General features: G+C 37.8%; 26 protein-coding genes, 1 long non-coding RNA gene and 2 pseudogenes across 32 annotated transcripts; 8 read left to right on the forward strand and 21 right to left on the reverse strand.

Moving 5' to 3' along the window:
* The first annotated feature begins 1,049 nt into the window (after positions 1-1,049).
* LOC119997636 (probable alpha-mannosidase At5g13980) lies at positions 1,050-11,034 on the forward strand. The gene is made up of 29 exons (XM_038844778.1): positions 1,050-1,873; positions 1,977-2,060; positions 2,173-2,261; positions 2,395-2,569; positions 2,684-2,803; positions 2,988-3,074; positions 3,156-3,227; positions 3,431-3,544; positions 4,154-4,254; positions 4,344-4,437; positions 4,537-4,704; positions 4,794-4,883; positions 6,069-6,134; positions 6,207-6,263; positions 6,461-6,680; positions 6,769-6,905; positions 7,166-7,240; positions 7,375-7,434; positions 7,524-7,595; positions 7,995-8,042; positions 8,220-8,339; positions 8,507-8,572; positions 8,871-8,983; positions 9,175-9,259; positions 9,669-9,779; positions 9,885-9,980; positions 10,188-10,238; positions 10,467-10,535; positions 10,631-11,034. Exons 1-29 carry the CDS (start codon positions 1,445-1,447, stop codon positions 10,850-10,852), a joined length of 3,291 nt encoding a protein of 1,096 aa, XP_038700706.1. The 5' UTR covers positions 1,050-1,444; the 3' UTR covers positions 10,853-11,034.
* Positions 11,035-11,201: 167 nt separating this feature from the next.
* On the forward strand, positions 11,202-13,781 carry LOC119997637 (putative pentatricopeptide repeat-containing protein At2g01510). The gene has a single exon (XM_038844779.1). The coding sequence runs from the start codon at positions 11,278-11,280 to the stop codon at positions 13,747-13,749; it is 2,472 nt and encodes an 823-aa protein (XP_038700707.1). The 5' UTR covers positions 11,202-11,277; the 3' UTR covers positions 13,750-13,781.
* Positions 13,782-13,858: 77 nt separating this feature from the next.
* LOC119997639 (protein PXR1) lies at positions 13,859-14,660 on the reverse strand. The gene has a single exon (XM_038844782.1). It carries the CDS (start codon positions 14,592-14,594, stop codon positions 13,995-13,997), a length of 600 nt encoding a protein of 199 aa, XP_038700710.1. The 5' UTR covers positions 14,595-14,660; the 3' UTR covers positions 13,859-13,994.
* A 497-nt stretch (positions 14,661-15,157) lies between these two features.
* LOC119997638 (aspartokinase 2, chloroplastic-like) lies at positions 15,158-20,729 on the reverse strand. Of its 2 annotated transcripts, none has more exons than XM_038844781.1 (14): positions 20,531-20,729; positions 19,928-20,437; positions 19,754-19,836; positions 19,553-19,593; positions 18,963-19,117; positions 18,609-18,758; positions 18,385-18,480; positions 17,869-17,985; positions 16,998-17,117; positions 16,830-16,922; positions 16,638-16,754; positions 16,373-16,489; positions 15,959-16,021; positions 15,158-15,552 (listed from the first exon to the last, which is right to left on the reverse strand). In XM_038844781.1, exons 2-14 carry the CDS (start codon positions 20,333-20,335, stop codon positions 15,403-15,405), a joined length of 1,710 nt encoding a protein of 569 aa, XP_038700709.1. In that variant the 5' UTR covers positions 20,336-20,437; positions 20,531-20,729; the 3' UTR covers positions 15,158-15,402. The 2 variants fall into 2 exon arrangements, with proteins under 2 accessions (XP_038700709.1, XP_038700708.1); XM_038844780.1 differs by having other exon boundaries at positions 16,632-16,754.
* A 598-nt stretch (positions 20,730-21,327) lies between these two features.
* On the reverse strand, positions 21,328-25,065 carry LOC119997582 (transcription factor ICE1-like). Its single transcript, XM_038844705.1, has 4 exons — positions 23,888-25,065; positions 23,257-23,481; positions 22,074-22,244; positions 21,328-21,632 (listed from the first exon to the last, which is right to left on the reverse strand). Exons 1-4 carry the CDS (start codon positions 24,947-24,949, stop codon positions 21,549-21,551), a joined length of 1,542 nt encoding a protein of 513 aa, XP_038700633.1. The 5' UTR covers positions 24,950-25,065; the 3' UTR covers positions 21,328-21,548.
* A 1,984-nt stretch (positions 25,066-27,049) lies between these two features.
* LOC119997567 (short-chain dehydrogenase reductase 2a-like) lies at positions 27,050-28,639 on the reverse strand. Its single transcript, XM_038844682.1, has 3 exons — positions 28,508-28,639; positions 28,273-28,347; positions 27,050-27,971 (listed from the first exon to the last, which is right to left on the reverse strand). The coding sequence occupies exons 1-3, from the start codon at positions 28,525-28,527 to the stop codon at positions 27,167-27,169; spliced, it is 900 nt and encodes a 299-aa protein (XP_038700610.1). The 5' UTR covers positions 28,528-28,639; the 3' UTR covers positions 27,050-27,166.
* A 792-nt stretch (positions 28,640-29,431) lies between these two features.
* On the forward strand, positions 29,432-30,313 carry LOC119997702 (pentatricopeptide repeat-containing protein At3g26782, mitochondrial-like). The gene is made up of 2 exons (XM_038844874.1): positions 29,432-29,808; positions 30,020-30,313. Exons 1-2 carry the CDS (start codon positions 29,734-29,736, stop codon positions 30,167-30,169), a joined length of 225 nt encoding a protein of 74 aa, XP_038700802.1. The 5' UTR covers positions 29,432-29,733; the 3' UTR covers positions 30,170-30,313.
* Positions 30,251-32,106, reverse strand: LOC119996811 (annotated as a pseudogene).
* A 1,861-nt stretch (positions 32,107-33,967) lies between these two features.
* On the reverse strand, positions 33,968-35,463 carry LOC119997569 (protein NETWORKED 4B-like). Its single transcript, XM_038844687.1, has 2 exons — positions 35,225-35,463; positions 33,968-34,937 (listed from the first exon to the last, which is right to left on the reverse strand). Exons 1-2 carry the CDS (start codon positions 35,310-35,312, stop codon positions 34,114-34,116), a joined length of 912 nt encoding a protein of 303 aa, XP_038700615.1. The 5' UTR covers positions 35,313-35,463; the 3' UTR covers positions 33,968-34,113.
* Positions 35,464-35,865: 402 nt separating this feature from the next.
* Positions 35,866-39,051, forward strand: LOC119996812 (annotated as a pseudogene).
* Positions 39,052-40,714: 1,663 nt separating this feature from the next.
* Positions 40,715-45,243, reverse strand: LOC119997774 (V-type proton ATPase subunit C-like). Its single transcript, XM_038844962.1, has 11 exons — positions 45,050-45,243; positions 44,877-44,945; positions 44,471-44,598; positions 44,216-44,315; positions 43,552-43,619; positions 43,321-43,462; positions 42,985-43,101; positions 42,611-42,736; positions 41,870-41,953; positions 41,707-41,786; positions 40,715-41,135 (listed from the first exon to the last, which is right to left on the reverse strand). Exons 1-11 carry the CDS (start codon positions 45,161-45,163, stop codon positions 41,036-41,038), a joined length of 1,128 nt encoding a protein of 375 aa, XP_038700890.1. The 5' UTR covers positions 45,164-45,243; the 3' UTR covers positions 40,715-41,035.
* Positions 45,244-45,989: 746 nt separating this feature from the next.
* LOC119996813 (B3 domain-containing transcription factor FUS3-like) lies at positions 45,990-47,893 on the reverse strand. The gene is made up of 6 exons (XM_038843606.1): positions 47,630-47,893; positions 47,270-47,359; positions 47,031-47,131; positions 46,569-46,615; positions 46,385-46,461; positions 45,990-46,292 (listed from the first exon to the last, which is right to left on the reverse strand). Exons 1-6 carry the CDS (start codon positions 47,891-47,893, stop codon positions 45,990-45,992), a joined length of 882 nt encoding a protein of 293 aa, XP_038699534.1.
* Positions 47,894-49,095: 1,202 nt separating this feature from the next.
* LOC119997772 (long chain base biosynthesis protein 2d) lies at positions 49,096-54,186 on the reverse strand. 2 transcript variants are annotated; one of them, XR_005468071.1, is made up of 13 exons: positions 53,722-54,186; positions 53,548-53,613; positions 52,543-52,631; positions 52,257-52,402; positions 52,025-52,149; positions 51,849-51,942; positions 51,295-51,458; positions 50,696-50,857; positions 50,206-50,332; positions 49,924-50,090; positions 49,728-49,835; positions 49,350-49,513; positions 49,096-49,297 (listed from the first exon to the last, which is right to left on the reverse strand). XR_005468071.1 is itself a non-coding variant. In XM_038844961.1 (12 exons), exons 1-12 carry the CDS (start codon positions 53,845-53,847, stop codon positions 49,418-49,420), a joined length of 1,470 nt encoding a protein of 489 aa, XP_038700889.1. In that variant the 5' UTR covers positions 53,848-54,186; the 3' UTR covers positions 49,096-49,417. The 2 variants fall into 2 exon arrangements, 1 of the variants encoding a protein (XP_038700889.1); XM_038844961.1 differs by having other exon boundaries at positions 49,096-49,513.
* A 357-nt stretch (positions 54,187-54,543) lies between these two features.
* LOC119997776 (cysteine-rich and transmembrane domain-containing protein WIH1-like) lies at positions 54,544-56,641 on the reverse strand. Its single transcript, XM_038844964.1, has 3 exons — positions 56,489-56,641; positions 56,106-56,364; positions 54,544-54,838 (listed from the first exon to the last, which is right to left on the reverse strand). The coding sequence occupies exons 1-3, from the start codon at positions 56,529-56,531 to the stop codon at positions 54,793-54,795; spliced, it is 348 nt and encodes a 115-aa protein (XP_038700892.1). The 5' UTR covers positions 56,532-56,641; the 3' UTR covers positions 54,544-54,792.
* A 562-nt stretch (positions 56,642-57,203) lies between these two features.
* LOC119997775 (translocon-associated protein subunit beta-like) lies at positions 57,204-59,911 on the reverse strand. Its single transcript, XM_038844963.1, has 6 exons — positions 59,592-59,911; positions 58,504-58,602; positions 58,302-58,410; positions 58,136-58,207; positions 57,983-57,988; positions 57,204-57,559 (listed from the first exon to the last, which is right to left on the reverse strand). The coding sequence occupies exons 1-6, from the start codon at positions 59,786-59,788 to the stop codon at positions 57,440-57,442; spliced, it is 603 nt and encodes a 200-aa protein (XP_038700891.1). The 5' UTR covers positions 59,789-59,911; the 3' UTR covers positions 57,204-57,439.
* Positions 59,912-62,743: 2,832 nt separating this feature from the next.
* LOC119996133 (BRO1 domain-containing protein BROX homolog) lies at positions 62,744-65,223 on the forward strand. Its single transcript, XM_038842665.1, has 11 exons — positions 62,744-62,945; positions 63,041-63,115; positions 63,205-63,263; positions 63,335-63,470; positions 63,584-63,680; positions 63,771-63,837; positions 63,987-64,085; positions 64,209-64,298; positions 64,395-64,549; positions 64,649-64,750; positions 64,850-65,223. The coding sequence occupies exons 1-11, from the start codon at positions 62,744-62,746 to the stop codon at positions 65,016-65,018; spliced, it is 1,251 nt and encodes a 416-aa protein (XP_038698593.1). The 3' UTR covers positions 65,019-65,223.
* Positions 65,224-65,765: 542 nt separating this feature from the next.
* Positions 65,766-66,740, reverse strand: LOC119996814 (CASP-like protein 1F2). The gene is made up of 3 exons (XM_038843607.1): positions 66,389-66,740; positions 66,136-66,346; positions 65,766-65,984 (listed from the first exon to the last, which is right to left on the reverse strand). The coding sequence occupies exons 1-3, from the start codon at positions 66,595-66,597 to the stop codon at positions 65,766-65,768; spliced, it is 639 nt and encodes a 212-aa protein (XP_038699535.1). The 5' UTR covers positions 66,598-66,740.
* A 1,536-nt stretch (positions 66,741-68,276) lies between these two features.
* Positions 68,277-68,765, reverse strand: LOC119996815 (zinc finger protein 7-like). The gene has a single exon (XM_038843608.1). It carries the CDS (start codon positions 68,763-68,765, stop codon positions 68,277-68,279), a length of 489 nt encoding a protein of 162 aa, XP_038699536.1.
* A 1,533-nt stretch (positions 68,766-70,298) lies between these two features.
* Positions 70,299-75,806, reverse strand: LOC119997088. Of its 2 annotated transcripts, XM_038843884.1 has the most exons (6): positions 75,479-75,804; positions 72,930-74,689; positions 72,563-72,814; positions 71,996-72,076; positions 71,134-71,697; positions 70,299-70,618 (listed from the first exon to the last, which is right to left on the reverse strand). In XM_038843884.1, the coding sequence occupies exons 2-6, from the start codon at positions 74,214-74,216 to the stop codon at positions 70,562-70,564; spliced, it is 2,241 nt and encodes a 746-aa protein (XP_038699812.1). In that variant the 5' UTR covers positions 74,217-74,689; positions 75,479-75,804; the 3' UTR covers positions 70,299-70,561. The 2 variants fall into 2 exon arrangements, with proteins under 2 accessions (XP_038699812.1, XP_038699813.1); XM_038843885.1 differs by lacking the exon at positions 71,996-72,076 and having other exon boundaries at positions 75,479-75,806.
* A 1,555-nt stretch (positions 75,807-77,361) lies between these two features.
* LOC119997555 (uncharacterized protein At2g33490-like) lies at positions 77,362-84,236 on the reverse strand. 2 transcript variants are annotated; one of them, XR_005468034.1, is made up of 12 exons: positions 83,861-84,236; positions 83,319-83,391; positions 82,299-82,373; positions 81,267-81,328; positions 81,098-81,166; positions 80,954-80,982; positions 80,667-80,874; positions 80,345-80,584; positions 79,891-79,944; positions 78,586-79,597; positions 78,043-78,134; positions 77,362-77,619 (listed from the first exon to the last, which is right to left on the reverse strand). XR_005468034.1 is itself a non-coding variant. In XM_038844664.1 (11 exons), the coding sequence occupies exons 1-11, from the start codon at positions 83,975-83,977 to the stop codon at positions 78,118-78,120; spliced, it is 1,956 nt and encodes a 651-aa protein (XP_038700592.1). In that variant the 5' UTR covers positions 83,978-84,236; the 3' UTR covers positions 77,734-78,117. The 2 variants fall into 2 exon arrangements, 1 of the variants encoding a protein (XP_038700592.1); XM_038844664.1 differs by lacking the exon at positions 77,362-77,619 and having other exon boundaries at positions 77,734-78,134.
* A 6,992-nt stretch (positions 84,237-91,228) lies between these two features.
* Positions 91,229-93,453, reverse strand: LOC119996152 (glycerophosphodiester phosphodiesterase GDPD1, chloroplastic-like). Its single transcript, XM_038842686.1, has 6 exons — positions 93,291-93,453; positions 92,999-93,180; positions 92,485-92,544; positions 92,108-92,389; positions 91,712-92,004; positions 91,229-91,625 (listed from the first exon to the last, which is right to left on the reverse strand). Exons 1-6 carry the CDS (start codon positions 93,388-93,390, stop codon positions 91,400-91,402), a joined length of 1,143 nt encoding a protein of 380 aa, XP_038698614.1. The 5' UTR covers positions 93,391-93,453; the 3' UTR covers positions 91,229-91,399.
* A 1,597-nt stretch (positions 93,454-95,050) lies between these two features.
* On the reverse strand, positions 95,051-99,328 carry LOC119997695 (probable protein S-acyltransferase 7). Its single transcript, XM_038844866.1, has 5 exons — positions 98,862-99,328; positions 97,690-97,872; positions 96,721-97,017; positions 96,101-96,334; positions 95,051-95,987 (listed from the first exon to the last, which is right to left on the reverse strand). The coding sequence occupies exons 1-5, from the start codon at positions 98,952-98,954 to the stop codon at positions 95,466-95,468; spliced, it is 1,329 nt and encodes a 442-aa protein (XP_038700794.1). The 5' UTR covers positions 98,955-99,328; the 3' UTR covers positions 95,051-95,465.
* A 2,367-nt stretch (positions 99,329-101,695) lies between these two features.
* LOC119997764 (glutaredoxin-C1-like) lies at positions 101,696-102,469 on the reverse strand. The gene has a single exon (XM_038844951.1). The coding sequence runs from the start codon at positions 102,389-102,391 to the stop codon at positions 102,008-102,010; it is 384 nt and encodes a 127-aa protein (XP_038700879.1). The 5' UTR covers positions 102,392-102,469; the 3' UTR covers positions 101,696-102,007.
* Positions 102,470-106,076: 3,607 nt separating this feature from the next.
* On the reverse strand, positions 106,077-108,790 carry LOC119996460 (exocyst complex component EXO70B1-like). The gene has a single exon (XM_038843104.1). The coding sequence runs from the start codon at positions 108,463-108,465 to the stop codon at positions 106,411-106,413; it is 2,055 nt and encodes a 684-aa protein (XP_038699032.1). The 5' UTR covers positions 108,466-108,790; the 3' UTR covers positions 106,077-106,410.
* A 1,189-nt stretch (positions 108,791-109,979) lies between these two features.
* Positions 109,980-113,970, forward strand: LOC119996028. Of its 2 annotated transcripts, none has more exons than XM_038842526.1 (7): positions 109,980-110,509; positions 111,159-111,375; positions 111,688-111,888; positions 111,967-112,212; positions 112,572-112,719; positions 112,961-113,189; positions 113,333-113,970. In XM_038842526.1, exons 1-7 carry the CDS (start codon positions 110,170-110,172, stop codon positions 113,665-113,667), a joined length of 1,716 nt encoding a protein of 571 aa, XP_038698454.1. In that variant the 5' UTR covers positions 109,980-110,169; the 3' UTR covers positions 113,668-113,970. The 2 variants fall into 2 exon arrangements, with proteins under 2 accessions (XP_038698454.1, XP_038698455.1); XM_038842527.1 differs by having other exon boundaries at positions 109,981-110,509; positions 111,159-111,321.
* Positions 113,971-118,357: 4,387 nt separating this feature from the next.
* On the reverse strand, positions 118,358-119,197 carry LOC119996057. Its single transcript, XR_005467784.1, has 3 exons — positions 119,123-119,197; positions 118,919-119,026; positions 118,358-118,827 (listed from the first exon to the last, which is right to left on the reverse strand). It is a non-coding gene; the product is annotated as an uncharacterized LOC119996057 (long non-coding RNA).
* Positions 119,198-122,865: 3,668 nt separating this feature from the next.
* On the forward strand, positions 122,866-126,565 carry LOC119995974 (membrane-anchored ubiquitin-fold protein 4-like). The gene is made up of 4 exons (XM_038842458.1): positions 122,866-123,021; positions 123,173-123,449; positions 125,901-126,071; positions 126,270-126,565. The coding sequence occupies exons 2-4, from the start codon at positions 123,320-123,322 to the stop codon at positions 126,323-126,325; spliced, it is 357 nt and encodes a 118-aa protein (XP_038698386.1). The 5' UTR covers positions 122,866-123,021; positions 123,173-123,319; the 3' UTR covers positions 126,326-126,565.
* Positions 126,566-126,688: 123 nt separating this feature from the next.
* On the reverse strand, positions 126,689-129,320 carry LOC119996816 (GRAS family protein RAM1-like). The gene is made up of 2 exons (XM_038843609.1): positions 128,411-129,320; positions 126,689-128,251 (listed from the first exon to the last, which is right to left on the reverse strand). The coding sequence occupies exons 1-2, from the start codon at positions 129,254-129,256 to the stop codon at positions 127,121-127,123; spliced, it is 1,977 nt and encodes a 658-aa protein (XP_038699537.1). The 5' UTR covers positions 129,257-129,320; the 3' UTR covers positions 126,689-127,120.
* A 2,272-nt stretch (positions 129,321-131,592) lies between these two features.
* On the forward strand, positions 131,593-132,511 carry LOC119996487 (pollen-specific protein-like At4g18596). The gene is made up of 2 exons (XM_038843144.1): positions 131,593-132,000; positions 132,128-132,511. Exons 1-2 carry the CDS (start codon positions 131,838-131,840, stop codon positions 132,460-132,462), a joined length of 498 nt encoding a protein of 165 aa, XP_038699072.1. The 5' UTR covers positions 131,593-131,837; the 3' UTR covers positions 132,463-132,511.
* Positions 132,512-132,598: the final 87 nt, after the last annotated feature.

The raw sequence follows: 132,598 nt of genomic DNA on the forward strand, positions 1-132,598 counted from the left end.
GAGGAGCTTTTGTACGCGACTACGCGTACGTAACAAATTTAAGCCCCCGTTTCGTCGTAGAAAAATTTTATCTACACACTACTAATCTATTATCTTTACACAATTTTTAAAACATGATAAATTTACATCAAAAATTTCTAAGTTTATGCACAAAATTTTGATGAATATATCAAAATACCTTTGTTTTGTACAATTTTAGAAATGATTTTGTTAAGTTTACACACAAATTAACCACAACTCAATATTCTATTCTTTCACTGATTTCATCATACAATATTACGTTAATTACAAAAATCGTTAGAGTCATCTGGTTGTCTCACGTCTGTTTATATGACCCACGAAAAAAGGAAAATTCGTACAAGCAGTCAAGCACGATTGTTTCAATTTTCAAAACGCATCTGCCAATATTTTTTTTATTATATTTGGTAAATTATGGACACTGTTGCTCCCGCTTCTTTTCTACTCACTCCGAGTCTCAAAGTGCTTTTCCTTCTCCTTCAGTCCCTTCTATACGGTGCCGTTCAAAGAGCTTCTAGGGATTAGGTTAGGGCTTGTAATTCCATGATTGTCGATTGCCGATTCAAGTGAGATAGAGAATATTGCCGATTCAGCTGTGTACAAATGGGGAGAGCAGTCGTTTGGATATGATGAAATCGGTGAGAGAGGAGAATATTGAGTTGTGGTTAATTTGTGTGTAAATTTAACAAAACTCATTCCTAAAATTGTACAAAACAAGGGTATTTTGGTATATTCATTACAATTTTGTGTGTAAATTTTTCATTTTTAAAAAGTGGTGTAAAGATAATAGATTAATCGTTTGGCGGGTGAATTCAGACTTCCGTTTTGTTTGTTTTGAAGGGAAAGAGTGGGCCTGATGAGGATAAGAACTTCCATAGAAAACTCAAACTTAAGAAAGGAGAAGCCCATTGGGCCGCATCTCATCTCTGCGACACAATCAAAAATCAAAAAGTCGATCCATTACCAACAGAGTTGTTGTTTTAGCAGCTCAGCCGGTAGAGCGCATTGTCCAAGGTTTTTGATTCTCAATATCTTTTTTTTCTTAGATATCAACATCGATCGCAGATTCGCAGGCATATATGGTTGTTGTACGTTTTGATAATTCAAGAGTAGAAATTATTTGATACTTCACGTCTAACAAGAAAATGTCCATACCCACCAGATCAGATCATCCCCTCCGACATTGTACTTAAATTATTTATAATTATTTTGAAATAGTCGTTGTTAATAGAGATGCTGAGTAAAATAGGAAATATGTTAAGAGAGGAGGAGTCTTGTCGTTCTACTTGTCGTCCCTTCTACTTATCACCATAACAAAGGTGGTGAGGAGAAGAGCGTGAAACCAGATGCGAATCTTTTTAGCAAAGCAAAAGCGTATTACGGATTTGCTAAATCGGATTTATCCGAAGAAAAAACAAATGCTACGATGAATAAAGGGAAAGAAGTGGGTCAGTCTGAGTCATCTTTCAATCTTCGAGGTCTTGATGTGAGTGGGAGAGGTGTACCCCTGTCGAGCCTTGGCAAAATACAAAGCTCACTTTGCTTACTGTTGAATCTTCACTTCTCAACTCCTTTGAAATCTAGAACCACTGAAATAACATTGCGAGAAGTGGTTGGGTGGGTGGAGGAGCCTTCTTTAATTGGGTTTCCATTAATGGAGGTCAAAGTTTGCTTCTTTTTGGCTATTCTATTATGGTTAGTTTCATACGGGGAGTCCAAGTACATGGTCTATAATACTTCACACTCCATAGTTCCTGGGAAGCTCAATGTCCACTTGGTCGCTCACACCCACGACGATGTTGGTTGGCTCAAGACCGTGGACCAGTATTATGTTGGTTCCAACAATTCTATCCAGGTCTTCCTCTTCCTCTCCAATTCTACATTACTTATACATACATGTATATCTAGGTTAATTTGATGGGGCCAATCTTCTGATTGTTGCTTGTATTCAACTGTAGGGGGCTTGTGTGCAAAACGTATTGGATTCTGTCATACCTGCGTTGTTGGCAGACCAGAATCGGAAGTTCATTTATGTTGAACAGGTTTCATTTCGCTCTTTCTTTTTGTGCATTTTTTCTTTAAATGGTTTTTTTAGTCAGTTATGCTGTGTTTGATTGCCGAGATTTTGAATATTGTGATCACTTGATTACGCAGGCATTTTTCCAGAGATGGTGGAGAGATCAGAGCGAGGCTATGCAGAACAAAGTCAAGCAGCTTGTCACATCAGGTCAACTAGAGTTAATGTAAAGTACAATGTGACCATCATTGATTTTTTTCACTAATATTTGTGTTTTCCTTCCTTGAGAATTGTTAGGATTAATAATACATTGCTAATTCTTTTTCTTGATGTTGGATCACTATATGTGGGGGTTGCAGCAATGGGGGTATGTGCATGCATGATGAGGCAGTGACACATTACATTGACATGATAGATCAGACAACCCTTGGGCATCGGTTTATCAAGGAAGAGTTTGGCGTGACTCCAAGAATTGGTTGGCAAATTGATCCTTTTGGACATTCTGCTGTGCAGGCTTACTTGTTGGGTGCTGAAGTAATTGTTCACTTTCAAGACATTTTTCAACCTAAATATTAATTTCATTAATTGTTAACCGGTTAGATTAGTTTAATTGTTAACCGGTTGGAAGCATAACTAATCTTTTTGTAGGTTGGATTTGACTCCCTTTTCTTTGGCCGGATAGACTACCAAGATAGAACTAAGCGTAAAAATGAGAAAAGCCTTGAAGTTGTGTGGCGCGGTTCAAAGAGTCTTGGTTCATCTTCACAGGTGAAGGGCATCGGATGATGTATCTTCATTTTTTCTGTTGCTGCTGCTGAACACATATTTACAGTTTCACGCATGTGTGCATTGCGATGATTAGCATTTTTATTTCTTCGTGCACTTTTCATTGATTGCCTAGGGGAAAATATTTTCGCAGAGTAAGCATTATCTTTGTTTGTCACGGTTGCAGATTTTTGCCGGTGCATTTCCTGAAAACTACGAGCCTCCTACTGGTGACTTCTATTTCGAAGTCAGTGATCCCTCCCCTGTGATTCAAGTAAGACATATGAACAAATTGATTAATTGCTGCACATACACTCGTTTGTGGAGCTAATTTTTTCCTCTCATTGCATTGAAGGATGACATTGATTTGTTCGATTATAATGTTGCTGAACGAGTCAATGATTTTGTTGCCGCTGCTCTAGCTCAGGTAAATCACAATGAATCTCCTTTTGCCAGGATAATAAGCCTTTTCTTTTTTGGATCTATGAAGCCCTTCGCCCTGACACTTTTTGGTTCTGTGAAGGCCTATGTATAATTGAATAATAAAATTAGCACTCAAAAGAAGTTCTACTTTCTTCCACAACGGTCCCCCTTTGTAAGTTGTGGCTAACATTGATTATTCATTCTCAGGCTAACATAACTCGAACAAATCATGTAATGTGGACCATGGGTACAGATTTTAAGTATCAGTATGCAAACTCGTGGTTCCGACAGATGGACAAGTTCATTCATTATGTAAACATGGTAAGCGCTATGAAAAATATCTGTCTATTGGGTTTTATTTGCTGATTTTGGTTATGATTGTCATCCTATGGTTTCCTCAAAAACGTGGTTAAATGAGCATTGGTTTTATCAATATCTTGATCAATGCTTCCAGGACAAAGTTATCTTTTTCTTTTTTTCTTTTTTTCTTCTTTTGGTCTCTCAAGGTATCACTTTAGCTTATGAGCATTTAACTGCTGATAATGCCTGCCAATAACTGCTTGCAACAATAGTGTAAGAATATGCTAAAAAGTGCAAGCTGCTTCATAGAAATATTAGTCTTCTCATTGCACTCATAACTTCCATTCCAGTTCAACATGGGATTCACTGTTTAGATGTCAGAAGTGTTTGTGTCGAGGAGTTCGCTTAAGTCAGTGAAGTGCATTTGGTGGTAGATATATGAATTTTCGGGGCAGTTCCAGTTGCCTCATTGCTACATTGCTTTGATTGCTATTTTTTGTATTCCAGCACTATGTTTTGTGCAAATGCAATTGTTATGCCTCGTGATTTTGCATCTCATATTTTCTCTTAGCAATTTGTGTATTCTATGGCTCTAACTACTTCTAAGTTGTCTGGTCTTGATACTTTCAGGATGGGCGTGTTAATGCTCTGTACTCCACACCATCCATATACACCGATGCAAAATATGCTACAAGTGAATCATGGCCTGTAAAGACTGAAGACTTTTTTCCGTGGGTTCAATATTGAATATTATTGTAAGCTTTGTAGTTATTTTCTTGAATTGAACCACTCTAATTAGACAAATCATGCGTGAGACCAGTTATGCAGACCGTGTAAATGCATACTGGACTGGATACTTTACAAGCAGATCTGCGCTGAAACGATATGTTAGGATGATGAGTGGCTACTATTTGGTATATTTCGTCCCATTCTATTAAACTCATTTACAAGTTATATTGCAGTTGAAAATAGTTTTCAAACTACGATATTGACATGCTTCCAATTGTAATTAGGCAGCAAGACAGCTGGAGTTTTTTGGAGGAAGAAGCAGAAAAGGGATTAGCACAGACTCATTAGCAGATGCTTTAGCAATTGCTCAACATCATGATGCAGTTACTGGGACGGAAAAGCAGCACGTGGCAAATGATTATGCAAAACGACTGTCCATAGGCTACAGTGTGGTGCGAATTGGTTGACCGTCAAAATTTTCTGGGAATATTTTCCCTTTCCACTATGGATGAAATGTTATCCATTTCTTGTCTTTTTGCAGGCTGAACAGTTAGTTGCATATTCACTTGCTTGCTTGGCAGAGTCAACACCGTACATCGGATGTCAGAAACCTTCTGTGAAATTCCAACAGGCAAAATATCGTGGAACCTTTGTGCCCCTCTGCCATTTATGCTTCATTTTTGTTTTTGGTCCTTTTTTCAGATTAATGGTCAGGTCCTTGTTTGTTGATACTGATTAGAAGACTTCATTTCTTCTTTCAGCATTTTCCCCTTCTACCATTATTTCTGGTTCTTGTTGTCTGTGTACACCAGTTTTGAATGTATTTATTTTCCATTTGGGGAACTTTAATTTCTATAGTGCACCAAGCTTTATTATGTGTGTTTCTGTAAGAGCTTTAGAGGAACCTTCACAGTTTTGTAAAATTAGTATTTGAAGAATTTTTTATAATCAGAAGACAAATCTATCTTAATATCTTTTCATAATAAATCCTTGATATAATTTTTATAACTAAGGTAGGTCATCGATTTGACAGTTTCAGTCAAAGTGTCACTTCTTTTATTTTCTTAAACTTTGCTTGGTGCTTCATTCGCTTTGAGTAGTTTAGTATAGGGCTGCATACAAACCGTATCCTTAGCAAACAGTTTGGGCTCGAGTTAGAGTTTAACTGAGCTCGTGGGTTCAAATTTTTGGTTGAGTTAGATTAACATTCGAGCTTGAATTCGAATTCGAATTCATCAATATTCGGATCAAGAAATTGTGAGCTGAGCTTGATTATATTTGCATTCATTTATGTATTGATACATTTTGTTAATGTAATTCCTATTATAAGTAGTTAAGTACATATTTTTTTTAAAAATATACATATTAGTTTTTAAGGCTGATTTCAAGATTGAGTTTGAACTCGCAAGGATGTTTTTATAGGCGAACTTAATCAAGGTAAAATCGAGCTTGATTATATCGATCCGAGCTCGAGCCTTGTACATTTATCAGCCGAACCGAGCCTGAAATGCCAAAGCTCGGCTTGGCTCTGCTCTAGTACAGCTCTCGTGTTGCACATGCATTCTAAATAAAGTCTGGATAAGGCTTTTCTGTCATCTACTTCACTGACTTCTTCAACACATATATGCTTACAATATATACATGCTTTTATGACTTAGAAGTTAAATGAACTCTGGTATTATTTTTAGTTTCTTTGTTTTCCTTTCCCATTTCTTTTTTTTCCCTTGGGGGGGGGGGGGGGGGGGGGGGGGGTGGACCGGGGAGGGGCGGGGGGATTCCAGCTAATGTCTGAACTGTACACTTCGATTTTTCTCAGTGCCCGCTTCTGAATATAAGCTATTGTCCTCCATCAGAAATCAATCTGTCTCCTCAGAAAAACTTGGTAGGTGCGAGTAAACCAAGACTCCTTATTCCCCTATGAGATATATAATTTATGGTGTCTTTCCATTTGTAGATTATTGTGGTCTACAATGCTCTTGGATGGAAGAGAGAAGATGTGGTTCAAATTCCTGTGAGTACTACCATGTGGTCTTTGTGATAGTGCTGTAATGTATATTGTCTGTACTGAACTGCGCATGGTTATGTCGATGGAGATGGCGTACTCTTGAGAATGGCTATTTGAGGAACAGCCCAACGAATAGCTAGAATAAAGCTATTGGCTTTGTTATTTGATTTCTCTGCTAATGAGGACTAACGTACCGACTGTAGGTTATCAACGAAGATTTTACCGTGCGTGATTCTGAGGGAAGAGAAATTGAATCACAAGTTATTCCTCTGACCAATGTCCATGCGAGCCTAAGGAATTACCACGTCCAAGCATACTTGGGTCGGATCCCTGATGAGACACCCAAGTACTGGCTTGCATTTCCAGTCTCAGTTCCTCCTCTTGGTTTTAGCACTTATACTATCTCAAGTGCCAAAGGAGCAGGTTAACTAATCCTACCAAGCTGAACAAACTTTCACTCCAGCTTTTCGAGTCATCTAGTTGTTTCAATTATTACTTCTCCCAATTGCAGGTGTTCTTTCAACCAAATCATCTGTGCACAATTTCCACAGAGGTGAAAAATCTAATATTGAAATTGGTCAAGGAAAGTTGAAGCTCAACTTTTCTGTGGATCAAGGCCGAATGATTTATAATAATAGCAAAATCTTGGTACAATCATCAATTCTGTACTTAATAGTTGCACTTTATTGATGGTTACATGCTTAATTTTCTGCTGGTGATTTGATTCTTATTTTCCCTGCAAACATAGCCTCGTAGTTTTATTTTGTTAAATGTTAAGTTTAAGTGTTTATGATCATTTAATAGCTTTCCTTTGATCTATTTTTTTACATGTGCAAATAGTAGAATGGACGAGTGTAAAACACAGAAAATGTGTAATGTGTAGCTAATGCTTATTCATAACTTTGAAGGTTGACGAATCTGTTGAACAGTCCTTCAGTTTCTACTGTGGATATAATGGAACTTTAGATGAGAAATCTCCTCAGGTACATGCGTTCAAAATTCCTCTTGGAATTTAATCATTTCTACTCTTGACTCTCACCTAACCTGATCTCATAATAATTATTAAATAATTGCTTTCCAAGTTGTTCTTTGTATAACTTGTGGTTATATTATCAAGAGTGCTGGAGCATATATCTTCCGTCCGAATGGCACATTTTCCATAAAGCCTGAAGGAGAGGTGAGCTGTTGCTTATTTAATCCGGTCTGATGCCAAAAGGGAAAAAGAAATCATGATAGCTCTAATTATACATTATTCCTTAATTTCAGGTGCCTTTGACTGTTATGCGTGGAACAGTAGTAGATGAAGTCCATCAACAAGTCAATAGATGGATATACCAGGTACCTTGCTCGTCGCATGTTTGCTATCCCTGTTTAATGTTTTCCATTACAAACTTTCACGATCGGTTTCATTGGAGATTATCTTCATGGCATTGTACAAAAATTCTAAAGAAAGTGACAATTACACTGGATGGTTAAATCTAAATTTGAGAAGTTAGATGCGAGATCTTGTTTACTAAATTAAAAATTGTTTTTGCTATGTATTTTCAATCTTTATCACATTTTGTGTGATTGAAAAAACAACTCATTATCCTGCTCTAGCTAGCAGCCTTAGAGAACTCTGCAAGACTTTTAGTTATTTGTTTCAAAAGTATAATGAAGTTAAAATTGTTTCACAAAGCAATTATTAGATATTCCAGGTCTCTAACTGTCCTTTTGTTACATTTAACATATTGGCAGATCACCAGACTATACAAGGGAAAAGAGCATGTTGAAGTTGAGTTTATTGTAAGCTTACTAGCTCAATCCTATTTTTGGAGTTGGTATCTGAGTGATGAAAGATTAGCATATCTTTTTCATTCCAATTTTGACAATTTAGAAGTTGCTTAAATTTTTGGATCTTTTGTGTTGAACATCACAATGTTATATATTCTGCCTTATGCATTGTCTTATCTGGAATATCAGGTTGGGCCTATTCCCCTTGACGATGGAATTGGCAAAGAAGTTGCAACCCAAATTACAACTAACATGGAAAGCAACAAAACATTCTACACGGATTCTAATGGACGCGATTTTATCAGAAGGGCAAGTAGCCATGTAGCATATGCTGCATTTTGTTCTTGATCTTTATTTTATGGTTGGGTTGATTGTTTGCCTGAATTTGTTTAAGTGAAAGATGGAATATCTGATCTTTGCAAATTTTCAGTTTCTAAGTCAGCAATTAATATTCTAAGGATTCATATCTTTTGCAGATTCGTGATTTTAGAACAGACTGGGAACTTGAAGTGAACCAACCTGTTGCTGGAAACTATTACCCAGTATGTTTCTTTTAATTTATTATCAATACTTAAAATGATATCTAATGTGCATAATGCAAAGCAAAATATATGTTCTTTTAACTATAGTTTATAGGAGGTTAAATTTCTTTTTCCCCCGTTCATAGAAAGGCAATTTGGTTTATGAGAGAAATTTGGTTGTTCTGGATGTAATCTTCCTGTGGTTGGCTGTAACGTATTCATATGTTTCTTTATTAATCTTGGCTATTTGAAAACAATTTTAAGTTCAATTTCTAAACTTCTCCCGCTCTAAACATATGGTTTCATTTTGGCTATTCAGATTAATCTTGGGATTTACATTCAAGATAGTAAAAAAGAATTTTCGGTTCTGGTTGATCGTGCTCTTGGAGGATCTAGCATAGTGGATGGACAAATAGAGCTGATGCTCCACAGGTAACATGTCACCTCACACAGATAAAAATGGCCGATTATAGATTTGCTATTACAGCAACGATGTGGGTTGGGACCGCCTTACAAGCATCCTTGTTTTGTTTCTTGTATTTTTATTGAAAGCTTGTAGCTTTTTATTACAGCATCATAGATTGTGAGCTTGATCTGTAATTCGGATTCACTGTGTCATGCAGGAGACTGGTACTTGATGATTCCAGGGGCGTTGATGAGGCTCTAAATGAAACAGTCTGTGTTCGTGATGAATGCACAGGGTTGACAGTGAGCACATGTCACCTTATCTGGAACTCTTTTCAGAAATTACTGATTCTCTAGCTATCTTTACTTCTCCCTGAACAAATTGCATTTCTACTATTTTATCCTCACACCATCAATCTTATTGAAAGCACAAGTAAAGCTTTGTTATCATGAATTTTAAAAAAGGAAGTTCATGACATTATGGTCGTTTTCCTCAAATTTGCTATTCCATGCTTCAATCCAAGGGTTGCTAGCTCTATGACAATATCCATGGGCCTTTCCTGATTTATTTTACTGAAGTGAAGAGCTATTTTACAATTCGTAATTGACTTCAATGGCTCGTAAAGGCATCTTTAATTCCTCAAGTATGGTATATGATTTATTATCACTAGCAATTGTAGCAACTATTTATAACTTATCATGGCTTCTGCAGGTTCAAGGAAAATATTACTACAGAATCGATCCCCTAGGAAAAGGTGCAAAGTGGCGCCGCTCCTTTGGACAGGAGATTTATTCCCCACTCCTGCTAGCATTTGCCGAAGAGGTGAAATTAGCAGAGGAGATTTTTTAGAAATAATTAGAAGCGGGAAAACGCTCTTTTTTCATTACTCTGATTTGTTTACGTAAAAGGTGAATTCTACTTGTTCAGGATGGAGATAACTGGACAAGCTCACACGTCTCCATGTTCTCAGGGATTGATTCCTCATATAGCTTACCTGAAAATGTCGCAATTATAACTCTCCAGGTACCTGAGTTTCCATAGCTGATAAAGGAATTTTTATCCATCTTTCACTGTGATATTTGTTTCCATAAGTTTATCCTGAAAATTTTCGAACATGTTAAAGGTATCTTAATGTCCACTCCTCTATTTTGATATCAAACGATGACTTACAAGCTCGCTGGAGTTCTCTTTCCCTTTCTAACTGAATTTCTCTTCCTCTGCATCAAATAGGTGCTCAATGAGGACGGAAGCTTTCTCCTCCGTTTAGCGCATTTATATGAGGTTCTTAACTTTTTAATTTCTTCCATTCAGCATTCTCATATAATATTCCACAGAATTTTTGGCATGTTTTTACACGTCATGTAGACATATATCAATACGTTCCCCGTTCGTCTAAGATAAAATTATATTTGGACCACAGATTGACAGAATTGTCTTTTTACCATCCAATATGATTTTTTCACCATCTAAAATTGTGAGTATATATATCTTTTTGGTTTCCTGCAATAGATTGGAGAGGACAGTGACCTTTCAGGAATGGCAAATGTGGAACTGAAGAAGTTGTTCCCCGGCAAGAAGGTTTGAATTATCTACTCTATTTACCAACACATCTTCTCCCTTGGCTCTTATTTTCTTCCCAACGATAATTTTTTCTGCTTTCCTTTGTTATTTAGATTTCCAAAGCCACGGAGATGAGCTTATCAGCGAATCAAGAAAGACTGGACATGGAGAAGAAGAGGCTTGTCTGGAAAGTAGAAGGTTCTCCGGGCGAGGAGGCCAAGGCGATAAGGGGTGGACCAGTTGATCCTACAAAACTGGTTGTAGAACTAGCTCCGATGGAAATCCGTACCTTTGTTATTGGCATCGATCACACGTCCATACACCACAATGGTTAGCCATCATGATCTGCTCCCACAACTATGCCTGAAAGCTTCTCCTACCTTGCTTCATCTATGTGACCATTGCTTGCTTACATTGAGGTTTAATGAGGGGAAACCTTAAATGTTGTGGGGTTATGTATGGGATACTCTGGTTAAACATAAAATCTGAAAAATAAAACGTGAGATTTGCATTCCAGTGAACCAGTGCAACATATTCCAGAATGCAAGCAAACGAGATGAATGCTGTGGGCTATTTCTTTCCTTATTGGGCCTTCATGGGGCAGTTGCACAGCTTCACCGAAAAGCCCATATTTAAGCCCATTAAACGACAAAAATTAAAAAACCAAAACCTATAATTAACTTGCGAACGTGCGTTATTGGCGCCTAGACCGACGAGCGCCACTTTTAAGAAGTAGGCACCAGCACCATCTCGATCTCCTATGAAACCAGCCTTCAAAACGACCAATCCACTAAAGGATTTTCATTCTCTAAGAGTTTCTCAACCTCCAAGAACAGCATCTCCTCGTCTCCAAAATGTTCAAAGTTTCGTTGATGCCCAGATCGTCAAAACGGGTTTTGATCCCATCACATGCCGCTTCAATTTCCTGCTCAAGAATTTACTTCGAAGGGGTGAAGTATATAAAGCCCGTAAACTGTTCGATCAAACGCCTCACAAGAACACAGTCTCTACGAATATGATGATAGCTGGCTACGTGAAGTCGGGCAACCTTGGATATGCTAAGCAGTTGTTTGATGGCATGCTTGAACGAAATCCGGTGACATGGACGATCATGATTGGAGGATTTTCACAGAGTGGTCAGTTTCGAGAAGCGTTTAAGCTTTTTCGAGATTCTTGGAGGTGCGACAGGGAGCTGGATTCTGTGACATTTACTACTCTTTTGTCAGGATGCAATGAGCCTGAGTTGGCCAAGGAGTTACTTCAAGTTCATGCTTGTGTCGTTAAACTGGGATTTGACTCAAACCTTATCGTTTGCAATGGTTTGGTTAATTCTTATTGCAAAATTCAGCTACTTGATTTAGCTAGCCGGGTCTTTGCGGAAATGGATGAAAGGGATACTGTAACTTTTAATACCTTGATGACAGGGCTTGCCAATGATGGATTATATGAAGATACAATAAGATTTCTCCTAGAAATGCGACATTTGGATCTCAAGCCTTCAGATTTCACTTTTTCAGCGGCTTTAAGTGCTGCCATTGGATTAGGTAACTTGGCTCTGGGGCAGCAAATTCATGTTTTAGCCATGAAGACTAGTTTTGTCCTTAATGTGTTCGTGGGAAATGCATTGCTGGATTTTTATTCAAAGAATAATTGCACGATTGAAGCTAGAAAACTATTTGATGAGATGCCAGAGGTGGATGGTGTTTCTTACAATGTAATGATCACGACCTATCATTGGGAGGGGCAGCTTCTAGAGGCACTTAAGCTTTTCCGCGAATTAGTGTTAACAAATTTTGATCGGAGGCAATTCCCTTTTCCAACTATGTTGAGCATGGCAGCAAATACAATAAACCTGCAAATTGGTCAACAAATCCATGCACAGGTCATTCTTACGACAGCCATTTTGGATATTCATGTTGAGAATTCATTGGTTGATATGTATGCCAAGTGTGGTAGATTTAAGGAAGCCAAAATGATATTCACTGATTTGGCCTGCAGAAGCACAGTTCCGTGGACAGCAATGATTTCAGGTTACGTTCAGAACGGATTTTATGAGGAAGGTGTGAAAATGTATGTCGATATGCGTATAACCGATGTGGCTGCAGACCCGGCTACTTATGCAACAATCCTGAAAGCTTCTGCAAATTTGGCTTCACTCTCATTGGGGAGACAGTTACATTCTTCTGTAGTCAGATCAGGATTCATGTCATATGTACACTCTGGAAGTGCACTTCTGGATGTGTATGCCAAATGTGGTTCCATGAAAGATGCAATTCAGACTTTTGAAGAGATGCCAGTGAGGAATATAGTCTCATGGAATGCCCTCATCTCAGCCTATGCTCAAAACGGAGATGGCAAAGCTACCATTAAAACCTTTGAAGAAATGATCCAGTCAGGTTTTCACCCTAATTCAGCTAGCTTTGTTAGTATATTTGTTGCTTGCAGCCATTGTGGGCTGGTTCAAGAAGGACTGGAATATTTCAAGTCCATGACCCGAATCTATGGTCTTGTTCCTAAGAGGGAACACTATGCTTCTATGGTTGATGCTTTAGGACGGAGTGGTCGATTTGATGAAGCAGAACAGTTGATGGCTGAAATGCCATTTGATCCAGACGAGATTATGTGGCAGTCAGTTTTGAGCTCATGTAGAATTCACAAGAATCATGAATTGGCCAAGAAAGCAGCGGACCAACTGTTCAACATGAAAGAGCTTGGAGATGCTGCCCCTTATCTTACCATGTCTAATATGTATGCCTCAGTAGGTGAGTGGGAGAATGTTTCCAAGGTGAAGAAGGCAATGAGGGAACGTAGAGTGAAGAAGATTTCAGCTTATAGCTGGGTTGAAATTAAACACAAAATCCATGTATTTGCAGCAAATGATAAGGACCATACTCAGATGGATAAGATCCTTCAAAAGATCGATTCTTTGACTGAGCTGATGGAGAAGGAAGGCTACAAGCCTGATAGCAACTGTTCCCTTCACAATGTAGCAGAGGAAATTAAAATTGAGTCTCTCAAGTATCACAGCGAACGCTTAGCAATTGCGTTCGCTCTGATCAGCACGCCGGAAGGGTCGCCAATACTGGTAATGAAAAACTTGCGAGCTTGTACCGACTGCCATGCTGCAATCAAGGTGATATCGAAAATCGTCCAAAGGGAAATCACAGTCAGGGATTCCAACAGGTTCCATCATTTCAAAGATGGTTTCTGCTCGTGTAAGGATTACTGGTGAGTTCAAAGTTCAAACTCAACAAGATCAGAATTTTTGCGTTGATAACCTGTTACTTTCATCATTCAATGGAGAAGTAATTTAAAGAGCAACTTAGCATAACAGATAAAAATATGCAATTGACAGCAAAATTGAATTTCGAAATTTGTTAAAGATGAAGTTTTCAAATGTATGAAACTTCTACATTGCATAATCAAAGTTCAAAACACCAAACAAAATTTCCCAGGAGAAACCAAAGAGTCTTCATCCTACTTTTTCTTCTTATTCTTGTTGAGAAGCTCATTGGGGACAACCTTGAGCAACTTCTTCTGCTTCGATTTGGAGATCTTCTGCAAAGTCTTGGGGTTAGAGATGATCTGCAACTTAGTCCCTGACCTCAATATATTCTCCTTCTTCTTCTTCTCCCTCTCCTCCCTCTTCTTCCTCTTCTCGATCTTGTTCTGCCGGATCTCCTCCTTCAGCTCGTTAATCCTCTCTTTGTAAGCTTTCTTTATCTCCTTCTCCCTCTCTCTCTCCTCCAAGCTCTTCCCCTTCACGCTCACGTGCTTCGCAGATGCCCGATGCGTACGCGGCTGCTTCCACTTCCGCCCCGACACCTTTCCAGCAATCACGCCGTCGTAGCTCGGATTTCCCAAGGAGGCGGCGGGCTTGTCCGGGTTGTCTGCAGAAGGAAGAGCTGAACGCTTGGCCAGCGGCGGAATCGTATCAACGTCAATTTCCATGTCGGCAGCAGAGGCGCCATCGTTTCTGGTTATGGTGATTGAGGCTTCGGATTCCTGACGCTTTCGCTTGTAGGTCTTGCCGCCGAATCCTTCGTCAAGTTTGCGGAAGTCTATCGTGGAGGCCATGTCTGTGTAAAAAACCCTAGAAAACTGAAGCCTTTTTGCTGTTAGCGGGTTCCGGGTTTCGGTCGTTTATTTATGATTTTATTCCAGTGTGTAATACATTCTTCAAGTCATTTTTTTTGTTATTTAATAAATAAAAAAAAATGATTTTTCTCTGATCATACTTATATAAACTAAAAAAACATTAAGCTGTGAAGTGTGAAATGATTGTTTTTTATGAATTTATTCAATTTTTACAATAATGAAAAATATATAATTAATCTTATTATGGACGTGATGGAGAGTTTTATACTTTCCAATTGATAGATTCCATGTAAACCACAAGAGGAACAACACGGATTTGCTCTTCAAGACCTATCATCCTCGCTCCTCGCTTTTAGACCCAAAAAACTAATCATATTATGTTATCTTGTTAAAACTCCTTATCTACTAAGCTGTTCCTTCATTTCTTTACTAGCTGCTCCTTCCTTTCTTTACTGATATGAGCAATAACACCAATTCCAAGCTATATTTTCATTACAAGGATTATCAAGAGAAAATTTGAGCTACTTCGAAGAAGCTAGGAGAGAGAAGAAGAGCATATTAAGTTTATATTATTAAATTAGATTGTTGGCAATTAATTAAAAATTCAAGAAAGAATTAACCCAAGTCAAAACTAAGCCATCGAGATACATGGTTTCATATCTGATGCCCGATTCAGATAGCAAGCTTCATTTGCTGCTATCACAAAGACGGGAACCAAAGTTTCCCTTAATCATAAATTAACTAAGCAAAACGTATATATTCACTGGAGAAGCCCAGTGGATGCTCATCAATGACCATTTGATGATGCTGACACAGAACCATTCTCGGATCCGAGTTCCTGATCTAATTCAGTAACATCACTCTCAAAGAAGGCATTATGAAGTGCCTTCACACACTGCTCTGCTTCGTCGTCATTTACGATCATTGAGATGTTAACCTAACAAGCAAAGGTAAAACCAAAATGTGACTAGCTCAAGTACAGTAAAGCCAATTTTTACAACCAAATCTCAGTCTGAAAGCTGTATCAACATCTATTAGACAGGTTACATGGTACAAAACAGTCATCTGGAACACACAAGAAACTGTTTTAATATTTCAGTTGGAAATTTTTTGGGTATATGATCACAAATTCTAGATGTGGTGGATTCCAAAATATCATATGCTTTAAGGTTTCAAGAGAACATCTGAAATTTCAGGGCTGTTTTTTTTTTTTTCCATATTGGGGCTGATTGACAAGCACCTATCAGTGCTCGGCATCTGTTAGGTTCAAAAGTTGAATTACCCTACCAAGCTTAAAGTAACATGAACGAAAAGAAGAGATGATAGAATTAAGTAAGAGAAACCTTTGACGCGCCTTGAGAGATCATCTGAACATTGACTCCATTGGTTCGAAGTACACGAAATACCTGCCATCAAATTCATTGGAATAATAATATGAAACCGATTACAAAAAATTAAGCATAACGAAATAAGATGGAGGCTTCAGCAAAACAATCCCTGAAATAGCCACCCATTGGTATGTATCAAGGTTCCGTCAATTTTAAGAAAAAAAAATACAATCCACGTGCTTTTAAATCTGTGAAAGTCAGTAGGGACATATATCCAGAACAGCAACTCAAGGATATTGATGTTCATCGGTATGACTTTGGGCAACCATAAGAAGTTGCCATAAAGACATTCACACAGAGCCCGATCAGTATTGCTAAAATAAGTTAAAGCACTGTATCAAAGAAATGAGAAATGTGTCAAGACTACACCTTCTCTAAAATCAGCGAAGACCTCTGAACATTTCCAATAAGAGAAATAATTGATCTTCGTTGAAGAAGATTGACGATGGCAATCTTCTCTAGTTCTTCTACAACATGGTCAAGTTCCTGTATAAAGAGGATGGTTAACCAAATAAGAATGGGGGGACAAGGATAATGAAAGGTCCCGCTACAATAAAAAAAGGTAATGCTAAAAGAGGAATGGTATAGAAGTATGCTCAGTCAAAGCACAAAAAGTATGGTATCATACGCTTGCCTGCTGTATTAGCTCTCTGCTCCAAAGTTTTGAAGGATCCAGAGTCAAGGAAATACTGACTTCACTAGTAGCCACGACATCTACTGATATGCCCAAGTCTTCAAATATTGCAAAAACCTGCATTGGGTTATGTGTCTAAGAACAATCCAGACACCAAGAGGACAGAGGGCATTTATAAACTAGGTTTCTTACCTTTGCAAGGAAGCCATATTGACCAAGCATACGAGTGCTCACAATATCCAACATAGTAACATTCCGTTTCAAAACAATGCTGGTTAGTACTGCCTGCAAATAATAAAGTAATGATCAAATCTGTTTAGAGTACATGACAATTCTTTGGTAAATAAAACTGCTACAAACCTTACTCATGTCTCTTGACCTGGTGATGACAGTTCCTGGTGCATTAGGGTTATAAGAATTTTTTACCCTCACAGGAATGTCACACTCTCTAGCAGGCCTCATTGATTGAGGATGCAGGACCTGCGAAAAGGAAAAAGAATTAGTTGCAGGACTTGACCTTGTTTTTCTCGTGCATGTTCAGCTTTCATCAACATTTCCCATACCCCTTTATTCAGGGGATCCATAAACAATCAGGTTATTACATATTTCTACCAGTTTGAAAACCAAATTTCATCTATTTTGCAGGTCTGATAAAAGGAGGCACAATAGACAAGGTTATTGCTACAGGTCAAGCAAACATAGTACTAGACAGAAAATGCAAGACTAGTAGCCATATTCCACCTCAATAATCCAGTTAAATGCTTCTCAAGCCTCGTATTTTAGTCTTATCTGCATTTTAGGATATGGGTACATCTAATTTTACAAATTATGCCAGACCAATATAGTTTGTCAGGTACCAAAAGCAGTAAGAAATCGTGAATCCTCATCAACATTAAATGGAACTATAGGATTCAGATAACCTTTATGGGTTTTCTACTTTATCCTTTCCTTATCCTTTCTCTTTCTTTTCTTTTTTCTAAAAAAAGAGTTTATCGACAGGAAATGTATTTATTAATATCAAATTCGAGAAAACACAATCCCTTGAAGAATTTAAAGTTCTTTCAAGCCCTAATCATCCAACCCCTTGAATTAACCTTAATTGCTTAAAATCCCTCGCAAGAACTTTAATACATCAAGTAACAAATATAAATTAGGCCAAGTAGTAACTATAAAAATAGCAAACAAATAGCGCATGGTCTGTAAAACCAATCAAATGAGAAGTCAATTATACCTGAGCACCAAAATAAGCAAGCTCGGAAGCCTCTTCAAATGTCAAATAAGGGACAGGTTCTGCACTTGGATATATGTTTGGATCACATGTTAAAACGCCATCGACATCCTTCCATACCTGTAACACAACGATTAATTTCTATTTTGTTTAGTCCCAACCACTGGCAAACATGTGACCCAATGGTAGAGTTGCAGTGCAACCTAGAGGTCATAGGTTAAATTCCTAGAAACATTCTCTCCACATATTATGTGAGGGAAAGATCCGCGTACATCCTGCATATCCCCTACCCCAGTACCCCACCCACTGCGGGAGCCTTGTGCACAGGAGTTGTTAACCCCTTTTTTACCGTAGTCCCAACCATCAATTCTACAAAATGCGAGAAAAAGAAATGGCTTCATGCATTTGTTATTAGCTTATCAGCACATTCAAGGATTACAAAAGATCTACATCTAAAAGATGCTAAAGAGCTTGTTAATTGATTAACAACAGAGTCAAAACTTTAGTTTCTGCACCAACCTGAATCTCTCGCAACCCCAATGCTTTTCCAATTGTCGTGGCAGTCAAATCACTACCACCTCTACCCAATGTAGTAATGGCACAAGATTTCTGGCCCTAAAGTCAAATGATCACCAAGAAAGAAAACAATGAGAAAGAGTTTATGCAACAGCTACAGGAGAATCTTAATTTTGATATTTTAAAATTTCAAGGGGAATAAAAAAAAACTTGCTAGTAGTAAAGACCTTGCCAAGGAAACCAGTGACAACTGGAATCGCGGGATCAGTAATCCAATCACCATGTAACATCTTTGCAACAGTTGGATAAGTAGCTTCCAAAATGTCTGCATTTGTGAAGTCATCCGTGGTTATGAAACCAATTTCGAAGGCATCATACTGCAAAATAGAGTTCACATCTTTAATTATCTATAAATTTCCATTGGATTTTACCATAAATGAAAGAATAGAATAACATATAATACAGAGATTACAATATATTTGCATTCCAACAACTTTCTTCAAAGTATAGGTGTGTCTATATCAGTAACGATGGCCTCTAACTCATAAATGCGATTAAAGAATGGTAGATAAGGAACATACTTGGCGAGCTTTAACACCAATTTTGTTCAAGTATGCTGCAAATAGCCTTGTAGACATGCATTCTCCAAATGAAACTAAGTAGTCCTTCGTACGTAAAGTCAACTCTTTCATCATAGCAATTCCCTTTAGAAGTTGCCCAAGTTCTTCCAGGTGCGCTGCAAAATTAATCCACTTCATTACACAGCCCCAAGCACCAATAACAGCACATGTAAATCAACTAATAAGATGAGCAAACAAAGACCAGAGAAATAAGAGATGCCACTAGTTCTTGCAACATTGCTTGGCAATAAGATAATGAACTAACTTCATACAATTGCAACGTGAGCACAATGAATTCATTTTAGTGAATAAAGTTCCAGAAATATCAAGTTGGCTTATGTCTAAATTCCAGCGACTAAAATGCCATATACAACAGTAAAGGGATGTAACAGAGAAACAGAGTTTTGGGATGTTGGATGTGAATTGAGCAGGTGCTTCTTGAACCATGGCATTATATGCTTAAGCAACCTAAGTCCTTGTTCGCAAACAAAATTATTCTCTTGCCCAACACATACAATATTTTGTCCGCTGAGCACATAATTAATACTTACTAGTAATGATAGACCTGTCTACCCCAAGCTCATCAGCTGCCCTGTATAAAATAAATAAACAATTAAACAAAATAAATGATGCCCACCACGGTAATTACAAAATTCATTTGCCAATGGCTAACCAAGAAGAATTCATTGTACCTTTTTCCTTCATTAATGAACACCTTACCAAATAAAAACAAAGAAATTATTGTTTCTTACCTGAGATGCAGCTCTTCTATAAAACTCAACTCGTCAATACTGTCTACCTTAGTAACACCACAACTAACAGCCTTCTCTCCTGCCTAGTAATTAAGCAGCCAACGTCACAAAAGATTCCCATGGTATTCGAAAACTAAATAAAAAAACACAAAAACATTAAATATGGATTTATACCAACAAGAGCTTGTTGGTTGTCTTTCCCATGGCAGAGAGAACAATCACAGGCCTCTCATTCGGGAAGCTACATATAAGATCAGCAACCTCCCTCATCCTTTCTGCAGATGCCAATGACGAGCCACCAAACTTCATTACGCAAGTCAGTTGATTCTCGGCCTCAATCTCCCCAAAACTTGGGTTCTCCTCAGTCTTGTTCCTTACAAGCATGTCTACACTTCCTCCCTCGCACCTAACTCGCAAAGCACTACCTCCACAAACATCTCTCGTTCTTCTACACAACTCAAAACTCGCCACCTTCGAAGAAACCGCAAGATCATTATCTCGCCGTGAAAATAATGGCTGGCGAGTCTTCTGAAGAAGACAGCCGCCGGCTTTAACAGCACAAAACTGCATTGATGCCGTCATTTTCTGAATCACCTCAACCTATCGGATCTAAATTTCGACAAATTAAGCAAAGCCAAAAATCTTCCAACTCAACAAGAATGCTTCAATCTTGGGTAGCTCGATCTGCATCCCCATTTCCAATTCATCAATAAAATAAGAAATCACACACTCAACATAATTGATTTGCGAGAAACAAATATAGGAGAAATATGTTACCTTGAGACCGAGCTCCCAGAGAGATAAACTAGAGAACAAATTATTTGATTTGGACACTAATGATTGAAAGAAAAATGAGAAAGAAAAAAATGTCAGCAATTCAAGGCGTTCCGAGTTGCGCGAGTTGCTTCGGGGCTCTGAAAGTGCGAACGACTTAAAGAATGCGGCGGCGGACTATCGACCAACCTAAAAAAACGTGTTTCGAATTAGGGCATGTTTGCTTTTCGCCCAAATTCTCTCTATATTTGGTATTTACATGGCAAATTCGCGTAAGAATTCAGTCAAACCAAACGCGGCCTTGAAAAGTCATTTATGTTATTAAAGCAAACGCAGCCCTGATATTGGGTCAAGATTCTGTCTCGTTATTTTGATCTCATGTCGGTTAAGTGACAGCCATAGCCTATTGCTTGTTGACTATTTCAAAACCCTAATTTACCGTTCTTAATTGAATTTGATCAATTGTTAATTGTCCTTAATGGACCAACAAGGATATCAATTGACCATCCATGCATAAGAAATGCCAGCTTTCCAATTTATTTATTTTCACGACTCCTCCGTTCCCATTAAAAAAAAAAACGAAACACTTATATGTGTGTGAAAATTTGTTATATTTGTCTTTCAAAATCTAGTTTGATTTTCTTGGCATAATTTAATGAATGATTTGGAGTAACAGGGCCCAGAATTGGAGCGGGCCTACATTCCATCAACAGGCCCATCAGCAAATGAGAGGGGCCCATCAAAAGTCCAAACCATATACAAAGTTCAGTTCCAACATTCAAAATACATATTAATCCATGTAAACCAAGCAAATAAATTCTAAGAGGAGATTTTATTCTAAGAGAAGACGTTTCATGTGCAGTTGCAGCATAACTAAGCACAAACATACCATAACCAAGTGAACCTACAAACTCAGTTAACAAGTTTATTGACTCCCGAGAAGCCAAGCGATTTACAAATTATCCGAACTAAAGTTAGTGTCTCAGTTTTGATGGATAACCATGGATTCCAACCATCCCAGCTACATCATACCATGAAAGCCTGCCGAATCCAGAAGTACTGCTTTTATCTGCTCAGGCAAGACATCTTGGCCTTCCCTACATTGCTGACGAACCAGAAACAATAAAAGGAATCAATCTCCTGATGTCAATGGTATGCGATGCAACTTCAAGACAAGAATGCACCATTCGGAACCAGGAAAATATTCTTTTAAAGAAAAAAATTTTACCCACAATGCTTGTAGAACAGATAATCAAAATATAAGGCAACACAGTTAAAGCTCTTCCGCATTCACAACATCTAAAGCAACCCCATAGTGCTTCACCCCAAAAAAAGGACGCATTTTGTCACTAGAATTAGATCAACCAAATTAGCCATTAATTGTGTGTGAAAGGAAATGGCAGAAAAAAGGATAATAGCAAAACACACAGAAGTATGTATAACATAGATGCAAGTTCAGGGAAAAAAAAAGTATGGACGTCAAACTAATCCAATGCATTGCTCCATAGAGACCAAAAAGCGATGATACTGACATGAAGAAACTAACCTCAGCCCGGAACACGTCCAATGCAAAACCATTGAAACAGCTGATGACAGCCTGCTGAATGTCCAATCCAAGGTTGTCCAAAGCCCTCATGGTGGAGAGCAAAAGGCCTGGCCTGCGAGCACAAAACATGTGAATGTTGACAGCCCTTCCCTCTCTTACCCTAACCTCCACCTACAAAAAAGCAGAAAAGTGAATATATATGAGTTTCCTCAAATCATGGCACAGTTTGTAACTCAAACACGAACATAATGGAGCTTACAAATAATACACTTACATCATCTCCGATATTATCTTTATACAGGTTAGTAGGTTACCTTAGCTGAAAATCGATTTTTTTTTTCTTCAAGTTATGGGCTTATTCTTAATTTTTTTCGGAAGGGGGAATTAAAAGTGTAAGGAGTTGGCTGCCACTAACTCATTTGACATTTATATAACTATCTATATAAAGCAGCTCATTTGAACTGACAAGAAGGGGGGGAACCTAAAATGAAACGCTTCTGAATCAACTCGCACACACGTATGTGTCACTCTCATTGCTCTTACACATACGCATCCATAGAATAAAGAGACAGGGAAAGGAAGGACACTACTTGACCCAATCCAAGGTCAACGACCCCGATAAAATTTCTGCCCTGGTGGCCATCATATTCTTAATGTACAAACTACATATAATTTTCAAGAATTTTTCCATGTAATTAGTTAATGTAGTATTTACAAGATGTGACCTTACATTGGCCACTCATGCTTACCAAGCAGTCAAGCACACGTTTTATACACAGATAAGACAAAACATAGGACCCCACCATTCACCTAACTACAAACACAAGAACTTGGCTCTTGCTGAGGTTAGATATTTAACTATTCGGTATGTTGTATTCAAATTAACCCTAAGACCTGAAAGGCTAAGATGGACAAGTACAAGTCCAGCTAACAAGCTAGCTCCACTTTTAACTTATCTGCGGCGTTTGGCACACTGATACCAATCATGTCAGACGCCATTACATACACGGGACCAGACCTATGTGCTAGTTCTTTTGTTTCTAGTCTTTACAAGTCAATATATCACATGATCTAGATCAGTAAGAGCAATTACCTAAAAAAATATACAAGCACCAAGACATTAAGAGAGAAAAAAAAAATACTCCCAGCGGGCAATAGCACCAAAACGATTGATTAGATTTACCCTTGCAGGCTGGCCTTTAGGGCTTGGCAATGAGCCAGGGCATAGTTCTTCTTTGACACGGCATGGAAGAGTAGATGGGGTGGGTGTCAAAGGATGGAAGCTTGTTGATGATGGCAGCAAAGAACCAGGTGGGGCTGACTCCAATTCATTGTGAAGATCATTGATCCTCTGAAGAAGTTCCTTTAAGTAATCAATGGCATCTCCAAGTATTGAAGCTCTATCCATCTGAAAACATTATGGCCAGTGAGCAGTATGAACAATTCAAGAAAAAAAAAATAAAGCTCCAAAAACAATGAGTCCTCCATGGAGGCTTCAGAGCTATTCCTAACCCAAGATGGTCCAGATAACTTCAGAATTCAAATGACTAAAAATTCACACAAGTTGAATTTCACATATTACAAATTCCCATTTCTTACTTGCAGTATCTAAAGCATTTCAGCTCAACTTGGATGCCCAATATGGGACTCCTAAAATGTTAGAGCACGATTAAATATAGAGATGATGTAAATGGCCATTCATGCATTGGATACTAGAAACAACGATAAAGCATAACAAGGACTAAAAGTGACGATATCCAAATTTCTGAAAAATCAAAACCTTGAAAATAAAATTTTAAAAAAAAAGTCCATACCTTGCTGATCTTGGGTACTACAGACCTTAGCATGTAGAGCCTGTCGTTGAGCTTCTTCCTCCTCCGTCTCTCAGCCATCAGATTTTTCGCTGGCATCCCCTTCTTCTTCCCCTTCAAATCACCAGCAGCACCTCCACCATTTCCCGTCACTGTACTATTTGCATTCGAATTGCACTTGGTACTCTCGTCCTTCTGCTCATCGGAATCATAATTCAAACAAGAAACATCCATGCTGGCCTCCTCCATCTCTCCCTCCTCGCTCCTCTTCCTCTTCATTTCTCTCTCCAAATCTCCATATCTCAGGCCCGAGACCTCCAGGTTCCCCAATCTATCAGAGCTCTGCCGCAAAGCCGCCCGTTTCTGGAACAAAGTGGGCTGAGGCAAGACTTCCAGTGACCTCAAAGCCTTGGCTCCTCTGTTCAAGAACAGAGTATTATCAAACCCATCAAAACCTCCGACAACACCATAACCCCCGCCTCCGCTTCCATCGGAAACCGGGAGCAGCTGGGCGGCTTGAAAGTCCGGACTGCTGAAATCCGTCAGATTCGAGACATGGGTAGGCGGAAATTGGGAGAGGAAAGCGGGTTCGGACCCGAAATCAAAGGCATTGTCGAAGGGGATGTTGAGGAGAGAAGAGAAACAAGGTTTGGGTGACAAGAATGAGGAGTGGGACTGCGTGGGGTCGAGAGTGAATGGCTGTGATGGAGAACATGAAGAGGAGGAGTCCATCGAATGTTGCAATAGAAGCGTTTCAGCTGATGGGTTTGCGTAGAATGAGATCTCTCTGATTTCCTGGCTGCTCAGAAGGTCAAGGTGACGAGAAGCTGGCGGCGGTGGCGGCGGGTTCATGTACCAGTCAACAGTTGTGTCGAGCATGGATTTGAAGGTCGAGAAGGACCCATTCATGGCGGAAATATCTGCCTCATCGTCTTTAGACCCCATCCCATTGCTTCCTCCATTGTTGTTGTTGTTGCTGGTGTTTCTGGTCCAAGAATCCGAGTTGTCTTGCTCTTGCCCTTGCTCTCCTTCAATCCATACGACGCCGTCTGCTCCTATCACCATCTCTCTATCTATGTCTTCCTCTCTGCTTCGATTAGAGCAACCAGAGGAAATGAACAAAGAAGCAGATAATCCCAGTTGGGGAGGGAGGGATGTGTGTGGAGTGTGGACTGTGGTGTTTTATCTATGTTTGTGTGCTCAAGCCAATGGACACAATGACCCTTCAAAAGTTTATTTATTTACTCAAACGACATTTACGTCAATTATTACTTTGCCCCTTTTTTCTTCCTTTTTTACTTGAATGATTTTGTATTCTTTTATTTATTTATGGTTTTTTTTTTTTATAAGCAGTTTATTTATGGTTTGAAAGCCTATGAATTGTTGTTAATTTAAACATACACTTAGTCGAGAAAGACAAGTAAAGTGCCTAAAACAAGTATAACTTGAGCTGTTGTAGTGTTAAATCAATAAATCTTATATCATATATATATATATATTTAAGAATTATCTTATGCGGACACCTACAAATTATATATCAACAATGTTAAAGAAGTATTTATTTTCTTTGCATCGTTTTAATGAAATCAAACTCAACACCAAAGGAAAGGAATAATTGTTTTCAAAAAAAAAAAATGTTCAAGTCCAATTTTTTTTCTTAATACTCCGAATTTATGATCCTCATTTTTACTCCAATTAATATAGAATGTTAGATGTTAAGTGAGTATTGCATATGTATTTTCAATCAATGTAGAGTGTTACATGTTAAGTGAACACATATACCACATAATTAATTGGTGATCATAAATTGATAGTATGTAGCATTATTCTTTTCCTAAACTCTGAAAGTATTATAATCGATATTGTCATTAAGAACCACTATGTCCCCGGAATAAATATAGGCAGCTTGTACTCTCTCTTTAACGATATCAAACAAAGAATGTTACATTTTTTTATTATCTTCAGATATTTTTATGGCTTCCACACTAACTATTTTACATCAAAGATAAGATTACATGACAAAGGATCCGGTTAGCCCTGGTCTTCTCCCCCAAGGGTAGGAACACTTGATTGGTAAGTAATAAAGGATTTGGGTTAGGTTCAAAGTCCACCACTTTGATTAATTGATTGTTCTCTTTTACTTTGAATTGCATGCCCTTCAAAACAAGTAATTAGTGGCAGCTGCTGCAGCTTGAATGTTGAAATCAATAAAGAAAGAGAAACCCATTTGGGCAGTGAGGCATTCCCCATCATGAAAGGCTTTAGAATAAAATTTTCCCAAGTTTCTCGTGAACCCCTTTTTACCTTTCACCGCCCAATCAAACCTATCTCTTGCTTTATTGAATTTTTTTCCAACACTTGTCCATTTCTCTCTACGGTTTCTTCTCAATTCACCTTGGTCCTCTCAACTGATGATGATTCTGCATAATTAGATTCAGACTCAATCTCTGGCTGCTGCTTCAAAAGTTGCCCCAACTTTACTCGTAATCAGTCCTCCCTCTTCACGTGATAATCTTACATATTTTGCTTGTCCGATAACTATAATTTTACTTACACGTGGCAAACATGCAACTCTAATTGAGAGTACCTAATAAGACACAGAAATAGTGGGGCCTACTCCTAGCTAGTCTTCTACATGCATGCGCTCCTAACTGGAAGGATTGCCCATGTCGATGACCATTTACATGATATGATTGTGAGGGCGTTCTGGTAATTACATCCAGTCATTTTGATGTAAGAGGAGGAAGAGATGGATATCCAACTTGACATCTTAAGGAGAAGGGGACCAATATACCAAATTGGATACGACCAACTCCCATTAATGGATGGATTAGCTATGTTACTCAAAAAGGTCACGCTACTTGGATTCTAGAATATATCAATGCTGGATCAATCACTTGGTTATATCTATGGGTTTAAAGTGGATGCATGTCATTAATGTCGGAAATTTGAACCGTTGAGAATATTTTTCTAAGATTTTTCTGGTCCCGTGGACTTTCATCCCATTTCAAGAAAGGGGTTAGGCACCTCATCTTCACAAACATGAACTTCGGTATAATTTTATCTATTGTCGACATAGTGCAGAATGTTGCGAAGATTTGAAATTTACTCACACTTAGTTGTCTGACGGGCATGCTAGTTGGGCAATTCCTCCTCGATCAATACTAAAAAAGAAAAATAATTCCTCCATCATGCAATTGATGTTTCAATCCAACACATGTGCATATCTCACATGACATTGCTTGATGATGTCCGAGTTTTATTCTCATGCAAAAGACAATATTACACAACTTGATCAGGAGAAGGGAGCCCGAGACTCTTAAAGCAGGTGAACCCTCCATCAACGACCAGGTTATGACCAGTTACATATTTGGCCTCATCTGATGCTAAATACAAGGCAGCCTTGGCCACATCAATTTCTTCACACGTAGCCCCTTTAAGCTCACTTAGCCCTTCAATAATCTCAATCACCCTTTCTCGGTCAACACCCGGATATAGTTGGGCTATTTGGCCCACGGCGAGAGGAGTTGCAATTGGGCCTGGAGAAATGCAGTTGATCCGAACCCCATGTTGACAGAGCTCACTTGCGATGGCCTTTACCATCCCGGGAATTGTGGACTTTGATACTGAGTAAGAGTGTTGGCCCAGCCCACCAATGAGCCCACTAATGCTAGATGTGCAAAGAATGGACCCAGAGCCGGCGCTTATCATCACCCGTGACGCGTGCTTTATTCCGGCGATCATGCCCCGAACGTTGACCCGCATGACCCGATCGAAGACGTCCAGATCAAGATCAGTAATGCTTGGTGGGAAAATCGGTCCTGGGATTCCTACGTTGTTGTACATTATGTCAAGTCTCCCATGACGGGCCACGGCTGTGTTTACAACTTCTTCTACTTGGGCCTCTACTGTCACATCACAATGAACAAAGTGGGCTGCATGGCCCAGCTCATTTGCCGCTTCTGGGCCAATCTGAGAGTCAATGTCAGCAATGATGACTTGGGCTCCATGTCTTATGAACTCATGGGCTGTAGCCAACCCCAGCCCATTTGCACCTCCAGTTATTAGGGCTACTTTGCCTTCAAGCCTGAAAATCGTAGGTTTGACTAGGCATAATGTATTCATGTTCGTGACAATTGCACTAAACAACATTTGATATAGTGGTCCTATTCTAAGCTCCCCGAGGAGCCCATTAATAGATGGTCACCAAGAGTGTTGGGGGTGTAGACGTAAAAAAAGGAGAAATGATAGAGGTTGTTGCTAGATGTACGGAATAAGAACGCATGCAACAAATCAATAAATGGAAGAAATTAAGTTGAAAGCTTTCAAATTAAATATACATGCACGTAGATCGAGTACTAGTAATTTGATGAGTTGATGAAACTTACTTTCTCCATTGTCCTTGCGTTGAGTAAAATCTGAAGGGTTTTCTAATTACCACATCTGCGATAAACTTGAACTCTCTGGAGTTGCAAAATTGGACAATACAAAAGGAAAAAGTTCAATAATATCAATTCCACATACCTAATTAATTAACAGCTATCAAGTTCAAGTGCGGGGAGGAAGAACGAGAGTAGAGAAGTAGTATATCTATCCATCTCTGTGTGTAAATTAAGAGCTCACCTGGCTGAGAACCTGGGCATGTTGAAGTTTAATGAAGAGCAAACTGTGAAGCAGTTGGTGCTGGAGAGAGAGAGAGAGAGAGAGAGAGAGATTTTGATGTAATGAAGAAACAAAAAGGTGCACACCCCCCACGGAGAGAGAGGGGATTTTTTGCTGTGTTGAATATTGATCTGTCATATTCAATGATACTAATTAATCAAGTCAACTATACTAATTAATTATGTTTATTTTTTTAAAATTTAAAGTGAGAAACTAGTGATTTTAAATGCATCGACAACCATATTCCAACTGGCGCATTGTGTGGCTGGAGCATGTGGAACACAAATATACGTTTAAGCTAACAATAGCATTTTCCAAAGTCAACTACGAACCCCTACCGACACAAACCCTTATTTTAACCAATATAAATTCTTCCATTATATTATATGATATGTATTAATTATACTAATTTAACTGGGCTAATACACGCCGGTGCTAGCTTCCTTGATTACCATTCGTGTATATATGGTCAGTGTGCGGTGTTCAATCCCTACAAGCAGTTTGTTGTGTGTATTTGTGTGAGTGTGTGGGGGTTACATGTGTAGTTTGAGCGATATGTGTGTGCTTTTGTTATCAGATATAAAAAAAATAATAAAAAACTTAACTGGGCTAATTACAGTTGAACTGAGATATTGGGCCTTATTTTAGTGGACTTTAGTAATTGATAGCCGAACCCCGATTTGGGCTCGGCTATCCTATAAGATGCGGAGGGCTCGCGAATCTCATGGCCCATTAATTGCATAAATGCTTGTTACGTATGACAGGATGGTGTAGCTCCATAGAGTTGATTATATCCTTCCTCTTATCAACCTATCCTTGAATTTCTCACTCACACTCAACCTGATTTTCTTCTCCTTAAAAGCCTATTCGGCATTGAGTCGGACCTTTTTGTGTCGTCGGCTTTGATTCATATGTATGCCAAATGTGGCCACTTGAGGGATGTAAGAATACTGTTTGATGAAACTCCGCATAGAAACGTTGTCTTGTGGACGTCCATGATTACTGGATACGTGCAAAACAACAATGGACGGATCGAGTAGGGGAGGTTTCCATTGTCTGGAATTCCCCCGCGTCGGATCCCCAGGAGTTTCTTGGAGTTCGATGATTGGGGTGTTTGCACAAAAGGGATTGGCTGCAGAGACTTTGGAAGTTTTACATGGCATGATTGTGGAGAGCGATGTTACTCCATGACATTGTCAACTGTGTTGTCTGTTTGTGCACGTCTTGGGGCTCTGCGAGTTGGGAAGTGTATGCAGGATCAGGTACCTCATTTACCTGCCAAAGTGAATGTATTTTTTCATAAATTAGAATAACTTATTGTTTGCATTTATGCACTGCTATCTGCGGAGACAATCAACATGCCTAGTCCGGTAAATTAATGTACAATACCCCATTGAGTTTTGATACTAGCTCCCTTGCATTTCAGGTATTTTATTTCCCCTTTACCTAACATTTTTGTTGCTCCATCAATAGGTTTTTAAGATGGGTTTGGAGGGGAATGTTATAGTCGATATCTCTATCATTGACATGTACTGCAAATGTGGTAGGGTTGAAATGGCTAACAAAGCATTTGATAGCATGAAAGAGAAGAATGTGAGATCATGGACTGTAATACTGCATTGATTGCAGGATATGGAATGAATGGCTTTGCCAAAGAAGCTCTGGAAGTTTTCTATAGTATGATAAGGGCTAGGTGAAACCGAACTATATAACCTTTGTGTCAGTCCTTGCTGCTTGTAGCCATGCTGGTCTTTTGGAGGAAGGGTGGCATTGAACCTGTTAGAGAAGTAAAAGGATATGTTAGAGAAGTAAAAAATATGTATTTTTCACTATATGTTGATTGTGTACAACATGCCTTTATATAGGTGTTAGAAAGGAAAAGTAAGAAAAATAATGTCAATAAATAAATCAAAGATGTTGTTGATATCTTTGACAAATTCAAAGATTTTGTTGATTTGTCAAAGATATCATTGATATTTTGCTGATATCTTTGACAAATTTGATATCTTTGACAAATTCAAAGATTTTGTTGATTTGTCAAAGATATCATTGATATTTTGCTGATATCTTTGACAAATTCAAAGATATCATTGATTTGTCAAAGATATCATTGATTTGTCAAAGATATCATTGATATTTTGTTGATATCTTTGACATCCCCCCTCAAACTCAAGTTGGTGCAGTAGAAGTAAGCTTGAGTTTGGAAACTAAGTCTCTGAAACGACCTGGCAGGAGTGGCTTGGTGAAGAGATCAGCAGGTTGGTCAAGAGTAGATATTGAGCAGAGTTGAATAGTTCCCAGTGTGACATGCTGACGAGTAAAATGACAATCAATCTCAATGTGTTTGGTACGCTCATGGTAAACATCATTGTGAGCAATGTGGATTGCACTTCTATTATCACAAAATAGAGGTGTAGGACTAGGAGATTGAACTCCCATATCTCCAAGAAGCCAACGAAGCCAAACAATTTCTTGAGTGGTAGTAGCAAGTGCACGATATTCAGCCTCCGTGCTCGAACGAGCAACTGAAGTCTGCTTCTTGCTTCGCCAAGAAATGAGAGAATCCCCTAACAAGATGCAAAAGCCAGTGGTTGATCGTCTATCAGTGGGATCACCAGCCCAATCGGAGTCAGAGTAGGGGCAACTCAAGTGAGGAAGCAGCAGAAAAATGAAGGCCATAATAAAGAGTTGCTTTGATATAACGCAATATATGAATGACTGCTTCATAGTGGGAAGAGCGAGGAGCTGACATGAATTGACTAACAACATGTACAGCATAGGCTATATCAGGGCGGGTGACAGTAAGATATACGAGACTACCAACCAATTGTCGATAGAGGGTGATATCACTGAGAGGAGTACCATCAGAAGGTTTAAGCTTGATATTAGGTTCCAGTGGAGTAGAAGTAATCTTACTATCTGTGAGACCTGCTCGAGCAAGTAAATCAGAAGCATACTTAGCCTGAGATAAATAGTACCCGGTAGTGTCCGAGAGTACTTCAAGGCCAAGAAAGTAACTTAGAGAACCAAGATCCTTCATCTCAAATTGTTGTTGAAGATATTCCTTAAGATCAGTGATACCAGAATAATCATCTCCTGTAATAATCATGTCATCGACATAAATTAGTAGAAAAACACAGCCTAAGGCTGTCCGACGAACAAAGAATGCTGAGTCATAAGAACTGGATTGAAAACCACGTTGTTGAATAGTAGAGCTAAACTTGGCAAACCATGCGCTTGGAGCTTGTTTGAGGCCATATAAGGCACGACGAAGGCGACAGACTGTATTAGGGGGATGTGAATAGCCAGGAGGAGGTTTCATATAGACTTCTTCAGCAAGATCACCATTGAGGAAGGCATTCTTCACATCCATCTGTGACAATGTCCAACCTCTAGCAGCAGCAATAGCTAACAGACTGCGTACTGAAGTAAGACGAGCAACTGGAGCAAATGTCTCTTCATAATCAATGCCATACTCCTGAGTAAAGCCTTTAGCAACAAGACGGGCTTTGTATCGCTCAATAGAACCATCAGACTTGGTTTTTATTTTGTAAACCCATTTGCAACCAATAGCAGACTTATCTGGTGGGAGAGAAACAAGATCCCAAGTATGAGATTGCTCAAGTGCCTGCAATTCTTCAGACATAGCTTGTTGCCAAACAGGATTAGATTTGGCCTCCGAATAGAACTGAGGCTCATATAAGGTAAGAGTAGTGGCAAAACACTGAAAATCACGAAGTTTAATAGGAAGTTCTCTTACCCTTGAGAAAGCTGCACATGGCTTGTGCCCATAAAACGTAGTTACGCCCATCTAACACAATGTTGATGGGTTGAGAGATATCTGATTTGTCCATAAGTGTAATAAACAGGTGCAAATATAACAACCAGATCAAGGAATGACGAAAGAAAGGACTGCAGTAGGCAAGAAAGATGAAATAGAATTTGAAGGTGAGAAACTGATATGAAATGGGACAGTGATTACCAAGGCTCCGATACCATGTTAGAGAAGTAAAAGGATATGTTAGAGAAGTAAAAGATCTGTATTTTTCACTATATGTTGATTGTGTACAACATGTCTTTATATAGGCGTTAGAAAGGAAAAGTAAGAAAAATAATGTCAATAAATAAATCAAAGACGTTGTTGATATCTTTGACAAATTCAAAGATTTTGTTGATTTGTCAAAGATATCATTGATATTTTGTTGATATCTTTGACAGAACCAATGCCATGAGCCATCAATCCAACATAGAACCACCTGATTTTGTGATCTGGGGTTCTCTTTTGGCAGCTGGTAAGATTCACAAGAATGTAGAACTTGGCGAAATTTCTGCTTGGAAATTGCTTGATGATTGGGGTGTTTGCACAAAATGGATTGGCTGCGGAGGCTTTGGAAGTTTTACATGGCATGATTGAGGAGAGCGATGTTACTCCAAGACATTGTCATTTGTCAACTGTGTTATCTGTTTGTGCACGTCTTGGGGCTCTGCTAGTTGGGAAGTGTACACAGGATCAGTTACCTCATTTACCTGCCGAAGTGTGTATATTTTTTCATAATTAGAATAACTTATTCTTTGCATGTATGCACTGCTATCTGCAGTGACATCAACATGCCTTGTCCGGTAAATTAATGTATAGTACCCCATTGAGTTTTGATGCTAGCTCCCCTGCATTTCAGGTTAATTTCTTTCCCCTTTACCTAACATTTTTGTTGCTCCATCAATAGGGTTTTAAGATGGGTTTGGAGGGGAATAATGAATTCCATTCCTGGTGCAACCATTCAGGTTATTAAGAATCTCAGGTTTTTAGTGACTTATCACAATGATAAAATTGATTTATAGGATTGTCAATCGGGAAATTGTGGTTAGAGATTCAAAAAGATTTCATCATTTTAAGGATGGATCTTGTTCTTGTGGAGATAATTGGTGATATATGGTTATAAATACATCAAACACAGAATTAACCAAAATTGAGAGCCTATTAAGAATAATAGTGTGCAGATGCCACGCCATTGGCAGTTCTTACCTGACCTGCATATTATCCTTTGATGGAAGATCATATTGTCTCAAACAACCATCTTAGTAATTTTACCCGGTAATGCTTGTGACAACTAACAAGGTGATGAATTCTTCATTGTACGGCTGAACCTAGTTGCTGATTTGAAAGAAGCTTGTTTCAAAGCAATTGGTTTCATGTATTTGCCTTTTGGAATAGGTAATGCTGACTGCTTGCTCTTATTATTAGTATAGCTGTTGATGGTATCGCTCATTATCGTGTAAATATAAATATGATCTAAATAGGATTTAGTTGATTCAAGCCTGAAGTATCTAGGATATGCACATATCCATATCAAGAATTACTGGGTGAGATTCGTGCCAGTATCTAGATCTCTAACTTCTACTGCAGTTTTGCTATATTAAATGTCTCAAGAAGGGATGGAAATCCATTGCGATAAATCAAGGAGAAGTTATATCAAACATTCTATAAAGAAGTTATCTAGAAGACAAGCTTATAGCTTTATATTGAAGATCGATTCTGTTCATACAGCAAGAAAAAAGCAACTGCCAAATCATGAACAACCTCCCCCAAAGAAATTACCCACAAATTTCCCCCCAAGTTTTGATCTCTGCAATTTTTTGTGATTCACATAAACTTTTGAGTATCTGAGACAATCCTGGAGGGCTGCATTCTCTCGTTTTAAGCATTTCACCTCAAGCTGAAGCCCCTTAATGGCAACTTTCTTTTCAATATTTCTCCTCGCTAATTCTGCCTGCTGCTGCAGATTCTCTTGCATGAGCTTTGTGAATTGGTGGTTTAGTTCGGACCATGTGTTCTGGGACTCATAACTTCCTAAAGGGGACTCTTCTTGTGCAGCCTGAAAGAACTGAAAATCATTTGTCTTGAAACTTGTGTCCCCGTCAGCAGCACAAGTGTTCTCCTTTCCCACTATATCATCTCTATGTCCAAGTTGTGGTCTGGAATTTATCATACATGATTCAGTTGACACTAGTTGATCTGCTAGCTTGCTCAGATTTTCAAGCTCAGATGTTGCACTGTAGTATTCAAGGATTGACTTTTCATCAAGTGATTGCGAGTGGGAGTACAGGCCCTTGACTTTAGAATCATCAAAGCTTCCTATAACCCTTTTCTTGTCATTGCTGGCATCTTGAGTACTTTTAAAGTTAGATGCTGAAGACCCTGAATTAGTGTCTTGATGCAATTCTGACCTCAGTTGGTCATGTTCTTCTGCCAAAGCGAGATAAGATTTGTTGAACTCCTCAAGCATTTGCTTCAGATCTGTACTCCTTCTGTAATAAATGTCTGCTTTCTGAGCAGAAGAATCACTATCTTCTTCCAAGAGGTTCATCATAGCTTTCATTTTCTTTTCCATACCTGCAAGTTGCCAGAGATTGCAGAAGTTAGTGAATCAAAACTGCAGCATTCTGTGCCACGGATTAGATTTAAGTCAATTTACAAGCGGGGGGACGGGATGCACCAGCCCACCAGGTAAAAACTAACAATTTGTTCTGCACTAGTTATACTTTTTGGGCTGATTTCCGTAGTTGATCATCATCGTTGATGTTATATTGTTATCTCTATTATCGTTTATCATTCAGGTATGAATTTGGGTTCAAAGTAATGGGTCTGACAGACACCCAAATGCACAAGGAAAGACTGACCTGATAGAGTTGTCTGTAGCCATTGAGATGCAGGGAGCCTATCAGAACTATCTGGACACCGGGAGGAAGAAGCCTTATTGATCTCCATTCAACAATTGGGTCTCGATCAAAACAAAATCTACCTCAAGAAAGAAACAAACAAGTTAAAGAACTTTCCAAGACATGCAAGTCAAAGCACGGCTCTTCCAAATTCATATATAGCAAGACAGATTCCTTTCTCAAATTTGAATGCATACATTACTTGAAAGGTAAGTTATAAATAATATTTCTGTATGCAGGGCTTGATTTGTTCCTTTATTTTCAAAAAAAACAATGAATAGATTTCCGACATTATTGCTCCTCATAACTACATGCATTTATTGGGCATTATTAGGAACGCAACAGTCAACACCTTTGAAAATATTTGGGTTTGCACCGGCCACCCTTTTCCTTTTATCTCAAAAAGCCCAGCCCAGCCCACACCCCCACTCCACCTTCCGTTCCGTCAGTTAAAACTGAACCATAACGAAGCAGCAGAGAAACCTCCCTATTCACGCATGTCATAACATCACAGACCTCTCAAATTTAGGGTTTGTGCAGTATTGTCTCTCTTCATTTCTCTCTCGCGAACTAGTACCCCTCTCTCTCTTTCTCACTATCAAATGGTTCTCTCCGATTCCTCTCGACAATCTATGATCCCAAGCTTTCTTTACCCTTCTTCCTCAACGAAGTCTTTCTCTCTTCTTCACACAAACCATAACTCCAACGTCGAGGTTCCGTCACCTTCCTCGTCGGTGATGACCACGAAGTGCCACTTCTCAATCCCCTCACCAAGTGAGCCTGGCAAGATCGAGATGTACTCTCCCGCTTTCTATGCGGCTTGTACTATCGACGGGATTCTTAGTTGTGGACTCACTCACATGGCTGTTACACCTGTTGATCTGTTCAAGTGTAATATGCACGTCCTCTATCTTCAGATTTATTACTTTTAATGCTTTTATCGTGTTTTCCACGTTGTTCTTGGCATCTTGCGTGGTGCCGGTAGTTCCTAACCTGGATTCCTTATTAGGTTAGATCTATGCTTAGTTTTGTTGCACACTCTGTTCAGACATTTTTCTTGTATTCTCGCTTTTATTGATTATGAAATTTAGATCCCTCCCTAGTTATCTTCGTTTTCCACTTGCAAGTGTTTATGAGCTTGTGCTGTTTAGAGTTTAGTAGATGCTGTTGAACTACTGACTGGATTGATTTGTTAGTTCAATTTTTTCAATAATACATACGCACTTTCATTTTTGTAGTAATCTCGTGTTTATCTTTCTCTTTGTTATGGTTTGCCTCTAATTACATCCTCATTGATTATAGTTTGTCTCAAATTACATCCTCATTTAACTAAGTTATAACACATTTTTGCTGATTAGGATTGCATGCTTGTTAGTTGGTATTGCATGCTTGTTAGTTGGTAAGTATGTTCTTACTTTGTTATTATAAATTGACTGAACTTTTTAGCATTGCTTCATTGTTTTCCTAACTAGTTTAGTTGTTGGCTTCTTTCCTTCTTAAACTTCTATATAATTTTAATTGGTGCACGTAGTTTTGTTGAGACATTACTTACGGTTTTGATAATGTTTTTGAAATCTTGGCATGGTTATGAATCATAAACTTATCATCATAGGATTTCAATGTTGTTATATTAGGTTATATTATATTTGCCTACTGGGCCAAATGAAAATAGGGTTTATAGGCATGCCATTTCGCTTTGTATCTGATCTAGTGAAAATGGGAAAAGAAACAGCAGTTCAAATTGTTGTGATGGTTATGGTTAAACGACTGTTGTTCTATTCATTTCTAGATCTTGCTTTATAATCTGTATGTGAATTCTGTTTGATTTTCTGTTGCATATTGCTTTACATATTTTTTTGCCAATGTATGTGCCTTCACATTTTCTAGAGGTTTGATGTCCAGATTGACCCTGCAAAGTACAAGAGCATCTCATCCGGTTTTGAAGTGTTGCTCAAGGAGCAGGGAATAAGAGGTTTCCTTAGGGGATTGGGTGCCTACCCTCCTTGGCTACTGTGCTCAAGGAGCCTGCAAGTTTGGGTTCTATGAGTTTTTCAAGAAGTACTACTCTGATATTGCTGGACCTGAGTAAGCTGCCAAGTACAAGACCTTGATTTACCTTGCTGGCTCGGCATCTGCTGAGGTGATTGCTGATATTGCTCTTTGCCCCTTTGAGGCTGTAAAGGTTCGTGTTCAAACTCAGCCTGGTTTTGCTAGAGGTCTTTCGGATGGACTTCCCAAGTTTGTCAAATCTGAGGGGGCTCTAGGGTATGTAAGATAGTATATTTGTTTACGAAGTATAAAATACCTCTGTTTCTACTGGAAGCATGTAATGTTTCTCAATTCTAGAGTTCCAGTTAGTTGAAATCCCATCATTGTGGGCACAAACTCGATGAGTTTTGCTTGGCTCAACTTGATTAGGCCTTTGTGTTTCTTGACAATGTTGATTGTTCGTGAGTCGAGCAGCAGCGCACACAGATGTCTAAGGCATTTCGTGATTCCTCCCATTGATTAAAACTCATTTTCCTGTTAATTGTGGGTTCCGTATTTCCCATGAACTTTTGTTCAAGTGAACCTAGTCTGCATGGTCTCTGTTTTTAAATACTGAATATAAGAGATAAAAAAAATGCTTTGTTTTCAAGTTACAATGATATGCTCTGAATTGAGAGTAGTATTTATTTGGTTAAAATATTATAGATACACATATTTGGCCGTTTGGGGATTAATTGTCATGTCCGTGGCTAATTCTTCCGGCATTAGCCAACTTTGTTGTTTTGATGTGCTATATTAGTTTTAGTTGCTGCTTGCAATTTTAAGATATATACTCTTTCTGCCAGATACAATGATGAAGTTTGCATCATTTGAGACAATTGTAGAGCTGATGTACAAGCATGTCATCCCCGCGCCAAAGGATCAATGTAGTAAACCGCTTCAACTTGGTATCAGTTTTGCTGGTGGTTATGTTTATGGTGTTCTCTCTGCAATTGTGTCGCATCCTGCTGACAATCTTGTCTCTTTTCTTAACAACACCAAAGGAGCAACTGTTTGTGAGTGCCCTTTGTTTTGCGGTCCGTCTTAAAATTCATGATTCCCCCTGTGTTTTTCTTTCTTAGTTACTTAATAATCTCTCTTTTTGTTTGTTCAGGCTGTTAAGAAGCTAGGTTTGCGGGGTCTCTTTACCCGTGGACTTCCTCTCCGCAATCATGATTGGTACTCTCACCAGAGCTCAGTGGGGTATCAATGATGCATTCAAAGTTTTTGTGGGACTGCAAGTTCTTCGCGCTTTCTCTTGTCATTGATTTTTTTTGTTGTGGTAAAATTTAAACTCTAATGAATCCATGTTATTTTAGGCCAACCACTGGTGGTGCTGCCCCTGCTGCAGCTACTCTAGCAAAGGTGTGACACAAGCAGAATTAGTTTTCTCCCTGACACCTTTAAATTTTCATAGGACTAATAAACGAAGGAATATTGAAAGCTTCTTCAATGACCTCAGCTAGTGAAGCAAGGAATCGGAGGTTTTAAGGATGTTTTTCTCTGGAACCCTGCTGTTATGGAAACTTTACTAGTTAGATCATATGTTTGAATTGACACACTTGATTTCTAGGATCACGATGTTGCTTTTGAGAAATAGTCAACGGGAAAAAATTGGTCAATGACAGTAGTATTGCTGTTCGTATGCAATGTTTGTTGAAGTGGCCAATGTAGCGGCATGGGCATCAATAACGGTTTCCATCAAGACTAGCATCACACTCGTGATTTCAGGTATAGATATGCTATTCAATACTTCTTTACACTTTGTTTTTGATGGATTGTTCATGCTTCATGGATTCATTCATTTGAATACCATCCTACTCGAGTTTTTTTCTGGAGTCAGTCAGAAGACTTCGAATTGTTATATTTAGTGCCTGTTTGGTGAGGCGTTAGTCACTTAACGGTTCCGCTGTTGGCTAATGCCACACCAAACACAATAAAAACGTCAACGGATCCGCTGCCAATTGACAGCGGATCCGTTGGCTTTTGAGAAGCTCCAGATCGGAGCTTCTCAAAAGCGGAAATGCTTTTATTTATTTTTTTAAATTTAAATGAATTGGGTCTCACTTTGACTTAAAAGGTTTTGTTTGAAAGAAGATGGGACCCACGTTGCAACCATTTTCTCAATTAACATTTTTTAATTAATTTTATTTAAAATTATTCAGTTTACAGCTTTAAACATTTTTTAATTAATTTTAACAGAATTCCTTTTTCACGTTTTGACTTAATATTTTGTAACTTTAACACAATATTTATAATTTATACTTAAAATTAAATTTAGTAATTAATTAAATTAAATCTAAGATTAAATAAATAACAAATTTATTATAAAATCATAAAATATAATATTTAATAAAATTAATTATTTTATTAATAAAATTAATTATTTTATTAATAAAATTAAATATGCTTAAAATTAATTTTAATAAAATTATATTTATTATGTTCATCTAATATTAAATTTAATAACAAGTTTTAATATAAAATTTGTAAAATCTAATATTATAATACTTTAATTCAAAAGTTTTTCCGCTAGCATCAGTTTTTAGTTCACCAAACACCTCATAGCATATTTCACAGCTTTAAGCTCAGCATATTTTTCACAGTATTTCCTCTAACATTGAAAATCAGATTTCTGCTCTGCCAAACAGATCCTTGTTATTCATGTTCAAGGTCGGTGGTAGAGTTAGTGAGTTACAAGGATGTGATTTAGAGTTTACTAGTTCATCTCGAGTTTGTGCCCATAGGAACATGCTAATTTCAACCTAGGCCCAATTAAGTAGCCCTGAATTGAATTGCCCGGGCGGGACTGACCCTACTGTTCAAGACAATTGGGCCGATGCCGTACATGCGAGAATGTGACAGACACGACCCAAATCAAGCCAGCTTTTCTTGAATGGGCCTTTATACGAATGTATTGGGCCTTAATCAGAATGTACTTGGGCCTTATAGCCCAATTTAAATGAGCTTCATGTCCAAATTAACTGGTCTTGAATTGACCTTAGGCATGAAACATGAATGGCCTTGGTGAAAAAATACATGACCTTAAGGCCCAATTTAAATGAGCCCCTGGTCCAAATTGACTGGTCTTCAAGATCGGCCAACATTTTTGGGTCTAAAATTTAGAAGCCCGTTACTCCAGTTTTAGAGGTTTTTGTAGGCCAGAATAGGCCCAACGTAACTTCACATAATTATAGGCTAATATGAGCTAATCGAGGCCCATCCTCACTGGATTAAGCCCAAAAGAGTTCTTCAGATGCCTACTTTTCTGCCAGAGCCACATTACTAGTGTCTAGTGATATGTCAAGCCGACATGAGTTGCTCATACGGAAAATGAGAACTGACAATCAGCCCATTACAAAATGGAGGGGAGCAAACGGGTTTTAGGTTTGTTCAGTTATTATCTCCTTGGCACTTAACCAGCCAAAAACACTAGTTATAAAAGCCAGAAAGGCTAATATTTGTCCGAAGTAAAAAATCATAAATCAGACACTGTTCGAAGGGTGTCATGCAGATCGCATCAAGGGTATGACCGAATAAATAAGTACATCAAGAGTATTAGAAATACATGACACACAACCCACCAAAATCTCACTGGATCTCCCAGTGCCGATTACAAATGACCAAAGAATCGAGATATAAATATGATAATATACATTACCTTTGTTTCCCCTCCATTTATTGCCATCAGATTAAATCATGGGACTAAAAATTTGCAGTAAATAAGGAATACGCCCCTGTTGATCAGACAAGATTGATAGTGAAGGAGACATAGGGATAAGTATCTGCCTCACCAGCTAGACCTGCCATGCCTCCGATTTCATCTTCGGATTTCCAGTACACACTACAATAGAAAAACACAGAAACGTTTACTTCAGGAAAACTAGAGCAACATCCACAATTTTCAATTAACGTGCGCAAGGCTCCCACGGTAGGCGGGGTTGGGACATGTAAGATATAAATAGATTTTACCTCCACATAATATGTAAAGAGGTTTTAAGCATAAGATATAATTGCGGTGGCTATGAAGTTTGACCCCCCTTTGAAAAACAAAAGAAATTAGAACACGAATGCCTAATTAAGAATCCAAAGGCAAAAGTCCCACAAGCCAAAGCCTTGTGAAATTCAAAAAACTTCTTAATCTTCTTAGAGTTAAAAGGCATTCTAATTTCAGTTATACCCTTTGTCAAAAAAGAACTTTTATCTTGTCAGAGTTAAAAAGGTATCCCAGCTTCAGTTTTGAAACCCTTGTGTTTATAGGTAGTAACTTACATATTGTCCATCCTAAATGCCACTCATACAAGGTCCCACCATGAACGGAATAAGTATTAAATTCATCTTCATCTATGCCATTCACATATGGCCCTAGGTTCAGTTTATTAAATCTTTAGTGCTGTAAAGCTTTATTGACTTGCCTGTTTGAAGTGTCGCACAAACCTTCAAGAATTGAACGTATTTTCTTCTCACTTTTGGGAGATGGGGATAGAACACATGCCTGAAATTATCTCAAGAACCAATCAAAGTCAAAAGACAAATAATAGATTATGACACCATGGATGATGATAAGAAAGCACTAACCAAGAAAGATGGGGGCAATCCGTATCTAAGAATGCTCTCTGCAAAGACACGTATAGCACAGAAGTGCATCCAAGAGGAAAAGACCTACGCCAATAAATCCATTGAGTGATAAAACCATTAATAATGCCACTGGCGAAAATTAAGAGAAATACCAACCAAAAGAACAATAGCAAAAACGAACAATGAGTGCATAATTATAGCACAGCTACTAGAAATAACAATAGAATAAGTAAGGCTCCATTTGCTAATCCTGTATTAGACAGTTCAGCAGTTTAAATATACGAAACCAAACTCAATAGGAAAACCTTCTCACTGTTCGTCCTAGGAGCTCGCATTACAATAAGGGCAGCAGTGACACAGTTCAAAGTGAAAAATTCTCAAGTTACTTGTATTGTAAAGCACTAGGTGCCTAAACTTTCATAAAGGTTCTGAGGGTACTCAAAACACATCCTCCATTATTCTGTATACTGAGTATTAAAAGGAAGGAGACGTGCAATGCCCGATAATAATAGACAAATGAAATTTCAATCCATAGATTTACATACATGTATACTGGGTGTTAAAAAGGAAGGGAAATGATTCCAAGTATTTGGTTGTAGAAAGATGAAATCAGAAGTGAGTGATTGCAAATACTAGCCCCATCAATCCTTCTTCATATTTCACAACTTTCAGGGGGGTTTTGCAAGGGAGGGGTCATTAACAGGAAGAAGAAAAAATAGGAAGAAAAAAAAAGGAAATTACCTCCCCATAACTGGTATAACACCATTGCAGAAGAGAGTTTCTCAAACGTTCCTGGTCTTGCATCAACTTTTCCAACTCTTGCTTCCTGCTTTCTTGAGCCTCCGGACTATATTCGAAATCCCGAATCTGATTCACATGTTAATAGATTATAGAATACAACTATTAATTAAGGAGAACCAACCAAGTTTATGTCGAATGAAAAACCAGGCCAATTGCAAAACGATAAAACAGAATGATATTTCAATTTTCTGAAGTGCTCATTTATCAAAGAGCCCCAACCAATTTACAAAAACAACCATAAGCCACTTGGGGTTAAGGCTTTAGCAATGACTTATACATCAAAGAAACACAGGCAGCATATTTGATTTACTCACTTGGAACCCCTTTTCACGTGCACTTGTTCTGAAATTGTCTGCAACTCGATGAAATAATGTTACAGTATAAAGGGCATATTCATTATCCTCATACAACTTCTTAGATGACCTGGGAACCTAAAAGAGTCCACTCAATGGATCAAAGAGAAAGATCAGCCCAGGGAAAAAAAACAGCAAAATAAGGTGATTTTAAGATTCTAGATGCCGTATAAAAAATGATGAGACTAGCATTCATTAGCAGGAAAGTAACCAATATCACCATTGTGTGACAGAAAATATCCTCAACGACATGTCCTAGCAGGATTAAGAATCTCTAAGCAGAAAAGCATCTCTTACCACATAGTTAGTCAATGTTTCATAGCTTGACAGCCAATCCTTCTGTGAGTACTTGGGAACAACTGCAAGGAGGGTGACAAGATGCTCTGATGTAATTATATCCTCTGGTTTCACCAAATTGGAAAGATCACGGACGGCTAAGCTGTAATCGACAGTAAAGTATGCCACACAAGTCATTAAAATGAAATATAAATTCTTGAACAAGCTTTATACATACTTTAATATTTTTACCTTCCACTTTGTTTTCTGTTTATAGCATTTAGCTGACTGCGCACATTGCTATATTCAGAAACTCGAACCTGATATAAAACAAACAACATAAGACGCATAAACATCGTAAGCAGATCTATGTACCTAAGAAACTAATTAGGTAAAGGCACTATAACTTTTCATGATATTTATTTCTTCACAATATGCTAAGGCAAATGCTAATAGATACTAGGTGGAGCACACAAAACAAACATGGTGGCAGTCACTCACAACTGCAAACTGATAAATATAGATGCACAATTGCAGCACATTAGAGTAGCAGATAAATTCCTCAAGTGCAGAACACACATGTTCCGAAAAATGTAAAAGAGTTATTGAAGAAGTTGAAGAAATTAATATAATTTAGAACACAGAATATCCATTAGCAATTTGTCGCACCAGATGTCATGGACTCATGATGCTGCTAATGTATGGCAAAACCATCTACCTTCTCACATCAAATAATATAAGGTGAAAGATCATCAGTCACTCATCATCCAGTTCAATATAATTCCACATTCACGATAATGAGCATATAAAAAACAGAAAAATGACCAAACTAACCAATATTGAACATTGCAACAGTTGACTCTTCTCCAAGGAATTAATTTCAAATAACATCAAAAAAATGTGAAACAATCATCACCTTGAGGTCATCCTCAATCTTTGTCACTAAACCATGAATGCTATCCACGATCTCCTTTAATGGAGACATTGTCGGATACTTCGCTTCATCCCACGCGAATCTATCATAGCAACACAAGACTCAGTAGACAACAAGAAGAAAAAATGTCAAATAGACATCTATACCTCTGCTGTTAAAATTTCACGGCTAGACCAACAATTTCTCAACTAATACCACCGGATATTCCATAAATTATATACAGTTTTTAACATTTACCTAGTGAGATATGAATCAATAGGCACACCATCAACAGTTAGAGCACTGCTCTCCACGCCCGAAACCCTTTCCAACTCCTCGATCTGTCTCCTGATCTTATGCGAAACTCCTTCCACAAAACTGTTTGACTGAAAATTTCATTCAAATACCAAATTCTCACTAAAAGATCACATAGCAGGGAACATAAGGCACAACAAAATCAATCGAGCAGATCGCACACGAGAAGAATTGTTCAATTTTGAGTCCTAGAATGGATCCATGTACATAGATGAACATGTGCGCGCAAAAAAAGTGCTATGGCCAAGTGTCCAAACTACGGAAACCATCTTTGATTTGGAATTATCGTTTAAAGAAGTTAAACATCACACGAAATTCTATTAAAATAAAAAAGTAATAACTTCCGTACCTTCGTGAGATCATCACTGAGAGCGAGGAGAGAATCTAGGGTTCCAACACGCAGATTTGGAATATTGAACTGGAAATTCAAAAACAAAATAAAAGGAATTACACGATTCCGAAGGCAAATCGATGATCAGATCTCGTAATCGGAGAAGGAGAAGGAGAGAAGAAAAAGCCTACTCTATACAGGGGAGTATCGAACGAGTGTTTGGAGATCTGCTCCTGTAGACGATTCCATAGTGAAGATGCCGATCCTTTAACCGGAAGAGAAACCACCCAGTACCTCGTCGCCATTGAAACTAAGCTTCACTTTCGGAGAGAGAACAGAAATCAGAGGATGAAGCTTATTCTGAGACACTTTCCGGTCGATGTCGGTTTGTCAAAGTGAAAAGTTAGACCGTCGAACGACGCCGTTTTTGAGTTCTGTTAAAAAATGAGGTCCCATCATTATTATTATCAAAATTTTTATGGTCCATGAATGTAAACCTTACTGTTATATTATTGTGACATTTTATCTGCGAATTACTTCTCACAGAAAACTCAGAATTTAAAACGAAATACAAGTAATTGCCTAATTGGCTTCCCTCATATATATATATATATATAAATACAAGTATTTGGCTTGATTATTATATCTTATAATAAAAAATTAAACTGGAAGATCATTCATGAACTGAGTAGCAATCAGAAAATTATCGATCTTATATGGTAATTGAAAACGACATGATACAAGTTTGTTTTTTAGGCATTCGATATGAACATATATTCTGATCATGAGGCCTACTCGCACAGATCATAGAAGATACTACATATAGGTTATCCTCGCATATATAAAATAAGTTTATGCAATGGTCAAAAGAAATCTAAAATTGGTTTATTGTTTAAACAATGAGATTACTAGTCTCAGCATTCTCGTCATCTGCCCAAGATATTAGTTAGGAAGAAGATATCAAAACATTAAACGTACGTGTCACAAGTTTTTACACTCGCTGCTTATTACATATACATAGACAAAACCCAAAAGCTTGCACCCTGTTTCATTAATGTCAAATGATCAGCTCATACTCATATTAATGTTGGGGGTGTTACACAAGATGCATCAGTATATATAGACTCAGTACTAGAAGTCATCGAGGCCGAGGTTCTCCACAGATCCAAACTTCTCCGGAGGTCCAATCCTCGGGTAATTGGTCATCGACCCACCCAAAAAGTCTAGCGGTGAGCAGTCGTTAGTGAAACTCGTGTCATATACAAATGACATGCCTCCTACTCCATCAATATCCTCTACAAGGCCATACAAGGAATTGGACTTGTTAATCTCACACAAATCATGATCAAGAACAAGGTCATTGACAACAATATTGCTGGCCAAGTTATATACATCTTGATCATCGCCATCGGATGCCTTTTTCCCTTGAATAACCTGAGAATTTAATAAGAGAACTCAAGCTTTGTGTACGTTTAGCATTTATTCTAATAACAAGGAAGAACTTTAGAGATATATAGCGCGCATACATAATTCTGGTTTTGGTTGTCTTGGTAGACCAAGATGGAGTCTCCAACTCGTAAACCATGTGCGTTAACAAATTCCCCTGAGTAGATATATAAGATAACTAAAAATTTTTGGCTACATCGATCCAAGAAGAAAATGAAATGAAACAGTACAAACATGTTGAAATGAGAGCACCTACGGGCATACCTGTATTTTCAAGAACATACATCCTGCTGCTGTTGTTAGGCCAATACCTGCTTACAAAATATCAAATCAATGCAATATGTACAGAAAACTGCCATGGAACATGCGTTTTTGATAGATCAATATATGCACCTAATCAATACCAGATCGAATTCACAGCTATCGCTTCGCTGTGGATCCAAATTTGTCCATGCATTGTCATCTTAATTTTACCAATCCCATTTGTTTTTTTCCTAGTAAGGATGTCGGAGGCTTTGCCCCGACTACTCCCATTTGAATTTAACGGTACACAAACTTAATGCTAATTGTGTATGTAATGTATACATTGATATAGATATATCATAGTTAATTAAGCAGGTTATGTGTGTGTATATGTGTGCTTTAGCTAGCTAGATTGCAATGCATTTATAGATAATTCAATTAATTAATTAGCTGGAGTCCAAATATAGTTCGAATACTTGGTACCTGTATTTAAAGCTCCAACCATGTATACCATCCAAGTCATCCATGCTTATAAAAATTCCTTCCTTAGAATCCAGCACAGGAAGGTAGGTCTCCGCTGCTTTCTGAAACCACAAAAGTCTTCTTTAGGGACCTATGCTTGTGGCGTAAAGATATAATTAAATTTGATGGAATCAATGAGGGAAAGAAGTTCAAATTCCGGGAGCTGATGAAGTTTTAATTAATTAATTAATATTGCGAACCTTTGGCAGTACCATTCTTTTGAGGGAGCTTACATCACTGTTCTTGAGTTCCTTCTGGAAAAGGAATCTCAACCTGCCTCGATCGATCCCCTATGTATGTATGAAGAATATAACTTTCGAAAATCATTTGATCAAACAAGTTCATTGAATCAATCATACAATTTTATCAGAAACAAAATAGCTAGGCTCACAGACACTAATTACATAGTTAAGAGTAGTATTAATTAAGACTGTCAACTAGAAGCAAAAATGAAATAACTATATGACATTATGAAAATAAATAAATAAATTCAGAGAGATTATTTAAGTAGTAAAAAGGGAAGTGGTGATGAGATGCATAAATAAAGTAGAAGAAATTACACGTGTGGGGGGAGTGAACGTTGGCACGTGGGAGCTGGGGGAAGAGAAAATGGAGAAAGCATAAGCAAGAAGGGTATGGAAGGTAGAAATTGATCTCCTTTGCCTGGGCATCCTTCTCTTCTTGTTGACTGCAGAGAAACCAACCATAGCCGAAGCAGCAGCTTCAAGTAGCTCATCACGGGTACTCGAATGCCCTCCCTGACCCGACCCGCCAACATTGGCCTCAACACCTGCCTTCAAACCACGGGCCTCGGGTTCCCCCATCATTAGGGTTTGTTCAGTTGACTCCAAAACCCCCCAAAAGGGGAAAATAAAATCCTTTTTATATCAAAAGAAAACTGATTTAGATTTCAGTGATGGACAAGTAGTGTGCCTCCCTCGATCTCTCTCTTTCTGTCTGTGGATGTGGAGATCGAAACTGGGGTTGAGAGTCGACGCTCGGCAATCAGGAAATGGAGAGTCAAAGAGAGAGAGGGAGTGGTGGCTTGGCTTTTCTATTTTTAGCAAAAGAAAACCTCTCCTGTGATTACAGTCTGCCTGGCTAGTTCTTTATGACATTTGTGCTTCTTACATTCACGCTTACTTTTACATCTTTAATTTTACATATCTTTTGTTCATTTCACTTCATAGATTTCACATTATGATATCCAATGAGGTAGCTAGTTTGGGGGGGCTTGTGGGTGATGAGAGGATTTGCTAAGTATAACAAGTACGGTTAGGGTTTGGCGATAACAACCAAGAATTTGAGTGACAAATGTAAAATGTGGGTTCATGGTTGGCAAACTAGGGTTGGGGGTTGAGGGTGGTTAAGGCGTGGCCAAGAAGGGAGTGAGTGAGTGACGAGCAGTGGGCGAAGAGAAGAGGCACCAGGTGTTGCAAAAGTTCTGAGCCTTCTGCACCAGAAATCAATGGCGTTTGTGCGTATTATCTCTCCATGTGCCAAAACGAGCCTCTCTCTCTCTAGACGGTTTTCAAATCTGGTAAACCGGGGGGAGGGTTTGTGTTTTGTGATGGCTTCAATACGTACGTGGTCGTATATATGAGATCAAGTGTTTTACTCGTACGGGAGAGGATTTGTGTGAGTGTTTTACTCGTACGTCGTCGTATAGATAGTTGGAGTGCTGTGTATTTTACATTGACTAGTGAATAATGAATGATGTTTCGGATTCCAAGTCTATGCTTTGCAGCCACGTGTGAATCATGCAAAAGACGCATATTAACTTCAATGAGGTTATTTTATTTTATTTATTTTTAATATAGTTGAAGAAATTACATTGTTTTGATTTTCAAGGTACCTGACGAATGGATTCATTTACTGGAGATATTAATGACTCAAAAGTATGGATTTGTTGTTTTCGTTGATTTTTTTTTCAAATAATAGGCAGCTTCTACAATCAATAGTTTCAAATTAACAGGTCATCTCAGCCAATAATTGGAAGCTCCTTAATTAATTAATGGATTAAATGAAAACCCAATAACTTAAGCTATATTACAAGTTTTTTTTAAAGTAAGAAAAAAAAAACAATAGCTTAAGCTGATTAATCTGAAACTAACATCTAACACACAACTCGAATTACTAAAAGTTTTCACTGTTTCATTTTCATTTAAAAGCACAAAAAGGAAAAGGGAAAGGGAAAGGGAAAGAGCAACCTCAGGTGCAACAATCTCCATGGTAGGGCAGATAACAATGAGGCTATAAATCATTCTTCTCTTTTGGTACCTCTATGCAAACCTTTCCTTTGTCTTTGCATCTAGCGGATGAATCAAAGTGGCAAAAATGTCTCCCATTCACTCCAACTTAACTATCTTACGCTCTTCCTCCTGCTTTTTAGGCTCTGCGGGAAAATATTTAATGCCCACAAGATCACCAACTTGGCCGATAACCTGAAAGGAAAAGGCAATACCGACTTTACTTTTTCAACTCTTCAAGTGGGAGCGGCCAAACAAAATTAATACTTGGGGTTAGCTATTTGAATACATAAAATAAAGTCAGTGAACCATCTCTTGCAGAGTTGCAAGAGCCTGAACGTAACTGATAAAATATATAAGTTAAAACAAGAAAAGGGCAGAGAGAGAGAGAGAGCACGTCAGAATTTACCTCCAAGCCTTTCACAAGGTCTTCCTTGGTATGAGAAGCAGAGATACATATACGTGCCCTAGCCAGCAATAGCGGGGTTGCCGGAAAAGCTACTGTCACAACGGCCAACTGCACAGCAGCACCAGTAATAAATGATCAATTCAAAGTTCCATACTGAACACCAAAATTAGGGAGCACATTAGTGTTAGGAACACACATTTTGCTTGAGGCACTCTCTTGAGAAGGCTGGTATTTTAGCTGGGTTGTAAAGCATAATTGGCATTACTGGAGAGTCATTATCACCAAGAACCTCAAATCCCATTTTCTGCAGCTCTGATCTGAAAAAATTGCTATTTTCTCGTATTCTCGCAAGCTTCTGGGCGCCTATGCAAAAACAAGACTTCTTCAATTTACAGTCAAACAAGCAGTATAGATTCAGACTTGAGAAGCTCACAACAAAGAAGCTAAAACCAAGTAAAACAGGACTATATGCACACACCTCTATTAGAACCATCCTCCCCTAAAATGACCCTAATTGCAGATATTACTTGTTCTGCAGCTGGCGGTGAGATTGAAGTTGCATAAAGATGGGCTGGGCAAGTGTACTTCAAGTACTCGATAAGCTCCTGCAAAGGATATAAATTTTCAATCAGTTTACATTCTAAAAACCTTTTCAGGTGAAAACAACTGATGCCATGTATGTTTACAGATAAAACTATTCCAAGTCCTGAAGTTCAGGTTGTCCTACCAAAAAATGCAGATAGTGAAACAAGTGCCAGCCACTATAGACTATAAAATGTAAAATTATTTCTCTATTATAAGGTTCGCATATGTCCTAGCTCATTCAAATATTCAACTGACCTTGTTTTGATTTTCCCTTGGAGAGAGAGGAATAGAATGATGAAATGTTCTGCATAGAGGTCATGCCTACCCCTAATGCAAACTGCTCAGAGAATTTGGAAAACAACTGAGACAGTTCATAAGCAAACCTTTGATCCAGCTATATATCCACCACATGATCCAAATGATTTTGTAAAAGTTCCCATCATGATATCCACATCAGCTGTGTCCACACCCAAGAGCTCACATACTCCTCGTCCCGTTTTCCCAATCGCTCCAATGCTATGGGCCTCGTCCAAATATGTGTAAACCTACAACATGATAAAGGCAGCAAGAATAGGAAAAATGAAATCTTAAGTGGTAAAACAAAGAAACTGAAGAAAATTTGGCCATGTATATTACATTAAGAAAGTTTTCACACACTTCTAAAAAAAAGAAAAGAATCACATATATAGACAATTTGCATGAAGAAAAGAAAGCCCGTTGTCGTTTTGTCATATGTGAGCTTTTCTCATTTGCATTTTGCAAGTACAATAGAGTAAAATTAAATGATTTTTTAAGATTTGTATAACAAAAGGTACATAATGCAGTCTAGGTAAAATAGATAACAGAGAGAAAGAACAACAAAAAGTCAAGTGAAGAGAGTATACACTTGTCCAGCATGGCATCCCTTCACATAAAGACATCACACTTAATCATTTCTGCACCTTTAATACCCATTGACAGTAAAGCAACAAATAGGACTTACCTTATACTTTTTGCAGATCGCTATAATCTCAGGTAGTTTGCAAAGCTCCCCTTCCATGCTGTAAATCCCCTCCACAATTACAATGATCTTCTTCCATGGTCTGTGAGTCCTAGGTTGACCGTCCGCAATTTGTTCTCTCAATAGATCCTCTAAGTGAGAGGGTGCTAGAAGTAACATAAAAAAGAAGAATAGTGAGTCAAAAAATCCAAGTTCAGAGCCAAGCATTGATAATATTGTTTGCATTTAAACAAATCACTCACCAAATCGAAAATTATCTACTGCCTCCTAGAATTGGCAACCCATAAATCCATTAAGGCTACCAAAATATTGCAACATGTACACATTACGGAGAAAACTAAGAGACAATCACTTTAAGCTTAAAGAAAACATCTTCACACTTCAAGATCAAGTAACGCTTTCCCTCCACAATCTGTTATCCATCATTTTTTTTTAATCAAGAGTTATCCATCGCAATGTAACTCCTATTTTCCGGAGATAGAATAAGTTCAAAATATGAAGACTAGTTTGAATTTCATATGCTAAGGAACACTCACTGTTATGCTGGAAAACACGAACAGTAGCTCCCGAACCTCTAGCACCATTAACAATGGAGTTGTGATTCAAGGAATCACTAATGATCAAGCCACCCTGATGATGAAAGTATTATTGAGAATCCACAAGCAATTATTCAAGGAAATTGCTTGAATATATTCTCTACAAATATGCATACCTTTCCAATCAGGACTGGAAGGATAGCAGAGTTTGTCACATAGCCCATGCCGAAGACTATAGCAGCTGGTTTGCCAACAAAGTCTGCAACACACTTCTCCAATTCATTATGCAACACAGTTGTGCCTGACATGAAATTTCTTCAGTAAAAACAAAAGTAGACAAGTGTTTAAGCAAAAATCATTTTACAAAGTGAAGAGCGGAGAGAGGATCCGAAAAAGTAACGTACTCACCACCATCCACCCGGCTACTACAGGTACTGGGAGAATATTTCTTCAAAGACTCAATTGCTCGTGGTGTGCAGTACTCATCTGCCGCAGCAAAGCCAAGGTAATTGTACGAGCCCAAATTAAGGCATCTACTTAACTTAGAGGTCCGCCTGTAATGAAGGTAAACTGTCATATACATTTCTGGTGCTATAAAACCAGGAACAAAATGGGATTTTTTTTTTCCTAAGGAAAAGTTGGATACCAATATGAGTTAAGAGTTAAGACAATAAAGCGGAATGGGAAATCTTACTTCAATGTCTTATTATTGTCATTAGAGTAACGCTCAACCACATTAAACCAGGCATCAGGAGCACTGGCTATTGGTCGCCCGAAACAGTCCTGCCAGCCATGAAGTAAAACAATAACCACAATATAAAGAATTTCACATATTTGAATCGTTCCTCTGTGGTCACTGTAAATAAAACAAAAGTAAGAAGTCCCATACATCCAAACATCATATGTTGTTTTAATTTTTAAAGATAATAGACATTTGCAATAAATACAATTAGACAACAACACTTGTTCTGAATTAAAAGAGTTTAGCGAATGGTTGGCCTGTTGCAGATCTATGATCGTTTGCAAAAGGAAGAGAACATATACATAGGAGAACAGTTAAAAACATAATTAATAAGCCTTCAAATCAATTCTCTGATTCCTGAAACACGGAGAGGGGGGGGTGGGATTAAAAACCCCGGCACCTAGTGATGCAAGCAATTTCAATAGATCATTCGCCTTAAGAGTGATGTAGCACCTTTGGCCATTCATTTTTAGAACCAAGATCACTTGAAATAAAAAAAAATGACCATGTATACAATTCTCCATCCTTTCCTTCTCTCTCTTGATTGGCATCTTACAGGCATAGCATAATAATTCCATAGAGTAGGTTTTTTTTTTTCTTCACCACCTTTTGATTACACTTCCAACCCAATTGATAAATGATGCAACCCTTAAAATTCTGTCATGTAACATCTTTTTTTGTTACACTTCCAATAGATAGAACATGATCACAACCTTATTACTTCTAATTCTTACAGAAAAGCTACAAGCTTAACAAATAAATGAAAAATATCCAAATTCAGATTCACACAACTATGGTACATTCCCTCTCTGCAGAAACCTGATCCTGACGCATTAGAAATCTAATCTCTCCCAAAAACACTGAATCAATTGTTAAACAACAAAAACACTGAAAATAATGCCCAGTCTAATAGAATAAATCACAAACACCAATAAAATAGGATCTAAATCAGTAGACCTGAATACGGAGATACAAACGCCGTGTGTAAAAATCTTCTAGTCCAAGGCAGATGGGAGCATAGCCCTGGTTGAATCGAAAGCAAGCACAAAAGTTACGCGAATAACAAAACCCATAATATATATGTGTGTGTGTGTGTGGATAAATTTACTAGAATTTCAATTTAAACAGAACCTGAAGATTGTTGGACCTCCTCCAATTGAAAACTCTGCGAAAGAAATCCCTCATTTGACCGAACGCGAACAATAAGCCATAGCTGATGTACGTTGTTAACGCTGTAAAATACGGGATTGCAATCATTTTGTACTTCTCTTGATGTGAATTTTGCGTCAATAAGACCCTAGAATTCCAATATCATCCAACAGAAGGGTGAACAAAGGATCTGTAAGAAGTGATTGAGGAATCAAGAATTTGAATGGTTCAGGCGGGGGAGATCCGGCAGAAGGAGCTGTTGGGCAGGTGAACGAGAGGATCGGATATGAAAGGGAAGATGGTTGACCCGGTGAAGAGGAAGGGTGGGGGATAAGGCAGTGGCCAATCCTCTCTGGCTCTGTGTTCTTCGTTACGTTGTCAATGCCTGCCTTCGTTTTGGAAACTTTTGAGAAAACCGGGCGGAAAATTCCGGGTCCGTTGATATTTCAACTGAAAAGAAAATCGTTATAATCATCGAAAAAATTTAAACTGAATTTTAGGTGTTGGGCTGTCCATGCACTATAGTCCACAGTAGAGCCCATGCTCAGCTAGAACCTTCATATGGGGCCCAGTCCGTGAAAGAGTGGTGATTTGTCACTGATTTCCATATATTTATTTGAAATTCAGGGTTTGAAAAGGGGCTGGACTCGAACTCACTCCCTACTGGATGGATCAAATCCTTACATGCAAGATGTAAATGTGATTTTCGTTTAACCAACAACTATCTTGATATATATATATATACATGTTTGTATTATTATATTGAAGCATGCCGGACCAGCACACGTGTGTGCATTTTTCTTGTCAGTAAGAATAGTTGCATCTTTGTTTAGGGCAATTGATTTTTATGGTTTAAATGTACATATAATCAAATGAGTACAAGGCCTATTCACAATAGGAGAGAGATACATAGAACACAAATCACCGGAACCCCCAAAACATGTTTTTCAATCAAAAGAGCTCAAACCCTGCACTCTTCTAACAACACAGGAGAGAAGATAGTAGTAGTAAGGCAAGAACTGCAAAAATACACATATGCGAGTGAGATCCCATTCATAGAAAGATGTCCAACACGCAACAACAACAAAGTGTTGCCAAACTGCACATTGAAGAAACAAGTCATCAGTTACGACTTGACAACATGGAAACCAGTCAAACCACAGATTAAAGAGTGAAGGCCAAACTTTCCTGTTACTATGAAAAATCAAACATATTTGTAAAATAACGGTTCAAATTTCAATATCATTGTAAACGACACAAAACTTAAGGAATGCCCAAGCAAACAACACCACTCACAGAGAAGGATAAAAACAAAATATAATCAAGAATTTACCACTACTACAGTCAGAAAGCAAATTCCAAAAACAAATTATAGCATAGGTTAATTATGCAAATTCTCCTGTCGACTACATGAATTTATGAATTTATATACTCATTTAGGAAAAGGCATTGGGTTAAGCAGCAAATTCATGAAGGTGGTTCTATACTTCTATATCGCAGCCATACAACACAAATATAAACCTATCCAAATTATTTAAGTCCTCACGTTGTGTAAATTATTGCCATTGACATTTGATTATGTTTCTCTTTATTCACCTCGATTTTAAAATTCCATCGTTCCACATATTGATAAAGAAAATCAGTCTCAATTTCCACAAAAGAAGCTTCAACCCCCTACCCTCAAAAAAATTTAAAAAACACCCCTTTGATTCACCCACATGCATCACTTGCTGTTCCTGGCGGCTTGGTAAGACATAGGCTGTCGAGTGGAATTTTCCCTTTCAACTGACCTTCTTCCACACAAAGCTCATTTACTCAATACTTTTTCTTCCAAAACAAGAATTTGCTGGTTGATGATGCACTGTGTCAATGCAAGTTATTCAACAAACTTAAACCATGAAACTAGCAACATGTTATGGGAATCGCCGTGTAGATGCCATCCATATTAATGCAAATTAAACTTTCTGTCCAGCATAGAAACTAATATGATAAAGAAGGACGAATTGATTGGAACTCCACAAGTATATGAACTGACTCACCTCTACAGTAGAATTTGCAATCAAAGAAATGAATTCATATCCATTTAGCTGAACACAATTTTAAAACGCTATGTGACATAGATCATATGAAACAACCCCATTTGAATCGTATGAAAAACTATTTTAGGAAATGACTACAAGAGCATCAAATTTCACAATAATCTCTACCAATAAGTCAAAATAAGGTCTTGAATTTTTGGTTCTCTCATAGAGATATGAAAATTTCAACTTCAGATCAAAATCCACCACACGAAATGACATACTAATCATCATAAAACCTAGAAACCAAAAAGAAATTATTTTGATTGAGAAAGAGGGATGACATACCAGCCCTGTAAAAATGAAAAGCAGCCAGTACCCAGGTCTTGATACTGGTAATGCTCGCAGTGGTAATGCTGGTATTGCTGCGGTGGTTGGGGTAGTGGAGGAGGATACCCACCATTGAAATACCCTTGGTAACCTTCATATGGTGGCCGAGGAGGTGGAGGGTAAGCCGGATACCCCAGGGGAGAAGATGGGTACCCCTCGTACGGAGGTGGCGGCGCTGATGGGTATCCCGGAGGAGGAGGATATGGAGATGAATACTCTTAACACAATTCGACACCAAAAGATCGTTAACATAAAAATTAAAAATCCGAAATTAGGATCGCCAAGAACTGAGTTGAAATCAAGAAACAAAAGGATATGGAAAGAACATTTAGGGGATTCACCTGGAGGAGGGTAGCGCTCTTGGGGAACTCTCTGGTAACTCATGCTCTCTCCCTCTCTGCTGTGTTCGTTTCTGCCCTGACTAATGATCGGATAGAGAATATATTAAAGTACGCGTTTCATTGGTGGGCCGTTGCCAACCTTTGGATCCAATCATTCCTGAAAATAAGTTGTTTACTAGTAACAGAAAAACAACAACGGGCTTTATAAGGGCCCAGTTCGTTTACATGGTAGCCGGCCCGAGTCAGGGATAGAGGATGTTGGCTCCACCCAGCTTATTTGTAGTTTCGAGCTAATGGCTTTGCAAGCCTTTATATTATTTTCCTTTTTTTTTTAATTGAAGGTCTTGAAGAGCCGTCATCTTCTGCTGTTAAGAACTGCGGGGTAAATGTCCATGAACTCGAGAAATGAATTTTCACCGTTAGGATATAAATTTATCAATACAAGATATAGAAAAGACTCGAAGAGATACCATTTCAGTTCCAAATTCCCAGTCTATTTGGGTAATTACACTCTAAATTACCAGAGAAATTTTCAATGGACGATCCCAAACAACAATCCTTTCAGCATTATATCAAAATATACTTGGGATAAGGATTTTATAGAGTAATAAATATGTTGGTCTGTGGAATATCACAAGCAGGTAAAAGTTGAAGAGTGTTGTTTTTTGTTTTTTTTTCCCACTTGTCTTTTCCAATCCGCTTTAGGATTCAGGCCTAGGAACAAATAATACGCAGTCAAAAAGCTAGCATTCATCCAACATTGAAAAGCAGTAACTGATTGCGAAGTGTATAAACTAGTGTAGCAATAACTCTCATCTCCCCTTTGCTCATAAACTACAATCTGTGAAAGTAACAAAAAGGGTTGAAAATACCGCAAAAAAGAATCTTACTAAGCACAAGTAAGATGTGTTAGCAGAAAATGCGATGCCTTCGCTTGGCAGCTCTAATGATTTAACGCTTCTTCTTGCTACCTTTGGCAGCACTGGACTTTGATGGGGTAATAATCAGGTAAACAAAAAGAACAATGATGGAGATCACAGAAACCAGAGACCCGTATTTAGCTAGCAACCTCTGTAAAAAATAAACAAAGATGGTTAAGCCACACGGAAAGAATGCACGTCAAGACAGGGACAAAAAGAATAAGCAATCTTATGCTGACATGCAGAAGAACGATCACCAAATAAAGGTTCAATTGGCCACCCCACTTGCATGCAATAATCAACAGTCCAAGCTTAACCTTGGCAAATCTTTTGAAACCACAGCCTATTATCACGTTCACGTATTTGATGGTCCAAAGGGATAATTTCTAAGAAATAAGGGAAAGCATAACAATCTTTTAACATCTGTGCCCTTCATCTATTCCTCACATTCAGATTCAAGGTTCAGCTACCTATATAGTGTATTCCTTCTCACCCATCTTTTTAATGTCAGAAATCAACTTTTAAACTAAATTAGTAATCTAAATATTGACAGTACAACAAGAATCAAACATACCTTAGCCTGCAAAAGTTTGACCATAATCGTAGATATTACATGAAACAACAACAGAAAAACGCTTAGTTAAAAAGACAATCTCAATACAATAACAGAGAAGGATGATCAAACACAAATTGATTGACACATCAGTAATTTCAAGGAGAAACAAACCCATTCAAACTTCTTCTCAGGAGTTCTTTCTGCAAGGACATCTAAGGGCAGGATTGGAGTTGAATATGCCTCCTAAATCATGTGACATCCAAAAATAACAAACTTAATCACATGGATGGAAAATAGAAAGGCTAAAAATGACTAGGAAACAATTTGGATCCCAAACCTGTAGAGCAGACTTTGTAGGAATGCGAAATGTGATGACTGCTGGTCCGCCATAGTGCATTCCTTTTCTTTTGGCCTCCAATTCAAAGGAGTGTGATAAAATACCTCCACTGAAAGTCGCATAGTTTCACAATGTTGTGAGATTATTGGGGGAAAAAGGTTGACCAAATAATCAAATTGTAGTACAGTAAAGTGAAACTCACACATCAAGTCTTTCCCATGAATGCGAAGTGTTGCCATTAACAACGTCAAATACATCTTGAGGCCAACTCTCATCCGAAAGACTTACATCAAATGCGGTCCTGCAAGTTGATAGAATAAATGTAACACTTTAGATTCGAAAAATGTTAACAAATAGAAACACGTACATCAAGCATGGAACAAGTATAAAGGTAAAAGCCTTTAACATGTAATGCATGCGTTAAGTGATTTCAAATGGAAGAATAAGAAGAAAAAAGGTATTACAATACATCAGCATTTTATTCGATCGGAAAAAATACATCAAAATAAAAGAGCCAGTACACCTTGTTCCTCATTCAGTCATTTGAAGTCAATCTACATTAAGTCAGCTGATCATAAATCAAGGAGACAACATCTATTCTTCCAATTCTCTAGTGGGAAGATAGAAGATTATCATAGCCCTAAGCCAAATGGCAGGTAGTGGTACACAGACAAAAGGAGTACAGGCAGTCCACAGTTCAGAAGTAGTGAAACAAATAAAGGTTTTGATAAGCTCATTGCCTTCTGAGGCTGTATTCAATCTACTATCAATCAACCAACCAACCTAGCATTCCACAAGCAAAAACTGATATCGTCCTCCAGAAGCTCTTGCTTGTGAATTATTAATCCAACAATTATTCAAAAACATGAAATCCCAAATCCACCAACACGAATAAGTATGACGACACTAAGATAATGCTGTTAGAAAAAATGAAGAAAGTGCTCGTTAACACAGTGGATGAAAGTGAACAAACAGATTGACGCCATACTTGTTCATATGCTTAACTTTAGGGTTTAGGTTTCGATTCTATGCTTAATTTTCCAGACCATCCAAACAGATCACTCTTCCGTTCGTATAACAAAAAAGGTACTTTCTACCTATGCGGAGCAATCCAACAAATAACATCTCAATAATTAAAGCTTGTAAATAAATAAACGACAATTGAAGAACATTATAATCAATCGACGAACAAAATAAACGAATAAATACAAGGCGACTTGGATTTTAACGCTAGATCTGGATCAAATAGAGAATTGAAACACCGGCGTTTAAGAAATATCTGAAACATACGTGGAGCCTTGGTTGTAGATATCGATGGAGACGGAGATGCTCTCGGCGCCTGATTTGATCCTGGTGGATGTGGCCTTCTTCTGTACTACCATGAAGGGGACGTCTGAGCTTGCCAGAGAAGACGATACCAGCAGAAACGAAAGAAGAGCTATCAGCGCCACGGAGATCAGAGGCTTACCGGTGACCGGAGACGCCATTGTGATGAAGAATGAAGGGTTTGGTCGGAGGCTAGGTTGGGAAATTGGTTTTGGTGGGTCGTGTATTTGGAGAGTACCGGAGGCCACCGTCGAAGACTAAAAAAGAGAAGGATTTTTCTTATTTCTAGTTTTCTAAAATGAGGTCATTGGAAACGACAACGTTCCAAGTCGTCCTTTGTCTTTTTTTTGACACTCCGTAATTGTTCATTTTCTTTCTTCCTGAAACAAAACAACCTATCGGAAACTTTTGTTTGTTTGGTTGGTTGTAAAGAAAATGTGTGAAACTATGTTTTGAAAAAATACACTATATATATTTCAGACTTTCAGTGACCAAAATAGTAAAAATGAGATGGTGGTGAACCACATAGTCAAAGGGTGGTGCAAATATTCATATGAATTTTGGACAAAAATAAATTAATAGAAACAGAAATTAATCCACAATTGGAATCACAATCATAAATATTGAGTTCTGAATTTCCCCACAAAAAATTCCCTTTAATTTCACATGAATTCACCAAAGATACAGTAGTTCATTACTAATATAATGCTTGAAATGCACAATCTGCAGATCAACCTCTTAGCAAGTTAACATCAGTTCTTTTGTCCTTCTCCGGAGGTCATTCTCCATTAGCAGAACCAAAGGAATTCTAAATCAGAGAAGGGCTTGCATGAAATAAAAGTTAGCCAAGGACACTGCCTGCGAAACCCAAGCAGAAGAAGAAAAAAAAAAGAGATCATATTAAGTCTTTCAAATTCATCCAGTGGCGGAGTCAAACTTGACGGTGGATGGGAGCAAATTTGAAGATAAAAAAATTTGACTTAAAGCTATAATAAATTCTTGACAAAAGAGTAATCTACACACAACATGTAATAAAAATATGAACTTATCATCTCATTTTCTTCTCTAATCTCGTAATACAAAGTTCATATACAAGAGAATAATAACATAACTCTATTTCCTAATTCCTAAGATAAAGCTAAAATAAGAAATGTAAAAAAGACTTACCAAATAAAAGAGGAGAACTGGGAGGCGGAAGTAGAACTGTTGGCGATGTGTCGAACGCTTTGTCAAAACTTAAAAAGAACCGATTGAGTATTGACTATTGAACTTTTAATTTTAGCTTTTTAGGTATTTGACTATTTGATAAAGGGAAAAGACAAAATAGAGATATGTGGTACAATTTATTCAATAAAATAATTTTTGATAGTTGGGTATTTGAAAAAGCGTAAACCTAAAGATAAAATGAAACTATAAGTGCCAAAATAGTATTTTAATTAAATAATTTTTTTAATTTTTTTTTAAAAAAAAGTGAGTGGGGGCAATTGCCCACACTCTGCCAGGGTTGGCTCCGCTCCTGCTTTCATCTTCATGATGAAAGGCCTCTCTTCCCTTGAAAAGAGTCTCTCCATTAACAATAACAATCGAAAACAGTCTCTCACCAGTACACATTTACCTTCTCGCAGTTGCTAGGCACCGCTGAAGAGCGCACACCCACACATATAGCTAGTCCATTATTCCAGAACGCACGCAAATGAGTAGCTCTTCAACTGGCAAAGAAGAGAAGGTCTAACATGAAAGAAAAAGGCCCGTCTGGTTAGCCAAGGAGACTGCCTGAGAACCCCAACCAAGAGACAAATCAAATTTATTATTTATATCTTGGTAAGGGAGACAGGCAAGTCATCCTTGGCTAACAAACAAGCCTCTTATCTTCATCTCAGACCTCTCTTCTTCTCAAGTACTACTCCTTCAAATGCTCCAATGGGCTTGATGCCTTTTAAATCCTTTTATCAAAGCTCTCTATTTATAGCCAATCAAGGAATAAAGAAGAGATTCACATATAATAATATATCTTAATTTTGTCATTCTTTTTTTTCCTTACGATCAAGTAGTTTCATTATTTTTATGTATGCCCATAAGTGGAATATATTCTCCACACTCTTGCTGCATGGCACCCCATTTTCTCACCAGATTTCACTTCTCTGCTGCTGCTGCTCATCAACAATTCCCTCCAAGAAAAGGAAAGTCTTGGTCTGCATCTGCATCTGCATCTGCATCTGCATATGCCAGTGCCACCCAACTTGCATTTGACCTTTTGCTCTTTCAAAGGATGGGAATGTAATTATTGTGTAGGGAGTGTACATTAGAATTCAACTCAAAATATGCCCTACTTGCCTTGCTATATCTTCATCCATTGGTGGGTTTCAGATTGGCTTCAATTAGATAGATATATATACACGCAGACATAATACATAAGCTCTTGTATGGGTCATTATGACCAACTATATCCTATCCCTTTAAATTTCTAGTGGTTTCTATTGCAGAAATTCTAACATCTCTTGAAATGGATGGGTCTCCTTGACGGTTCAGGGCCTGGGCCTGGACATGGTCACATGAGCAAGAGTGACACCCAGATCCATAGACCATCACGTCACTGGCACAGTGGCAGTGCACCTCCTAAATCCTAATCCTATCAATGATTCAAATAAGAGAAAAAAAAATCACAGTGGGATTAGATTAATATTAAGAAATGAATATAGTAATAATAATGGTAGTTATCCGATAAAGAAGCACCTGACTTGAAGGAGGCTAATTTCAAGTTTTCAACGAGAAGGGCTCCTTTCCTTTAACAACGCCAAGACTTCTACGTCTTCTCCATGTGAGTTTACTCCTCGGTTCCTGAGCTTCCCCTGTTTCAGATTCTCTCTCTCTTTCTCAAATGGAGATACATATCATCATCAATATTTCCTCTTACTCTCCCTCCTTCAAACTTCTCTCTCTTCGCCCCACTTGGGTCATTCCAAAAAACCCTGTTTTCTTTCTCCTCGCGTTGCGACTCTGAATCTACTTTCAGCTACTCTTCTGTTTTTAATACAGTCAAAATGTGGAGCTAATGGTGGTGCTATGAACTAGCTGGGTAGCTTTGATCATGTTCAAGTGTGAAATAAAGAGAGAAAATGGGGTGCACTTCTTCTGTTTACGCAGTAGGGAAAAGGAAGAACAGGCCAATCATACCAGAAATAGTCGTGTTTACTCCTTCCATGCGAATTCCCGCACATACTGATCTTCAACGGGCCCTTAAAGGACTTGTTCCCTGCCATCTTTCCCGTAGATTGGCGTGTCTTCGCAACCAGATTGGTGTGGTGGCAGAGGACACGGGTCTGATCGCAACAAACACCTTGTGGATTTTCTTTTCACATTCTGGGTTTTGTTTGGTTTCTCTGAAAATGTCTGGCATACTTTTGTCTTTGCAGGTGGATCCGCTATTGCTGAACTGAGATGGGCACTGGAGGAGTACTTGCCACTTCTGATTGGGCTAACCAGAAAAGGTTTTTGATTGAATAATATACTCTCTCTCAGGTGTTTGAGCATTTGTTTCTGTGAATATCTTTGTTGAGTTTGTGAGCGTTTCTTGCAGAAAATGGTCTTGAAGACTTGGTGGAATTCAATTGGAAAACTGCAGAAGATGGAAAACAAGTAAGACACTCTTTACATAGCTTTTGAAAATACTCTAGTCTTGTTTAACTGTATTTTAATTTAATGAGCAGGAAACCCCTGTGGCGAACTCCTGGTTTGAATTACTTTCCGTTCTTCACATGATGGCAATGCTGACATTGTCAGAGGCTAACTCCTTGATGATCCCAAAAGATTACTCTGGCAATGGTGTAAGGGTTGTATCTTCAGGTAAGGCTGAGTATTTTTGACTTCCCAAAGACGCTGCAATGTATTAGAAATATGGCAGCTGGGTCACGTTGTTTATTGACATTGAAGTTGTTATTAATCTCTTGAATCTGCAGATTGCAAGAGAGAAACTGTTGATTTGCTGCTTAAAGCATCAGGTTACTTGGAGTTCTGTTTCCAGGAAGTATTGCCTCAAATGCCAACTAATATTAGGTATGTAAATCAAAGACACTGGAGTTTAAGGATCTTTTGGACACTTCAAATTAATTGTGATTGTCATCGAGTAACCATGTGTATACCCAGGGAAGGATTGTCAAAAGATTTGCAAGATGGAGTATTGGAGGCTGTTTCTATTCAAGCATTAGGACAGGTACTTGTTCCTCAAGGTCTCCCTCCAAATGTAATTGTGACTTTAATTTTGGCTAAATCCTGCTAACCTTCTCCATATTTGGGGCATGGGTGTTGTATTATCTGGACTCTGGACTAATTTGTTCAGTTGATCTTTTAATGACAACTCAGGGAACTGAAATTCAGCTTGGATTAGCAGTTGAAAGTCAAAAGGCTACTTTATCAGTGAAGAGGAGATTAGCATGTGAACAACTGATATATTTCAGTCAGGTCTATGCTTATGTTCTAATCTTTTCTTTTTTCGAAAACTCGAACATCAAAATGAGTTCCCATGGTATGTTTGCCCAGGCATGACTTCTGATGGTTCAAGGCATAATTTGTCTTCTTGATCAGGCTTATCACTGCTTGTCTGGATGTGACACCAGTCATGGCTATGGAAAGAAGCATCTCTGCTTCATCAAATGGAAATTCCTTGAAGCAAAGGTTTGTTGCACATTTAAATTTGGATAATCCTCACCCCTTTTATTCCATTCATGAATTTTTCTGATCTTGCTAATTTATGGTAAACATTCTCATCAGGCAGCAGCTTACTACTACCACGGTTTGATTCTTGACAAAGGCAATGAACCTGTCGGTCACGTTAGCGCCATGTGCTGCTTTCTTGCTGCAGAAGAACTTTTGGCAGAGAGCAAGAGGGCCTGCTTAAGCTTTTGCCTTGCAGCTCCTGTGACCAGGTTGGTTTGTACTCTAGTCTTCAATTCTTATCAATGGCGATCTTTTTATTTTTCATTCCCTTTCTTTTGATCGAATTACCCTTTTTGTGTTTTGTCAAGGGCTCCTCCACCTTGGGGATCTATGAAGCATTTACATCAAAAAATTCCGGAAGTTGCATCAAGGAAATCCCAGATGTATGGCTACCTCCTAGAAAAAGAGAAGTAAGGGTTTTCCCTAGTCAATGACTCAATCCTTCAATTCAGTCTTTTGATTCCAATACAGAAACTATCTTTAATTTACTATATTTCTTTTTCATTCAGGGAACTTCAAGCATTGCCGGATCTACCGGATTTCCAACTATCATTAAGTCCTGATGATTATGAATTGCCTGAAATTGATCCTGCATGGGATACAGAAAAGTGGGAGCTACAAAGCCACACCCTAAAACAGCACCTCCAAGATGGCGAAGGCGAGATCACAACAGAATGATATATTGTTTGAAGCATCTGAAAACCACAGAGGACTCAAGGTCTACATTCTATTGTCTCCCTTCATTATGAATTTCTGATAATACGCAATTATCACTTTGTTATGCAGTGCATTCAAACTCTTGATACCTAATGCAACGATTACATATATCAAACAGAGGAGGCTTTCTGTTTTACAATTCCAAAGCATGAATAGTGTTTCTATATGTTGATCTATAGCTTGAGTGTGGTTTAGAATTTTAACGATCTTAATGCAGACAACTACTCTTAAGTATTATGATTAGGAAAAAGCAAGAATATTCCCCAGAAAAGTAGTTGTTACGATGCTCAAGAAACTAAGATACATACATGATGATAATCTGTAAATTAAAAGTGAAATTCAGAAGAAAAATTTAAGGGCCTGCTCAACCTACATTGGCAGCGACGGTTGAAAATGCTTAAGTAGGACATCACAAGTGATATCATCATTCTCTGGCATAACTTGGACATCATATCACAATTGTTCATCCTGCAATTCCACAACCACCAAAATCTTTATATTTTGATCAATGGCTCAAGTGCAATGTGGTTACAGTGATGAAGAAGAATTAATCGAGTTGGGGAAGTGACAACAACAATATCTCTTAAATTTCCAGAATTCATTCCCCAGAAAATGGTTATTACAATGATAAAGACACTGAGATATTCATGATGATGACCTTCAAAGTTCAAAATTAGAAGTGAAAACTAAAGAATCATATATTCCTAGTCAGTTTGGAGAGGTAAGTTTGTAGGCATTGATAGTAGCAAGTGCGAAGTAGGAAAAGAAAGCCAAGTATGACAAGGTGACTGACACCACAGTTTTATGGCAAAACATGGGCACCATATAGCAAATAGGCTGCCAAGCCATTCGGGTTTCCCCATAGTGAGCCACATAACCCACTGCGGTTGCTGCTGCACATCCTGCTAACATCACCATTGCCGTTACCTGTACAAACAAATTCCAATCAAACTCCATAACACACAGCATACCCTTCTAGATTTATCTACATAAACCCATCAAGTTTTTTTCTTTTTCTTGTTCAGGGTGGGAGAAATAGAGTGGGAAAATTGAAGGCATGGGATTCTCTTCTCATCACCATGTCATGCAAGAAGAGAATGAAATTGTTTGCAGGATTTGTTGATCCTGAACAGTGTACAACGGAAACATAGGCCAGTGACAGAATTGACAAGGCACATACTGCAATATCTGCAACAAACAAGAACCTACAAAAACAAAAACAAAAACCAGATAGAAAAAAAGTAAGAATTGACAGACTAATTAAACTGAAGGTGGATATTTCAATGTAATATTTTTTTTAGGGATTAAAGTGTATATAGTGTTTAATTTACCTCATTGCAGATGAATACGAGTACTCGGCAGTGAATTTTTGGGTAAAAACGAAGGCATATTCACGGCTAGTGAGCAGTAATGATATTGCCCCCACAGTGTATGCAATGACTAATGTCCTGGTCACCACTTGAGCCATGAACAGAGCTCTCTGTAAAACTTTGGTTGACAAGTTTGAATCATTTTTGGATTGCGAATGAGAAGTAGTCATCGTCTTTAGTCTCAAGAGAAGAGAGTAGACCTACTATCAAAAACTGAAAAGAGTGTTTAGTCCTATGTATTCAAGGAGGAGATGATGAAGGGGATGTTGTGGAATTGAGGATCGATGATATATGTTATATATAGCAGAACTGAATTTGGCCAAAATTGGGAAATTAATGAAGGTTATTTGTCATTTGTGGGTATGGCGAGTCCTAATTTATCCAAACCAAATTTTCATTTTTAGAAAAAACAAGTGACAATACCTGGGATATGTTTGATGATCATTCAATGTCGCAAGATGAATATTTAATTTCCATATATGTATTTCTGGGTGAGCAAGTGTGCTTCGGTCATTTTATTTGTGTGGAAATATTTCATATAATCATTGATAACATCTCTTGATTTTCTCCAATTAATATGGGAATAATACTACTTCAATGACATGTACATATATATATATATAGTCAGGAATGGAGTGAAGGGGAAATTATCGTGAAATTAAAAATATAGCCTTATAGGTTTATATTCCTAAATAATACTATATATGTAAAACAAAATTAGGTAATAATACAAGGTTCATACTATCTTAATTAGCATGTTTGATTTTGATTCCGTTGAAGAAAAATATTATTTAATTTGCAATGGGAAATGACTTGGGCAGGCTCGGCATATTGAAACATGCATGGACCGGACGGTCCGTTTTAATTTACACATGCATGGGCTCTGAGTTGGAGCAAATGCATTTCATGAGCCCGTAAAAGAAAGGCCCAACAATTATTATTATATTTATATTATTTATAACCCGAATGAATCCAATTTTATAGATTCTCAACTCAACAGGCACCGCACAGGGATAAAGGATTGGATGGGGAACTGATTCATGAAGCAACATATTCATTCCAATGTCATTAGCGATATAAACTGTTAGCTTTTAATCAGGCTAAACTTCTGTTGTTATGAGTGGAATCTAGAGCTTTCTTCTCTCTACTCTGTTAGTGGAACTTACATCATCGATCTCTGATAACACACTCTCAATCAACCCCATATATACAAAAGCCTCAAACTAATCATAACTCTCATTCAAACAAGCTAAGAGACTATCAAAATACATAGATGCCAATTTATATTCAAACAGAGAAAAAGAAAAATGGCTATTAGATTCAGCTACCGCGCGAGGAATCTGCACAGCCAGATAGATGCAATGTGGGAAAAATACCCTAAACATGTCTAAACCCACTTTCAGTTTATCGAAATTAAACTGTGTGTTCCATCTGCTTTTGAATGAATTGACGGAAGGGTGAGAGAGAGAGTTGAACATGCTTCAACTTTTCAAATAAGAAATGCCAACTATTTCATGAACTAAATTAACATCAAGTTAACCAGACAAAGGATAATTAATAATATATAAGGCAAAAATAACAAGAAGGATTCATTAAATGAACTCATCAAATCTCAAACATCTGGGAATTGCTCGAAACCCTAAAACCCACAAGAAAGAAGAAGAAGAAGTCAGCATATACTTAAACCCTAAAATCCCTCCATCTTCAAACATATCACTTTCTTAATCATTTTTTTCTTTTCATTTTCTGTCAATAGTCTCAAGCTCAGATTCAACTTTCAAGTCCTCAAAAACCCATAAAACTAAAAACTGAAAATTAAAGATAAAGAAAAGGAAATTAACAAAGCACTTCACAGATGAAGAGTGAGGTCAAGATTAGAACGCTCAGCAGGATCAGTACTGGAAGAAGCATTAGCTGCTGGAAACTCATCGACACCAGCACTTGAACGAGCCAGTACTTGAAATCCAATATTCGGGACCTGATTATTATGACGATGAACCGAGTAAACAGAACCCAATAAGTTGTTGTTGTGATGCGCCTGAATGGGCTCGACCCAGCCGTGGTCGATAAACGGAGCGTTTGGGTCTGCAGAGAGTCCAGCGGAGAGTTGGGTCATGCGCTCAGAACTGAAGGTCCTTCGAGATGCGGCTCTCTCGCGCTTGTGGGCGTTCTGGTGGCCGCCGAGAGCTTGAGAGGTGTAGAACTTGCGAGGACAGTAGAGGCAGTGGAAGAGCCTGCTGGAAGAGGATGAAGATGATGATGGGTGGGTGGTTTTCTTTGTGGGTTTTGGGTTTGAAGCAGAGGAGGTGGTGTTAGTGGGGTTCATGAAGTTGTACATGCTTCCTGCTGGGTCTGCCATTAAAGAAAGAGTGACCGAGAGTGAGAGTGAGACTGAGAGTGAGAGAGTGCGGTTTGTTTATATGGTGGTTTAAGGTTTTTGTTTGTATGCATATCCATCTCCATCTATGGAGGGAGCTGCAGGGATATGATTGGTTGTGTGTGAATTGCCTACAATGCCCTTCTTTTGGACTTTTGTGCATGTTTTTTATGTCACCATTCGTGACGCATAAAATTACTCAAAGAGTGTGAAAAGACCGACATGCATGCTTCATCGATCACTCAAAGTGTGAAAAGGCTAAATGAATTTAATTTGTCACATGTGGTGAATGAATTAAAAGGAACATAAAAGATAGGACATATGATGTGATCAGTAATTTTCAATGCAAATAAACATACATGGACTTCATTAATTTGGTGATGGGATAACGAAGACTTCACCTACTTATAATTTCCTTCCTTTTTCTTTTTTTTTTCTTTTTTTTCTCTTTTCCTCTCCTTTTAAGCATAAAAGTTGCATTTTTGTTCTAAGTTATAACTACGCAAAGGAATTAACTTTCAAGTAATTATTAAAGATACCTCGTGCTGATTAAAAGAAGCAATCATCAGCAAAAATGGCTGAAATAATGTAAAGTACAAGTGTATTTGTATTGTGAGGCAGAGAAAGGGCATAATTGGAAAGTAAACAATGCGGAGGGATTGTCAGGGAATAAAATAAAAGGAAGGACGTGATCTGGGAAGGACGTACAGGAAGTGGTAAGCCGTGAGTGTTTGTTATGTCAGTGCCGGCAGCCACCTTAAATATAAAATAAAAGAATTCTATCTCCAAACTCCATTGATGATTGGCTTAGTCGAGCTTCAACCACTAATACGTGTCCATGCATTTTTGCGAATATTAGGGGGGAGGGGAAGGAGGGGAGCTGTCCATGCCAGAGACAGATAAAAAGATTCCATTTCTATGTTAATATTTGCCTTTGCTGTGAAGACTGAAGGGGGACACCTCAACTGGACCTTTGAGTGAGATTAGATTGGACATTTGGCCTATGTATGGCATGCATAGTCCTATAAGGTTAATTAGTCAAGGACTCAAAACCCCATAATCCCACAACGATAACCCAATATGGGTTTTGGCTTTGCTTTCTCCTTTTTCTAGCTTTTCAAAGTTTTCCCTTTATGGGTTGATTCTAGGTTTTGGCTGCTTTTTTTCATTGGAACTTTGAGAAATGAGAACTAGCAACCATTACCTCTGTCTCTCTCTCAGTCACTCTTTCTTTCGCTTTAAGTCCCATTCCCGCTAATTCATTGAGCTCCTACAAATTTGGGCCTATAAGTTTGGGCCGACACACATCCTACACTCGGCCCCAGCACCTCCGTGGTGTTGATTCAATTCAATGCTTATATTGGGCCTCATCTGTCTACCCAATGGGCTAAAAAAGACAGCAAGGCCTACTAGTTAAAAGGTCCAACAATAATTTCAAAGGAGATGGGCCCGAAAGAACCAGCTTGCTTTACAGCCCAGCGTTACTCTACTAGGAGTCTAGGACCTTCGTTACTTTTCCCTCAATAGAAGAAACGATAACAAAAGTAGAATACAGAACCGGCCATTTGAAATGGCAAATTGAAAATGCATCCTCATCTTTCAATAGAAACAATACGTAACCCATCAAACAAGTTATTTGATAAAGCGAGTACAATTCTGAAAGGGTTAGTGTCATTTCGAGATGAGATGACTAAGACGAAACAATGTGATGAAGCATGTATATATGTATGTACATGGTCAGCGCCAAGGTAACGATCTCAGTTGCTGATGTCGAAATACCTCGGATCCTCAGGGAAATGGTACTCCACGTTCAACTGCCAATCAATCCAAATCCATGTCAGTTAGATGTAGTTCATAAGACCACCCAGGAAAAGAGTCCCTATACTAGCTTATGTTCTACATGTAAATCAGAAGCAAAGCATAAAATGGAATGGATTTCCGGACGTAGCTTTGAAGTCTTCAGAAGAAAAAAATTGCAGGTGGGATCAATCCTACTCTCTTCTACCACATTTCGCAGAGATCAGTCTTTTAACATTATTTGTCGCGTGCTCATTAAGCCCAACGCAGGTTTTCTTGATTCAGCAAGCAATAGTAGCAAAACTACAGTACATCCCTACCAATTAATGCATGTTCATAGGTCCTCCATTCAAGGTTAAACATGGACTAATCCTCTAGAGGAAGGCATGTTGTAGAAATGCATAAATATTGCTAGATTTAAAATAAAATGTGTTTACATGCGAACACAGAAATACACAGACATGCAAGAGCACAGGACTTTGTAGGCATACTGAAGTTATAAATCGCATGAACTCTGGAAATAATCACATACCTTGCCCTCATCAGCATCCGAATGGCGTTGAGGGAAAACAACCCTCAAGTCATTGTATAAGTAGAACCGACGGTCTGTCCCCATTTCTACATCTTGTTTTTCCGGTGTGGATAGGGGATCGGATTTACATCTTTGAATTGACCTAGAACACTTCTTACGAGGGGGGCACAGAAAACGGAGATGAAGGGCATAACGCAGAGCACCAGCACCAGTCGTATTTTTATTGACCTTTGAGCAGTTATGACCAGATTTCTTTCCAGCTTCAAGGCTTGATTTGTTGCTGGTGCATACTTTCCCATCAGTTTTCTGGCATTTACACTCATTACATTCACTTTCCAGAATTCTTGAAGGGACATCTACCCTCCCCATATTTGGGAATCTGTCGGAAGAATCTATTTTATCTAGTGAATCCACTAAATCAATGACTTCAGTTCCTTTAACTTCGCAATTCTGGTCAGTAGATTTCCCTGTATTTACAGGATGACCCTTATGTGAGAACTCTTGTTTCAACTCTGGAGTACTTTGGACAGGAGAAGCCAGGGTGACCTTTTGGCGCATAAATGTCTATTTTGATTTCAACAGCAAAGAAACAGAATAAAGGAAATTACTGTTAGATACAAAATAAAACTAGGAGCTCAAGCAAATTTATGATTGATAGGTAACATAAATCATCGCCTGAACAATATTTAAACAAACTATGATTCAATATATTCATCCAGAAAAGAAAAACATATGACAATTCTTCTATATCATATATTTCCTCACATACCAAGTTAAAATGTTATACCATATGGAAGTCAAAGATTAACAAATTGGTAAGCCAGATGCACTGACTGAAATATGTAAAATATTTTGATCTTACTTTGGTACCAGCCGGCATGTCGCTCAGATCATAGTTGCAGAGAAAAGTGTGAAGGGGTGTCTTTTCCGGGTTACTGAGAACCTAAAGAAGCAAGACAATTGAACTCTAAGAAATGGGCTTTTTTACATCATATTTTCTCCGAGACAGCAACTGAAATCTAAGCCAAAAGTAGAACATGCAAGTACAGTTTCTTAGGAATAGCTAACAAGAATCACTGAGAAAACAGTGAATACATGTTACATGATAGTAGGTACTTAAGTGAATACACGTTACCTACTATCATGTACAAGTGCTAAAGGAGAGTATTAATGCATACATATTTTGTTACACGCATTAAAGCACAAGTACAAATCACAGGAAGAAAAACTATCATCCAACCTCTGCATTACTTCGGCTTTAAAGTATGTGAAAGCTCAAATTACATTCATGGCACGTATTTCATCTAAATTACAGTGACCACAAAAGAGGTAAAAGAAATCAAATTACATGGCCCACTTGATCTGAAGCCCATGTATTTCGTTATTAACACTCAGAACTACCAATAAGCATTTAGATAGAAGAAAGTACCAATTGTATCCGCCCTTTGATAGGAATGCGAAAACGGCTCTTGAAAAGTTGTGAATCATCGTTGCTTGAACCTCTTTTCAACTTTTGGCCTCTCCATTTGTTCGAAGATGAATTTCCTGAGAGGTCTATGGATGCATAATACAGTAAACAACAGTCACCATCCACACTAGCTACTGAAAATGGAAGCTTCTGAGACTGTGGTGAGAAAGTCCCTCCAGTGATGCTTAGAACAGCAAGAAAACCATCAATTCTCTGCATGTATAAGACACACACACCGTATACTAACATCAGATGTATGGGAAAATAAATTTCCAACACCAAAATAAGAACCAAACACCAAATTACTAAGGTAAAATAACATCATTACCCGGCTATGTTTCCCTGAAAAAAATCGTCCAGATAACAGTGACTCCTCAAATGAACCAACCAAGGACCTCCTAACAGGTAGTCCACTCAAGCTTCTAATGAACCTCCTGCATGGGGATGGTGCAGATTCTTGGAGAAAAGGCCAAGTGATGCCAACACTGCTTTCCAGGGAAGATGGAAGAAACTCTTTCTGCAAGAGATCAATCTCTTCAGATGATCGGCTGGTAACACTGAACTCTTCTTTGGGAGGAAATATAATGCCCAATTCAGGTCCGTCAAATGACTGTATAATGCGCTTCGAGTTTGAGTGGCAATCCTCTACCTGGCGTTTGACATTTCTAAATTCAATTGCAGTTTTTATCCTCTCAGGGAACTTTGGACCAAGAGGCGACAATGAAAGAGGTGGTGAGATTGTCTTTCTAGAGGAAATGGATATTGCACCACTTCTGGATCTTTCATTACTTGAATCGCTGAATTTTTGAAGTCCACTAGAATTTAGACAACTATCAGGAGGCTTCGGGTCTCTGTTTTCTAGCAATGGCCCATCCGTAAAGAAAGTAGACGCATTTCTGCTGTTGTCGTAAAGAATATCACTCTGTTCCAAGCAACTAGATAAGGACCAAGAAGATGCAGAGTATTGGAACTTGCTGCCAACATTTTCGATCTGAAAGTCTTGTTCCAACACAGAAACATTGGCATTATTAGCACTACGGAAACTCGGCCCAAAATTGCCGCAGCTTATGTCCAGAGGATCGCCATTGAACTTCTCTAGAGAAAGCATACTATTCAAAGGTGACGATAACCGCTTCCTGACTAGTGATCCACTGGATTCAGTTTCATTAGCTGTTATGCCAACCATAGAAGAGGAATTAACAGAATCACTAGAAACTTTTACAAGTTCACTACCATGAGAACTGGTTCCACTCGACTCAAAACCCACTATCCTTGAAGCAGGACTCTGGATATTTCGTCTGCTTATAGGGGTAAAGGAACTACATTTATCCAAGGACCCAATTTTCAACCCATGAATGTTGGAGCTTACTTCCATTGCCCCTCCAAATCTAAATGAATCTTCTGAAAACCTTCCATGCTCCAAGGATGTCTTCCTTTGAAAATCTCCAATGGAAGAGCACATATCCCCAGCTGTGCTCATATCTCCTCCATCAATTCCATCCCGATCACAGGTGCTTACAATGGCAAATTGCAGTGAACTTTGCGAAAAGGAGCACAAGGGAGCAGCTACAGCTTCCTCGGCATTATTATCCAAGCGTACTTGCGGCAAACCCATTATGAATCTTTATTGCAACTGATATAAGGAGCTGAATGAATTATCCAGTACCAACCCCTTACCTAGCCAGTGTTTTATCCTCTCCTTTCTTTTTTTTTTACTAATGCAATAACTTCAGCTCAATTTATCTACCAATAGATACGATCTTTCACCAAATAGGCATGTGAAATTCAAGCTTCCTAATAATCTAGCTGCTGTTATCCTAAATCTAATAACAACAATTCTACTATTAACTCCACAAGTAGAAAGCAAGTGATTTCTGCACAAGGAAGTTTCTTAATCTACAAATAAACTAGTACTATGTATCTACGAAAGGCATCCAAATGTCAGCTCCAACATTCTGATTAGACTGCATAGGTATAAATGTCGGGTGCAGATAACAATAACTGGTAGCACAGATCTGCTGCCCTCCATGCCAGCAAGTGATAAAGCACATAGAAATCATGGTTCCCAGAAAGAATCAAGACTTTTGCCTGATAAATATAAAAGGGGAAGCCAAATAAAATAATATCAGCGTTCAGCCTAAAAGAATAAACCTGAGTATCAGAAAATATCTTTTAACTTCAACAGACAATTACAAAATTAATAAAGCCTCTAATTTGATTCATCTGTGCTTCCTTAACTTCCAAGCTTTTAGCAAACAACCATAAACATTTACATTATCGATCAGCATAAATAATGATGAGCAACTGATAAATTTATGCATATATCAAATAAAAGAAGCTAGACTTCACTTTGGAAAATATCATCAACACAAATCCACCACCAAGTGACCAGGATACGACAATGTAAGACTTTCCCATCACATCCTTCATTAAATCTCAAGGAACAAATTCATCTTTTCGGGAGCCCGTTTCCAAATTAAGAACAAGCAAAAGTAAAGTACCTAAAAACCATTACAATCCATAATCAACCATCATGCTATATCCGTTCAATTATGTCAAGAGTAAACCCAGAACCTAAAATGGAACGGAAGTGTATAAAACGTTCCGCGAAACGATCAAACACTGCAAACGCAGAGAAGCCTCAACAGGCTTGCTTGCACGGCACCCATTCATCAGTTATAAGCAACGTTTACCATCCCAATTTCGAGATCTTCTCTAGAGCATAGCAGGTATACCAACTCAGATAATCATCGCGAAAAACCCAAACATCAACCAAACTCGTAACTCAAACAAGGAGCTTGACCTCCAAAATTATCACGAACACAAACCAAACCCAATAATAAAATCACAAGAAAAGTTTCCGATTATTATACGAACCAATTATATTGATCAAGGAACCCGGCAGATGATTCATTTCCAACAATCTCCCATGTAACTTCAATATAAACCCAGATCACCCAATCAATCCAAACAGCAAATAAATCAAATGACAAGCGCAGACAAAAAAAAATCAAAAAGGAAAAGCGAAAAGGGGATTTGATAGTTTGTTTTTTTGTTCTTGTTCTCTGAAAGAAAAGGATGATGAGGTGGTGGTGGCGGTGGGTTTGAGGTTGTATATGTGTTTAGCTTCCATTGTGGTGTTTATAACCCCAAAATACCTTCATCATCGCCCACCATTTGGATACCTGAATTTTCTTGGCTGCAATTTTAAAATAATCCCAGCAGTTTTTCTTTTTCTTTTTAAACTTTTACTTTCTCACCGCTTACTTTTCTCTAGAAAAATTAACATAAAATAACAAATAACATCCATTGTTTTTTACTATATTCTACACAAATCTGTTCTTTTATCTCTTGGAAAGAGGGCCATTAAATATTTTTTTATACAAGGAGTACTATTGAATTGATCCCCACTTCTCCTGTCCTTGAAGTAGCTTTTCGTAATACTATGCGAACATTATTTGTACTAATAACTGCAATAATTATAATTAATTGAAGTATTTTAAATTAATTTGCGAAGAGAGCTTAATAAGCTGGTGGAAACTGGAAATCTAAAAAATTCAAAGCTTATTCCTAAAATTTATCTTCCAGATAAATAAAATTGGGAGTTAGTTTTTTGAGAATTGCATTTTCAATTCCCCGTATTACGATTTTAGCCAAATATTATTGTAATGTTTTTCCTATTAGTTCCTTTTCCTTACTTTGCCATGTTTCCTTAAGGACTTTTTTTTTTATTATTACTTTTTAATTTGGTACGTGTTCATTAAGGACTTGTAATAAAGAAATTGTATATTTCAAAGTCCCAACGAACCAAGTTGCTGGAAGTCACATCTTTATGATGTCTGTCATCGACCTTTCAACCCAAGTGGCTGCCTATTTTTATTTATTCGTTAAATGGACAGGCATTTTATTTTCTATTACTCTTATGATTAATAGAATTAATTTTTCACTCACAAAGTATTGCACTGCACTCGTGGCTTCTATTGACTTCTGGGTTGTTTTCATGGGGTGTATAGGATCCATATATGTATTGAGCAAAAACATTATCACCAGATAACACGTGTAAAGTAATCCACTTTCAATTGACACGTGTCTCTTATTTGCAGCCACATCTATAGGTTCCGAGGAGGCAAAATCAGAATGACACATGCCATGGGCCCGAAAGATAATAAGGCCTAAGCCCATAACACGAGTAGAGGACAGGTGGGGCTTGTCTTGTAGCTACCTCGTAGCCCCTGTTTGCTCTTTTTAATGGGCCTCGGCCCAAGTCTCATATCAAAATTGCCAGGCCCATGCTCCTGTAACAGGAAGGAATAATCTCTTCGATGCGCACTAAAACGAAGGGGTGCGTGCGTGTGTGGGTCAGCCTTAGTGATTCCTGTTAGATTGGATTTTCATGGACAAGGATTGATTGATTGCTCAGATAGGTTAGTCACACCAAAGCATACCAAAATCCAAAAACAGTCTTCGAGAGTCGAGAATACCAAGTTCACGAAAAATGCAGGGGAGACAATATTGAAGGTAGTTATCATAGGCTATGAAGCAAGCATGTCCCTCCCTGGTTACAAAAGGAGTTGCATCAGCTTCCAACATCTTTTTTACCCTAGTCAACCTTTCTAACTCCTTGAGAAAGGTTGACTAGGGTAAAAAAGATGCTATCTTTCATTCAACTTTAGCCTCTCTGTTTCTTCACCACTGAACTTCCCTATTACCACAGTTCTCAAGTTCAAAGAGTTTATGCAACCAAGAAGGGAAAAGTAAAATAAGGAGCTAACTTCACAATGCTTCATTCATTCAAGTAACTCAAAAGAATCTCAGACTACGTAGAGTTACACAAAATCAGCATGATCCTCTTCAAAACTTTCTTAACTCACAGCGGCCATTTTCACTTAAAAGGAATAATTTGGAACCCTCATCGAATTTTAACTATTTGCTCTTTACTTCAGGAGTCTACCAAAGGAACTCGCACATTCGCCCCACTGGACACTAAAATTTGAACATCACACGCTTTTTATCACCCTCTGCAATGCATAGTCATACTCAGTTTCACACTATCAGAAAACCAGCAACACCACTTCCGTGTTAAACCCAAAAAGAAAGCGCACAGCATTACAAAATTTAAAACAAGTCAAGACTGGGTTGAAAATCATGGAATTAACACTTTCATATGCACGCCAATGTACAGACTCTCCAAGTTATTTTACAATTATCAAGGTTTAGATCTGAGAAGGATCATTTCCAAAACCATCATCCGGCTTTCACACAGAATTTTCCCCACACAATCTTTCATGGGGAAAAGAAAATTTAAAGAACAAAATTTCTCATTGGAAGACATACACGTCAATTTTCAATGCACAATTGCAAGGAGCTTAGTTCTCATCACAAATGGTAAACGATAATTGAGATGAGGAACTAAACAATCCATTAACTTTATATTCACAAACCTGTATCCAACCAATAAATGTTGAGACTCTGAACATTCCTGAGAAGGAAAACAAACAATTATAGCCTCGCAACCCTCACCCGTCAGCTCCCCCTGCAGTAAGTGAAGTACAATTGGTAACAAGCTATTTCCCTCCATACAAACAACAAAAACCAAGTACAATAGACAATAAATATATAAAAGCTATACAAATACTTCTTTTTTTGGTTTATTTTGTGCCTTTGTGCTCTTTTATATCCTGTACCTCTCCTCCCATTTTCTTTTTTTATTTTATTTTATTTTCATTTCATAATTCATAGTTCTTCACGGGAAAAAAAAGTCCACCCTGTGGATAGTTTTAATGAAATATGTGCATTTCTGATACATTCACACAAAGCCACATTCCACGGGGAAAAAAAGAGTATCCCACAATGCCAATAGTTACTGTATCAGTACCTCAATTCAAATAGGGAACTTCATAACTTTTAACATGGTAATGTGCACGCAAGAGTGATGAGTAAGAGCAATCCAAAACTTCCTCATATCTATACGCCATTTAAATTACCTCTACTTTGACCAGATTGAGAGACCAACTCAGTTACAGTTGATACTGGCTTGATGCTCGTAAGAGAACGAGAAATAGGTGTCAATGGAGGAGAATCAAATTCTTCTGCCTTGTCTGCAACTTGAGGAGGCTCCAACTGCTTAGAAACATGTATCGCCATAGCTCTCTGATTGCTTGAACGTACAGAAAAACTTCGGGAAGCTGTCAATGGGGGAGTTGGAAGAGGGGATGCAGCGTTTGATGTCGCTGAAAGACTTTTATTGGACACAGAAACTTCTGAATTTCGAGAGGCCAACGGAGCAGAGTGGCCAACAAATCCTTGAGATCTAGCTGCCTTGCTGCCAAAATTACCTGGTGGTCTAGGAAGCTCATGAAGTTCATTTATTCTGGGTGAAGCAGGAGGAGGTGACGCACTTGGGGATATTTTTGGAGATGAAGAAGATTGAGATACAGGCACACGAGAAGCCACACCAGAAACTAGTTGAGGAAGTTCGGAGAATACTCGCGTAAAGGATGGCTTACTAGCTAATGGGCCAGAGAAAGCCTCTCTTTTGATTTTCTTTGTATCAGACAAATTACAAGTATCAAGCTGTGGAATAGAAGTTCCCTCTTTTGAAGGCAGGGGTAGCTGGCTGGCAATGTTAGTGTTGCTCTCTTTCTGTGCCAAGTTTTTTTTCAAGGCAGTGAGCTCTGACAAATGACCATCATTAAAATCTTTCTCATGTTTCCTCTGTTCCAAAGGAGAAGAATGCCACAAGTTATAGGCTCGACCACTTGTGTTTGCCGGCTTTGCTTGGGGGATTGCATTACTTTTTCTTGAAGGTATAACACCCTTTGCATCAAGGGGTGTGGGAAGAACATAAGAATTAGATTTCCTTGTTGATGATGGAATTTGTCTCATTTTTTCGAGGAGCTCAGATTTCCTTTCTTGGAATATGGGGGCTGAATGGCTGCCAACTCTACGTTCTCTACCTATAGCCATGTGATCCCCTTGGCTTTTGTCAATATTTACCTACAGGCAGAAACAGTCAGATTTAGATTGTAAACGATATTGTTTAGATTGGTCAAGTATAGAGTCTCTGAACTATTTAATTAAGAACCATATGAACACTTAACATTATTAAAACTGTCACTATTTCAGAATAATAACACAACAAAACGTATACAAAGGGTTGAGGACTACAGGTAAAATTGATGGCATGACTAGTGTTATCATCGCACAGAGAAAAGGGATGAATATAGTAAGGATATTACAATCTTTTACACTCAAATGCACTACGTTAAAATGATGCAAGCATTTAATACCTCTGCATATTCTGCTAATGAATCTTGGGGAAATGAAGAGTCGACTACGTCAACCTGGAATATAAAATGAGGTATGATCAGAGTGTAGAAACATACGAAAGAATTCCCAATCACACTAAATGCACCAAATACACAACAATTACTGCAAGCTAATGATTAAGTCATTTACATGCCCATTTGGGTAGGATTTCCTACAACTAAAACATCAAACCAGTCACTGTGGCTATTTGAAGAGCAAAGGTTGGAAGATCCAGTTACACAAATCCAGTTTGCTGGCAGATAAATATTTTACTTAATCATAAAGAACACCAGCCAACCTATGGTACTTTTCAAGTGCAACACAAAAAGCAAACAAAGACAAGGACATGAGATGATGTCATGGAGAACTCTGCCACAGAACATGAACACTCAACCACTGTACAGTGTCAAACATTCAACAACATTAAATCCTCACCTCCATTGAATTCTTCAAGGAGGAAACAACATCAAGACCTCGCTTATTTGCTCTAAAGTCAAAACTCAGTTCCCCATCCTCATTAGTATTATAGCTATTCGCAAAATCAGTCCCACCATCCTCCCCAACATCATCTTCAAGTCCAGAAAGTGGATAGTCAATATGCTGCTCTTGAGTGACCAGCCTAACGTGAGGATCAACTGCCTCAAGTGATTTTAGACCTTTTCGAAAAAAATTCAACTGCATCCAAGACAAAAAAAAAATAAAAAATTAGTCATTTCTATTATGTGAGAAGAATCAAAGGATATAATATAAAAAAAACCTGTGCATAATGGTGACGAGCAGCCTGTGTAAGGAGACACCGAGACTGCCCTTGCTTCAGAGATTTCAACCGGAATACACAAAGTGTTGCCTCTTCATCGTATTCATCATGAGCTGTTTGTAATTGTTGTCGAGTAAAACTTTCACCTTTTCCACTCTTTGATCGTCCTTTTTCTTTTGGCTGAGCCATCATGTGTTCATATACAGTTCTGAAAAACCATGTATCAAGTTCAGAAGCAGAACATTATCTAACAAAATGAAATCAAATTAAACTTGGGAAGGGTGGACCTCTTTTCATCACATTGGCGTTTCATATCCTGCACCAGTAAACAACAAAGAAGTTACTAAGCAATATTCACACTGCAATCATGCAATATTCAATGAAAACTCGACAAATATTACTCAATAGTTTATGAATCCCTTGGCACTAACCTCAACTGTCCGAAGTTCATTGAGAATAGATTCCGACGGGTTTGTAATTGTCATGAATATATGAGACCTCTGAAATACAGGGCAGTAAGTAAATACCAGCTTGAATTGCAAAGACCAAAACCATATCAAAAGACATGAGACGATATAACCCAAAATAAGCACCACTCACATAGCTATCAACAAGTTTCTGAAGTTCAAACTGCGTTTTTCCCAACATTGACAACAGTTTATCTGCAAATAAATGTATACCAGATAAGCAAAGTTACGAGTAATTTCAGATGATACCATAACAGTGAAAATGTGGCCAATGTAGCAACCATCCTCTGCCAGGTCCCATTTTGAAGAATAAACAATAAAGTCAACAGTTAATTCAACAGACACACACGCATACATTCCTCAAGTACTAGGCCAGGAAGAGGTACAGCTTCTCTAAATTTCTTTGGGGTGCAGGTAAAGACTAATAAATCTCTATTCAAGTACAAAGATAATATTACATCCTGAAAACTTTCCTATATATATATATATAACACTCCACAGAATGTCACCCATAGATATAATCAACTTTGGGCATCCTGATCAACAAGACAATATTACTAGACCAATTTCCAACAATTTTTTCCGGTTACCAAACAAACAGAAGGCATAGACAGCTGAAATATCTTGAGAAGAAAAAATGTATGATGTGAATTATTGGTTCAGCAACATGATATAACATAACAACCAGCCATAAAAAATTCTGACGGACCTGCAACAAAAACTCACCCATGGCTAAGGGAATTTGTCAGCATATATAAAGGAGTAAAGGCTCTGCACTTGACAGCAAATCTATCTACTTAACAAAGAAGAGATTTAATGGTCATTATAATACACACCCTAGTCTGTAACTTGTTTCGGGACAAGGAAGCCACTAGAATGGAAGCTACGATTAAAATTTCAATAAATAAATCGAGATTTTTCCTTCTTATAGATGAAATAATGCAGGAGAAGAAAATAAACAAGTAATGGAATATGTTCTCGTGAATATGCTCAACGACAAAGAAATATGAAATACAAACTTCAAGGCAAATTATAAAGCATTCCAACAACAGTAGTATCTGTTTAAAAAAAATTAAAAATCTGCTTCAATAATTTTAAAAAAAAATTTATGCTTCAAAACTGGCAAGATTAAGTAGCAACTTGAGAGAAAAATTCATCCACTTACAACTTTCTTCATCTTCATGTGGTGCAGTTTTCTCCAATAGGCAAGAACCCATTTCTCGCAGTGACTCTGAGAATTCTGAAATTTACAAGAGTTAAATGAAATAAATGTTAAACAAAATGAGACGTTAAGTTTATTAAGTTACGTCCAACAGAGATAAAGATGTGAGTGATTGAAATCTATGCATGCATATCAAACAAAATATTTTTGAATAAATCATGTTCTTGTTTAACAGAAAATAATTTAATCATTCATTTTTTGAGCAACTCGGGAATGCAAATAATGGATTGCTTCTAGGTCTTCTGATATATTTATAATTTCTAGAAAGTTGAGCTTCCCCAATTCTTCCTTCGGCGAATTATATAATAAATATCACCATGTTACTGAAAGAAGAAGCACATTTAAGCGAAAATAGATGACATGGGACCATACTGAGAGATTTTAGGGATATTTTTGTTACACTTAAGATTGGAAATTATACATTGCTTTCATTAGTGATTTCTTCATTTGAATTTGAGTTTTCTTACTTTTAGGTTTTAGCTTAGGGTTTTCTTTTCTGATTTCCTTTATTAACCCCACATTAAGACTATTGCAAAACATTTTATTAGTAACAGCCCTATATCTCTTAAATTGTCTCCCTATCTCTCAATTCTCAAATCTCTTACCCCTCTTTCACTAAGTTCTCTTCTATCTTGAGACCTGATTCTTAATTTCAACCTCTTCATCCATCAGGAAACATAGATTTTAGTAGTTCCTGGATATGGCCATACGACAATTCCTCACTATATACTTAAGCAATAGTTAAGCAGTTTTACGACAATTTTACAAAGCACTGAGAACAAACCGAAAACTAATGCAAGTTCTAATAAATGAATAAAAAACAAACAAACAAAATACCCCCTCACAGCAATCAGCGAGTAACAAATGCTGAATGGTATTGTAAAAGTTAACATTCGAGAGTAATGAAGTGCCCCAAGAGCAAACAAAATACACAATAATATCACAACTGGCATGAAAGTTTACCGTATGCACTGTTTGCTATAGCAGCAGCGGCAGAAAGTAAACTGTCATAGCAATCTCTCATTTCTTGCATATCCTATTAGAAATAAGGAACCCAAAGACAATATAAGATCATTAAAACCTTGCTCTTTACAGGCATTTAGTACAGATAATTCACCAGAACAAATATGCTCCCACTCTTTTTAGACGCAAATAGATTTCCAGACAACAAATCGAATAAGATACCACAAACTAACAGAAACACGAATTCACCGGAATAATATGAGAGCACACAAATATTAGCGGGAGACCATACTGATCATTTTTTTTCCAAATAATACCTCAAAATTAATCAAATTAAATTTCATAAATTATTAACTTCAATTTGATAATTCTCGACTTGATAATTAAACTTAACTCACATTGATGCTCAGTTTTCAGGATAATCAAGTTCACGTTATAAAATCAAACAATAAAAATAACTATAATCTTTTAAACTAAAAAAAAATCTCGCAGTAGAGAAGCTCAAACTTGAAAAACGAACAATGATCCAAAACACAAAGTACCTGCGCAGCCCGAGCGAGCTCATCTATCTGAGCGGAAGGGGAAAAGTCCCTTTTATCATTGGCATCATTTTTGTCGTGCAGTGCGAATTTTCGCAATTTTCCCAGTGGAGACTTCATTCGTCAATAGAAAACCTAACACGACGAGCGAGCCAAACACACAGAGACTTACCTAGACGGTGGGATTGGGAGGTCTTGCTATTCCTGGAAATTCAGATCATGTGGATTGTCCAAAGGAATTCGGCGCTTCGAAGCCGAAAATCAGAGAGAGCGACAGAGTGCGTGATTGAATTCAAATCGATCTTTTCGACATTGAAAAGGTTTGCTTGTACGGATAAAAAACGACTACCAACAGATCAAAGATTCAAGGGGAAAAAAAAAAGCGAAGAGAAGAATGGGAGAGATAACTGAGGTAAGTCTAAACTCACTCGTAACATTTAACAGACACCCACTTAAAATCCGACACGTCTTCGTCTGTGAAGGTAATTCTGTTATAGTTAGTTACTACATTGATAGAGGGGCACGGAAGACTACTTACCTTTGAATAATATATCATCATCACCCGCGCACCCCGCTTAGAACTGTAAGGTCACTCGCGATTAGAACCGTTGGATCAAGAATGAATGAAGGCGATTAGATATTTACGTGGCATTTCGGTTGGCATTTGGTGCAAATGATAGGGTCAAAAGTAAGATATTGATGACGAGGAAATTTGACTTTGACCAAATGGTGGTGGGTTGGGTGGGTCATCCCATCCCATCCCTCTGTTCCCATTTTGACCTTGTGTTTGTTGAGACGAGGAGGAAAAACTGAATTATATTTCTTTCATCTAACATCAGTGTAGAGACTATAAAACCTCGGTCGAAGGAATATTACAGGTGATTTAACTCTGTTAATTAACAGAAGATTATGTCTCAGAATTAGATAAGTATATTCTTGAAGGGTTATGGGGGACTGGAAACGAAGTGGAAGTGGAAGTGGAAGACGAAGACGCATGTCTACATAGTCGTTTGAATATAGACTTTGTCTGGTCAAAAAAGTAGGCAATATTACTTGAGGTGTAAAGCAATAACACATTGATGGGAAGTTAAGTCTGGAGTGAGAATTTGAACTTGAAAAGCGTAGTAAGTATAGAGATAGGATGAGTTTGTTTTCATTAACAATCTAAGGATTACAGAGCTCAATATAAACTGGAAACACTAACGGCTAGAAGAGCAGAGAGCAGGTACACAGACCTGACATGACAGAGACATACCCGTTAGAGATAGTTTGAATATATACACAATATATAAATAACTAATGTCAGATGGGCTTGTTAAGACATAGCCGTTAGAGATAGTTTGAATATATACACAATATAAATAACTAAGGTCAGATGGGCTTGTTAACATGGGTTTGTAGTTAACAAGCTGGACTTCTCAGTTGGGCTTCAATTTAGTTGCTATGGGCTTTATATTGGAGTCTCCTGCTTTACTCTCCCTCAAGATGCAGGCTCCAGAGGAGACGCCAATCTTGCTTCGAAGAGGAACAAAACGAGGACGAGCCAGAGATTTGGTGAGGAGATCAGCTAGTTGATCGGTGGTGGAGACTTTATGAACCATGAGTGTACCATTGTTGACAAGAGATCGAACAAAATGGAGATCCACAGCAATATGTTTCATGCGGGTATGATGAACTGGATTGAGACTTAGAGCAGTGGCCCCTTGATTATCACAGTAGATAGTGGGCTTGCGGGTGATTGGACGGCGAAGGTCATGAAGAAGATGTTTGATCCATACAAGTTCAGCAGCTGTAGCAGCCAAAGCGCGATATTCAGCCTCAGTCGAAGATCGAGCTATAGCACGCTGCTTCTGCGATTTCCAGGAGATCGGAGTAGAGCCAAAAAATATGAGATAGGCTGAGGTAGAGGAACTATCATCTGGATGCCCAGCCCAGTCAGAGTCGGAATACGCCTGAAGATCAAGATTAGATGTTTTCGATATAGTAGAGTCGGAATACGCCTGAAGGTCAAGATTGGATGTTTTCGATATAGTTATACCGAAATTGTAGGTACCCTTAAGATAGCGAAGCAACCGTTTGAGCAAAGACCAATGTTTATCTGTAGGTGTGCTCATAAACTGTGCAAGGCGATTAACTGCAAAAGAAATATCCGGACGTGTTAGATTTAGATATTGCAAACTTCCAATTACCTGCCGATAAGGGGTTGGATCAGCTAAAGGAGTTCCATCGGTGAGACCAACAGAGAAATGAGTAGGTAATGGAGTATGCACTGCCTTTGCTCCTGACATATTGGTACAATCCAAAATATCTCTAAGATATTTTTGCTGGGATAAAAAGAGACCAGTAGCTGTGGAGCAAACCTCTACACCCAGAAAATAAGATAGGTTACCAAGATCCTTCAAGGAAAATTGACTGGCTAGAGATGTTGTAACCCTGCTTAATAGATAAGGACTGGAACTAGTTAGTATCAAATCATCCACGTAAACTAATACATACATAATATGTGAGTTTTCCTGAAGAATAAAAAGAGAAGGGTCGGCCAATGAGTTTATAAAACCAAGATGAATAAGACTGCTCTTTAGAGCTAAATACCAAGCCCGTGGGGCCTGTTTTAATCCATAGATTGACTTCTGTAATTTGCAAATATGATGAGGATTAGAGGGATCTTCAAAACCACGAGGTTGTTTCATATAGACAATTTCTTGAAGATGGCCATTTAAGAAGGCGTTGTTCACATCAAGATGTTTTAAATCCCAGCCAGAAGACACTGCCAAGGTGAGAACAAGACGAATTGTGGTGGGACGAACAACGGGGCTAAAAGTGTTTGAGTAATCAAGGCCAGGTCTTTGAGCAAATCCTTGGGCAACAAGGCGTGCCTTATAGCGATCAACTGTACCATCAGGCTTGTATTTCACACGGAATACCCACTTGGATCCGATGGGTCGAGAACCAACAACAGGGGGCACTAAGACCCAAGTGCGATGTTTAAGAAGTGCTTGATATTCTTGCATCATAGCTTTGAACCAGAGAGGATCAGCAAGTGCGGCAGAAACGGAAGTAGGTTCAACAAGAGGTGGTAAAGGATGAAGGGTAGTAAGATGCAATTTCTTTGGTTTAAAAACATTGTTCATTGAGCGCGTTGTCATAGAATGTTGTCTGGTAGGAGGAGGAGTAGACAAGACATTGGATGTAGATGAAGGAGAGAGAGGTGGAAGAGACACATGAGAGATAGTTGGAGGAACAGGGCAGGGATTTGACGAAGGAGACATTGAAGAAGGAAAAGGACAAGAAGAAGCAGAAGGAATAGTGGAGGGAGGTGGCGGAGGAGTTGCTGAGAAGACAACCAGTGAAGCTGGAGAATGTGATGTATGGGGAGAAAAAGAAGAACCAGACATGGGAAAAGAGACCGAAGCGGGAGGATAGGGAGGGAAATGAGATTCATTAAATTCAACATGTCGAGAAAGATAGAGACGATTTGTGAGGGGATCCAAACACTTATAGGAACTTTGTGATGTAGAGTAACCGACAAAAATGCAAGATTTTGATCGTGGTTCAAGTTTGTTATGAGTATAAGGACGAAGCCAAGGGAAACACTGACAACCAAACACACGTAACTTGAGATAATTAACTGGTTGATGAAATAGAAGTTCAAAAGGAGTCTGAGAATTATGGGGTTGAATTGGCAGCCTATTGATAAGGTAAGTTGCAGTCTGAAACGCATAACTCCAGAATGTAGGAGGAAGGTTCGCAGCGGAAAGTAAGGTGCGGGCTGTTTCAGTAATGTGTCTATGCTTGCGTTCAGCCAAGCTAACATGTTGGGGGGTGTGCGGTGGTGATTGTAACCAACTAATACCCTCTTGTAGAAAATAGGAACGAAGTGTAAGAAACTCCCCACCATTATCAGAATAGAAGGTGCGAATAGGAAGTTGGAATTGTTTCTCAACTAATTTCTTGAATTGTATAAACGTAGAAAAGACCTCAGATTTTTGGTGAAGTGGAAACAACCATGTATAACGTGTGTAGTGGTCAACAAACACCACATAATACCGAAAACCATCAAGAGAGAGGGCTGGTGCAGGACCCCAGACATCGCTATAGATAATATGCAATGGTGCATTACTAACAACAGTAGAAGTTCCAAAGGGTAATTTATGAGATTTATTAAGTTTGCAAGAAGTACAGTGCAGAGGCAAGATAGCACGTGATTGAGTACAAGGAAGTGGTGCAGATTTAAAAACTTTCTCAAATAAGGAAGTAGAAGGATGGCCTAGGCGACAGTGCCAACCATCAAGAGTAGTTCTTAATCCAGGAGCAGTAGCTGTAGTGACAAAACAGGAGATGTGCTTGGGTTCAAAATGATAGAGGCCTTTACTGCATCGACCTTGAGCCATGATCTGTCCAGATGGCTGATCCTTAATAACACAATGCAAAGGAAAAAATTCAATGGAGATATTGTTATGTTTTGTCAGTTCATGAACAGAAAGCAAGTTCCTTTGAAGGGATGGAACACACAAAACATCATTAACTGCAATAGGACGAGTATGTGTGTGCAGTTTTGTGTGACCAAGGTGAGAAATATGCAAACCTGTACCATCTCCCAGCTTCACCTCATCAGAACCATCATATTCATTGTGAAGTTGGAGATTGTTGAAGTCAGAAGTCATATTGTGGCTGGCCCCTGAATCAAGGAGCCAAGACTGCCGAGAGGATACAGAATGAGGAACAGAAGCAAAATGAGCAGTAGGATTATGTACTTGGGCAGAGTTGTTGAAGTTGGTAGAGTAGTTGCTGTTATTGTTGGAATAAACTTGGAATTTTCTGCAAGTATTGGCAGCATGCCCTGGTTTCTCACAGAGTTGACAAACCACACGTGGTGGTCCACGGCCACGACCACGGCCCCTGCCACCTCTACCGGAGGAACGTGATCCAGACCAATGAGACTGTTGAGAGTTAGGATTCCAGTGATTTGAGTATCCTCTGCCATGTGAAGATTGAGCATGAGAACCTGGTTGTCTTTGATGAAAATTTGCGGAAGCAAGGGATAAATCTTGAGTTGTGTTAAGACGGCTAATAAAGCCCTCTTGTGCCATAAGCACATCTTTTAGTTCCTCATAACTGAAAGCTTTTTCACGGGTTCGAATAGAACCTACAATTCCTGTGTATTCTTGCCCAAGACCATCAAGTATATAGAGTGTGAGATCATCCGAGGAGATAGGATGATCTATAAGGGCTAATTCATCAGCAAGACATTTAACTTCAGTTAAGTAATCAAATATAGTCTTGCCGCCTTTCTGACAACGAGAAAGCTGAGACTTGAGTTGGATCACTCGGGATCGTGAGTTGTTTGCATAGAGTTGATGCACTCTAGACCAGGCAGCAGCACTGGTTTTAACTTCACCGATGAAGGGAAGAACAGCACCATCTATTGATGCAACAATGGCATGCAAAATGAAATCATCTTGGCTCTTCCAGGTTTCAACTAATAGGTCAGAAGAGGTGCTGGAAAAGGAAGCATCAGAGGATTTGGGACAAGGATGTGTACCATCGACATAACCCAGCAGCTTGTAGGCACGTAACAAGGAAGATATTTGCAAACGCCATGAAGTAAAGTTAGAAGCAGTCAATTTCAAGTTGATGGGATTAATTGCATGAACGGTAACATTAGAGTTGGTTTGAGGAATGGAAATGGTGGTTGTGAGTGACTGAGTGGTTGGTGGTGTAGCCATGTCGGAACCAGGAATGAACTCGGCGGAGTCTTCCAAGGGCTTCGATACCATATAGAGATAGGATGAGTTTGTTTTCATTAACAATCTAAGGATTACAGAGCTCAATATAAACTGGAAACACTAACGGCTAGAAGAGCAGAGAGCAGGTACACAGACCTGACATGACAGAGACATACCCGTTAGAGATAGTTTGAATATATACACAATATATAAATAACTAATGTCAGATGGGCTTGTTAAGACATAGCCGTTAGAGATAGTTTGAATATATACACAATATAAATAACTAAGGTCAGATGGGCTTGTTAACATGGGTTTGTAGTTAACAAGCTGGACTTCTCAGTTGGGCTTCAATTTAGTTGCTATGGGCTTTATATTGGAGTCTCCTGCTTTAGTAAGTGCCTTACTTGATAATTGGAATCACATGCATGCTCTAAGATATGTTAATTAATTAATTTTCTGGGTTAATTTTAATTGTCAATATTGTCTTTTGAACCTTCTTCACTAAAACATGGTAAAGAAGGTTGAGGAGGAAAACATCAAGGATGAGTATGGAAAACATCAAGGTTGCGCGGGAATCACAGAAGCAGGTAATGGGAGACCAAACACCTTCCTCTTCAAGTAATGAACAACAAGCTCCTCATCACCCCTAGGCCTCCATTAATCACTAACCTGCTTGGTGTTGGTGGTCTCTCCATCTCTCTCTCTCTATATGACTATATATATTGTGTGTGTATATATCTATATGAGATGTCAAATTTAAGTTGGTTGATCAGGTATATGTATATATATGATATATGTGTTGTCTTACATATATGCCTGATGCACCAAAGTTGAAGAGGATCATGAACCACAAAATGAAGCAAGGGAGACGAGTAAGGAATCCATGTAGCTAGCTAGATATGGAATATATGATCTCTCTGCAAACAAAGAGAGAGACCCAAAAGAAAAGGATAGGCTCTTTTTATGACTATTGACTGGCAAGGCAAAGCAATATGAGAAAGACAACAATTTTTTTTAAATATGAAGGAGGTTAGCCAATCTATATAGGCTAAAGACAACAATCCTTGGATTTTTATTTAAGTGAAACTAAAAGGTTATTAATGATTAAAAAAATACTATGGTTAATTGTCTGTCTTCAGAACACAAAAAATGTATAGGTCGATTATATAAGGATAAAAAATAATATACACTGCCATACTGGTGACCCAAAGATGAACATCAATGTTGAGTAAAGAGAGAATGAACCAGATACCCACATACTATCACACAAAAAGTAGTATTGGAAATAATAATATATAGGGTTTGATTCCTGAATCAGATCCCCGCCCGTGATTGACACGCACTTATTTATGCTTCTTTTTCTTTAACATCACTGAGAAAAGCACCCACAAAAACAGAATGAGCAGGGAGGTCGTGGAGCAATAAGTGCCCAAGATGATGCCCATCTAGGAACTAGCCCAACTATTTGTTGAGAATTTTTTTTTTTTTAAACAGGGATTTAAGAGGGGTAAGATTTCAACCCCCAATTTAATGGGTGAGTGATCATTTATATGTAATGTGATTGTCGTTCAACCAACAACTCACTTACACTATTTGTTGAGACTTGAGATTGACATCTGCTAAAGAAAGATAGGAAGGTCCATTACCATTACTTAGATTTTCGTTTTGTATATTAGTCTTCACTCTCTAAGGCCCAAGAGATTGGAAACCCAACAAAGGAAAAAAAAATGAAAGTGTGAATTTATATACATAGGCCCATAAAAAATGGGTAAAGTTATGCAAAAGCAAACAAATTAAAGCCTTGTGTTAGAATTTAGAGCTGTATCAATTCTGGAATGAGCTTGAAAAGAAATGAAAGCTCCTTGTCTGAGAACTGAGGCCTTGTCTTCCCTTCTCTATTGGATAAACTCTCTCCTTCTCCTAAGTTTGATGATTGTGGTATCATGTCGGCCACTGCCTCTGTTATCTCTTTTACAAGATCACATATTACTCCATCAATCCCCATCAGATGTTGCATGTATACTGCTTCCCACACATTACTGTAACAAAAACAACAAAAACATAAGAACACCCACAACTTGTAAGATTATTAAAAACCAAAACTCTGTTGAAACTAGATGCTTACTTCAATTTCCCATATGTGAGCAGAGAAAGCTTGGCCTCTTTGATCTTGTTAACAGCACCAGGGTTTCTGAAAACCCCTTTCACTTCAGAGACAATGCCCTGTAACCCACCCTCCAAACACAATTTCATGGCCTCCTCCAACGAGTTCCTCCTCACATCATAGTATAGCTCAGTTCCTCCATTTGTCAAGAAGAAAACAGGGTATACACATTGTAATTTCCTCACAAGCAGGACAGCATCTGGTTGAAAGGAGGAGAATATGATTGGTCTGTCTTTTGCATGCTCAAACACCACCTGAAAAGAGAAAAAAAAAATTAAAAACAACAATTTAGTACACTTTTAGTAATTATGCAATCATGTCCTGATTATAAAGAAAGGTGCTTTAATTTCTTGATACCTGCAAGACTGCTTGAAGGACATTGGAGAGATGGTCCTGTCCATAGACAATGTGATCATCAAACTTCAACTCAATATTGAAGCCCAAAGAAGGCTTAACTTGTTGAAATACTTCTTGGAGTGTACATAGAGAATCATCAGTCTCAACATTCCACTCCATTATCTTCCCATCTTTTGTTTTCCTCATTAGTTTGTTTCCCTTTTTTCCTTCCTCTCTTTGAGGACCATAGCATAAGAACTCTGATAGGGTCAGCTCTGTCACCCTCTTCTCAAACACAATACCCTGAAATTTTCACATTAATTCAGTAAACCCATATCTTAAATTTGTGGTAATTTTAGCAATTACAAAGGAATTCAGAGAAAAAATGGGTGACTTACATTATCTTCAGATAGGATGATGTCGTCGTGGAAAATAACAGGACAGCCATCTTTGGTCACCTGCAAAACGACACCGTTTTTTGTTCACTTTCCTGTTTCTGTTGCCTCATTTAGCTCCACAACTTTTTGTTTCAAACATTGAATGATTTTTTTTTCCTTATTTATTCAATAAGAGAGGAGCCCAGACAAATTAAACATTATCAGTATCATCGAATTCAAGCACATCTCCACAAATAAATTGAAAATAAATATGTAAAAATAAATTATGCAAAATAAATAATCTATTTTATTTTCAAAAAATAGCTATGAAACGTGTCCAATAAACATTAGCAAATCCGTTGAGACACGCGCCACGCGAAACGCGGCGAGCTTACAACGAACTGCCGACAAATCAACATGGTTTCCATTCCTAATAAATAGAGGAGTTGAAAAACAAAAAAAATTTACATAAAAACTTTTTAATAAACCGATCGACGAAGACCTCAAATAAAAACAAAAGATCAAGAAATCTGACCTGAACATCAAACTCGACGAAATCGACGGGGAACTTCCCGGCGGCGTTGAAGGAGACAATTGAGTTCTCTTTAATGGCTGTCATTCTTCGATCACCTGATTGTAACACGTTCATTCCGTTCCCTCTGTGGCCTATCACCAAAAACTTGGGAATCCTGTACGCTACTTTATTCATCTCCACCCCTAAAAAGTAAAACCCACACCAACCAAGAACAAACAAAAATCAGAGACGTCAATAGCTAAGGATTCCGATCAATGTAAAACATAAACGGTGTAGATTTAATTATCCTTACCTGTGGAGAAGCGGGTGGAGTAGAGAGCTACGGAAGCATTCTCGGGGACCTGGTCGAGATTGGGTACGTCGGAGACATGAACGGCCTTAAGAGCAGCCATTAAAACGACGACGTAAAAGAGAGAGTGACGGTGGGACACAGGAGGTATTTGATGAATTGTTACAATAGAGGTTGAAGAAAGGCGTATTTATATTATCGAATCATGAGAGGGTTTTAGTTCTAGAAACAGAACAGGATCTTGGCGGAGAATATTCCCTTGTATTAGTATTACAAGTCATATATGCTTTCGGATATTCGTCTGTTAATTTTAGACTTCATTGTCACAGGTTCGTTTGAATTCTATTCCGTCACCGTTAACGTCTGTCCTAACGATGACTCCATGATTGTAATAATCTTTTAATTACTCAATGCACACGTGGAATTCAATAATTGGATAAGATAAGGCAGTGGCGAATTAAAGAAAGCTTCGGTGACGTGTAGCCACGACAGAATTAGCTGTCTAGTCTAGTCTAGAATCTAGATTTATATGTTAAGAAATCATAGGTGTAGTCGTGTAGGGTATATTTATATATAGGAAAAACAAACAACCAACGCTATCCAATCCTGTCCTGTCACCTGTGGCTGTGCCAGTGTGTTAGTGGAGGTGGATTGTTTAGACTTTAGAGGAAGGAGTCATGTGATGCTGGAATTGGGTGGGTCAGCTCCACGTTTTGATTCAGATCTTCTTCCTGTGCCATCATATTTTAAGAATGGTGGTTGGCTATATATTGGGAATCAAAATGTGCGCAAGTTTATGCTTTGGAAACAAAGGAGACGGCAGGAATCTTGTTCCATCAGCGGTAGTACTCTTCTTTCCAAATCCAATACCTTTTGTTGTGCAAATTTAATTAGTTTATAGTTTCTTCTCGGATAGCCTAGCCTGAATGAACAAAAGTTATGAGAATTTTCTTCTTTATCAGAGCAAAATAAGCATGGTACGAAAAGAATGAGGGTTAAAAAATGAAGTAAAAAAGAGTCATAATTTGGCGTTTGATTATTGATCACAGTGTCAGTTTTAGCTCCCAGGTGGTTCCAAACATGGCCAAAACAGTTTTGGTTTGTCTTGTGTACACAAAACAGCATCTGTGCAGTGTATGGACGTCGTCCATTTGTCCTTTCCGTTCAATTATGCTATATAATTTGAGGGGTCTACATTATTTTATTCAAATCACATTTATTCTACTCCCTTCAAAATAAAGAAAGGACGACAAAGTTTTTTTTTAAAAAAAAGAAGGCGACAAAGAATATGAAGTTACGAACCGTCAAAGAGAACGACAAAGAATAGGGACCATCGAAGGACGACGAGACTTTCTTTTTTTTTTTTTTTCCTATATGTTGAACTAGTTCTCTCTTCTATTTTTTTAAAAAATGACTGTGCCTTTGGTGATTGGGTTGGGCTCCGGTTGTTTGGGGTCCATTGTACAAGCTCTCGCCCAGAGTTTGTGGGGGTGTTAGTGTTACCCTATTTGATGGGCCGGAATTTTGTTTATAGTATTTAGAACTCTAACTCCAAGGAGGGCTGACAGGGTTTTAAGGCCCAAAAACCTCAACTCAACCCTATCCATATGCTCTGTGGTAGACTCAATCCTAAATCATCACTTCCATTATACTGGAAATGTTTTGAGATATAGCAAACTGGAAATATAAAAAAGTTAAAGTTGAAATTTTCAATCCATTATTAATCAACTCGATCATCAATGAAAGATAAAAGTCACAGAGGATCCAACAAAATCTTGGATGAGTAATCACCATCATTTTGTAAGAATGTGGTCTGGCAAAAAAAAACACTGCTTTCTGAAAGTGGTAGGAATTGGAAGGATAAATTTATGATACACCAACTGGTTCAACAAACGCAATACAATTAGACACTAACTAATTTGACAAATATCAAAAATAAAAAAAAAAAGGCGGGAAACAGAACTAGAAGGCAGAAGAAAGCTCACTCATAAAACACACCACTGGCTAACCACTTGAACACCATCATGCAGCAGAAATGTGGCAATTGCCATTTGCAGGTAATACCCCCTGGGAAGGGTTTCTTTCATCGTGGTTCAAACCTCAAAGATTCCACTCCAAACCCACCAGATCAAAATCCTATCCTGTTTAAGTACGTTTGGTTGATTCAAACAATACAAGCTATGAATTTCGGTTTTCAGTTGGAAGGTTGCTGCCACTACTCCCACCAGCACGGTTTGGCTCTCCCACTCTAGCCGCCAAAGCAAGAACTTCTGGGGACATTTCCCAACTCCCACTTTTTCTTCCCCAACTAGACCTTCTTGGATGTATGCCAACACGATCACCCACTTCGTCCACTGTAGTTCTGATATCTGGAGACAGTTCACTTAATTCACCATCCTTGACATTCAAGCGATCATTATTGTTAAGTTGGCCTTCGGAAAGATCAATCCCACCACCCCCATCTCCCCACACTGTTTTCCTGCCCATTTCAATGTCATCACCGCCCTTCCCGATATTTGGACTCATAAAACTAACCACTGGACGAGTTGGTAAAGAAGGTTCTCTAGGCACCTTTGCCCTGAAATTGTTCTTCGAAGGGGGAACGCTGGAGCAAAATATCTCCCTGAAGTTATCAACAACTCCTTTGTTGTAAGGGTTGGCACGCCGGTCATATCGATATCTGAAGTTCTCATATGTTGACTGCATAAGCAAAAGACATGAAACACAAGTTGAAACTGCCAACAAAAGTTTACTTGAAAAATGCACATCACACTTTGCTAAAACATGATAAACTCGGAACATTGAGGCTTTACCTGATTTGTACTGATGAGATATAAATGGAATGCTGTAAGACCACCAACAAACCACATTGATATAAATGTGTAAATAATTAGAACAATAGATGCAGGGGTTTTGATCATTGCTTTCCAAATCGTAGTATTCTCCGAATCCATGATCCTCCTGATGTAGACCCAGCAAAACGCGAAAACATAGATACAGAGAAGAGTCGTGGAGAAGACAAACATGAAGAAAAATCGGTAGTTTCTCTGCACCAGAATTTATGTAATCGTAAGTCATCTTTTAGGTGAAAATGATCAAGAGCCATCGAATCAACTACACCAACTCAATACTGAATGTTATGCATAACACAAAAAGAGAATTGCAAAATTAAAACATGATTCCATCAAAGGATGCATTGAGTCGCTCTTAAATTGATTTTTCCTGATACAAACCAGTGCCTCAGTATTGCAAGTTGGGAGCCCAAGCTATTGATGCCCTTCAGCTTAAAGGAGGATTTCATACTGGAAAATATAGAGTAACTTGTCCACCACCAATGTTTTTTGAGAGTATTTGAGACTTCCTATAACAGTACTTAGAAGTTATACTGCACAGATTCAGCTAGCAAAGATGATCGAAACAAACGAAAACTCACCAGGCCAATACATTGTCCTACCCATGGACAGTGATGGTCAAAACGTTCTACACAGTTATTGCAGATTGAGCAGTGTGAGCATCGAGGAGGTCTATAGAGCATGCATGTATCACAGTACTTGATCTTGACAGTAATTCCGTTGACCTCAACCTCCTTTATGCGAGGCAAACGTAGCTGCGGACTTTGGCCAGCCCCAACGTCAGTGCTCCCATCAAAGCCTTCTGGTTCAGGAGGGTGTGCATTCCGTGGTATTATACCAGGATCTCTCCCCGAAGTTAACAGAAGAAGAATCAAAATCTGAAAACCATACGTATGGAACTTAGCATAGACTTTCGCAATATTGTATTAAGATCTAATTAAATGAAGCAAATCTCGAGAAAGCGTAGCCCTAGGAAAAGTCACACATGCAAAAAAACCTTGAATACATTAGCATATATAAGAAAACTCTCTTCTAGGACACAATGGCCAATTGGTCATACTTAATACCCTCGAAGTACAAAATTCAAGCAACTTGCCACCGCCTTGCAAGTTTTCAGCATTTCATATCACTAACATTATGTCCAAGTATCATGGCCAAAGATTGGCTCCTCCTAGGCACTATTCATATGCTGGAGAAGGCTACTTGAACAGCGCATGTCCACAAGGTGTTACCACCAGCCAAAATATTAAACCTATTAAACCATCCCATATTGTCACAAGCTTTCCATGCTCCAGCATAAGTGGGCATTCTCCTATCTAGAAATAGAATATACAAATGGCCTACTTGCCCAACCAGTGTTTTAGCCACTAAGAAGGTGAAACCTACCAAAAAAAAAAAGATATTTGCGAGCTATATATTTGGTTTTTTTAAAGTACGGTCATCTTGTGAGTAGCAAGATCCCAAAATAAATCAAAAGTTGACAGAAATATACCAGGACAAACAAAAAAACGTCCACAAATGGATTGTAAATTTAAGCAAAATATACTCACATAAACTGTGAATAAGGCAGCAACAACTATTATAGAAATCCCCAAGTGATGAGAAAAATCATCCATCAGTTTTCTGGCGACAAAGACGCAGAACACAGCAACAGGAGCAACAATTAGAAAAATAGTCAGGAACAGTGACCTTACATCTGGTCCAAATATAAACCTCCCCTGAAGGAAAAATATCTGCACAGGATCAACAACAAAAAATAAGTTCCAAAGAGAAATATTGTACTAAATCTAATTCCTTTATTTTTCAACGAGGTGGAAAAAAGTGTATTCCTCAATCGAGGTATTAAAGGTTGATGGATGCCTATGGCTTACCACCTTTATAAAAAAGTTTCTCAATCGGTTGTTTCTTGATAATACTTGCATGTGGTTGACAGAAACCGCCACAAAGGACCAGGAAGTTCAAATATAAACTGTATGTAATTGGAATCAAACCAAAGGCCAAAGCCATAGCTAAATCTCACACGGAAACAGTAAATTATGCTCTGTCTTACAAGTTTAGCAATTCATGAGGTCCTGTAATCTGTATTGCAATGAATTTAACCAAAATGTAACTTTGAACAATCTGAACTGATTTTACACGTCAGTCCATAAAACTTATGGACAATTTCAAACGTCACAAAACAATACACACGATTACAACTTACAAAGAAAGTAAATTCAGTGAACTTAATTTCGTTCCTCCATAAATCCAGGGTAACCGTCCGAAGAACTAAGAAATTGTAAATCTTAAATTATCATTATATCCCATAAGGCCCAATCCCGTGAATCCACATTCCACCGCCTCATGAATATACATGGGCGTGACGCCCTTACATCTTTCATAACCATGTGCCACACATAAATCATGCAAGAACCTATACTCAGGCCAGTGATGTGAGCCAGTTAATACGACTCATAACACTCTCTCAAGCTCATCAAGTATAGCTTCTAGCAATCACATTAGTAAAGCAACTGGAACTCAAAACAAGTAAAATTCTTTGATAACGACATCAAAACTTTTCGAAAATCATATCTATAAAGCACAATATTTCCAATATCATCAAAAGGAAATATACCCGAAAAAAGTTGATAAAATCACTAATTAGTAGAAAAGAAAGAAAAGCGACATAGGGAATAAATATCGAATAGTAAATTAGAAAGAAAAAAAAAACAAAAAAACTTACATTGCTGCCTTTCCAAACTTGGAAAACCCGTAAATCACCGGATGAGCCCACCGATCCGGGGTCGGATCTCTTGGGAGGAGGCACCACATACATCTCTCCCTCCCGTCTCTCTTTCCCAGTAAATCAGTTTCAGATCCCACAAACTAATCTAAAAAGAAAAACGAAAAGTAGCCACACGAGAAAAGAAACTTTTCGAGCTCAAAGAGCTGTATCTCCTAGGGTTCCGACGAAGCGAGTGAGATTCCGGCCACAGGCAGCTGCGGCTATTGCTTTTGCTTTTGCTCAAGAGAGGGAGAGAGTATTTGTCTGGTCGCTTTGCTCGTGTAAATTCTTTACAGGTATGAAGGAGTTAGACGTGGCGGAACTTTATTGGGTGGTGATGGAGATGGACAACCCCTTGGGGCAATAGATTCTAAAAGAAGAGGACTGAAGTATGGGCCCCACCGTTCCCCGATGGATGATGTGGTCTTACTGTGAAAATTAACTCGTTGGATTCCCTCTTCTCTGCTAGGATATACCAATATATATATCTCTATCGGTCATTGGCTCACTATAGAGTATAGCGAATAACAATCCTCGAAATTACAACATTATCCCTCAACACTTTTCCTTTAATCTGTATTTAAGATTAATCGGGTTAATCAGACTTAGATTATTTTGGGATCACCATAATTTTCCTTTTGATCCATATTCAGATTGTTTAAGGGCATGTTTGGATTGATGTTTTAAATAATTGAGTGAGTAGGGTTCAGGAGGGAAGAGTAACTTCTCTCTTCTTCATCCTACTTAGCTCTCTAAATCTATATTTTGTACCCCCAATTTAGGGTTATCGAGGTGAAATAAAAGTTTATTTATTATTTCATAAATTATGAATATTTTTTTTTACTCATTTCAATTTTAATAATGTTATTTTTGTAACTCTACTTTCTATCTAACTAAGTGTGTATCTGGATTTAGAGATTGTGGGAAGGGAAGAGAAATAAAAGGAGTTTTATTATCCTGTTTGGATTGGATGGTTAGAAAAAAATAAATGAAAGAATTTGAAGAGAATTGGGGAAATATTTCATCAATTTTTTGTCAAAATGATTCTTCCCAAAATGAGATCATTTAGAGGGAAGATAATACTTAATCAGTTTATTTATAAGTTGAAAACTTATTTTATCCTTGTACATAACATTTAAACATAAAAATAAAGATAAATTAGTAAATTAAACTAATTCAATTTTCATTTCTATTACTTTATGATTGTTATCCAAACAAGAGAAATAAAAAATCATTTTTTCTATTTTTTATTTATCCAAATATGAGAGAAAAGTATTATACATTCGATTCTCTCATTCACTTAACTCTTATGTTTTCGATCAAAACAAGCCCAAGTGTTTTGGTTAGTTTTAGGTATTAATATTATTCGAACAATTATAGTTTCAAATTCTATAAAATAAATATAATTTATTATTATAAAATAAAATAAAAAAGTGATTTATAATAGTACACTCGAGCATCATCACCTAACATTTACTATTTGCAAACACATGTTATGTTTCTCTTCCCATGATGAAGACCATACCAAACACCCTCCACTTGGCTTCAATATTTGTGTGTGGTGCCTTTTGACAAAATCTTGGAATACAAGACATCCCGGCTTACTAAACTATTCTTGGGTGAACAATATATATATATATATATATATATATATATATATATATATATATATATATATATGTTCAATGATCCTTAATTAAAATTATATATAATTCAATTTGAATCGACATTTTGCTAGGAAGGCAAGAAGGAACAATCAACAATGATGACACCCGGTAGTCACTGCCATGATGGGCCTTGGATTAATATAATTCATGAAACTCAGGTGAATGCATGTTTCCTTACTTTCTTAACATCATTGCCAAGTATTTTGGTCAATAGTTTCTGCCAGGCCTTTGTGAAACAGTGTGTGTTTTTCCAGTACCAACTCCAAAAACTGAGAGAGATGCACATGCCCAACAAAAATGGGCCGGAAGCCCACTATACTTTTAACATATGTCCAATTATAATGGTCCTTAAGCCCGATGCTACAATTTACGGTGACCTCAGGCTCCAAATATGTGGGCTTGGTTGGGGCCCAACTAAAATTCGCATCAGCCAATAAGATGGGTTATGCTCGTTGACGTTAGGCCCAATAAACGTCAAAGAAAGGGGAATTGACTTGGGCTGGAACAATGGGCTTGGACGCTAATCTACAAGTGCTCGTGGCCCATAACTCTGCCCCGTAATCTCAGAACTCTACGTGGCAGCGCAGTGTGAGGCATGATGAGAGCCTCCCACCACCACATCACGCCACCGAAAAAGTGATGCGACTGTAATAATCGGGTGTGATTGGCGGATACAACATCGTTTGACGGTTTTACCCCCAAGCGTGAAAAAGTCATAGGTCAAGTCAAATCAGACACCGTTCACTCGGGACCCCCCAGCCACCTAATTGCCTAAGAAAGAAAAAAATATTGTGCCAGCGATTTATCCGGCGTAAGACTCGGCTACTTTTTGTTGACCTCTTCCATTGTTGTAAAACTTTTACAGTGATTTTTTCATGGACAAGTTACAACTTATGCCTAGCCGGGAGGGGAGTTCGAACTTCGTAAAAAACTGAGCCCCTTTTGAGCTCCACTGTGATGACTTATCTTTTTTGAGTTCATTGTTTTCTCTTAGACTAGGAATGAGACGACGTCGTTGTGTCATAGGCTCATAGCCATTTAACCATTTTTTATGAACCACACATACTACACAATTAAAATACATACATACATATATATATATCAACACAACTACACAAGTTTGACAATAGAACAATTATCTCAGTTAGGAATAGGTTTTGTCTTTCTTTGCTATACAGAGGAGGGGGCAATTACGCTTCTCGACAAGCAAACACTAAGCAAAAGCAAACGAAAACATAAAAGAAGGGAAAAAAAGAAAGAAGAAGTTCCAAACTAAACTAAGACATCAGATATATAGGGATTAATTAGTGTCAATGGTAATTCCCAACACGGAGAAGCACTTCAACAAAACAACCAGCACTCCTCTTCCTCTGTTTCAATTTAATTAACTCTCTGTTTTTCTTTTTTCAAAATTTGCAGAGAAAAACAGGAGGAATGTCAGAGCCAGAGAGCACCAGCCTCTTTAAGCAGAGGAACAAGAGTGCCATTAATATGTGAAGCCATGACTTTGTCCATGGCACCAACAAGTTTCCCTCCAATGAAAACCACAGGGACAGCAGAGGAGCTACCCAAAAGCCTCATGAGAGCCTTCTCGAGGTCCTTCCCTCTTGGGTCCTCATCGAGCTCGTAAACAGTTGGGTTCACACCCATCCCACAGAATAGCCTCTTAATGGCGTGGCACATACAGCAACTGCTGATGCTGAAAATCACCACTGCATTCTCTGATGCCATTCTCTCAATTCGCTCAAATGGGTCGCTACCTATGCCTGTTGCTCTTGTTGGGATGCTATAAGAAGTCCACGACTCTGTTTGATATTGCATTTTGGGTGGTTCTGGTCCGGAGAGACTGAAATGAATTGTTGCTTAATTTGTGGATTTTAAGGTACCCGAGAGAGTGAGAGCTTGCTAGTTAGTGAGCAAATGTTGAAGGGTGTCGTGGATTATATATAGAGGCGGGACTTTATGTGAAGGGAGACCAGTATGGAGATTATATTATTCTAAAGAAAAAGCAATACACTTTAGTCTCCTGGAGTCGTCGCATGCTTGAGAGAGAGAGAAATAGTTGTAGAGATTTTAATCATTTGTGATTAATCACGCACTTAATAGTAATATTAGAAGATTAAAACAGAGAGAGACAAAGGCACAGAGGCTTTATCAGTAGAGGGAGAGTGTTGATTGCTTAATAGACGGCTGGTTCAGTCCTTGTTGTCGGTTCTACGCGATCATACAGAAACAACGTGCCCATCACAAACCTCTGCTTCTTCCTTCTCTCTAGGCTTTGACGTGACCTTCATGCACTTTTTAGACTCTAATTCCTTTCTTTTGGGTCCATTTACTACCCTTTTCTTATAAATAAATTATTATCTGAACTAATAGTAAAGGAAAAGGAAAAGGTGGTGATTAGCTCGAATGGGGTTCTTTATAGGGGTTCTCATATATAGATTCTTACATTACATATATATAGAATTTACAGACAATGGATTGATGAATATTCTCAAGAAATGTATAATGTATCTAGTTTTGGGAAATGTAGATAAATTATTTATGGGTTTGGTCGGTTCTTTATTCTCCTTTTCTTTTTGGATAATTTTTAGTCAATTTTATATTTCTAATTTATGCATCCAATTAGCTCCGAACAAGTTAGCTTAAGACTTGGGAGAATTTATCTTGGGATTAGATATATCAAAACAAGATTCCATTTAATTTATCACTTAAAAGATGCATATATATATATATGTAAGAGAAAAGGATGGAGAAAGCATCATATCTACTAAACATCATGGATAGTTGACACATATTCAATTTAAAATATATAATAAAAAATACAAAAGTGGGGGCACGACCTTTCACTCTAAGATGGCTCAGAGCAGGCCTTGCCTAAATGTGTGCTTAATAATAGTACATGTATGCAGCAGCATGTCTTACTCTTATCCGCAACAGTACTGAACTTTTTTTCACTTGTTTGTGAAATATATATATATATATAGAGAGAGAGAGAGAGAGAGAAGCAAGGAAAAATTGTGAAAAGTAGAACGATTGATGAATTAAAAAGATGGATGTGGCATCTGTCAGCAGAAGTGAATAATAAAGAAGGTTACTGATAGGAGAAAGCAGTAGAGAAGGAACAGGGCATGTTTTCAAGAGGCGAAGAAAAAGAAAATGATATGATTCGATTCATCGATTGTTCTTGTCGGGGGTATTTCTTTTTCTCTACCTACTTCTTTACACGTAGGTGTATATGTGTATATACAGTCTCACGCATGTTGTGTGTACTGTGTATGATGTTTTTGGATAAACAGTTCTTTCGAAGCATGAGTAATTAATTAACATAAGATGGTGATTATGGTGTTGGGGAAGGCTCTCTCTCTCTCTCTCTCTACATGTGAGAAATATATTGACTTTTCTTCCTGAGTCGAATTAGTCTGCTTTATGATCTCTCTATTTGGATCCCTTTCTTAAACAAGGCATGCATGATATCTGTCACACACAAAACTTTTGGACAGAGATTCCTCCCTCTTTTAAGAAAAAAGACTTCATATGCCAAGATTAGTTAGCTCAGCAAGTAATGGCAAATATTATAGGTGGGTTTTTCGATTGGTGCCTGTTTTCTTGGTTGGTCTCCCATCTTGTTTGACCATTTTTCATGCCCTAGACACTCACAAATAAATAAATAAATATATATATATTACGAGTTATGCATACATATATGACAGTTTTTACTTTAAAAAAGAAGACTTTATGCAAACGTTTACGTCAACAAGTAAGTATGGGGTTCTGGAAATTTACTTTTGGCTTCTTGGTCTCCCATTTTGACCACTTTTATGGCATGATCATGCCCTGATCGAACACAAACAAACACGCTTTTACTTACTTAAAAAAGACACGCCCCTCTCTCCATCTCTCTCTCTCACGCCCATATATATATAACAAGACATGCATGATACATATAACAAAAACTTTCGGACAGAGATAACTCCTTTTAGAACAAAGAAGCAAAGATTAGGTCAGCAAGTGATATTGGCCAATCTTGGGTTATTTGGTTTGTGCTTTTGTCTCCTTTTTGTCTCCCATGCATTTTGAATACTCTCTCTCTCTTTCACTCTCCACTTATGCTATGAAGAATGGTTGTAAGTTGTTTTTCTTTTTCTGATCCAGCAAAGTCTGACGCAAACACATCTTTCTAAGAATATGAGTGCTTCAAACCCCTAACTTTTATTTGAAGCCGTTACAACATGCAACAACAGTACATAGACGGCTTTTCTCAGCATTTGTCTCCCTCTCCCTCACCCTCACCCTCACCCTCACCCTCACTCTCAATCTCACATTTTCTTTTCTTTTATGACCACACACGGGCTTGCGTTACCCCAACTCCGTTGACTGCTTTATCTATATACATACATACATATATATAATTTTTAAAAAAACTTTTTTACTGGCATCAGGCTTCTGTTAGTCGTTACCACTTTCAATTTCTTTGTCAAAAATATTGTAAGAGCTTCATATTCAAAGGTTCAACGTCGCTGTTATTTTTGGAAATTAATTTTCTTTTTTAGCACATATTTTTCAGTTAAATTGAAATAAATAAAGAGTTTCGATATTCGGGATTTCTGATGGTGACGGTGCTTTTGTCTCACCTTGTGTTTTGTAGTTGTCGGTATGTGGAATGTCTTTGATTCTGGTCCATGTCTTGTCTTAATATAGTTTTTGGCATAAACAAATCATACAGCAATCTCATGTGTACGATTGCTTGCTGCAAATCTATGTGTTGGGTCTTAATTATGACTTCTTTGTAGAATATGGGTTAGTCTTTTAAATTACTTCTCAATCAGGTCCTTCTTTAGTCTTCAAATTGCATATTAGACATCCTACACGGAGCTTCTCCATATGCAGCGGAACCGCTGCACAATACAGTCGCTACACCGTTTGGTGCAGAGGAAATGGAGAGAGGCTGGTGCAGCGGATCCGTTGCACCAAACAAGCAGTTGACTTGTAAAATGAAATTCAGGTCTGACCTGGGGCATTCATAAAGCTCGGGCATCCGGTTTCGGATTTTTAGGTTAAGTCTCAGGCTTTGATTTTTGAACTTATTGAGTTTTTTATATTTTATTTTTTTAATATACAATTGAATAGTTACACTAAATTCTATAAACAATTTAATAATATTTTATAGACGATGAAATTGTATCATATATATATATATATTCCAACTATATATAGGGCGTTGGGGCTCGCCGGCTCGGGCCAGCCTAAAATTGACCCAAATAATTGGACTTTGGATAAGCTCAGGCCCAAAAATGGAGCCCAGGCCCGATGCAACTTTGGGCTTGGGCGATGGTTGGCCCTCCGGCCAAGGTCAAATGGTGAGGCCTGAATTGCATCATGATTTAATTTATTATTAATTATTATTATCTTTTCAATTTTTCTAATTAAAAAACTCCATTGATATTATATCACAGCAAAAAATAAAAATATATATAATTAAAGATCAGCCGAAAGAAATCCCATAATGCAATGATTTGTTTCGAAGAAAATGGTGTGGCATTATAGTTAAGTTTGAAATAGTAATTGTTGCTTTTATTTATCTCAACAGAGTTAATGAATTTAAAAAGACAGGAAAAAATTTTTGGTGATGTACAAGATGTCAAGAACGTGACAGTTGGCGAGCTATGAAAAATTTGTCATCTACCCTGGCAGCTGAGGCAGGGATCGGACGATGGAGAAAATTCGTTTGACCACATTTACCCTTGTCCACATCTTAAAATCACTAAATATTCTTCTTCTTACTGACGTGGCTTCAATTGATTGGTCCACCTCCTTCAAGAATATGCTTGCACGGATGGCTACGGTTTCCTCCTTGCCTGAAACGCCGGGTTTCCTTCGAAGAGCTCGTCAATGGCATTCTCTATATCTTCAGCTTGGAACTTTACGTACTTCTCTGTCTGTCTTCCCGCCTCCAAGTACTGTGAGAACCTCCCCAAGAAAGACCGGTAAGCTGGAATCACCACCGCCGATATTGAAACCCGAAGCTCCGACTGAAGCTGCTCATCACTTACTATCCAACAACTCTGTGTCCTGTGAATTTCATCGAACATAGCATTGAAGCTCTTGAATCTCTCTTTCAGCACCGGCTTCACTACTTTCCCATTTACTTGCAATCCTTCGTGACTCAGACAACCCAAGAGCTTACTCCACGTCTCTCTCTGATACCCTTTATGGTAGTTCCTCAAATCTGACGATCTCTTCCTGCGCCACGTTTCACCCGTCACTTGGTGGATCTCAGGCGACCCTTTGATCTTCTGCAAGATATAGCGGCCATTGTTCATCATGAAAATTGAGCTTAATGAAGTGTCTCTGTAAAGCTTTGATTTCGCTTCGAGATTCGCGTCCAGTAAGTCCATAACCCTCGTCAACTGACTCGAAAACGGGGACTGCTCCGGCGTTTCGTTGTCTTGGCCCTCGTACTGTGACCTCCTTGAAGAGTCGGCTCTCTCAATCTTCGAATGCTCCTTGAAGACTTGTTCAAGTGTATCTATGTACTCACATGCGTATTTTAGATAGTTCATGGTATAGCGTGTGAGCGGATGAACAGCGCCGCCTGGAACCGTAGTCTTCCCTGTATCGGACTTAATCGAATTCTCCAAATCACAGAATATACAAATCGCAGCCTCGCCAATACGGCACCTAGTTGTTGTCGTTTCAGTCTTGAGTTCTTTAGCAGACTCCTCCTCGAACAGCCCATCCATGGCGGGAATACTGTCCCGCAAGGTTTCATAAATATCAAGAAACTTGAACAACTTCTCTGCGGAACGTTTTGACATGGCGATCGCGTCCGCGAAATTGAGGAGCTGAATCAACACGCCGCGCGTGAGATTACTGAACAGACTCCCCGCGATGGATGGATAGTCCGTGAAAACCGCATCCGCGAGTTTTCTCTCGCCTTGGAAATACACGGTGGCGCATTGCTTGAAGGTCTTGCTCCACGTGGCAATTTCAGTCTCCAGGGCATCCCATTGCATCTTCTGCACATCGTCGATACTGATCTTCCCCAATCCCATATTGATCAAGCACTCATCAAACGCTTCCCTTCTCGCGATCATATACAACTCGCAGCATTCAGATTCGTGTCCTCCCGAAATCATCTCCTTTGCGATCCGATTCAAACTAGATAAAACCTCTTCAGTATAGCCTGGAAAATCACCATCTTTGGACTCAGGTTCTCGTAGATTGCAGCGATTGGATTCCGAGTGCTTCAATTTGGCACTTCCATCGCCTCCGCCACGATCATCCTCGTTGTTTCTAGAATCTTGTAGAAGCAACCTGAATTCCTCCTCCAAGTACGACATTACTCTCTGCTGAAGCCCGCCGACTCGATTGATCACCGAACCGTGAGTGGCGTCCGATCTAAACTCAACCACCGCCTCGTTCAGCTTCGATGCCCGATATAAGGCCTCAATGAACAATGCATCCTCCTCCACAACCTGACACCATCTCGACTTCACCAGATCAGCTTTGGAATCGTACTTCCCTATATTTTCCTCCAAGAGATCCAAGAACCTCTCCACAAACGCAGGGATCTCCAACGGCTCGTCATTCTCCTCTTTATTTTTGACGGAAAAGTTTGAGACGAACTGGTCGATGTCCTCCAACGCCTTCTCGAGACTGTAAGGAGGTGGCGAAGCTTCCTCGGCTGGTTTCTCTTCGACCTGATCAGTCTTCTCTTCCGATTTCTCACTTTCCCCCTCCTTGGTCTCTGAATCCGTCGGTGCCTCTGTTTTTGGCTCCCCAAGCTTTGGCGAGTCCACCGGCGGTGACTCAAGGCCGTTGTCGGTGGAGGAGGCGGTGTCTTCTTTACGGCCAAAACTAGAGTTCTTCTCAGGTTGATGGTTATCTTCCATTTCGAAGACGGTGGAGCTTGGTTTTTTGTATTTGTTTGTGAAGGGAATGAAATGAGTTTGTTTTGAGAGAGATGCAGAGGTGCGCGAAAAGAAGGCAGAATTATCCGTCTTTATTATGTTATTTTTATTATTGTGTTAATATATTTAATTTAAGTATTTTGAAATGGTCGTTGTTTGTTGTGTTCATGTGTTTGTTGTGTTTTACGTGGCGGGAGGAAAATGTACAAGAGGAATTGGTTGGCCTCCGTGGAGAGAGCTTTGTGTGCTGACCGTTGACCATATGGAGTTGTGCCATCTAGTGCTTCCCACGATCTTCTTTTCTTCTCGTTAAATCCAATGTAAATATATAAATGTAAATAATCACCAAACAAATAAATTATTAAATTAAACTCAACTTAAATAAGTTATCAATTAAGTTTAACTCGATACTAAATTTTCAATAACAACTCACAAGACTTGATAGTAAACGAGTTATAAATGAAACTCATATTATTGGAACACCTCTAATAACTCGCAAGACCTTGGTCATTTACCACTCTACTTATAACATATAGAAAAAATAAATCAAATATATAATATAACTACAAAATAAAATGAGAGTCAAGAGAGTGATAGATCTAGGGGTGTAAACAATCCAAACATTCATTGCGCTTGAGTTTGCTTGTTAAGAGTTTGTTCTATTAGTTTAATAAAACGAGTTCAAACATTTTTTTGAGATACATTTTGTAAACAAGTTGAGCTCGAACATGGAGATGTTTGACTCGTTTATGTTCATGAACAAGCTCTTTAAGATATTCGCGATTTAACTTGTTTATGGTTCATGGGCAAGTTCATTGAGGTGTTTATTTTTATATGTTTTGTGTAGGTCTTTGTTACATGTTATTCGCGAACATGTTGTCACCTAATTCGCGAAAGAGCTCGCAAACACGTTCATCTATCTCTTATCAAACAAAATTTGTGAACTTGTTCTTTAACAAGACTCGAATTCAAACATTTAGGTAATTAAACAAACCGAGCTTGGACAATAATTTTAAGTGTGTTAAAAGTTCGACTAGAGCTCAAACTTCTTCAAAACTCAATGAACTAGACACGAACATTCATTCTTAAACTTGGCTCACCCATAACCCATAGATAGATTCCAACAAAAAAAATAGTGACAAAATGATAAAATGAGAGTTCTCATTGATTTTAGTCAAATTTTCTCATAGATTATTACAACCCTTTTTCTCCTTTGATTGATTTATATGACTGATTCTATAAATGCAAAAGGAATGAGGATTTGACGATAATAATAATGAAATAAATTATATAATTCATATTCTATTAATATTTTAAATACAACAACACTAATAAACAATGAGGCCCCTTTAGAAATATGGATCGAATTAATTAGAAAATTGTTTTAATGTTGATTAGCACTTTATTACTTATATCTTTCACAAATTATTTGCACTTTGCATGCAATCAATATTAAATTTATCATATTTTATCTTATTTATGCTGCCCATACAATTATTACATTTCAGAAAAATAAAAAAAAAAATTTCCACCGACGGCCTCATCTCCTTCCCCTTCTCCTTCCTTTTCCCAGATCTCATAATAAGCTTTTATAAAATTACCTTCACTCGCACAAAAAACTTCCATACTTACAAGCTCGTAAAGTAATCCCAACAACAGTAGCTAAACACACACAGTTTAAAAAAAATGAAGTACAGAGAATCAAGAAAAAAACGACGCGTCGTTCCCACACTACTCGTAGCGTGTGCAGCTTTCACTGTTGTCGGATTATTGATACTCTCCTTGAGATCTGTTGATCCTCCGCCGGCCATCGATTTCCCCACGAACAGTGTCGATTCAGATTCAGCTTCAGCTTCGAACACTACCGACCCGAGCATTGGGAACGGCAGCGAGAAGAACAAAAGTGGCGAGGAATCCAAGAAATCGTGTGCTTCGGTGGAGGAGATGGGCAAGCCTTTCAGGAGAGGAGCTTGGAAGGAGAGTCTCAGAGTTAGGCGAATCATTCAACATCACTTTGACATTAACGGTACTGTAGTTATGTTTGGTTGCTGAGAATTTATACGATGCAGAAAGAAAGTCGAGCGTCTAAAATATTCTGTTATTTCAATTATCCAGAGTATTTCCATGTCTCATGGTTATCTGTAGGCAATTTTGTCTGTGATAACGTTCTGTTGTGTAGGAGATATGAATGAAAGGATGATAACACGGTAAATGCAAATACACTATATCAAGTTTGATTAATCAACGGCTAGATGTGATTTTAATAATATTTTAGAATTTCTTGAGAGTGATCAGGTATGCATTTCTTAACTATTTTGAAGACTTTGTTCTCACTTTTTTTTCCTCTCTTTTTTGGATTAGGTTTGATGGTAGTTGTGTTTGTAGTGTATCATTGACACGGAGAAAGGGAAGAGACGTGATTAAAAAAGATTAAACTAATTAAGAAGTAGGTACTGTATTTGCCGCCTATACAGATAGTGCAGTCAACCATTGATTGAGTAGAAAGACAATGGAAAATTCTGCATACAAAATTGTTTTTACATTGCACGATTGTAAAGCAATGCTCGGAGTTTGTCAATGTGTACTTGAAGAGTTATATTGGAGTGTCGTTTTACTGGAAAAAGCTATTACTTCTGATATGTAAGTCATGAGCCTCACACACAGTTGAATCTCAGGTGCTTCAAGAGTACGCAATCTTCCTGCAGAACAGTTCTGTGGACGTGGTTTTGTGTTGGGGAAAGCATCGGAAGCAGGTTTTGGCAACGAGATGTACAAGCTCTTAAATGCTGCTGCTTTGAGCATAATGCTGAACCGGTCGCTGATAATTGGGCAAACCAGGCATATTGGTTCTTTCTTAGGCCTTTCTGTTTTGTTTCCACATCGGCATAATCAGTAAACAATTTGAATTATTTGCAATATATATGTTTTCATATTATGGCATTCTACATTCTCTATCATGTGCGATTCAAGTTTATTCTATTCCTCTATTGATGCAGTAGTTTGCTTCATTATATGCTCTGGTCTCACGGCTCATCCTGTGCAAAATTTATGTGGGATAATGTCCAGTTAGATGTCATAGCCTTGTAGGATATTAGGGTCAACCGACAAAGTGTAGTATGTGCATTCTACAAAAATCGGGGTTTACCTAGTTATTGGGTCATGTTTTGCTTCTATTTCATCTGATTATTGCCTCACTTTCTTCAGGGGCAAATATCCTTTTGGAGATCACATTTCTTATTCTGGTCATTCCTTTACAATGAGAGAACTAAAGCATCTTTGGAGGCAAAATAATTGTGTGAACAAGTCTGGAAGGCATCTGGTAATTAGGGTGGATGAGTTTGAGAGACCAAAAGAAACAGATGTCCTATGTAGCAATTGGAAGAAATGGAAGCAACCTATCATATGGTAAAGCAAGAACCCTTTTGATGCCGAACTCAGTTTTTCTTGGTCTTCACTGTGACACTACTAGCCATACTGCTGTAGGTTCCAAAACACAACAGATGCTGTGGCCAGTCAGTTTTTCTTGAAGAATGTACACCCAGAGATGAGGAATGCTGCTTTTGATTTATTTGGCAAGCCAGATTCTCTCCATACTCGGCCTAATGTTTTTGGGGAGCTGATGAAAGTTCTTATATCCCCTTCAAAGGATGTTGAGGAGGCAGTCAATTGGGTTCTTAGTGGTGGGAGGGATCCTGATATTTCGTTGCACATGCGGATGCTTATGAATAGGTAATTCAGCCTTTTTATGTTCACTTCTTATGAATGTTCTTTGTGTTACAGTGGGGGGGGACATTTGTATTAGAAATTATGAGATTGATATAATTGAGAACTTGGTGTTGATTAATGAGAATGGATGAGCACGATCTACATTCAACAGAACGGAAGAAATGAGAAGGATTGGGTTTTTTTTCCTCGTCCTTTTCTTTTTGACTTTCAAGGTGGAAAAAGAGGTGGATTAAACTGGCGTAATATATGCCTTAATAATATGATCAAGGTTCTCAAGAAACAGAAGTGTACAGATTCAAAATACTATATAATGTGTAGATCTGCCTCGAAATATGATGCTGTTATTGTGTCTTTCATTTCAGGTCTGTGAGAGCTCTACAGGCAGCATTGAGTTGTGTCAGAAAAGCCATGAAGACATTACCGAATGGGTCAAAACCGAGGGTGGTTTTAGTATCAGATACTCCCACTCTTGTAAACACTCTTGCTCAGAATATAAGTGAATTTGCAGAGGTAATTAAATTTCCCTGATTTGTAAATGATAGTGTCGTCAATCGCATGGTAATGCATGGCATACTTGTCCTGTAGCTGAATCTCTAAACTGGTTTCCTGCTCTCCCCCTCCTTTTTTGTCAAGTTAATTATCTTCATTATAACCTATTCGGAGTCAAAATTTCAAATCAACATTGTAAGGTTGCACCAACACTTTTTAAACTTTCATACTGGTTTGTTCTAATTCAGATGTTTCTCTCCAGGTTCTTCGATTTGATTACAAACATTACAGAGGAGATATTGCTCAAAATAATAAATTGCGTAGTTTAGATTTCCGAGTGAAGGATTGGGGACCTGCACCTAGATGGGTTGCATTTGTGGACTTCTTCCTTGCATCACGCGCAAAACATGCTGTTGTATCTGGGGCTCATAAGCGTGTTGGGACTACTTATGCCCAGTTAATTGCAGCACTGGCTGCAGCAAACCATCTTGGTAATTCTGAACCCCCGCATTTCCCCTGGTCCCCACCCTACATCACCCGTTCTTTGAAAAAATGAATCTGTCTACATAAAAGGGATTATTGCTTTTGCAAGATGCTCCTGCCACATCTGAGCATTTCTGCGTTATTTTTTCAGGAGAAGATTCTGCGCGTTCAAGTTTTTCATTCTTGAGCAGCTTCCAGAGTAATCTGTTGACAGATGGTTTAAGGTTGCAGGTTGGATGGGGACATGTATGGAACAGATTTGCTGGTCCATTAAGTTGCCACAACCAGCCTAATCAATGTGCTTTCACGCCGCTTCTCCCTCCAGCTTGGTGGGATGATCTGTGGCAATCTCCCATTCCTCGCGATCTTCGTAGGCTTGCGACATATGGCATTTTTCTATCTGATTTTGGCACAATTGATGAAGTTGAACTTCAGTCTTTCTGTAGCTCAAAGAAAAAGAAGGTGAAAACTGTCCTAATCATCTAATTGATGAAGATGAACTACACGGTAGTGAGATTCACACATTTTGATGCTTCATTTTTTTGTTACTATTGTAACCACACTTATCATTCGGAGTACTAATTGATGCCTACAAGCTACAGTTTCGTCAGTTATAAGTTCTTCATTGGTTCAGCTCCAAGGGATTTGCTTGTCGCAGCTCATTTAATCCGAGAATAGAAATGCAGCCACGTGTCTTCTCATTTATTGTGTTTATTGCCATGTTTTACTGATGAGATAGAAATGATTTTATTTTTTTTTGTAAAATGATAAAACAAAAATGGAGGCCGATGATCGAGATAGACAACTTTCTTCTCGGCTCGGTTTGGCAATGAGAAGAGAGCACAAATTCGATAAGTAGAGACATTGTTGGTTATTAAGGCTTGAGGAGGGCAGATCGACCTTGGCGGAGGCGACATCGTGCACCCTTGATACCATGTATGTGGCTTCGGTGACTTAAAATTTAAAGGATGGACAAAGAGGTGTTTCTCCATGATCTAAAAAAAATTAGTTAAACAGAAACGTAATAACAAAATTATTCCACATTGCATGAATCCCTCGAAACTAAGCTGCTAAATTTCTAAACGTCAAATTTCAAGAAGAAAAAAGTTGCAAATTAAGCAACGAATACTAAAAATATAAACCCATAAAGTCACCACAAACAATTAAAATCACATAAAGATAATAAAATTTTCAAAAAAAAAAGAAGATAATCTAAGGTTTCAACTCATAAGTAAGGGGCATGGTTAGGCCCAACTCCAAACATGCAAGTTATTGTGTATGCCTCAAATTCTCCGAACTCACAAGTGACAAGGAGAGTGGCTTATAAATTTGGAGTAGTGTTAGGTAGCCCATATAGTGATAGCCCATGGGAGCTCAAGTATTTTAAATGAAATTTTAAAACGTTTTAACTCTCAAAATACATGTTAGATTTTTAAAAAAATTACATATTCAGAATCAACCCATAAAGCTCTTTCTAAAAAGATTCATTGTCGATGAGTTTTATCGAGTAAATCTTAATTCCAATGTTTTTTTCAATGAAATTTCTTAATTCCATTATTTTTTTCAATGGAATTTTCAAAAACAATGAATTATGGACGGTACTTTTAAAAACAATGGAATCTATGTTAAAACAATAAATTTTGAACAATGAATTATGAGATAAAAGAGTAGAAATAAAACTATTCCAATGATTAAATCAATTGAATAAACCTGATGGGCTCCCATGGACTACCAAACTGATGGACTACGTGTCATTTTTGATAAATTTGGTTCCAACTCTTAAAACATTTTATGCTTTTTTGTTGTGGACAAAATCATGCAATCCTTTATCCAAAGGAGACATAGCTTAAACTAACTTGCACTTGTTTCGACATTTGCCAACTATGAACGAACTTATTTTTTAAACAAAGAGAGCTCAAACCCGGTTCGAGCATGTTAAAGTATGTTAAAAATGGGGAAATTTGAAAAAAAAAAACTTAAAAAAAAAAGAACCCTTAAACCAAAACTAAATCCCAATGCATAATGAACAATGCAAATCAACATAAAAAATCAATGAATGAAGCAAAATCCAAAACAAAATAAACAACATACCTGAAAATAAAAATTCAATCCAAAAATCCGCAAATCAACAAAAAGATTCAATGGAAAACTTAAGGAGGAAGACAATAAACATCTACAAGCGAAAGGTGAATCCTAAATCAAATTCAAATCTATCACAATTATAAAAAATTGCAACAAATAATAGGGGGAAAAAATCACAACGTAAGATTCAATGAAAAAACCTAAGAAGAGGAAGTAAATTTTTTAATTATTTTATTTCTAATTTTACTTTAGTTCCACACTAAATATGAAATTATTTGCAGTTTTATATGATATAATTAATCAATATAACTTTTTTATTGTAAGAGATCGAAATCATTTTTCTTCAATATGTACAGTTTAATTATATGTGGTTTTGTTAATTATTTATTTCCTAATTTACTTAAGTTCCACCTTATATACGAAATTATTTGTAAGCCTTTTGGGATAAATGATCAATCAATATGTTCTGTTTACCATACTAATTAATACCAGTAGTTTCTTGAACTATGTAAATATATCAAATTCAAATCGATGACAACTACAAAGAAATTTCAACAAGTAATAGAAAATAAATAAATAAATAAATCAACATTTAACTTCACAACCATAAGAGAAATTAGCTCAAAATAACAATTCAATGAAAACCTCAATGATTAAGATAATCCACAAAATAAGGCGAAAAACCAACATCGAAAAGCCACAACAAAAACATAAAACACAAAATAATAACAAATAAAGTCCAAAGCCATAAGCAAACATTAGAACTAAATTAGTTCTCAGTAAAAATTCAATCAAAAAACAATGAGGAAAAGATCCCAAATACAAATTAATTATCCAATCAAATCCCAAATTACGAATAATCTTCCAAATAAATTTAAAAAAAGAAAAGAAAAAACAAACGGAGAGAAGGAAAACCCACAAACCATATGGACATTAATCATTAACATACACCCAGAGAGAGAGAGGCAGTAGGCATGAGCTATATTATGGATAATCAAATAAACATGGAGTTTCAAAAATTGAGATGAATTTAGAATCAACAGTTGATTTTAAAAATAAAAAAGGAAGATGCAGAAGTATCAAATTCAGTAATCTAAACACATACGCCGATCATAATTTCCAAAAAAAACCAAAGTCCATAGATACCAAGAACTCAATAGAATGAAAGAAAGCAAACATCATAATCAAGCAGATCAACCGAAAGTATTCAAGCAAATACGATCTAAATGTAGTATCAATTCACACATATACACATAACTATCCTTCTGATGTCTGCAAATTTACCGTGGATTTAGTTAATCCCATATCACTATCCTTATTAGTTATTACCAAATACAATCTACATGTAGTACCAATTCAAATACATGAACACATATTACTATCCTTATTACACCATGGAATCAACAGATAGCATGCTGTCATAGGATTGAAGGCAAGCATCAAAATTATAAGGTAGAAATAGATAACACCGAGTAAAAAAACACAGAAATTAGAGCTTGTGGGAGACTAATTTTCTAGAACAAGATGGAACACAGAGATAATTAGGCAAACATCAAAAGAAGGTACAAACAGAGAACAACACAGAAATGAGAACTTATGAGAGACCATATATTTTTTAGAACAAGATGAAACGCAGAGATAATTGAAAGAGGCGGCAAAAAGTAGGATAGAGAGATTATTTGAGAAAGAGCTGTTGGGATCATTGTAGTTGGATTTGAAAGAGGAAGCACAAAGTAGGATAGAAAAATTATTAGAAAAGAGCTATTACAGTTGTAGAGAAGTTAGACTTGCATTCAAAATAGAGTTGTTAAAGAAAAAAATGTGAAATGTGCATATGCATATTTTCAAATCAAAGCCGTTTTGAGGGAGGGGGACAAAAGTTGTTAGAATGTGAAAATCGGTGCAAGCAGACCAAGATAAATACCCATCAATTACAATCATAAAACTACATTACGCATGCACCCCATGAAAAAACATTCCGAATTATTTAAGGAACTAGATAAGTAAATCTAAGATGAGAAAAAAATACAGACCTCAATCTCCTCTGCTGGGATTTCACATCTATCGACAACCAAACCGATCCTCATCCACGAAATTATGTTATGAACATGTACAACAATTTAGGTCAAGACATTTGGCATATAGTAGTTGTTCACTGGCTCATAACCTCATACAATAGTAGCGTTTCAAAAAAATTTATGAGAATTTTAAATCAAAAGCAAATGAGGCCGAATGAAGGAAAGGTATTTTCAAAACACCTTGTAGTTGAAACAACTAATTAGAATAGTTTTTTTTTTGCTTCTCCTTTACTTTGTGAGTAATATTTATAATAAGAATGTCTCACATGATTCCAGTGTCTCCCAATGTTAAATGTGAAATCGCCATGTCCTTACCACTCGAATTGAAAATTAAGATTCTTAGAACAACAAAACCATAATGTAATTGATTAGAAAACAAAGATATAAGAACTGCCAAAAAGTCACAACTCCTCCAAGTAATTTATCTAAAGCAACCACAAATTAAGTGAGAGACTTAGAAAGCACGCTATGAAAAATCGAGTGTTGTTTTAAGATGACCATGCACATTCTTCTTTTTACCCAAAACAAATAAGTTAAAAGGAAATAGAATCCATGCATCCCAATCTGATTATAAGTATCAAATTAGGTGCGTACCCGCGCTTCGCACGGTCTGTGTTACAAACTTTACTATCATATAAGCGTTTAAAAAAATTAACATGCTTTTTAAAAGGATAACATCTTCCTATGAGATTGGGGAGAAATAGGCTAATAGAAACATCTATTTCCAGCTGGTGATGGTTTATTCCCAACCTGATTGTATGGCTACATTTACCCATTGTACCTTTCAACCATAGAACTATGTCTGTATAAGAAGCAAGAGATTCAAATATTTATAACCATCCATCTGTTATTACATATACACAAAAGTAATGAGAAACAAAGAAGCTCACTCTTTTACAAGCAGAAATGGGATGGTGAACCATAGGCCCAGCCAACGGAAGTAAGACTCTGAGTTCAAATTCCCTAAACCCTACAGTTCTACCTACAGTTCTACACCATTTTCTATACAATGGATTTTGGATGACCTCCCCTTATCATCTTCCAAGTATCCAGAAAGCCAATGAAATAGGGAAAAAAAGGCCATTAAGTACTTCAGAAAGAAACAAAGAATAACAATCATGTATGATGGAACCACCACCACCAAACATGCTCAACAATGTGCCATACACATTTGTTTGTGCTTCTCATTTTAACTTCATATATGAATATTAGAAATACGCCAGCTGGGATAACATCTCGACTCTAAGACACAATTAAGAGCGAACTCGGACAATGTTAGGCAACTAAAAAGCTATTTTATATTATTCTAGGAAGCAGATAAGCAACTCGGGAGCGAAGCATAATCGAACTCAAAAGAATTGCATACCTGTTCCTCCTGATATATGATCAAGGACCCAGATATTGATCTTATTGCCCAACACAAAGTGTTTAAGGTGTTCCACGTACAATCCTCACCACTAAGTTGTTTACTTAATTTCTTCAGCATCTGTGAGATGGCAAGAACACAAAAGCACAATCAATTTAGTTGAAGGAAAGACAAAGTAGTCAACTGTCAGAGTAGGATAAAGAGCAAATACTCTTATCCCTCCATCTCCTACTTAAACAGTTAAAACATAATATCTATTTATGTATGTGCTCCTGGACTTTCCAGTTATCCGCCACAGTGCTCTCTACAGAAGATCAATCTGCTTGCAAAAGACGGCATAAAGTGTCAAATACTAATCACAGGCCACCCCATGGCTCATATGCATATCAAACTCTTAAAAAAGTAACACACTTACAATCACCCATCAATAACAGCTGTAAAGTTGAGTCCTCATTCAGAAAGCATGACCCACACAGATACTTATCAAAACTCTCCTGAATAAGGGATTGCATTGATCTGTTGATAAAATGCACAGGCAAATAAGTCACAGAATCCTAGATATATCCATACCTGTTTTTCAGTGTCCTCATGATCAAGGTGTGACAAGTAGTTCAGTGTTCCCTCATGATCTAAAAAAAGTTAATTAAATAGAAATGTAAGAACAAAATTATTCCACATTGCATGAATCACTCAAAACCAAGCTACTAAATTTCAAACGTCAAAATAAAAATAAAATAAACGAACAAATCAAACCCATATTATGAATAATCCGCAAATCAGAAAACCAAATAAAGGCGGAACAAGAAAATTCCAAAAACCAAAAACAAAATAAACCAAATCCTTCTAAGATAAAAAGAAACACATCAGAACATGAGCACATAAATTAATAGAAAAATCGAAACCCGAAAGCAAAATTGTCTCCAAATGAGCTATACTAAAGAATCTACGACGAAGAAATCCCCAATTAACTATAAAAATAGCTATAGTTCAAGACAATGCCATGCATCCCCACAATCAGATGAGCAATTCGAAAACCCTTCGGTGTCATCACAATGGACAACACTAACCATTAGCATATGCACATAGAGATGGGCAGTGAACAAGAAAAACTATGGATACCATTAATTAAATAAACAACAATATAGTTTCAAACTTAGATGAATTCAGATTTTAGATTCAACTGTTGATAGAGAAATATGCAGAAGTATCAATTTGGGAAGATAAACACATATACCCATCCAATTTCGGACAAAAAACCACAGATACAGTCAGTTCAAAAGGAACTGAATGTTGAATACAATCTACACGTAGAATAAAATCAAAGCAAATTAACATGCATTACCATTCACTCAGAGTATCGTAGGCAAGTATCAAAAGAAGATGGAAGAAGACAACACCATATCAAAAAACGTAAATAAGAATATGCGAGAAACCCTAAATTTTTTTAGAAGGAAGAACTTCAAAGAGAAGTTCTCTGAGAGAGCCGTAAGAATTATTCCAAAAAACATAACCCTTGAATTTGAAAGAGGAGGCACAAAGTAGGATTAGAGAAATTATTTTAGAGAGAGCCTTAGAATTACTTTAAGAATAGAACCCTTAAAGAAGGTGGAAGAAGACACCATACGTAAATAAGAGCATGGGAGAAATCCAATTTTTATAGAAGAAGAAGGAACTTGAGAGAGAAGTTCTCTGAGAAAGATCCGTTAGAATTGTTTCAAAAAAAAATAGCCCTTGAATTTGAAAGAGGAAGCACAGAGTAGGATTAGAGAAATTATTCTAGAGAGAGCCTTACAATTATTTTACGAACAGAATCCTTAAATCTGAAAGAGGAGACACATAGGAGGATTTAGAGAAATTATTTTAGAGAGAGCCCTTAGTATTTTTTCAAAAAAAAAAAACAAAATAGGACCGTTGAATTTGAAAGAGGAGCCACATAGCACGATTAGAGATGCTGTTTATATTATTTTTTAAAAAGGAACGTTGGAGAAAAAAAAAGTCAAATTGTGGATTTTTATTTTTATAGGGAAAAAAAAGTAGGTCGGTGGCATGGAACAAAAGGGGTTGTTTAGGATTTAAGGGAACAAGATTTGAAAATCTGTAGAAACAGAACAAGAAAATTATGCAATACAACTCCAAAAAAATCACAAAAAAAAAGTGGGCCGGGGGAGAGAAACAACAGTGGTTGTTTAGGGTTTAGGGGAACAAGATTGTAAATCGGTAGAAACAGAGCAAGAACATTATGCAATGCAATTCCAAGAAAATCACGAAAAAAAGTCAGGCAGGGGAGGGGAACAACAGTAGTTGTTTAGGGGTTAGGGCAAAAATTTTGAAAATCGATAAAAACGGAGTGAGAACATTATGCAATACAAATCAAAGAAAATCACGACCCGAATGAACGAACTCCATGATTTCAATCTTTAGATCTTCGTCACCTCCTTTTCTCCAAGTCGAATCAGAGAACATCAACTGATAAATCGGGAAATTGAAGATGCCGTAGAAAAGAATCATCAACTCCACAGCAGTATCGAAACAGCGATCGCAAACACGTACAGAACGATCTGCAATTCCAAACGCGTACACACAACGATCGCAGACCCTCCTCATTGAGTCCGTTTTATTTAGGTTTATGGTTTACCCTAGCTTTGGAGTTGTCGATTTAAGCAAGTTGAAATGGGCCTGCTCAAAATAAATTGAAAGGTCCAATGGGTCCACTGTGGAAACATTACAGGCCCAGAGTGGATTATTCCCTGTTAACATTAATTTAATAAAAATTATTTACAAAAAAGATATTTACTCGAAATAAAAGTCTTATGGAAATAAATAATTTTTTGCTATGTGCATTACTGCATTAAAAAGGAAATAAAAATAGATAAAAAATTTTTTTTTTTTTTTTTAGGTTAAATTGGGTTTTCGTGTGTTAAATTGTTGAATCTTAGTTCACTGCAAAAGAACCCTAACACTGAGCTCTAATTTTAGGTTTCATTATCAATTTTGGACATTTTTTTATAGTGGCTTTGAGGGTTTTCGATTTTGGGGTCAGGAGATGGAGGTTGAAATGAGTTTTTATTTGATTTTGAGATTTAGTTCTGCTGGAGATGGAGTTGGGTCACCATAGATGGTCCCCTGGAGATTGAGGGTTTTATTTATTCAAATATTTTATTTTTAAATTTTTTTATCATCAATTGTCTCGTGTCACTATTTTATAGGTTACGTTACATGTACGTCATGTCCTATATGTAAAAATAAAAAATTACACTTAATTGTCACATCAATAATTTTTGAGGAAAGACAATTTTTGGTCATTGAAATATCTGACCAGGTTCAACTCAGTCACCCATTTTTCAAATGTTTCAATTTAGGTATCTAAATTTCTAAATTGTTTCAAATAGGTCACACGTGTAGTCTTTAGCTATTTTAGTTAATCAAACTTGTGATATGGAAGATAAAAGTCAAATTCAACTGATTTTTACTGATGTGGGCTGACAAATTGATGACTTGGATATTATGAAAACAAACATAAAAAATAATATTCAAAAAACCCAAGATGTAGCCTCACGGCCAAACTTCTATTCGTATTTCCGTCACCTGTTCATGCCGCATTAGAGAGCAAGGGTTGGTGAGACTCAGGGATTTGGAGCATCAAGTGAGGTCAATTGCTAAGTTGTGACACCAACACTTGATTAGGGTTCGTGGGTTTTATAGGAGAGGATATGAGAAGTTGGGAGAGCAAATGTATTTTATTGATACATTTTATGTTTATTTTAATTTTTAATGCCAAGTAAGCTCTTTTTTTACGTCAAGTAGGAAATTTAACTACTCGAAATAGCTAAAAACTGCTTGTATGAATTGTTTGAAACAATTTAGATATTTAGATACCAAAATTGAAACATTTGAAAAATAGGTGACTGAGTTGAACCTGATCGGATATTTCAGTGATCAAAAATTATCTACCCCCAGTAATTTTCAACGGAAATTTTACAGAAGGAATAATGTTTATCGTTTTTTGTAAATACAAGGGTTTTTTTATCCAAAACAAAGTTTATGAACCAATTCCATACTTATCCCTTTAAATAATGATGAGATTTTAAACTGTTCAAAAAAAATGTAAGCACTTATGGCGCACTTTCCATAATATTAAAAAAAAAATACCACAAAATTTTTTTAAAAAATAGTATACAGACGTAGATCGTCGAGATCGGGTCCAAGTCCTTTTTTTTTTCCTGGTTAGGGTTACTGTTTTCAGGTTCAATCGCTCGGGAGTCTCTCAGCTATCTTTCTCTCTCATCATAAACGCACCTCGCGATTCGTTTTGTGGTATTCATTTATTTTATATTTTGATTTTACTTTACGATATCTTGAGTGGTTTTTGATTTGAGATTTTATGGTTCTATTTTACTTTCTTGCGTTTTCTTGGGCTCCAAACAGGGGAACTTTGAGTTTTTAATTTGTTCGACTTTGTGCGTAGGGCAAAGTGTGTATTACATACTGGGGAGGAATCGCGAAGATATACTTTGCTTACTTGTGAGCTTCTGTGGTGTGTGGGGTATTGCTGACACTTGAAGAGAGGTTTCAGCCGGTTTAGACGCGTTGGTGGGCGTTTCGGTGAGCTCCAATGCCCGAGGAGGACCTGGTAGAGCTCAAATTTCGATTGTATGATGGATCCGATATCGGGCCATTCAGGTACTCGCCAACAACTACGGTGGCCATGCTCAAGGAGAGAATTGTCTGTCAGTGGCCTAAAGGTCAGGAATTAGATTCTTGTATTATTTTTGATGCTTTACGACATTAATTTTGTTGAATTTCTGCTTGAGCTATAGTTGTCTGATGTATTCTTTGTTATGGACGGCACTGTATTACTGTAGTGATACAGGGTTCAATGGTTCATGGTATTAAAGTTCATGCATACTTTGTAAGATTCTGTGTGGCGAGGCTTTGGCAAACAAAATTCTGCAATATTTGAACTTAGGGGTGGGTTCGTGTTAACTAGCAGAATATTATATCCTGTGTTCGGTTTGAGGATATGCAGGCTTTTATATGATTTGATTGCATTGGGGTTTGCCTTCTGGCCTTCTATGATTGTCTCTTTCTCTTCGTCACACACGTTTTACTTTGATTTGTTTTTAGAAGTAACTGAATTGTATCTTTTGATGTCATATGTGCTAATATTTTCAATATTTCCGTATGCATGAAATGTGATATTTTAATCATGTAGAGGAACAAAGAATGTTTGGGGGAAAGATTCTTTTTTATTCTCAACTTTCCCCCCTTCTTGGGTCATGGTGATGTCCGATGTGGCGCTACATTTTCTTTTGAGTCTGTGTCTACAATTTCATAGTTGTCTTCGGTGTTACTTAATTACATCGACATCTAATCAATGATCTTTTTCCCTAGATGTCATCATCTTTTTTTGCAGCTATGTTTCCCTTTTATTGGGTTAGTATTTATTGGTCTGGATTCCATACTTAATATTTTTCTATGTGTTTTACTTGTCCTATTTTCCCTATGCTTTTCCCCTTGCAAAAGCTATCATCTGCTGTGCCAAATACAAGTAGGAACTGTAAGTTCTCTTTATTAATCGTTTATCTTTTCTTTTGCAGCCAGCAACGCAATTACACATTTTGTTAATTTTATTGTGCTGATTTTGAAACATAAGTAACATAACTGAAATTGGAGAGGCCACAGTCTGGTGTGATAGTAGCTAAGAGAAAGTGTGAGTCTTCAGAGTGGCCACTTTATGGAAATGTTACAGGTTTTGATGGTATTTAGATTTTTCCTGCCTAGTGCCAACACCCTGCTTTTATAGGACTGACAGTGGGTACTGATATTTTCAATTGATATCTGGAAGAATCTCATTCGCCTCTACTTTAGCGGCCTTCCTACATTTGATCTTCTCGTTGAATGTTATCGTTTTCTTTTTGTCGCTTTCATTCCAGCAATGGCCATGAAAACATTTGTTACTAAGACAAAAATTTGCTTCTACTTTAGCAGGCTTTTCTACATCTGATCTTTTTGTTGAATATTCTCATTTCCCATTTATCATCTTCATTCCACGTTGGGAAAATGTATTTTTAGGACAAAAAAGAAGATATATATGAGGCATGATATATATGCACATTAGAAAATTTTTTTTTAAAAAAAACTCTCTGATTGGTATAGACGTTAGATATTATGGTGTTAATCCTAGTTTATGTAGGTCCTAGAATGTCCCCTGCATGTCTTGCAAATGTAGGTTCAGTTATTGCAGTGTTTCCTACTGCCTGCGTACCTTGCGAAGGTAGCTGCAGATTTGGTATATCATCAGAAACTTCGTCTCAATGCTTGTTCTTGTTCCTTTGGACTGAAAGTACTGCCTATTAAATATCATTCAGCAAAGTAGTTTTGGCCATGCAGTGTATGTTTTGGATGTTTCGAAGCAAGTCAATCAAGCTTCATTTGATAGAGATATGTGAATCATGCACACACACCACAACCAATAATGGGGTATCTAGTCATAACTAAAGGAACAACCCACTAAAATAATGATGGCTACTTATAGTAATTGTTGTCTGATCATAATGGTGAATTTGAAATAACACAGATTTGTATGGTGGTGACCCATGAGAGACAGTGGAGTCTTACTTTTGCTTTCTAGGAGCTTCCCCACTTGGACCACTACTAATCATCCTGTGAATAGCTTTTTGAACAAAATTCAGAGTTACAGGAAATGTTAAACATCTTGCACTTGAGATGATTCAATGGAAGTCAAAGAAGATGGATGCAAATTCCTACACTCGTATCATTGGTCACTGGCACAACATGAGGCCCAAAACAATCTTTCCATGATTGCAGACACTTAGAATTCCCCACGTTCATACTTTATAGTGGATGATATATGAGTGAGTGGAATAATGCAAGGCTGTAAGGTTGTGTTGGTTAAATATGTTGGGACAATTCCCTGTCTTTGCACAGTGAATCAGTAGTTTATGCTTATCACGGGTTCTTTTCATTGACCTATTTTACAGTTTTAGTTTAACATTATAACTTGATATTGTTACCTTCCATGGATCAACTCTTATGTTTGTTATTTGACTTTGAATATCATTGTTGAGTGAGAAATTATGGTAATTTCATACGCAGTTGTACACGTCAATCTGCCTTCTTGTTTGAGTTGTCTGTTCTAACATTGCATCTATAAACATTCTGGTCTGCCTTAGATAAAAAGATTGCACCCAAGGCTGCAAATGACATCAAGCTGATAAATGCTGGGAAAATTTTAGAAAACAACAAGACTGTTGGCCAGTGTGGGATACCTTTTGGGGAGCTTCCAAGAAGTGTCATCACCATGCATGTTGTTGTGCAGCTGTCTTTAGCAAAAGCGAAAACAGGTAGTTCCATCCTCAATTATTGGGCAATATGCTCACTTTCTGATAGTTGTGTCTCTCTAGTTGACAATTTGGCATTGACTCATAGTTTCAAACTAGCCTGCAGAGTATTTATGCCTGATAGATGTATTACTTCAATCTTTTTTGCTTCCATTCAATACACTAGAAGTTAAATACTTGTTCGCTTGTCTGTGTAAACAGAGAAGAAGGTGGATGAGGACCCAAAGAGGAATCTATGTTCATGTTCCATTATGTGAGAGTGGAACTTGATTTGTTTAGCATGCAAAATGACAGCGTTTCTTGAAAATGGTTGGACTGGGGGGAACAATGTAAAACAATTCCATCTCTCGCGGGTTCTGGTTTGTTGGAGGGTACTGTGTATGTATTGATGATGTATTTGCGTTCTATAAAAATTGGTTGTTGGTTGTATTTTTGTAGCTAAAAAAAAAACATAAGTATTCTTCATAAACCAAACTTACGAATTCAGTATTCTCCAAGGATTTGTACATTAGCATCTGCTGTTAATTATTCTGTCATTTAATTTGTGGACAGTCTAAGTTTCTTTTGTGCAGAAATTGGGGAGGAGAAAAAACAATGATCTTGATAACCAAAGCGCAGGTTCTGCAGAACAGGTACCTCCTTCAAACTTGTAGTCATTAATTTTATTTATTTTATTTATTTTTTGCTTTATCTTATACCATCTTCCTATGTGAGAGAGAGAGCCTTCACAGTCTAAGTGCTTAAGACATCCAGGACGGGAATTAGAAATGCATTCAAGATCTTGTACCAAATAAAACAATTATTTCCTCCTCAATATTATTAAAACATAAACATTATACATAGAACGAATTAATTAAAAGAAAATAGGGACCTAATCCTGATCATAATACGGTCATTTTCAACAAATAGAAAAAAGATCCATCCTTTTCCTTTCTTGTATGTTCTGCAAAGTAAATTGCTTAAACAAAAAACATTTAAGAAAAATCTGCAATAAACAAAAGAACCTAGAATTAATTTCCAGCATCCATAATCCATGCAAGTAAAGAAGCTTTTCAACATCGCCAAGCAGAGGCAGCAAGAAGTGCTCTATCTTGCCACCCTAAAAGCAAGCAACCGTTATCTTCTATCAATCGATAGCCATCACAAGAATACAAACCCAACAAGATCTTAGATTGTGTCACTGCATTTACACTCAATGGAACCCCTTCAAATCCTTTACCTTCCATTAATTTCCTCCATTTCTCAAGCCTTTCATGCCTCATTGTCCTCTCTCTCCCTTCACATGACACTATGTTCCTTATCTCCGGCGCAAATATATACTGCTCCACCTTCGCTCTCTGCACTGAATCGGGTGGAAACGTCGCATCTAATGAATCAAAAATCGCTGAATAATAGTGCAAAGCTTCTAGAAATCTGCCTAAGAAATAAGGTCCATTGTGAGTAGCTTCTTGTTCAACTACGGTCACTATGTTTGGTGCTTGGTCACGAATCATTGCGAGAAGTTGCCCTACATAGTTACTAGGAACACGGTGGAGTCGGTTAACCGAATTAACCGCCAGAGCCTCACCAACTCTTCTGTTAAACATGTGGGGTTTAAGGTCTTCAAGTTCTTCTCCAACCGGGTGGAACTCAAATGGGACGTGGAGAGAGTGAGCCAGCTCTGCCAAACACCGGCCTGTGTCTTGAACCGATTCGATGGAGGGTCCAACTCCGGTTATCCGGAGAAATGGAGCTCCACCGGGTCGAGCTGCTAGTGCTTGCATAAAAGCTGGCCATTGATAGCCTTGAAGGATATCTAGGTCTATAACATGAACACGCTCTTCAGCTTCAAAGGCTTCAAATATAGCTTGATTGGCTGTGAAGTGAGCGAATTTTATGTAAGGACAAGCTTGGTAGAGGATTTGATAGATCTTGAGGATTTCAAGTGAGTTTGGTGGGAAAGGAGAGAAGGGTTTTGGTGATGAGGTGGAAGTTGTTGGCTTTGTTGTTAGTGTTGCAGCAAGACGAGCAGTTAAGGCTTCTGTGAAGCAAGATGCTACTCGTTGCATTGAATCACCAAGTGGTGTGACGACTTGATTGAGGTGGTGGAGGTATCTTCTGGCTAACATATAGTCTTCCTTGGCTACTGCTTCAGCACAAGCTAGAAGAAGGTGAACCAGTTGAAGCCCACTGTCCTGCAGATCCTGTTGAAACTCAATTCAAATCAGAATTCATGACTTTTGAATATGTCAATTTTGATCTTTTATCTGTTTAAATTGTGAAATTTATCCCTAAGGATTAAGCAAAATAGAATGCCAATTTTGATCTGTCATCTGGGTCAAACTCAATCTATTATTATTTTAGGGAAACTTCACCTGTTCAGAAGCTGTAGGGAAGCCATGGTTAATCTGCTGAGATGGTGGTGGAGTTGATGAGGATGATGGTTGGTGCTTCTCTTGGTGATGTTCTTGTTGCAGTTGCTGTGACAATGGTGCAGTTCCAATGGTGCTAGTCTCTGCCGTCACCGACCCACAAAACCTGGAGCTACTATGCAATGACAAGCCATCCAACATTGATGGAGGAGGAACAACTGAGTTATGCATATCAAACAGTTGTTTTGTAGCTCCATATCCTTCACACCCATCTCCTGATCTCTCATAATCATCCAAGAAATCATCAATAGATGGCAAGGAAAGGCTCTCAATTGGCATAAACTGATTATTATTTGGAGAATTAAAAACTCTATGAAGTGGACTCTGGCTTTTCCCTTTGTGGTTTATGCTGCTAAATGGTCCAAGCTGAGACAAGCTTCGCGGGGGAGAACTCCCAGCCAGAGTACTCTGCCCTTGGAGGCCATGGAAGTAACTGCTGTTATAAGCTCTGGGAGACTGATTTCTCACAGGAGATGATATCATGAAGTCAGCTTCAACATGATCAGAGAAAAATGTCTCCCAAAGAGAACCATCTGGTGAATTGATTTCAACGTCCCCATCTAACTCAAATTTCACTGCTGGCAAATTCAGGCTTGGTGGGGTTAATGCTCCATTTAGCTCCAAATCCGTAGATGGAGCCGTTGCAGTTTCTGCTTTAGAATTTGTCTCAGAAACCGAGTCTGCACCATTTGGAGAAGTTGGTTGGAGAGATTTGGAGCAGGAGCTCCCACTCTTGAGAGACTCCATGCTTCCACTAGGAGACTTGATCATACTCATGTTTGAGACCCAGAAGCCCAAAAGCTTGTTTTGAGCTCTTTCAATGAAAAATAAAGATATAACTTGTGAATTTTCAGCGTTAGGAGAAAACCCACAAAAAAAAATGACAATCACAATGGGCGATCACATTCACAGCGCAGTTACAAAATAAATGAGATTTCATACACAAATATAAAACTTGTAAGATAGGGGGAAAAAATGTTTAGAAGGAAATCAAGAAGGGGGGGAGAAAGACAAGAAAGAAGACATAGGTGGGGTCGTCGGTGACACCGCCTATGACTTTGGATTTGCCACAGGAATGAAGTGCTTGTCGATCTACAACCATTTCTCATTTCATCTTCATTAGGCGGCATCTCTCCCCTTTTCTTTTTATATTGTATTTTTTTTTAAATGCTGCAGATAAATATTTTTACGGTTGGAATCGAACATTAGACACACATATATCTAAGTTAACCGATTGCCAACCAAACTCTCGTTGGTTTTTATATTTACTAAAATAAGAACTAACATTATAAATATTGCAACACATTCAAATCTTGCCTTGTGTAATGTACCAAGTTTAAGTCCATATCAGATGTCGAACTTATATGATGTTTTTGTCCTCCAACAACAACAACAAAAAAAAAAAATGTTATGGAAATATATATTCCTATAGCTTTGATTAATTATATGCTGTATTAAAGACTTGAATCAAAGTGTGCACTGTGCAGCTTCAATCCCCACATCAACCATAAAAAAATAATATTGTGAGGTGATTTTTGTGACAAAAACGTTTCGTTGAGTTGTTACAGTTATACATGCAACATATAACACTCATGTGTGTGGTATCTTATAGAGGTTTCGAGTTCTAACATCCCCATTCTCTTCCCATGTAATAAAAAAAACACAATTGAAAACTCTAAATCAACAAGTCAAATTAAAGGTGCCTTGTTTTATACATTAATTTTTTGATAAAACAAAGCCATTAAGGACACTGTTTTCTGCACATCCATCACCGGCTTCAAGACCAAGTCTTAATTTGATTGCTTCTCCATCGTTCACAGTTTTGTCTATTTGAAATACAGTATTAATATTTCATGGTAAGAGCCCTTGTTTCTTTCATTGTTTTGATCATAATAAACATAACAAAATCAACTCTAATATTGGTCTTTTTTCCCAATAATTTATTCTTAACTTAAAATAACCCCGAAAACACATTTAATTGCCCATTTTTGAAAATATGGGAAATATGAAATCACTGAAAAACACTTTGAAATAAAAAAAAAAAGGAAAATATACTTTTTAAAAGGATGGAAAACAAGAGAGGAAACAGAAAACAAATCATTTTAGAAATATACGAGAAATAAGAAATCATTAGAAAATAATTTAAAAAAAAAAAAAACTCGAGAGAAAATAGAAAACAAACTAGATGGACCATTAACCAGGCCAAGCCAAAAATATCAAGATCACTGCATGTTTGAATTGACATGAACAACTCTTTTTTTCCCCCCCCGCGAATTATGAACTAGTGCTTGCTGGGTCTTCAATTGGGCCTTGACCGAGCCTCAGATCATATTTGGCTGGGCTTTTAAAAGTCATAAAACCCTATTGGGTTTGGAAAGGTAAGCTGGTGGGCCCATGAAGAATAACAAAGGCAAAACAGTATAAACTGTAAATGACAAGCCCAGGCACTCCCCTGCAAGAAAAGTAGAAAAGTCACAAAAGCCCGCCGGCTCATTTTTCATAGGAAATTACTAAATTAGTCCAAAGGCCAAGCCCACAAGCACTGACAAAAGCCCACCAGCTCATTTTCATAGGAAATTAGTCGAATGGGCAAGCAAGTTTCCTTGCACAAGATCATCGTACTTCAAGAGATTTCGAACTTAGAATTCATGGGCTTACATGGAATGTCAGGAATAAACTCGGCCAACCCTTTTAGATTATCTTATTCAGTTATCCTTGCCTCTACAATTCATGAACTCCACCAAAAGAAAAGGAAAACACTTAAATAGCAGTACTAAAGATCACATGAGCAACATGAACACATCTATTCCTTTATCCATCACAAGAAAAGAGCCTTGCATTCAATGCCTTGTATGTACACACACACACATTAATTTCTTCAAGTGCATCCAACTACTGTCACAGTGTTGCAGAGATGTATTGAATTCACTGAATCAATGGTCCTTACATTAGAAACCTTTACTGTTTACATTAATCAACAAATTACAGCCATTTTATACGGCAAGATAATCCCTCACAAGAGGACAAATCAAAGCTATAGTTCTCCATTCCTCTGCAGATGTATCTTTAAGCTTGTGTTTTTAGCAATCCAGGGTTTAAGATTCTCAAATCATGCCCCACCAGGGAGGCTATACATTTTTTGTCCCCCCTATCTCTCCTCAACATCAAGCTCTATATAAGCCAAACAACATTCACATGTCTTTGTTTCTTTGTGAGAAAAGATAATTACTTTTCCATTGGTTGCTTACAGTTGGAACTTGGATCTCCACCACAACATAGAGCAAGAGCTCATCTTCAACTCCAGCAACCCATTTAGAAGATTTAGTCAGTTTCTCTCATATTTTTGTTGTTTGATGCCATGACTCCTATAATCCTCTTCTTTCTTTCATCTTTGTTTATGAATTCACTGTCTTTGGAAACTAAGCCAGCTAACATCAACTCCAGAATCACTGTAATGGGTTTTGTTTATTGTGATATTTGCTCCAACAACAGTTTCTCCAAACACAGTTATTTCTTGCCAGGTGAGAGTGATCTCAAGTACCCAGAATGAGTATTAAGTTCTTATCTTTTGCTGACATTTCATCGAGCACTTGACGTGCAAAACATTTTAGTTCATAGTTCTCATACTATAAAAGCTTTGTTTTTCAGGTGCTGAAGTCAAAATAGATTGCAAATTCAGGGCAATTTCTTCAAAGACCAGGGAGCAGATATCCTTCTCAGTGAACAGAACCACAAACAAGCATGGAGTTTACAAGTTGGAAATACCTTCTGTTGACGGGATCCAATGTGCAGAAGCAGCTATTGCATCTTCTTGTCAGGCAAGCTTGATGTGGAGTTCATCTGCCAAATGCAATGTCCCTGGTTACAGAACCACATCAGATGAGATAGTAATCAAGTCAAAACAAGCCAATCTCTGCATTTATAGCCTAACTGCACTCAATTTCAGACCATCAAAGATTAATATCAACTTGTGTAGAAATTGAAAGATGATTGTCTAAATTCCTCGTATAAAATGGGTTCGTTTCTTTTCTACTCTGTTTCCACATTCTCTCTGCACATATTTCTTGCAAGCTAATTACTGCTTTTGTTTGTTCATGATGCTTCTGCCTCTAAAGGTCA

Source organism: Tripterygium wilfordii, chromosome 4 (assembly GCF_013401445.1).
Source record: "Tripterygium wilfordii isolate XIE 37 chromosome 4, ASM1340144v1, whole genome shotgun sequence".
NCBI classification, from domain to species: Eukaryota; Viridiplantae; Streptophyta; class Magnoliopsida; order Celastrales; family Celastraceae; genus Tripterygium; species Tripterygium wilfordii.

Excerpts from the sequence above, each read along its gene's own strand:
- LOC119997636 (XM_038844778.1), top strand. The coding sequence starts at position 1,445 with ATGAATAAAGGGAAAGAAGTGGGTCAGTCTGAGTCATCTTTCAATCTT. Across the intron at positions 4,438-4,536 it reads TGATGAGTGGCTACTATTTG|GCAGCAAGACAGCTGGAGTT; the intron begins GTATATTTCGTC and ends AATTGTAATTAG. Across the intron at positions 6,681-6,768 it reads CTCAAGTGCCAAAGGAGCAG|GTGTTCTTTCAACCAAATCA; the intron begins GTTAACTAATCC and ends TCCCAATTGCAG.
- LOC119997637 (XM_038844779.1), top strand. The coding sequence starts at position 11,278 with ATGAAACCAGCCTTCAAAACGACCAATCCACTAAAGGATTTTCATTCT.
- LOC119997639 (XM_038844782.1), bottom strand. The coding sequence starts at position 14,594 with ATGGCCTCCACGATAGACTTCCGCAAACTTGACGAAGGATTCGGCGGC.
- LOC119997638 (XM_038844780.1), bottom strand. The coding sequence starts at position 20,335 with ATGACGGCATCAATGCAGTTTTGTGCTGTTAAAGCCGGCGGCTGTCTT. Across the intron at positions 16,923-16,997 it reads GGTCAAGAGACATGAGTAAG|GCAGTACTAACCAGCATTGT; the intron begins GTTTGTAGCAGT and ends TATTATTTGCAG. Across the intron at positions 16,490-16,631 it reads AGCTAATACAGCAGGCAAGC|GAACTTGACCATGTTGTAGA; the intron begins GTATGATACCAT and ends CTCTTTATACAG.
- LOC119997582 (XM_038844705.1), bottom strand. The coding sequence starts at position 24,949 with ATGGTGATAGGAGCAGACGGCGTCGTATGGATTGAAGGAGAGCAAGGG. Across the intron at positions 23,482-23,887 it reads TAGTACCCAAGATCAGCAAG|ATGGATAGAGCTTCAATACT; the intron begins GTATGGACTTTT and ends TAATGTTTTCAG. Across the intron at positions 21,633-22,073 it reads TGGACGTGTTCCGGGCTGAG|CAATGTAGGGAAGGCCAAGA; the intron begins GTTAGTTTCTTC and ends CTGGTTCGTCAG.
- LOC119997567 (XM_038844682.1), bottom strand. The coding sequence starts at position 28,527 with ATGCCCAGGTTCTCAGCCAG. Across the intron at positions 28,348-28,507 it reads ATGCCCAGGTTCTCAGCCAG|AGAGTTCAAGTTTATCGCAG; the intron begins GTGAGCTCTTAA and ends TTGCAACTCCAG. Across the intron at positions 27,972-28,272 it reads ACGCAAGGACAATGGAGAAA|GCTTGAAGGCAAAGTAGCCC; the intron begins GTAAGTTTCATC and ends TACGATTTTCAG.
- LOC119997702 (XM_038844874.1), top strand. The coding sequence starts at position 29,734 with ATGACATTGTCAACTGTGTTGTCTGTTTGTGCACGTCTTGGGGCTCTG. Across the intron at positions 29,809-30,019 it reads GGAAGTGTATGCAGGATCAG|GTTTTTAAGATGGGTTTGGA; the intron begins GTACCTCATTTA and ends CTCCATCAATAG.
- LOC119997569 (XM_038844687.1), bottom strand. The coding sequence starts at position 35,312 with ATGGAGATCAATAAGGCTTCTTCCTCCCGGTGTCCAGATAGTTCTGAT. Across the intron at positions 34,938-35,224 it reads GCTACAGACAACTCTATCAG|GTATGGAAAAGAAAATGAAA; the intron begins GTCAGTCTTTCC and ends GGCAACTTGCAG.
- LOC119997774 (XM_038844962.1), bottom strand. The coding sequence starts at position 45,163 with ATGGCGACGAGGTACTGGGTGGTTTCTCTTCCGGTTAAAGGATCGGCA. Across the intron at positions 43,620-44,215 it reads AGATTGAGGATGACCTCAAG|GTTCGAGTTTCTGAATATAG; the intron begins GTGATGATTGTT and ends GTTTTATATCAG. Across the intron at positions 43,102-43,320 it reads AAACATTGACTAACTATGTG|GTTCCCAGGTCATCTAAGAA; the intron begins GTAAGAGATGCT and ends GGACTCTTTTAG.
- LOC119996813 (XM_038843606.1), bottom strand. The coding sequence starts at position 47,893 with ATGGGGGAACCCGAGGCCCGTGGTTTGAAGGCAGGTGTTGAGGCCAAT. Across the intron at positions 46,616-47,030 it reads GGTTGGAGCTTTAAATACAG|GTATTGGCCTAACAACAGCA; the intron begins GTACCAAGTATT and ends TTTTGTAAGCAG. Across the intron at positions 46,293-46,384 it reads ACAACCAAAACCAGAATTAT|GTTATTCAAGGGAAAAAGGC; the intron begins GTATGCGCGCTA and ends TTAAATTCTCAG.
- LOC119997772 (XM_038844961.1), bottom strand. The coding sequence starts at position 53,847 with ATGATTGCAATCCCGTATTTTACAGCGTTAACAACGTACATCAGCTAT. Across the intron at positions 50,333-50,695 it reads GATATATAGCTGGATCAAAG|GAGCTTATCGAGTACTTGAA; the intron begins GTTTGCTTATGA and ends TATCCTTTGCAG. Across the intron at positions 50,091-50,205 it reads GGAGGATGGTTCTAATAGAG|GCGCCCAGAAGCTTGCGAGA; the intron begins GTGTGTGCATAT and ends GTTTTTGCATAG.
- LOC119997776 (XM_038844964.1), bottom strand. The coding sequence starts at position 56,531 with ATGAGTTACCAGAGAGTTCCCCAAGAGCGCTACCCTCCTCCAG. Across the intron at positions 56,365-56,488 it reads AGAGCGCTACCCTCCTCCAG|AGTATTCATCTCCATATCCT; the intron begins GTGAATCCCCTA and ends AATTGTGTTAAG. Across the intron at positions 54,839-56,105 it reads TTTTCATTTTTACAGGGCTG|TTTGGCAACACTTTGTTGTT; the intron begins GTATGTCATCCC and ends TTCAATGTGCAG.
- LOC119997775 (XM_038844963.1), bottom strand. The coding sequence starts at position 59,788 with ATGGCGTCTCCGGTCACCGGTAAGCCTCTGATCTCCGTGGCGCTGATA. Across the intron at positions 58,411-58,503 it reads TCATGGGAAAGACTTGATGT|TGGAGGTATTTTATCACACT; the intron begins GTGAGTTTCACT and ends TGCGACTTTCAG. Across the intron at positions 58,208-58,301 it reads CTACAAAGTCTGCTCTACAG|GAGGCATATTCAACTCCAAT; the intron begins GTTTGGGATCCA and ends CACATGATTTAG.
- LOC119996133 (XM_038842665.1), top strand. The coding sequence starts at position 62,744 with ATGGGGTGCACTTCTTCTGTTTACGCAGTAGGGAAAAGGAAGAACAGG. Across the intron at positions 63,116-63,204 it reads GATTGGGCTAACCAGAAAAG|AAAATGGTCTTGAAGACTTG; the intron begins GTTTTTGATTGA and ends CGTTTCTTGCAG. Across the intron at positions 64,299-64,394 it reads GGAAATTCCTTGAAGCAAAG|GCAGCAGCTTACTACTACCA; the intron begins GTTTGTTGCACA and ends CATTCTCATCAG.
- LOC119996814 (XM_038843607.1), bottom strand. The coding sequence starts at position 66,597 with ATGACTACTTCTCATTCGCAATCCAAAAATGATTCAAACTTGTCAACC. Across the intron at positions 66,347-66,388 it reads TCGTATTCATCTGCAATGAG|TTACATTGAAATATCCACCT; the intron begins GTAAATTAAACA and ends CTAAAAAAAATA. Across the intron at positions 65,985-66,135 it reads TTCTCTTCTTGCATGACATG|GTAACGGCAATGGTGATGTT; the intron begins GTGATGAGAAGA and ends TTGTTTGTACAG.
- LOC119996815 (XM_038843608.1), bottom strand. The coding sequence starts at position 68,765 with ATGTACAACTTCATGAACCCCACTAACACCACCTCCTCTGCTTCAAAC.
- LOC119997088 (XM_038843884.1), bottom strand. The coding sequence starts at position 74,216 with ATGGGTTTGCCGCAAGTACGCTTGGATAATAATGCCGAGGAAGCTGTA. Across the intron at positions 71,698-71,995 it reads ACATGCCGGCTGGTACCAAA|ACATTTATGCGCCAAAAGGT; the intron begins GTAAGATCAAAA and ends AAATCAAAATAG. Across the intron at positions 70,619-71,133 it reads CGGATGCTGATGAGGGCAAG|TTGAACGTGGAGTACCATTT; the intron begins GTATGTGATTAT and ends ATTGATTGGCAG.
- LOC119997555 (XM_038844664.1), bottom strand. The coding sequence starts at position 83,977 with ATGAAGTCTCCACTGGGAAAATTGCGAAAATTCGCACTGCACGACAAA. Across the intron at positions 81,329-82,298 it reads ACATGAAGATGAAGAAAGTT|ATAAACTGTTGTCAATGTTG; the intron begins GTAAGTGGATGA and ends ATTTATTTGCAG. Across the intron at positions 80,585-80,666 it reads CTCGTCACCATTATGCACAG|TTGAATTTTTTTCGAAAAGG; the intron begins GTTTTTTTTATA and ends TCTTGGATGCAG.
- LOC119996152 (XM_038842686.1), bottom strand. The coding sequence starts at position 93,390 with ATGGCTGCTCTTAAGGCCGTTCATGTCTCCGACGTACCCAATCTCGAC. Across the intron at positions 92,005-92,107 it reads TCCTTCAAGCAGTCTTGCAG|GTGGTGTTTGAGCATGCAAA; the intron begins GTATCAAGAAAT and ends TTCTCTTTTCAG. Across the intron at positions 91,626-91,711 it reads CTCACATATGGGAAATTGAA|TAATGTGTGGGAAGCAGTAT; the intron begins GTAAGCATCTAG and ends TTTTTGTTACAG.
- LOC119997695 (XM_038844866.1), bottom strand. The coding sequence starts at position 98,954 with ATGTATGTGGTGCCTCCTCCCAAGAGATCCGACCCCGGATCGGTGGGC. Across the intron at positions 97,018-97,689 it reads CTGCCTTATTCACAGTTTAT|ATTTTGATTCTTCTTCTGTT; the intron begins GTGAGTATATTT and ends TATGGTTTTCAG. Across the intron at positions 96,335-96,720 it reads TAGGACAATGTATTGGCCTG|AGAAACTACCGATTTTTCTT; the intron begins GTGAGTTTTCGT and ends ATTCTGGTGCAG.
- LOC119997764 (XM_038844951.1), bottom strand. The coding sequence starts at position 102,391 with ATGCAATATCAAACAGAGTCGTGGACTTCTTATAGCATCCCAACAAGA.
- LOC119996460 (XM_038843104.1), bottom strand. The coding sequence starts at position 108,465 with ATGGAAGATAACCATCAACCTGAGAAGAACTCTAGTTTTGGCCGTAAA.
- LOC119996028 (XM_038842526.1), top strand. The coding sequence starts at position 110,170 with ATGAAGTACAGAGAATCAAGAAAAAAACGACGCGTCGTTCCCACACTA. Across the intron at positions 110,510-111,158 it reads ACATCACTTTGACATTAACG|GTGCTTCAAGAGTACGCAAT; the intron begins GTACTGTAGTTA and ends GTTGAATCTCAG. Across the intron at positions 113,190-113,332 it reads GGCTGCAGCAAACCATCTTG|GAGAAGATTCTGCGCGTTCA; the intron begins GTAATTCTGAAC and ends TTATTTTTTCAG.
- LOC119995974 (XM_038842458.1), top strand. The coding sequence starts at position 123,320 with ATGCCCGAGGAGGACCTGGTAGAGCTCAAATTTCGATTGTATGATGGA. Across the intron at positions 123,450-125,900 it reads TGTCTGTCAGTGGCCTAAAG|ATAAAAAGATTGCACCCAAG; the intron begins GTCAGGAATTAG and ends GGTCTGCCTTAG. Across the intron at positions 126,072-126,269 it reads TTTAGCAAAAGCGAAAACAG|AGAAGAAGGTGGATGAGGAC; the intron begins GTAGTTCCATCC and ends CTGTGTAAACAG.
- LOC119996816 (XM_038843609.1), bottom strand. The coding sequence starts at position 129,256 with ATGAGTATGATCAAGTCTCCTAGTGGAAGCATGGAGTCTCTCAAGAGT. Across the intron at positions 128,252-128,410 it reads CTGAACAGGTGAAGTTTCCC|GATCTGCAGGACAGTGGGCT; the intron begins TAAAATAATAAT and ends GAGTTTCAACAG.
- LOC119996487 (XM_038843144.1), top strand. The coding sequence starts at position 131,838 with ATGACTCCTATAATCCTCTTCTTTCTTTCATCTTTGTTTATGAATTCA. Across the intron at positions 132,001-132,127 it reads ACACAGTTATTTCTTGCCAG|GTGCTGAAGTCAAAATAGAT; the intron begins GTGAGAGTGATC and ends TTTGTTTTTCAG.